Below are 144,179 nucleotides of genomic sequence, written 5' to 3'. Positions count from 1 at the left end.
GTTAGAGTTAGGTTTAAGCACAATTGGCCCTCATTGCCCTCCCCTCTCCTTCTCTCTGAAGCCTCCAGAATGGATAAGACTTGCCCAAGGTCAAACAGGAGTCAAGGAGCTGAGGTCAATAACTGTTTTTCTGGCCTCCATTCCCCCAGTCCTGGGCTCTGAGAGAAGAATGAAATGTCTGTTCTTGTCTCGGACTGTTTCTTATCCAACTCAACCTCTATCAAGGATTGGGGAGGGTGTCAGAAGTCATGCATTGTTTCCTTCTGCCCTCCTACCTGGGAAGGGTGATGCTGGCCCTACTCTGCCTGGGCAGCCCCAGGTTCCAGCACAGCCCAGACTGGAGGGCACTCAGTGGACATGTGTGGATTTATACAGGACTGGGTGCAGTGACCTGCCAGCCCCCAGCTGCTGCCTTCTTGAGGGCTGGTGGGGTCCTCCTGGCACTGGAGGCACACTTTGTCCCATCTGAGTGGGCATGAATAGATGATCAAGTCTCAGGCAGGACAGCCCTCGACCTCTGACTATCCAGGCAGGCATCTGTGGTCCTCTAGCTCAGTCCAGCCTGGGCATTGTCAGGTCCTCATGTACAGTTACAGAGCTGGCCAGGATGCCGGGCAATTCAACAGCTACCTGAGCAGTGTAGACATTCCTTTGAGAAGTTTCAACTACCAACATGCATGTGGTTGAGAAAAAGGCCTCCCCCTCACAGCCTCATAGGCTGCCAAGAGAAGTAATAATCCTCTAGACATTGGAGTGTGTCCCTGACACAACAACCATACAGCAGACCATGGCCCTGCAATCCTTTGTCCTTTCAGTCGTTAGAAACTTTTGACATTCATATTCATTAAGAATCAAAGATATGGGGGCAACTGGACCTCCCAGTGGGAGGTTTACACTGCCACTGCCATTGTCTTGGAGAGCCATATGCATCCATGTGGTCTCTGAAAAGCCTGCCAGTTATGGGTACCATGGCATGCAATAATTCTCGAGTCTCCCGTTACTTCATTGCACAAAACTTTCCTTACCATCCTAGCATTTGGTTTCTTCCTCTTAGTAAAGGAGAGAGAAGAAACTGGAAAAGAAGCAGTATTGTTTTTCAGGGATGGGCAATTAATATGGCCAGGGAGACGGCATAACTCAGGGCTCCCACCTCTCAGGGGCAGGAATGAGGTGTGTGTGTCTTCTGAGGGCACATGGGCTGTTCTGGGCCAGCCTCTGAGAAGTGAGGACCTGATGCCCAAGGAAAGAGACTTGAGTTTACCACCACCAATGATCCTGACTTTTCAGCAAGTGAAAGAACTTCTTGCAGTCTTGGGAGGGACAGTAAGAGCACTGGATGAGTCGCTGCAGCCCCTGACCCTAAATGAATCCCTTTCTTCCTTTTGTGTAAGATTCTGTGCTGTGCAGTGTGCTGTCATTGACATAGAATCTGTTGCTTTCTCCCAGCCAGCATCTGTTCTCAGGCCCAGGTGCCTCAGTTTTCCTTTGTGAATTACATCTCACCTGCTTCCAGTCCAAACAGTTACAGAAGGATGACCCCATGTTCCACTCAGCTAGAAGATGGGTTTACAGCCCACATCTAGCCAGTCTCATTTTCCATCTTCTGGTGTTGAGTCAAGGATGAGAATGCAACCCAAGCCAGATCAAAGGCATTTAAAACCATGACTTTCTTGGAATCTAAGAAAAGTAGAAACTCTTTCTCAGAAAATGGATGGTGAGTGGTTGTCAGCCTAGAATTACTGTTGGCCCAAGGGCAGTGAGAGAGCCTGTGCCTGTGAATAGGGTCCCCCAAAGGCACTGAGTGGGACAAAGTTTTGGATAGAAGCAAGGTCACACTGAGACGGTGTGGGCCACTGGACCTGCGAGGTCCAAACCCATTCTTCAACTTGCCACTTGCGAGTATTAATGTATTTCTACCCTTACAATAAATACTAATTTATTTTACTTCCGTAAGTGTGTCCAGTTGCTGGGAAAAGAGAAAGTCCTGGTTGATACATCTGAGTCAATAATCCCTGACCCTTCCTCAGGTGTCCTCACTGGGTAGGCGTGGCTGGGGGAAGTGAAGACACTGGGTGGGGTCATATACTAGGGGAGCTGCCAAACAGCTCTGTCCCTGCTCCTTCCCTGTCCCGGGAGAGGGAAATCCTGGAACAGTGACAGGATAGCCAGTAGGGGAAGAGGTTCCTCAGTGATTAATTGGTCTTTTTGTATTTTCCTTAATTTAGGGTTCATTTTGGTAATGTGTTTTTACAAAGAAATCCCCCTTTTCCTCTAGATTTCCAGTTTGTTACAGTAGGTTTCTCTTATTTGACGTTTAATTTTTCCTGTCTAATTTTTTACAGAATCATGGCAAATAATGAACAAATATTGATACTTTATTATTAACTGAAGTTCCCATTCATGTTCCCCTTGTTATACCTTTCCTTGTTCCAGGATCTCAAAGGACATGGGGTCATCATGTCTGTTTAGTCTCTTCTGGGCTTTGACAGTTGCTCAGACTCTCCTTGTTTCCATGACCTTGACAGCGTGAAGGAGGACTGCTCAGGTACTGTATAGACAGCTGGGCACTGGAATTTGCTTGGTGGTTTTGTCCTGGTTAGGCTTGGCTTTGAAAAAGTAGATCACAGAGGTGAAGTGCTTCCTCTTCACTATATATCAAGAGGACAGGCTCTTAAGGAAACTTCTCACTTATTTTCTAAACTTTGGTCACCTAGCTGAAGTAGTGTTTGTCAAGTTTTCCCACACTGAGGTTAATTTTTTCCCATGTCCATCCTGTGTGTCTTATTTAGGAGGAAGTCATAATGCAGAACCCACACTTGAGGAGAGAGGGGTTAGCTTCACATCCTGATGGACAGCTGAGTGGCTATATACATTGTTTAGATAGGAGATTTCTATGTAACACCATTCATCAAAAACTATGTAATTTATTTTTACTAGTTTGGACAGGTGAATAATTATTGTAAACTTTTGGTTATAATCCAGCACTACATTATTAGACTGCTTAGTTCATTCTTGCTTTGGCTGTTGAGAGCTTTTTCCATTTGCTCCTGTTTTCATTTTACATAATTTTTCTTTTGTGGGTTTTTAAAATTTTTGGTACTTCTTTACTTTCTGATATTTTAAGATTATCCTGCTTCATATATTTACTGTCTCAGTCCTAGCATCAGCCCTTTCTTCAAAGAGCCCTGTTCCTTTTATTAGAGAATGGTATTAAAAACTTACATGTGGGAGTTAAATATGCTCAGCTGACAGTGCATAGAAATATGTGCATGTATCCCAGCCTGTGCATATACACATAATTATAAAGATTTCCAGGTGGAACTATGTGTAGGCTAAAGAGAGTTTATACTGATATCTCCAACCAGATCTGTTATGACATGGATATTGTAACCTTCTCCCTTTGTTTGACTGTAACATCCCACTCCAGTGGTAAGAAACCTGGCTTCCACCATTTGTCATTTATGAAATTCAGTGCTTGTTCCATTTGACGACTGATATCGTAGTTTCAGTACTGTTAGCTGCTGCCCCTCCTGGGAAAGAACATAGAGTCCCTTGTGTACGTATGGCACATTTTGTCTTTGGCCTACAGATTCTGTACATTTCCAAAGTTAACTTAGGTCAGCCCATTTGTCCCACTACCAACAGCGAGTTTTTTCATACATTTCTGAATCAGTTAGATTCTTTGTTACATTCTGTATTCCAGTCTTTGACACTCCCATATCCTAGGTAGCTAAGTTTGAATAGATTGTAACTTACTTGTTGGGTTGTAAAGATCTGTGGGTGTAGCCAAATGCATAGTGACAGGTATTCACCACTGAGGTATCATATGGACTATTTCAGCCACATATTCTGTAAACTGTTTACCGTGTCAGTTTTGCCTTTTCTAGAATGTCATATAAAGGAGGTCATACAGTGTGTAGCACTTCAGACTGGATTCTTTCACTTAGCAATGTAAGTGTTAGAGGCATCTTTTTTTTTCCCCACGGGTTGATGATCCATTCCATTATATCTCTGAATACTATTGCATTGCATGTATGTGAGAGGAAAAATAATTTTCCGTCTACCCTTCTATGTTCTTTATTGAGATCTCCCTTGTAATGAAAAAGAGAAGAACTGGAGAAAACAATCAGAAGTTTAATATATACCATGCATACCTCCTGTATACTTGAAAGATACCCAGGAAAACTGAGTCACTCCCTGAAATGGCCCAAGCCGTTACCTTAAATGCTATCTTCTGCTGAGAACAAAAGAAAGATGTTAGGGAATGGAGGAAGCCATTTAAGGGATGTTATTAGTCAAAGCCCAGTAAACAAGAGTATGGTTTTTACACAGATTTACATCCAGGCCTATTTCATTGACAAGTTTTTTTTTTTTTTTTAACATTTACTTATTTGGCTGCACCGGGTCTTAGTTGCGGCCTGTGGAATCTTTAGTTGTGGCATGCGGGCTCTTAATTGCAGCATGCGGGATCTAGTTCCCTGACCAGGGATTGAACCCTGGTCCCCTTCATTGGGAGCATGGGGTGTTAACCACTGGACCAGCAGGGAAGTCCCAACAAGATTTTCTTGATATTTAGTCATCATTCAATTCCTGGTCCTGAGAGGGACATAACCTTACAAATGGAGATATCCTTAATAAATGTAAATTTACCTCCTAAAAGGGCATTTTCTATTTGGTTTTGAAAGATCCTCCTGGGTCTGCTGCTTCTTAAATTAATCAGTCCAAAATAATGTTTTTGTCAAATGGGCATATTTTGGGGTGGTATATTCTGCTCCCCTTGACATGTTTGTGCCCTAATTTGCTTATGAATTCATCTACAGAAGGGCATCCTGATATCTTTAAGTTTTTAGCCATTATGAATAGAACTGCTGTGCATTACTTGATGCTAGTTTGGGTTTGAACACAGTTTTTCAACGCAGTTGTCTAAATACAAGAGGTACACTTCTTGGATCCTAAGGTGAGACTTTTTAGATTTGGGAAAAACTGCCAAACTGTTTTCCAAAGTTGGTTGTACATGCATTCCACCAGCATCTTGAGTTTCTTCTTGTATGCTTATTTACTGCCTGTTTATCTTCTTGGGCCAGATGTGTGTTTCAATCTTTACCAAATTTTAATGGCGTTGTTGGCATAATTTGAGTATAAATCCTTTAAGATATGTGTTTTGGAAATAGTTTCTTGCACTTTGTGGTTTGTCCTTCGGTTTTCTGAATAAGGTCACCAGACCCAAAGTCATGTAGATTATATATTTTTCTTTTCTAGGATTTTTATAGTATGGTAATTTAAATTTGTCTATGGGTAATTTTGAGTGAATTTTGGTTTAAGTCGTAAAGTTTGTGTCTACATTCATTTCATTACATATGGTTTGTAATTAATTGCTCCTTAACCATCTTTTGAGAATATACAGTGAGATACTTGGCTCCATTTCAGTTTGGATTTCCAAACTTAGTATATACAGCAGAACTGCCTTCCAGATGAGGCCTCTGGGTTTGTGAGTGCGGCACTCCCGGCACTTCTCTGATGTCCCACAGGGGGCGCCGAAACCACCTGTCTGACCCTGGGGCACAGGTGCACCCTGCCCACAGACTTTGCTCTGTGACAAGCAGACAGGAGCTTTGTCTCCTGTCAGGGCTTAGGTTTCTGGACCATGAGGCATTGTCCACACTGACAGGAGCTGGGTTTTCTCAGGAGCCACTGGTGAGGAGACTCCACAGGAGGAAAAAACGACCAAGTGTGGAGAATCTTCCTGTGCAACTGACTGCTGGGTGGGTGGAGTGCGTCTTCAGGGGACTCAGGAGAGAAAGGGTTTAATGTGGAATACTGTGCACTTTTAGTTAGTTTTGTGTGCAGTGTAGATGGTGACCAGTGTCGTTCTTTGGAGTCTGGTGTCTAGTTTTCCTGGCACTGTTTGTTGATGGCTTTGGGTTGAATAAACCTTTTAATAATAGTAATTTTTCTGATGCATGAGCATGGAATATTGTTTTCTGTTGTGTCTTCAATTTCTTTATCAATGCTTTATAGTTTTCTGAGTATAGGTCTTTCATGTCCTTGGTTAAATTTATTCCTAAATAGTTTGTTCTTTTTGATGGAATTGTAAATGGGATTGTTTTCTTAATTTTTCTTGCTGGTGGTTCATTATTAGTGTATAGAAACAAAACTGATTTGTGTATATTGATTCCATATTTTGCAACTTTACTGAATTTATTTTTAACATATTTTTGAAGTAGTGTGAAAAATTGCAATACTAAAATCTCGCAGTTTCTACTGCACCCCAGGTAATCCACAGGATCCAAGACATGGTAGCTACTAATATACTCTTCCCACGGTACCTCTTAATACTATGTGGACTCCTACAAGGGAAATAATTATCACAACTTTGGTTGAACTTTGTCTGGGTAAATCTTGGCCTCTATAACAAAATTCGATGTTTGTCTTATCTGATTTTCTGGCATGATACTGACCTGGTTGTCGATAAAAGTAATTTACTTTCCAGTAATTTTAAATGTGCAGAAAAGTTTCATTAATGGCAAAAAGTACTCGCATTTGCCACTTCACACAAAATGCTCAGTGTGTTTTGCCCAAGGAACCAACACGTAACTCCTAAGTGAGGAAATCCTGATGTCCACATTATAATTTAACACTCAGCTCCATTTCAATTTTCACCTTCTGTCCCAACTGTATGAAAGTGTTTTTTTCCATCCTGATCCAGTTTTCTTTTTCTGGAACCATTACTGAGTTTCCCCCTCATTTGGACAACCTTGATGGATTTGAAGCAGACAAGATGGGTATGGGATCTAAGTTGCCTTTTCTGTATGGCTTTTTTCACTAAGAATGTTTTTAATGTTCATTTTTGTAACAAATAACAGCGCTACACTTTCTTTTTCATTGTCATTAAAAATACAAAACATGACTTTAGCATTTAATTCACTTTACGTATACAGTTTTGTGGTATTAACTACCTTCATATAATTGCACAAACAAGTTAACTAACAGGTGTACCTCCTGTGTGCATGGGAGATACCCAGGAAATTGAGTAACACCCTGAAACGGCCCAAGACATCACCTTAAATACCGTCTTCATCTAAAAGGATAAAAGGGAAGGCTATAGTTGTTTCTGTCTACATTCATTTGATTGTATATGGTTTCCAATTGATGTATAACTAGTTGTGGAGAAGTCATGGGGTAGTTGGCTTCATTTCAGTTTGAATTTCCAAATTTAGTGGATTCTGCAGGCTTGATACAAGGTTTACAAACTTCATATTGGGTCAGGACATCCCATGGTGTAACTGGTATTCATGGTTTGTTCAACAATTAAAGTTTTGTGTGATATGAGTTCAGCCTGGAGTAATCCAGCTTAGTTTCTGTTAAACATTTGTCCCAGGATGAAAGGACAAGAGAAATAAGGCCTACTTTATAAAGGTGCCTTCAACCTAATTGATATGGAAGTATAGTTGACCTACAATGATGTGTTAATTTCTGCTGTACAGCAAAGTGATTCATATATATATACGTACATATATACCTATTTTTCATATTCTCTTTCATTATGGTTTATTACAGGGTATTGAATATAGTTCCATGTGCTGTACAGTAAGACCTTGTTTATCCATCCTATATATAATAGTTTGCCTCTACTAACCCCAAACTCCCAATCCAGCCCTCTCCCCTGTCTTCCCCTTGACAGCCACAAGTCTGTTTTCTATATTTGTGAGTCTGTTTTTGTTCTGTAGATAGGTTCATTTGGGTCTCATTTTATAATCCACATATAAGTGATATCATATGGTACTTGTTGTTCTCTGTCTGACTTACTTCCCTTTGTGTGATAATCTCCAGGTCCATCCATGTAGCTGCAAATGGCATTATTTCATTCTGTTTTATGTCTGAGTAATATTCCATTGTATATATGTACCACATCTTCTGTATCCATTCATCTGTTGAGGGACATTCAGTTTGCTTCCATGTCTTGGCTATTGTGAATAGTGCTGCTGTTAATGCTGGGGTGCATGTATCTTTTCGAATTATAGTTTTGCCTGGATATGTGCCCAGGAGTGGGATTGCTGCTTCATATGGTAATTCTATTTTTAGTTTCTGAGGAACCTCCATACTGTTTTCCATAGTGTCTGCATCAATTTACATTCCCACCAAGAGTGTAGGAGTGTTGCCTTTTCTCCACACCCCCTCCAGCATTTATTTATAGACATTTTAATGATGGCCATTCTGACCACTATGAGGTGATAACTCACTGTAGTTTTGATTTGCATTCTTTAATAATTAGTAATGTGGAGCATCTTTTCATGTGCCTATTGGCAATCTGTATGTCTTTGGAGAAACGTCTATTTAGACCTTCTGCCTAGTTTTTGATTTGTTTTTCTTTTTTGAGTTGTATAAGCTGTTTGTATATTTTAGAATTAGGCCCTTGTTGGTCACATCATTTGCAGGTATTTTCTCCCAAACTGTTAGCACAGTTTCTGGAACAACTGGATACCCACATGCAGAAGAATAAAGTTGGATTCTTACCTCTCCCCACCCCGTAAACAAAATCAAGGCAAAATGGACCAAAGGCCTAGATGCGAGAGCCAAAATTATAAAACTCGTAGAAGAAAACATAAGAGTAAATCTTCATGACCTTGGATTTGGTCATGATTTCTTAGATCTGCTACCAAAAGCACAAGCAACAGAAGACAAAATAGATGAATTGGACTTCCTCAAGATGAAAAGCAGTTGTGTATAAAAGGAGCAAGGAATAAGATAATCCACCATCCAAAATGGCACAAGATATTTGCAAACCATGTATCTGATAAAGGACTGTAGCCCAGCAGCCAAGCCCCCAGTGGGCCAGTGGAGTGTCTGTGTGGCCCCTCCTGTCCTCGGTGATCAGGGGATTTCAGGCCCCACAGCACCCAGGGTGTGGACACTGGTCATCCTCAGCACCCTCAAGGAGTGAGTGCTGGATGGTTTTGAGCCCAGATGCACTCCCATTACTGCCCTCAAAGGCTGAAGGCTTCAGCATGCCTCCAGAAGGACACAGAGTATTTGCAAGTCTTTGAGGACCAAGGGGACAGTCTTCACTTTTCGGAAAGGGCATCTTATTATTTCACAGCATGACCATTTTCAATCTGGCTCTCAGGGGTGCCCTCCCACCTTCTTGATTTCTCTGAAAGTGGCCATGTTGGTTTGGCTGTCCCCAGTCCCCACACCAGGTGACAAGGCCAGTGGGGCCAGACCCTGGTGGTCCTTAGCTTCGTTGGAGACTAACCCAGACTCTCAGCCTGAGATTAAACGTGGACGCCCCTGTTTCTCCCCATCACCGATTCTCATCTCCTCCTCTGTCTCTCTTCCTATTGCTTTTCAGTCTCAGATTTACCTGACGGCCACCACTCACAGCTCCCACAGAGCCCAGAGATTTCTCCTTGAAGGAAAAGTTCTGGAAAATCAGAGGGATAAATAAAGGATGCAGCTGATTCCTGCCTTGTGCTGACGCCCAAGAGGGTGAGGAGAGTGAATATTTTCTCATTAGAATTTTATTTTATTTTATTATTTATTTATTTATTTTGCAGTATGCGGGCCTCTCACTGCCGTGGCCTCTCCCGCCGCGGAGCACAAGCTCTGGACACGCAGGCTCAGCGGCCATGGCTCACGGACCCAGCCGCTCCGCGGCACGTGGGATCCTCCCAGACCGGGGCATGAACCCACGTCCCCTGCATCGGCAGGCGGACTCTCAACCACTGCGCCACCAGGGAAGCCCTCATTAGAATTTTAAATCCTCCATGTAATAGATCATTGGGGGGACATCGAGTGTCTTCCTGCTCATTCTAATAATGTCATTCCTGAATTTTAATGTGGTAAATAATTTAAATTATAAATATGCTGAGGGGGATATCCATTTAAAAAATGTTAGAGGTAACTCCAAGGGATTTACAATGAACTAGAACACAAAACTCTGTGTCCAGACACTGACTGAGAGATTCCTACCCTGAGCCGCAGTCCCCTGGAGGGCGAAGTGACCATGACTCTCCTCCCGCAGGTGAGCCTACACAGGCACATCCCACGTGGGACCACTGCATCACAGAATCTTAGAGTGGCCAATGGCAGGCAGCTGGTTAGAGATGCGGACAAGAGAAAACTGCCCAGCAGCCTAGGACAACACCGGGGTGAGGCCTTAGGATGGGCCAGTGTCAGAGCCTCAGAGATAACTTGAAGAGACAGTTCAGGCTCTTAAGGACATCGTCAGAGATGTACTTAGGGACATATTTAGGGCCTTAGTTATGGACAGGATCAGGGCGTTATTTAGTGACAGCTTAGACTATTAGGAACAGTGTCAGGGCCTAAGTTAGGGACAGTGTCAGAGCTTCAGTTAGAGATAAGGTGAGAGCCTTAGTTAGACACAGTTCAGGTTGTTACTTAGGGATATCTTCAGGGCCTTAGAGCCAGCATCATGGCCATAATTAGAACCAGTGTCAGGGTGTTAGTTAGGGCCAAAACTAGGGTGTTAGTTAGGGAAAGAGTCATGTCATTAGTTACAGACAGTGTCAGGGTTTTAGGTAGGGACAGCAGCAAGTCCTTAGTTAAGAAGAGTGTCAGGGCCTCACTTAGGGGCAGCATCAGAATGTTAGTTAGGGAGAGTCAGGACTTTTGAATGTCAGATTCTGAGGTAGAGACAGCATCAGGACCTGAGGTAGGGACAGCATCAGAGACTTACGTAGGGACATATTCAGGGCCTTAGTTATGGACAGGATCAGGGCATTATTGAGAGATACATGCGGCTATTAGGGAGAGCATCAGTGTGTTAGGGAAAGAGTTGGGCATTTTTATAGACAGTGTCAGTGCCGCAGGTAGAGACATCATCACAGACTTAGTTAGGAAGAGGGTCAGGGCCTTGGATACGGACAGTGTCAACCAACAGTGAGGGACATCTAAAGCTATTAGGGACACGGTCAAGGCCTTAGATTGGGCCAGCATCAGGTATGTAGTGTCTACCAGTGCCAGGGCATTAATGAGGGACAAAATTAGGGTGTTAGTTACGGAAAGAGTCAGGTCAATAGTTACAGTTTTAGGGCCTCATGTAGAATCAGCATCAAGGTTTTAGTTAGGAAGAGCATCAGGGCCTCAGTTAGGTTCAGCATCAGAACGTTAGTTAGGGCCAGCAACCGGGCCTTAGTTAGGGACAGTGTTGTCAGGCCCTCAGAGATAACTTGAGGACCTTTGTAAGAGATAGTTTAGGCCGTTAGTTAGGGACACTTCAGAGACTTTCTTAGGGATATATTCAGGGCCTTAGTAATAGAATCAGGGTGTTATTTTGTGACTGCTTAGGCACAAAGAGACAGCATCAAAGCCTAAGTTAGGGAGGGTGTCAGCGTCTTGGAGATAGTGTTAGGGACTTTGTAAGTTATAGCTTAGGGCATTAGCTAGGGACAGTGTCAGGGGCTAATTAAGGGCAGTGTCAGAGACTTAATGAGGGACATCTTCAGGGCCTTAGTTATGGACAGAATCAGGTCCATACTTGGGACCAGTGTCAGGCAGTTATTTAGGGTCAGTGTCAGGGCCTTCTGTAGAGATAGCATCAAAGCCCTTAGTTAGGAAGAGGGTCAGGGCCTTAGGACAGGGTCAGAGACTTACTTAGGCCCATACTCAGGGCCTTAGTAATGGACAGGATCAGGACCACAGTGAGGGACATCTAAGTCTATTAGGGACATTGTCAGGGCCTTAGATAGGATCAGCATCAGGGCCGTAGTTAGGACCAGTGTCAGGTCATTATTTAGGGACAAAATTAGGATGTTAGTTAAGGAAAAGGTCAGGAAATTAGCTACAGACAGTGTCAGCTTCTCAGGTAGAGACTTCAGGGTCTTAGTGAGAGCATCAGCTTCTCAGGTAGGAACTGCATCAGGCCATTAGTTAAAGACAGTGTCAGGCCTTAATTAGGGAGAGTGTCAGGGCCTCAGAGAAAACTTGAGAACATTAGTAAGAGACATTTCAGGCTGTTCGTTAGGGACATCATCAGGGCGTTAGTTATGGACAGGGTCAGGGTATTAGTGAAAGACAGCTCAGGCAATTAGGCACACAGTCAGGGCCTTGTTTAGGGGAAGCGTCAGGGAGTAGTTGGGGAAAGAGTAAGGTTGTTAGGTAAAGACAGACTCAGGACCTTAGTTAGAGACACTGTCAAGTTCTTCCTTGGGGACACTGTCATGGCCTCATTTAGGGTCTTAGTTAGAGATAGTGTCAGAGACTTAGTTATGGACATCTTTAGGGCCTCAGTTAGACGTAATTTGAGGGCCTTAGTGAGAGACATTTTGGGTCATTAGTGACATCGTCAGGACCTTAGTGACGTCTTCAGTACATCATTTATGGGCCGCATCAGGGCATTAATGAAGGACAGATCATGTTATTAGGGAGCGTGTCAGGGCCTTAGTTAGGGACTATATCAGGCCTTTGTTAGGGAAAGACTGAGGCCAGTTAAAGACAGTCTCAGGGCCTTAGTTAGAGACCCTCTCAGTCCTTAGTTAGGGAGAGTGTCAGGGCCTTGGTTAAAGATAAGTTGAGGGCCTTTGTTAAGGACAGCCTCAGGACCTCAGGAACAGCATAAGAACCTTAATTAAGGTCAGTGTCAAGGCTTTAGTTAGAGACAGTTCAGGGCAATAGTTAGGGACATAATCAGGGCCTTTGTTAGTGACAGCCTCAGGCCTTAGAGACAGCATCAGGACTTTAGCTAGGGAGAGAGAGAAATTCATAGTTACAGAAAGCTCACGCCATTCTAGACAGCTCAGGGCCATAGTTAGTGTCAGGGTCAGGGCCTGGTAGTGAAATCAAGCAGGGCCCTGTGGGGCTCCTGGGCATGAAAGCCTTTCCCATGTCTCCTGTTTCCTGTTTGTTGGGAATAGGACCCAGGCTCCACGAACTTCTCTGAGTTCCAAAGGGCAGATTCCAACAGTTGCTAATCAAGGAAGGGAGGAGATGCAGAGACAAGGGAGGAATCATCAAGAAACAATAGTGCAGCCTTGGGGCAGGATCCTGGTTCTGCCTCAAGGGATGTACCTAAGAATATCTTTGGGCTCTTTACCAAACTAAAACCCCCATAAAATAGAAGATTTTAGTGTTCTTCACTCCAAAGAAGCTCATTAAGAGACCATCTGAGGCCAGATTAAAGGGAGTTAAGGCCCTGTGCACACACTAATCCTTAGGAGCAAGTGTGTCCTTAATCCATTGCTGTAAAACTCCTCACCACATCCTCCTGAATTGAGACACATGATTTTTGAGGGCACGAATTTTCTGTGTCCCCCTTTGGCTGCCAAAGCAGTAAAGCTATTCTTTTCTACTTCCTCCAAACGTCTCTTTGAGATTCGATTCAGCACTGGTGCACAGAAGTCGAGTTTTTGACATCAAATTTAGTACCCAGTGTGGGGCTGACTTGGGGATGGCCCCTGTGGGTCCCCTGAGTTGATCGGACAGTCTGAGATTTTCTCCACGCCAGCCTCTTTCAAGTGAGTGTAGGGTTGGGGAATTCCTTTAGAGGCCAGAACACCTGGGACCCTTGCCTGGAAAGGCCGAGCCCCAGTCATCCCAGCAGGTAGAACTCTGGGGCAGGACTAGATGGTGGAAGAGGGACCACCCTAGCAGCTGTCAAGGCTGTCTTTGCCTTGAGGACATTCCTCTCTTCCTCCTGCCTGGACTGCCCTGAATGTCCTACTCCAAGGGATTATTTAGGGGAACCAGGAAAATAGCATTTGGGATGTTGCAAGAGCTCAGCCAGCATGTGGTAACTCCCCTGGCATGCACTCTGAGGTCCTTTTAGCCCTGTACATTTGGGGGTACCTTGGTTCCCATTTGTGTGACTTTTCATTCCAGGAAATCTCATTTGGAAGGTGCACCCCTTGGACAGAGGTCACAGGCTAAGTTGAGACTTGGAAGCTGATTTGAGTCTTGTGCTGTTTGGTTTTGGGTTTCTGGTTCCTTTGATTTGAGGCTTCCGTTGTTGGTTAGGATTTTGTTTTGTTCTTAGTCCGCATGTCAGTGTTCCATGGTTCAAACATAAGAAGTGCTTCTTCTTCAGTTCCATCTGATAGCCAATGGGCAAAATCCTAGCAGACTGGTCAACCTATAGTTGTAAACCTAAGACTAAGAAAAGAATGAAATTCTATTGTAATTTTGTCTGGCCAATGTATGGATACATTCTTGAAAATAAGGAATGGTGCTTTTTGAATGGTAGCCTAAATGACTATAGTATCCTTCAGCTAGAGTTATTTGGTCACAGGAAGAGAAAGACAAAAGAAGTTCCATATGTTCAAGCATTTATGAAGCTACGTAATAAAGAAAGTGAGCAGCTAGGTAACAGGCTGATGGTACAAAGAGAAAAGAAAGTCCCTTTGTAGTAGAGCTGGTTGTGTCTGAATGAGGAAAAAAATAAGGGGTAACATAAGATGGATACAGAAGGTGATGAACATTTGTGAAAAGGGAACACTGAGGAAAGAGTTGTGCATGACCAGGATTTTCTAAGACAGATTTTGTTGGAAGTGGGTTAGGTCAAGCCTGGATTTGATTTCTCCCTCCAAAGTTTTCTGGGAATGCTGCTTTCGATAACAGCTTGTGAGTTCCTTTGCCTGTGTCTGTGATCTCTCTTTTTGTTTGAAATCTCTTTACTTTGGTTCAGTGAATAAGTGTTGTTTGGCCAATTCTAACAGTTCTTTTGATCTCCAGCTAACTTTGAGCTGCTTTCGAAGGCCCTTGAGCCATCTCAGACAGAAATGTGTGATTACTATGTTAAATTACATTGAATTCCTAAAAATCTAGTATGTCCTGGTAAATGTTTATCAGTCATAATTCTAGTAATTTTTAAATGTTGTATGTAATAACAATCATGGTTTCTTTTGTCATTTATATTGTGATCCAATGTTTAACCATGACCTTTTAAGTCTTTATGTGATTTATAGATAGCTATTGTTGTGCTCTCACACTCTGCGAAAGTGCTCCATCTTCAAGAAGATCTATGTGAAGGACCTTTTGGCAAGCACAGGTCTCTGGTAAATTTCATATCATAGTGCCAAACTGGGTAAGAAATGAGAAATCTTAATGGAGAATCTGATGGCTTCATAAAAAGTTAACAAAAAGATTGGTTACTGAGTGAACTGGTGAATGTGGTTATAATGTTTTTGTTTTTTTGTTACTGACTTTGATCTGTGTTTTCCAGACACAGAGAAGTCCTTCCCCTCAAGCTACTTAGGACTTGGAGCAATTGGATAAATGACACCTCTGTATTTATGAAAGTTACTGTGTTGGCTTCATTTTGCCCTGATGTTTAAGAGGAAAGGAAAGTTACCTAGTGAAGTTATCAGAATGTAATTACTCATGATGTATACTGTTTGCTTTATGTCTGCTGCTAAAAGCACATATACAATGCTTGTGTGACAGTTGGGTATGAATAATAAAATGTATGGCCTATATAAAGCGTCTTCTCATTAACATACCTCTGAGCATGTTCAGGATACCTGATCAGTATTCCCCAATGTGGATTAACTAGGCAAATATAAAGGAGGCCTAGCACTGAGGGACATGATCTGCACCTGGGCCAAACAGCTGAACCATTCTGGCACTGAGGGATTGACATTTTGACCATCAATGCTTTCTATTGAAAGACTTGTAATCAAAAGGGAAATATCTTTCACGTATTGAGGTGTGAGGAAGTCACTCTGGCTTATACATGGTTTAACTTAAATTTTACTGACCAGAAGTGGCCTGTTTTGTGGTCTTTTATATATGAATTGTACATCTGCTTTGGCATTGAGGAGGGGAATGCATTCGACAGTCAAAAAGGAGAGACTATGGTTCAGATATCCAAGATAAACCTAAGTGACAACTGTAGCTGTGATTTAGATGCATTCTTGTATTTGGTTTGTTTGTTTCTTTTCTTTTTAAGGTTTTTTTTTTTGATGTGGACCATTTTTTAAGTCTATTGAATTTGTTACAATATTTGTTACAAATATTACAGTTTGTTTCTGTTTCATGTTTTGGATTTTAGGACGCGAGCCATGTGGGATCTTATCTCCCTGCCCAGGGATCAAATGGGCACCCTCTGTGTTGGAAGGCAAAGTCTTAACCACTGGACTGCCATGGAATTCCTCGCATTCCTGTTATGTTGAACTTGAATTTCTGAGCTATATCAGACTCGGGATGCCACTAGCCATTCTCAAAACCATGTCTGCTGGTAGCTACAAATGTAAGTTTTCAGGAACTAGTCTTTTAACTATTAAATTTCAAATAATGACATTATATCAGATACTAATAGAAAGATGAGACATATGTGTAATGGTCAATAGGTCCTGTTATGGATACATCAATACTACATCAGAAGTTAAAACCTACTTAAGTAGAATTAGACAACTGGCTACGAAGTCTCTCTGAAGTGCCAATTCCAGACCAGGTTTCAGACTTACTCTCCTGAGTTCCTAAGGGAATGAGATCTATTTTTACTATTAATTTTTCAGTTGTTACCCCTCCTATTTTAACTGGATTGGTTGCACCAAAATGGGGGACCAAGGGACTGAGATCTTAATCATATGAGTCTCAGGTACAGGACTCGGAACTCAAATATTTCTAACTTGGTATCCATTCCCCTAGATTTAGGCAGGACTATGCCCCATTTCAGCAGGAAGTAACAAGAGCAGTAGTCACCCTGTTCCCTGAAAGATGTTGGGAAAGATAAAAGTGAAGTGGGGGTTAAAACCGAGTCCCCTTAACCGAGTTCCTGTGTCAAGTTTATGATTAATGTCTCAATCTGAAATGATTATTTCTTTTCTTGTCAAAAGTCTGTTCTCCTCAAGACTGAGGAGTATCCAGAAGAGGAGGAGTGAAACTGAGAGCGACTCTGTGGTCTCCGGGGCACAGAAGCCTTTCTGTGTGCCTCCTAACTTGTTTTTAGGGAATAGACTAGAGACTCCAGGGCCTTATCTGAGTTCCAAAGGGCAAATTCGAACAGTTGCTAATCAGGGAAGTGAGAAGATGCAGAGACAGGGAAAAACAGTCAAGAAACAATAGTGCAACCTTGAGGCAGGGTCCTGGTTCTGCCTCAAGGGATACACATAACAATATCTTTGAGATCCTTAAAGAACTAAAACCCCCAACAAATGGAAGATGTTAGCATTCTTCAGTCCTGAGGAGCTCATCAAGAAACCACCTGAGACCAGATTAAAGGCGTGCAGGCCCTGCATACACACTGATCCTTATCAGCAAGCACACCCTTGAACCATCACTATAAAACACCAAATCCACCCACATTGGGACACACAGCTGTAGAGGGCACAAGCCTGCTGTGTCCTCCATTGGCTGGCAGAGTGATAAAACTAATCTCATCTATTTTTCCAAAACACTGTTCTTGAGATTTGATTCAGAACTGGTGCAGAGAGGCTGATTATTCAGTATCAGTTAGGTACAGAGTCAGGCAGTTAGTTAGAAACAGTGTCAGGTCTATAGTTATGGAAATCCTCAGGGAATTAGGGAGGGACAGACCAAGATATTACAGACAGCATCAGATCCTGAGTTCGGGAGAGTGTCAGGGCATGACATAGGACCAGCATCAGGACTGTAGTTAGGATCAACATCACGGTCTTAGTTAGAGTTATTACCAGGACCTGAGTTAGGAAAAGTGTCAGGGCCTGACTTAGGGACAGCTTCAGGGCCTTAGTTAGGGACAGAGTCAAGACCTGACTTAGGGACAATGTCAGGGCCTGAGTGAGACCTAGCGTCAGGGTCTTAGCTAGGATCAGCATCAGGGCCTTAGTTAAAGACATTGTCAGGGCCTGAGTTAGGCACAGCAACAGGGCTTCAAAGGGACAGCCTCAGGGCCACACTTTGGGATGGCAGCAGAACTTTAGTAGGGACAGTGTCAGGACCATGGTAAGAGATGGATCAAGATATTAGCTCAGGATAGAGTCAGCACATTAGTTATTGACAGCAGCAAGGCTGACGTTAGAGACAGCTTCAGGGCCTTACTTAGGGACAACGTCATAACATGAGTTACACCAACATCAGGGCCTAGGGTTAGACTAGGGTCAAGGTCTTTGTTGGGGACAATGTAACGACCAGTGTTAGACCTAGCATGAGGGCCTGAGTTAGGCTGAGCTTCAGGGCCTTAGTTAGGGACAGCCTCAGGGCCTCACTTAGGGACAGCATCAGGGCTTACTTAGGGACAGTGTCAAAACGTTGGTAAGAGATAAGTCAGGATATTAGCTCAGTATAGTGTCAGGATTTTAGTTATTGACAGCAACAGGGCCTTAATTAGGGACAGTGTCAGGGCCTGAGTTAGGACTAGCATCAGAGCCTTTAAAGGTACAGTGTCAGGGCCTGAGTTAGGACTAGTGTCAGGGCCTTGGGACTAATTTCAGAGCCTAAGTTAGTGACAGAGCTTTAGATAGCATAAGAGGCAAGACATTAGCTAGGGACAGGGTTAGATTAAGGTCTAGGGATAGTGTCAGGAAATGAGCTAGGGATAGTGTCAAGATCTTAGTTACAGCGAGTATCAGGGCCTTACATAGGACCAATGTCAGGGCTTCAGGTAGGGACAGTGTCAGAGCTTGATGTACTGAGAGCGACAGGGCCTGTGTAAGACCTAGCGTCAGGGCCTTAGCTAGGGAGAGTGTCAGGGGATGACTTAGGAAGAGCATCAGTGTCTCAAATACATTTTGAGGGTCTGAGTTTGGGAAAGCCCAGGGTTTCAATTAGGGACAGTGTCCAGCCTGACATAGGGACACGGTTAGGACCTTGCTTAGATATCAGTCAGGATATTAGCTCAGGATACTCTCAGGACTTTAGTTATTGACAGCAGCAGGGCTTATATTAGGGAAAGCTTCTGGTCCTTAGACACAGTGTCAGGGCCTTAGTTAGGATTACTCAGGGACTTAGTTAGGGACAGCATTAGGGTTTGAGTTAGGAAAAGAGGGCAGACTTTAGCAAGGGACAGTGTCAGATTACGGTCTAGGCATAGTGTAAGGAAATGACCTAGGGATAGTATCAGGACCTTAGTTATTGAGAGCCTCAGGGTCTTATTTAGGACCAGTGTCAGGGCTTCAGGTAGGGAGAGCGTCAGAGCCTGATGTAGGGAGAGCGACAGGGCTTGAGTGAAGCGCAGCGTCAGGGCCTTAGCTAGGGACAGTGTCAGGGCATGACTTAGGAGCAGCATCAGGGCCTTTGTTGGATCAGCATTAGGGTCTTAGTTCAAGACATGATCAGGGCCTGAGTTAGTCACAGCGTCAGGGCCTCAGTTAGAGAAAAGCTTCAAGGCCTGTGTCAGGGACAGCCTCAGGGCCTTATTTAGGGACAGCATCAGGGCTGACTTTGGGACAGTGTGAGGACCTTGGTTAGAGAAGGGTCAGGATATTAGCTCGGGAAAGCATTAGGACTTTAGTTATTGCCGGCCGCAGGGTCTATATTAGGGACAGATTCTGGGCCTTACTTAGAGAAAGTGTCACGGCCTTAGTTAGGACTTAGTCCTAAGTCAGGGCCTTAGTTAGGGAGAGTATTAGGGTTTAAGTTAGGATAAGATGCAGGACAGAGTCAGGTTCCAGGCCAGGGATAGTGTCAGGAAATGACCTAGGGAGAACGTGAAGACCTTAGTTATTGAGTGCCTCAGGGCCTCAGTTAGGACCAGCGTGAGGGCCTTAATCAGGACCAGTGCCAGGGCTTGTTGTACGGACAGTGTCAGAGCCTAACTAAGGTATGGCAACAGGATTTAAGTGAGGCCTATCTTTAGGGCCTGAGTTAGGGACAGTGTCAGGTCATGACTTAGGAGCAGCGTAAGGGCCTCTGAGGATCAGCCTCAGGGACTTTATTAAAGACATTATCAGGGCCTCTGTTAGGGACAGCGTCAGGTCCTCACTTAGGGACAGTTTCAGGACCTTGGTAAGACATGGGTCAGGAAATTAGCTGAGGATAGTGTCAGGACTTTAAATATTGACGGGAGCAGGGCCTTAGTTAGAGACAGTGTAAGGGCCTGAGTTAGGACTAGCATCAGAGCATATAAAGGTACAGTGTCAGGGACTGAATTAGGTATAGTGTCAGGGCCTTAGTTAAAGACAATGTCAGGGCCTGAGTTAGGACGAGCCTCCAGGCCTCAGTTATGGACAGGTTCATGGCCTCGGGACTAATTTCACAGCCTTAGTTAGGGACAGCATCAGGGCTTTAGTTAGCATACGAGGCTTGACATTAGTTAAAGACAGGGTTAGTTTAAGGTCTAGGGATAGTGTCAGGAAATGACCTAGGGATAGTGTCAAGACCTTAGTTACTGAGAGTATCAAGGCCTTATTTAGGACCAATGTCAGGACTTCGGGTAGGGAGAGCGTCGGAGCCGGACTTAGGGAGAGCGACAGGGCCTAAGTGAGGCCTCGCGTCAGGCCCTTAGCTGGGGCCCCTGTCAGGGCATGACTTAGGAGCAGCATCGGGACCTTTGTTGGATCAGCATTAGGGTCTTCGTTAAATACATGATCAGGGCCTGAGTGACACCTAGCGCCAGGGCCTTAGCTAGGGATAGTGTCAGGGCACGATGTAGGAGCAGTATAAGTGCCTCGGTAGGATCAGCATCATGGGCTTTGTTAAACACATGATCAGGGCCTGTGTTAGGGACAGCCTCAGGGCCTCACTTAGGGACAGCGTCAGAGCTTACTTTGGGACATTTCCAGACCTTGGTAACAGATGGGTCAGGATGTTAGCTCAGGATAGTGTCAGGACTTTAGATATTGATGGAAGAAGGGCCTTAGTTAGAGACAGTGTCAGGGCCTGAGTTAGGACTAACATCAGAGCATTTAAAGTACAGTGTCAGGGACTGAATTAGGTGTAGTGTCAGGGCCTTAGTTAGGGACAGTGTCAGGGGCTGAGTTAGGATGAGCATCCAGGCCTCAGTTATGGACAGGTTCATGGCCTCAGGATGAATTTCAGGGCCTTAGTTAGGGACAGGATGAGGGATTTAGTTAGCATAAGAGGCTTGACATTAGCTAAAGACAAGGTTAGGTTAAGGTCTAGTGATAGTGTCAGGAAATGACCTAGGGGTAGTGTAAAGACCTTACTTACTTAGAGCATCAGGGCCGAGTTTTGGACAGTGTCAGGGGTTCAGTTAGGGACAGGGTCAGAGCCTTAATTAGGGAGAGAGACAGGGCCTGAGTGAGGCCTAGTGTCAGGGCTTTAGCTACGGACAGTGTCAAGGCATGACTTAGGAGCAGCATAAGGGCCTCAGTAGGATCATCCTCAGGGACTTTTTTAAAGATATTGTCAGGGCCTCTGGTAGGGACAGCCTCAGGGCCTCACTTAGGGACAGAGTCAGAGCTTACTTTGGGACATTTCAGGGCCTTGGTAAGACATGGGTCAGGATATTCGCTTAGGATAATGTCAGGACTCTAGATATTGATGGCAGCAGGGCTTTAGTTAGAGACAGTGTCAGGGCCTGAGTTAGGAATAGCATCAGAACCTTTGTTAGTTACAGTGTCAGGGACTGAGTTTGGAGTAGTTTCAGGGACTTTGATAGGGATAGTGTCAAGGTCTGAGTTAGGACGAGCCTCCAGGCCTCAGTTAGAGACAGGTTCACGGACTCGGGACTAATTTCAGGGCCTTCGTTATGGACAGCATCAGGGATTTAGTTAGCATAAGAGGAGTCATAACTGAAAGCAACCTGAAGGCCAACACAAGCGGATGCAGAAGTGAACCATGCACGCTCCTCTGAAGGAATATTCCACAGCAATTGAGTACATTTTGTTTAAAGTTTGTAAAACTATAAAAATTATTTTTTAAGAAAACTACATTCACAAGATGAAAGAATCACGTCCCAAGAAACTCTTTTGCTAGTCTCGACATTAGCTAAAGACAAGGTCAGGTTAAGGTCTAGGGATAGTGCCAGGAAATGATCTAGGGATAGTGTCAAGACCTTAGTTACTGAGAGTATCAGGACCTTATTTAGGACCAGTGTCAGGACTTCGGGTAAGGACAGCATCAGAGCCAGGCTTAGGGAGAGCGACAGGGCCTAAGTGAGGCCTAGCGTCAGGTCCATAGCTGGGGCCCCTGTCAGGACCTGACTTAGTAGCAGCATCAGGGCCTTGTTGGATCAACATTAGGGTCTTAGTTAAATTCATGATCAGGGTCTGAGTGAGGCCTAGTGTCAGGGCCTTAGCTAGGGACAGTGTCAGGGCATCACATAGGAGCAGCATAAGGGCCTCGGTAGGACCAGTTTCAGGGGATTTGTTAAAGACATTATCAGGGCCTCCGTTAGGGACAGCCTCAGGGCCTCACTTTGGGACAACATCACAGCCTGACTTAGGGAGAGAGACAGGGCCTGAGTGAGGCCTAGGCCCTTAGCTGGGGCCCCTGTCAGGACATGACTTAGGAGCAGCATCAGGGCCTTTGTTGCATCAGCATTATGGTCTTAGTTAAAGGCATGATCAGGACCTGAGTTAGTCATAGCATCAAAGCCTCAGTTAGGGATAGCTTCAGGGCTTGATTTAGCGACTGCCTCAGGGTTTAACTAAGGGACATCGAAAGGGATTTCTTAGGGACAGTCAGGACCTGATTACAAATGGGTCAGGGTAGTGTCACGATTTTAGTTGTTCACAACTGCAGGGCCTATATTAGGGACAGATTCCCGGCCTTAGTTAGGGACAGTGTCAGTGCCTGAGTTTGGAATACTGTCAGGGCCTTACTTAGGGACAGTGTGAGGGCCTGAGTTGGGAGTAGTGTCAGGGCCTGAGTTAGGGACATTGTCAGTGCCTGAGTTGGGACTAGTGTCAGGGCCTGAGTTCGGAGCAGTATCAGGACCTGAGTTAGGAATCGTTTCCAGGCCTTATTTAGGGACACTGTCAGTGCCTGAGTTAGGAGTAGTGTCAGGGCTTTAGTTACAGATAGTGTCAGTTCCTGATTGGGAGTAGTGTCAGGGCCTTAGATAGGGACAGTGTCATTGCTTTAGTTAGGAGTAGTGTCAGGGCCTTTGTTAGGGTCAGTGTCAGTGTCTGAGTTAGGAGTAGTGTCAGGACCTTAGTTAGGATCTGTGTCAGTCCTTGAGTTAAGAGAAGTGTCAGGGCCTGAGATAGGGACAGTGTCAGGGCCTGAGTTAAGAGTAGTGTTAAGGCCTTAGTTAGGGAGAGTGACAGTGCCTGAGATAGGAGTAGTGTCCGGGTGTTAGGTAGGGACAGTGTTAGGGCCTGAATTAAGGTAGTTTCAAGGCCTTAGTTATGGAGAATATCAGGGCCTGAATTAGTAGTAGCATCTGTGCCATTGTTAGGTATTGTATCACTGCCAGAGTTAGGAGTAGTGTCAGGGCCTTAGTTAGGAACAGTGCAAGTGCCTGAATTAGGAGTACTTTCAGGGCATTAGTTAGGGACAGTGTCAGTGCCTGAGTAAGGAATAGTGACAGGGCCTTAGTTAGGGGTACAGTCAGGGCCTTAGTTAGGATCTGTGTCAGTCCTTGAGTTAACAGAAGTGTCAGGGCCTGAGTTAGGGACAGAGTCAGTGCCTGAGTTAAGAGAACAGTCAGGGCCTTAGTAAGGGAGAGTGTCAGTGCCTGAGTTGGGAGTAGTGTCAGGTCCTACTTAGGGACAGTGTCATTGCTTTAGTTATGAGTAGTGTCAGGGCCTTAATTCGGGACAGTGTTAGGGCCTGAGTTAAGAGTAGTGTCGAGGCCTTAGTTAGGGAGAATGACAGTACCTGAGATAGGAGTAGTGTCCGGTTCTCAGTTAGGGACAGTGTCAGGGCCTGAGTTAAGAGTAGTTTCAAGGCCTTAGTTATGGAGAATGTCAGGGCCGGAATTAGTAGTAGCATCTGTGCCATTGTTAGGTATTGTATCACCGCTTGATTTAGGAGTAGTGTCAGGGCCTTAGTTAGGGAGAGTGTCAGTGCCTGACTTAGGAGTACTGTCAGGACCTTATTTAGAGACAGTGTCAGGGCCTGAGTTAGGGGTACAGTCAGGGTCTTATTTAGGGAGAGTGTCAGTGCCTGAGTTTGGAGTAGTGTCAGGACCTTAGTTAGGGACAGTGTCAGGGCCTGATTTGGGAGTAGTGTCAGGGCCTTAGTTAGGATCTGTGTCAGTCCTTGAGTTAAGAGAAGTGTCGGGGCCTGAGTTAGGGACAGTGTCAGGCCCTGAGTTATGAGTAGTGTCAAGGCCTTAGTTAGGGAGAATGTAAGAGCCTGAATTAATAGTAGCATCTGTGCCATTGTAAGGTATTTTATCACCGCCTGAGTTAGGAGTAGTGTCATAGACTTAGTTAGGGACAGTGTCAGTGCCTGAGTTAGGGATTCTGTCAGGGCCTTAGTTAGGGGCAGTGTCAGTGCCTGAGTTAATGGTAGAGTCAGGGCCTTAGTTAGGGAGAGTGTCATTGCCTGAGTTGTGAGTAGTATCAGAGTCTTAGTTACGGACAGTGTCAGGGCCTAAGTTATGAGTAGTCTGTGGGCCTTAGTTAGGGACAGTGTCATTGTCTGAGTTGGGAGTACATTCAGGGCCTTAGTTAGGGAGAGTGTCAGTGCCTAAGTTGGGACTAGCATCAGAGCCTTTGTTAGGTACAGTGTCAGGGACTGAGTTACGAGTAGTGTCAGGGTCTTAGTTAGGGACAGTGTCAAGGTCTCAGTTAGGTGTAGTTTTAAGGCCTTTGTTAGGAACAGTGTCAAGGCCTGATTTAGGCCAAGCCTCCAGGACTCAGATAGGGACAGGTTCACAGCCTTGGGACTAATTTCAGGGACTTAGTTAGGGACAGCATCAGGGATTTATGTAGCCTAAGTGGAGCCATACCTGAAAGCAACCTGAAGGCCACCACATTCGGATGCAGAAGTGAACCACGCACACTCCTCTGAAGGAATATCCCACAGCAGTTGTCATTTTGTTTAAAGTTTGTAAAGCTATAAAAATTATTATTATATATATTATTTTCGGTACGTGGGCCTCTCACTTTTGTGGCCTCTCCCGTTGTGGAGCACAGGCTCCAGATGAGCAGGCTCAGTGGCCATGGCTCACGGGCCCAGCCCCTCCGTGGCATGTGGGATCTTCCCGGACCGGGGCATGAACCCATGTCCGTTGCATCGGCAGGCAGACTTTCAACCACTGTGCCACCAGGGAAGCCCTAAAAATTATTTTTTTAAGAAAACTATATTCACAAGGTGAAAGAATGATGTCCTAAAGAATCTCTTTAGCTACCTCGACATTAGCTAAAGAAAAGGTCTGGTTAAGGTCTAGGGATACTGCCAAGAAATGACCTAGGAATACTGTCAAGACCTTAGTTAATTAGAGCATCAGAGTCTAATTTAGGACCGGTGTCAGGGCTTCAGGTAAAGACAGCGTCAGAGCCTGCCTTAGGGAGAGCGACAGGGCCAGAGTGAGGACTAACGTCAGGGCCTTAGCTAGGGACAGTGTCAGGATATGACTTAGGAGCAGCATAAAGGCCTCTGTAGGATCAGCATTAGGGTCTTCATTAAAGACATTATCAGGGCTTATGTTAGGGACATCCTCAGGGCCTCGCTTAGGGAGAGTGTCAGGGCTAAATTAGGAACAGTTTCAGGACCTTGGTAAGAGTCGGGTCAGGAAGTTAGCTCAGGAGTCAGGACTTTAGATATTGACCGCAGCAGAGATTTAGTTAGGGACAGTGTCAGGCCCTGGCTTAGGAGGAACAACCAGGCCTTAGGTACGGACAGTATCACAGCTCGAGATTAATTTCAAGGCCTTAGTTAAGGATAGCATAAGAGCTTTAGTCAGCATAAGAGGCACGACATTTGCTGGGACAGGGTCAGGTTACGTCTAGGGATAGTGTCAGGAAATGAACTAAGGAGAGTGTTAAGTCCTTAGTTACTAAGGGTATCAGGGCCTTATTTAGAACCAGTGTCAGGGCTTCAGATACGAACAGCATCACAGCCTGACTTAGGGAGAGCGACAGGGCCTGAGTGAGGCCTAGCGTCAAGGCCTCAGTTAGGGAAAGCTTCAAGGTCTGAGTTAGGGACAGCTGCAGGTCTTCACTTACGGACAGCAACAGGGCTTTCTTCGGGACAGTGTCAGGACGTTGGTTAGTGATGAGTCAGGATATTAGGTCAGGATAGTGTCCAGATTTTAGTTATTGCCAGCAGCAGGGCCTATATTAAGGACAGATTCTGGGCTTTATTTAGAGAAAGTGTCAGGGCCTTAGTTAGGGAGAGTATTAGGGTTCCACTTAGGATAAGATACAGGACATTAGATCGGGACAGAGTCAGGTCCAGGCCAGGGATACTGTCAGGAAATGACCTAGGGAGAGCGTGAAGACCTTAGTTACTGAGAGCATCAGGCCCTTAGTTAGGACCAGCATGAGGGCCTTAATCAGGACCAGTGTCAGGGCTTGATGTAGGGACAGCATCAGAACCTAAGTAAAGGATAGCAACAGGGCCTAAGCGAGGCCTATCTTTAGGGCCTGAGTGAGGGACAGTGTCAGGGCATGATGTAGGAGCAGCATAAAGACCTCTGTAGGATCAGCATTAGGGTCTTCATTAAAGACATTATCAGGGCCTCTGTTAGGGACAGCCTCAGGGCCTCACTTAAGGACAGCATCAGGACTTAGTTTGGGACAGTTTCAAGACCTTGGTAAGACATCGGTCAGGATATTAGCTCAGGATAATGTTAGGACTTTAGATATTGATGGCAGCAGGTCCTTAGTTCGAGAGAGTGTCAGGGCCTGAGGTAGGACTAGCATCAGAGCCTTTGTTAGGTACAGTGTCAGGGACTGAATTAGGAGTAGTGTCAGGGCCTTAGTTAGGGACAGTGTCAGGGACTGAGTTAGGAATAGTGTCAGGGCCTTAGTTAGGGACAGTGTCCGGGTCGGAGTTAGGTGTAGTGTCACGGCCTTTTTGGCGACAGTGTCAGGGCCTGAATTAGGACTAGCATCAGAGCCTTGGTTAGGTACAGTGTGAGGGACTGAGTTAGGAATAGTGTTAGGATGTTAGTTAGGGACAGTGTCAGGGCCTGAGTTAGGAGTGGGGTCAGGGCCTTAGGGTCAGTGTCAGGGCTTCAGGTAGGGACAGCATCAGAGTCTCACTTAGGGAGAGCGACAGGGCCTGAGTGAGGCCTAGCGTCAGGCCCTTAGCTGGGGCCCCTGTCAGGGCATGACTTAGGAGCAGCATCAGGGCCTTTGTTGGATCAGCATTAGGGTCTTAGTTAAAGACATGATCAAGGCCTGAGTTAGTCACAGCGTCAAGGAGTCAGTTAGGGAAAGCTTCAGGGCCTGAGTTAGGGGCAGCCTCAAGTCTTCACTTAGGTACAGTGATGGGGCTTTCCTAGGGACAGTGTCAGGACCTTGGTTAGTGATGGGTCAGAATATTAGTTCAGGATAGCGTCCGGATTTTAGTTAATGCCAGCAGCATGGCCTATATTAGGGACAGATTCCGGGCCTTATTTAGAGAAAGTATCAGGGCCTTAGTTATGGAGAGTATTAGGGTTCCAGTAAGGAAAAGATGCAGGACATTAGCTCAGGACTGAGTCAGGTTCCAGGCCAGGGATACTGTCAGGAAATGACCTAGGGAGAGCATGAAGACCTTAGTTATTGAGAGCATCCGGGGCTTAGTTAGGACCAGCATGAGGGCCTTAATTTGGACCAGTGCCTGGGCTTGATGTATGGACAGCGTCAGAGCCTAAGTAAAGTATAGCAACAGGACCTAAGTGAGTCCTATCTTTAGGGCCTGAGTGAGGGACAGTGTCAGGACATGACTTAGGAGCAGCATAAAGGTCTCTGTAGGATCAGCATTAGGGTCTTCATTAAAGACATTATCAGGGCCTCTGTTAGGGACAGCCTCAGGGCCTCATTTAGAGACAGCATCAGGACTTACTTTGGTACAGTTTCAAGACCTTGGTGAGATGTCGGTCAGGATATTAGCTCAGGATAATGTTAGGACTTTAGATATTGATGGCAGCAGGTCCTTAGTTCGAGACAGTGTCAGGGCCTGAGGTAGGAATAGCATCAGAGCCTTTGTTAGGGACAGTGTCAGGGACTGAGTTAGGAGTAGTATCAGGGCCTTAGTTAGGGACAGTGTCCGGGTCAGATTTAGGTGTAGTGTCACGGCCTTTTTAGCGACAGTGTCAGGGCCTGAATTAGGACTAGCATCAGAGCCTTGGTTAGGTACAGTGTCAGGGACTGAGTTAGGAGTAGTGTCAGGGCCTTAGTTAGGGACAGTGTCAGTGACTGAGTTAGGAATAGCATCAGAGCCTTTCTTAGGTACAGTGTCAGGGACTGAGTTAAGAATAGTGTCAGGGCCTTAGTTAGGGTCAGTGTCAGGGCTTCAGGTACGGACGGCATCAGAGCCTGACATAGGGAGATGGACAGGGCGTGAGTGAGGGCTAGTGTCAGGAACTTAGCTAAGGACACTGTCAGGGCATCATGTAGGAGCAGCATAAGGGCCTCGGTAGGACCAGTTTCAGGGGATTTGTTAAAGACATTTTCAGGGCCTCTGTTAGGGACAGTCTCAGGGCCTCACTTCGGGACAACATCACAGCCTGACTTAGGGAGAGCAACAGGGCCTGAGTGAGGCCTAGCGTCAGGCCCTTAGCTGGGGCCCCTGTCAGGGCATGACTTAGGAGCAGCATCAGGGCCTTTGTTGGATCAGCATTAGGGTCTTAGTTGAAGATATTATCAAGGCCTGAGTTAGTCACAGCGTCAAGGCCTCAGTTAGGGAAAGCTTCAGGATGTGAGATAGGGACAGCCTCAGGTCTTCACTTAGGGCCAGTGACGGGGCTTTCTTCGGGACAGTGTCAGGACCTTGGTTAGTGATGGGTCAGGATATTAGTTCAGGATAGTGTCTGTATTTTAGTTAATGCCAGCAGCAGGGCCTATATTAGGGACAGATTCCGGGCCTTATTTAGAGAAAGTATCAGGGCCTTAGTTATGGAGAGTATTAGGGTTCCAGTTAGGATAAGATGCAGGACATTAGCTCAGGACCGAGTCAGGTTCTAGGCCAGGGATACTGTCAGGAATGACTTAGGAAGAGTGTGAAGACCTTAGTTATTGAGAGCATCTGGGGCTTAGTTAGGACCAGCATGAGGGCCTTAAACAGGACCAGTGCCAGGGCTTGATATACGGACAGTGTCAGAGCCTAAGTAAAGTACAACAACAGGGCCTAAGTGAGGCCTATCTTTAGGGCCTGAGTTAGGGACAGTGTCAAGACATGACTTAGGAGGCATAAAAGCCTCTGTAGGATCAGCATTAGGGTCTTCATTAAAGACATTATCAGGGCTTCTGTTAGGGGGAGCCTGAGGACCTCACTTAGGGACAGCGACAGGACTTACTTTGGGACAGTTTCATGACCTTGGTAAGACATCGGCCTGAGTTCGGACTTGCCTCCAGGCCTCAGATAGTGACAGGTTCATGGCCTTGGGACTAAATCTTGGCCTTAGTTAGGGACAGCATCAGGGATTTATTTAGCATAAGAGGAGCCATACCTGAAAGCAACCTGAAGGCCAACACATGTGGATGCAGAAGTGAGCCATGCACGCTCCTCTGAAGGAATATTCCACAGCAGTTGACTACATTTTGTTTAAAGTTTGTAAAACTATGAAAATTATGTTTTTAAGAAAACTATATTCTCAAGATGAAGGAATCATGTCGTAAAGAATCTCTTTAGCTAGTCTCGACATTAGCTAAAGACAAGGTCAGGTTAAGGTCTAGGGATAGTGCCAGGAAATGACCTAAGGATAGTGTCAAGACCTTGGTTACTTAGAGCATTAGGGCCTAATTTAGGACCAGTGTCAGGGCTTCAGGTAGGGACAGCGTCAGAGCCTGACTTAGGGACAGCGACAGGGCCTGAGTGAGACCTCGAGTCAGGGCCTTAGCTAGGGACAGTGTCAGGGCATGACATAGGAGGAGCATAAGTGCCTCGGTAGGATCAGCATCAGGGACTTTGTTAAAGACATTATCAGGGCCTTTCGTAGGGACAGCCTCATGGCCTCTCTTAGGGAGAGCGTCAAGGCTCACTTAGCGACGGTTTCAGGACCTTGATAAGAGACAGGTCATGAAATTAGCTCAGAATAGTGTCAGGACTTTAGATATTGACAGCAGCAGAGCCTTAGTTAGGGACAGTGTCAGGCCCTGATTTAGGACGAACATCTTAGCCTTAGGTAGGAACAGTGTCATGGCTTCAAGACTAATTTCAGGGCCTTAGTTAAGGACAGCATAAGGGCTTTAGTTAGCATAAGAGGCACGACATTTGCTAGGGATAGTGTCACATTAAGGTCTAGGGATAGTGTCAAGAAAGGACCTATGGATAGTGTCAAGACCTTAGTTACTGAGATTTTCAGTGCTTTATTTAGAACCAGTGTCAAGGCTTCAGGTAGGGACAGCATGAGAGCCTGACTTAGGGAGAGTGAAAGGGCTTGAGTGAGGCCTAGCATCAGACCCTTAGCTGGGGACCCTGTCAGGGCACGACATGGTAGCAGCATCAGGGCCTTCATTGGATCAGGATTAGGGTCTTAGTTAAATACATGATCAGGACCTGTGTTAGTAACAGCGTCAGGTCCTCAGTTAGGGACAGCTTCAGGGCCTGATTTAGTGACAGCCTCAGGTTTTCACTTATGGAAAGTGACAGAGCTTTCTTAGGGATAGTGTCAGGACCTTGGTTAGAAATGGGTCATGATATTAGGTTAGGATAGTGTCCCGATTTTAGATGTTGCCGGCAGCAGGGCCTATATTAGCGACAGATTCCAGGCCTTAGTTAGAAACAGTGTCAGGGCCTTAGTTAGGTATACTCAAGGCCTTAGTTAGGGAGAATATTAGGGCTTCAGTTAGGAAAAGATACAGGACATTAGCTCGGGACAGAGTCAGGTTCCAGGCCAGGGATAGTGTCAGGAAATGACCTAGGGAGAGCGTGAAGACCTTAGCTATTGAGAGCATCAGAGACTTAGGACCAGTGTCAGGGCTTTAATCAGGGCCACTGCCTGCACATGAGATATGGACAGCCTCAGAGCATAACTAAGGTACAGCAACAGGACCTAAGTGAGACCTATCTTTAGGGCCTGAGTTAGAGACAATGTCAGGGTATGACTTAGGAGCAGCATAAGGGCCTCGATAGGATCAGACTCAGGGGCTTTATTAAACACATTCTCAGGGCCTCTGTTAGGGACAGCCGCAGGGCCTCACATAGGGACAGCATTAGAGACTGACTTAGGAGAGTGACAGGGCCTGAGTGAGACCTAGCGTCAGGGATTCAGCTAGGGACAGTGTCAGGGCATGTCTTAGGAGAGCATAATGGCCTCGGTAGGATCAGCCCTGGGTCCTCGTTGAACACATTATCAGGGCCTCTGTTAGGGAAAGCCTCAGGACCACACTTAGGCACAGCGTCAGGGCTTAATTTGGGACAGTTTCAGGACCTTGGTATGACATGGGTCAGGATATTGGCTCAGGATAATGTCAGGACTTTAGATATTGATGGCCGCAGAGCCTTAGTTAGAGACATTGTCAGGGCCAGAGTTAGGAATAGCATCAGAGCCTTTGTAAGGTATAGCATCAGACACTGAGTGAGTAGTGTCAGGGCCTTAGATAGGGACAATGTTAGGGCATGACGTAGGAGCAGCATAAGGGCCTCCATAGGACAAGCCTCAGGGGATTTGTTAAAGACATTATCAGGACTTCTGTTAGGGACAGCCTCAGGGCCTCACTTAGGGGCAGCGTCAGGGCTTACTTAGGGGCAGTTTCAGGACCTTGGTAAGAGATGGGTAAGGAAATTAGCTCAGGATAGTGTCACGACTTTAGATATTGACGGCAGCACTTAGTTTGGGACAGCATCAGGCCCTGATTTATGACGAACATCCACGCCTTAAGTAGGGACAGTGTCACAGCCTCGAGACTAATTTCAGGGCCTTAGTTAAGGACAGCATCAGGGCTTTAGTTAGCATAAGAGGCATGATATTTGCTAGGGACCGGGTCAGGTTAAGTTGTAGGGATAGTGTCAGGAAATGACCTAAGGATAGTGTGAAGACCTTAGTTGCTGAGAGTATCCGGGCCTTATTTAGAACCAGTGTCGGGCCTTCAGGTAGGGACAGCATCAGAGACTGACTTAGGAGAGTGACAGGGCCTGAGTGAGACCTAGCGTCAGGGCCTTAGCTAGGGACAGTGTCAGGGCATGACATAGGAGCAGCATAAGTGCCTGGGTAGGATCAGCTTCAGGGGATTTGTTAAAGACATTATCAGGACCTATGTTAGGGACAGCCTCAGGGCCTCACGTAGGGACAGCATCAAGGCCTACTCAGAGAGAGTTTCAGGACCTTTGTAAGAGATGGGTCAGGATATAAACTCAGGAGAGTGTCAGGACTTTAGATATTGATGGCAGCAGGGCCTTAGATAGGGACAGTGTCAAACTTTTAATTAGAACTAGCATCAGGGCCTCTGCTGGGGACAGTTTCAGGACTGGATTTAGGATGAGCATCTAGGCCTTTGTTAGGGACAATTTCAAGGCCTTGGGACTAAATTCAGGGCCTGAGTTCAGCACAGCATAAGGGCTTCAGTTAGCATAAGAGGCAGGATATTTGTAGGGACAAAGTCAGGTTGAGATCTAGGGACAGTGTCAGGAAATGACCTTGGGATAGTGTCAAGACTTTAGTTACTGAGAGTATCAGGGCCTTAATTAGAACCAGTGTCAGGGCTTCAGTTAGGGCCAGCGTCAGAGCCTGACTTAGGGAGAGTGACAGGGCCTGAATGAGGCCTAGTGTCAGACCCTTAGCTGGGGACCCTTTCAGGACATGACTTTTTAGCAGCATCAGAGATTTAGTTAGTATAAGAAGCTTGACATTACCTAAAGACAAGGTTAGGTTAAGGTATAGGTATAGTGGCAGGAAATGACCTATGGATAGTGTGAAGACCTTACTTATTGAGAGCATTAGGGCCTTTGTTAGGAACAGCGTGAGGCTCTTAATCAGGACAAGTGACAGGGCTTTATGTACGGACAGCATCAGAGCCTAACTAAGGTACAGCAACAGGGCCTAAGTGAGGCCTAATTTTAGGGCCTGAGTTAGGGGCAGTGGCAGGCCATGACTTAGGAGCAGCATAAGGGCCTTTTGTAAGATCAGCATTAGGGTCTTCTTTAAAGACATTCACAGGGCCTCTGTTAGGGACAGCCTCGGGACCTCAGTTAGGGACAGAGTCAGGTCTTTCGTTGGGACAGTTGTAGGACCTTGGTAAGACATGGGTCAGGATAGTAGCTTAAGATAATTTAAGGACTTTAGATATTGATGGCATGAGGGACTTAGTTAGAGACAGTGTCAGGGACTGAGTTAGGACTAGTATCAGCACCTTAGTTAGGTACAGTGTCAGGGACTGTGGTACGAGTAGTGTCAAGATCTTAGTTAGGGACAGTGTCAGGGTCTGAGTTAGGTGTAATTTTAAGGCCTTTGTTAGGAACAGTGTAAAGGCCTGAGTTAGGACAAGCCTCCAGGCCTCAGATAGGGACAGGTTCATGACCTTGGGACTAATTTCAGGGCCTTAGTTAGGGACAGCATCAGGGATTTAGTTAACATAAGAGGAGCCATAACTGAAAGCAACCTGAAGATAAACACAAGCGGATGCAGAAGTGAACCATGCACGCTCCTCTGAAGGAATATTCCACAGCAGTTGAGTACATTTTTTTAAGTTAGTAAAACTGTAAAATTTAATTTTTTTAGAAAACTATATTCACAAGATGAAAGAATCACATCCTAAAGAATCTCTTTAGCTAGTCTCGACATTAGCTAAAGACAAAGTTAGGTTAAGTTTGGGCCTTAGTTAGTACTGGTCAGGGCCTTAGTTAGGGAGAGTAGTGGGGCTTCAGTTAGGATAAGGGGGAGGACATTAGCTCGGGACAGAGTCATGTTCCAGACCAGGGATATTGTCAGGAAATGACCTAGGGATAGCATGAACACCTTAGTTATTGAGTGCATCAGGGCCTTAGTTAGGGCCAGCATCAGGGCCTTAATCAGGACAAGTGCCAGGGGTTGATGTTCGGACAGCATCAGAGCCTAATTAAGGTACAGCAACAGGGCCTAAGTGAGGCCTATCTTCAGCGCCTGAGTTAGGGACAGTGTCAGGGTATGACTTAGGAGTAGCATAATGGCCTCTGTAGGGTCAGCATTAGGGTCTTTGTTAAAGATATTATCAGGGGCTCTGTTAGGGACAGCCTCAGGGCCTCACTTAGGGACAGCGTCAGGGCATACTTTGGGACAGTTTCAGGACCTTGGTAAGACATGGGTCAGGATATTACCTCAGGATAATGTCAGGTCTTTAGATATTGATGGCATCAGGGCCTTAGTTAGTGACAGTGTAAGGGCCTGAGTTAGGACTAGCATCAGAGCCTTTATAAGGTACAGTGTCAGGGACTGAGTTTGGTGTAGTGTCAGGGCCTTAGTTAGGGACAGTGTCAGGGCCTGAGTTAGGCCGAGCCTCCAGGCCTCAGTTAGGGACAGGTTCACGGCCTCGGGACCACTTACAGGGCCTTAGTTAGGGACAGCATCAGGGATTTATTTAGCATAAGAGGCTCGACATTATCGAAAGAAAAGTTTAGGTTAAAGTCTAGGGATAGTGTCAGGAAATGACTGAGGGATAGTGTCAAGACCTTAGTTACCTAGAGCATCAGGACCTAATTTAGGACCATTGTCAGGGGTTCAGGTAGGTACAGCGTCAGAGCCTGACTTAGGGGGAGTGACAGGGCCTGAGTGAGGCCTATCGTTAGGGCTTTAGTTAGGGACAGTGTCAGGGCATGACTTAAGAGCTGCATAAGGGCCTAGGTAGAATCAGCCTCAGGGGCTTTGTTAAAGATATTATCAGGTCCTCTGTTAGGGACAGCTCAGGACCTCACTTAGGGACAGCATCAAGTCCTTCTTAGAGACAGTTTCAGGACCTTAGTAAGAGATGTGTCAGGATATCAGCTCAGGATAGTGTCAGGACTTTAGATATTGACAGCAGCAGGGCTTTCATTAGGGAAAGTGTTAAGGCCTTAGTTAGGACTAGCATCAGGGCCTCTGTTAGGTATGGTGTCAGGGTCTGAGTTAGGAATAGTGTTATGGCTTTATTTAGGGAAAATGTCTGGGCCGGATTTAGGATGATCATCTAGGCCTAAGTTAAGGACAGTATCACAGCTTTGGTACTAAATTCAGGGCCTGAGACAGGCACAGCATAAGGGCTTCTGTTAGCATAAGAGGTAGGGCATTAGCTAGGGACAGGATTAGGGTAAAGTCTTCAGATCGTGTCAGGCAATGACCTAGGGATAGTGTCAAGACCTTAGTTACTGTGAGTATCAGGGCCTTATTTAGAACCAGTGTCAGGGCTTCAGGTACGGACAGCATCAGAGCCTGACTGAGGGAGAATGACAGTGCCTTGTTTAGGGACAGGGTCAGGCCAACAGTGAGGGATATCTAAGGTATTAGGGACATTGTCAAGGCCTTAGATTGGGCCAGCATCAGGTATGTAGTGCCTACCAGTGCCAGGGCATTAATGAGGGACAAAATTAGGGTGTTAGTTAGGGAAAGAGTCAGGTCTTTAGTTACAGACAGTTTTAGGGCCTCAGGTAGAATCGGCATCAAGGGCTTAGTTAGGAAGAGCATCAGGGCCTCAGTTAGGTTCAACATCAGAACGTTAGTTAGGGCCAGCAACAGGGCCTTAGTTAGGGACAGTGTTGAGGGCTTCAGTAAGAGAAAGTTTAGGCCAATAGTTAGAGACACTTCAGAGAATGTCTTTAGGGGTATATTCAGGGCCTTAATAATAGAATCAGGGTGTTACTCTGTGACCACTTAGGCACTAAGGGACAGCATCAAAGCCTAACTTACGGAGAGTGTCAGCATCTTGGCGATAGTGTTAGGGACTTTGTAATTTATAGCTTAGGCCATTAGCTAGGGACAGTGTCAGGGGTTTATTAAGGGCAGTGTCGAGACTTAATGAGGGACATCTTCAGGGCCTTAGTTATGGACAGAATCAGGTCCATACTTGGGACCAGTGTCAGGCAGTTATTTAGGGTCAGTGTCAGGGCCTTCTGTAGAGATAGCGTCAAGGCCCTTAGTTAGGAAGAGGGTCAGGGCCTTAGGACAGGGTCAGAGACTTACTTAGGCACATATTCAGGACCTTAGTAATGGAAAGGATCAGGACCACAGTGAGGGACATCTAAGTCTATAAGGGACATCGTCAGGCCTTAGATAGGATCAGCATCAGGGCCGTAATTAAGACCAGTGTCAGGGCGTTATTTAGGGACAAAATTAGGATGTTAGTTAAGGAAAAAGTCAGGAAATTAGCTACAGACAGTGTCAGCTTCTCAGGACCTTAGTGCCATTTTTAGTACATCATTTATGGGCCGCATCAGGGCATTAATGAAGGAGAGCTGATGTTATTAGGGACCGTGTCAGGGCCTTAGTTAGGGACTTTGTCAGGGCCTTTGGTAGGGATAGAGTGAGGCCATTAGTTAAAGACAGACTCAGGGCCTTAGTTAGAGACGCCCTCAGTCCTTAGTTAGGGAGAGTGTCAGGGCCTCGGTTAAAGATAAGTTGAGGGCCTTTGTTAAGGACAGCCTCAGGGCCTCAGGAAGAGCATAAAGACCTTAATTAAGGTCAGTGTCAAGGCTTTAGTTAGAGACAGTTCAGGCCAGTAGTTAGGGACATAATCAGGGCCTTTGTTAGTGACATCCTCAGGCCTTAGAGACAGCATCAGGACCTTAATTAGGGAGAGAGAGAAATTAATATTTAGGGAAAGCTGACGCCATTCTACACAGCTCAGAGCTATAGTGAGTGTCAGCGTCAGGGCCTGGTAGTGAAATCAAGCAGGGCCCTGTGGGGCTCCTGGGCATGAAAGCCTTTCCCATGTCTCCTGTTTCCTGTTTGTTGGGAATAGGCTACAGGCTGCATGACCTTCCCTGGGTTCCAAAGGGCAGATTCAAACTGTTGCTAACCAGAGAAGGGAGGGAATGCAGAGACAGGGAGGAACCGTCAGGAAACAATAGTGCAGCCTTGGGGCAGGATCCTGGTTCTGCCTCAAGGGATGTACCTAAGAATATCTTTGGACTCTTTACCAAACTAAAACCCCCATAAAATAGAAGATTTTAGTGTTCTTCACTGCAAAGAAGCTCATTAAGAGACCATCTGAGGCCAGATTAAAGGGAGTTAAGGCCCTGTGCACACACTAATCCTTAGGAGCAAGTGTGTCCTTAATCCATTGCTGTAAAACTCCTCACCACATCCTCCTGAATTGGGGCACACAATTTTTGAGGGCACGAGTTTTCTGTGTCCCCCTTTGGCTGCCAAAGCAGTAAAGCTATTCTTTTCTACTTCCTCCAAACGTCTCTTTGAGATTCGATTCAGCACTGGTGCACAGAAGTCGAGTTTTTGACATCAAATTTAGTACCCAGTGTGGGGCTGACTTGGGGATGGCCCCTGTGGGTCCCCTGAGTTGATCGGACAGTCTGAGATTTTCTCCACGCCAGCCTCTTTCAAGTGAGTGTAGGGTTGGGGAATTCCTTTAGAGGCCAGAACACCTGGGACTCTTGCCTGGAAAGGCCGAGCCCCAGTCATCCCAGCAGGTAGAACTCTGGGACAGGAGTAGATGGTGAAAGAGGGACCACCCTAGCAGCTGTCAAGGCTGTCTTTGCCTTGAGGACATTCCTCTCTTCCTCCTGCCTGGACTGCCCTGAATGTCCTACTCCAAGGGATTATTTAGGGGAACCAGGAAAATAGCATTTGGGATGTTGCAAGAGCTCAGCCAGCATGCGGTAACTCCCCTGGCATGCACTCTGAGGTCCTTTTAGCCCTGTACATGTGGGGGAACCTTGGTTCCGATTTGTGTGACTTTTCATTCCAGGAACTCTCATTTGGAAGGTGCACCCCTTGGACAGAGGTCACAGGCTAAGTTGAAACTTGGAAGCTGATTTGAGTCTTGTGCTGTTTGGTTTTTGGTTTCTGTTTGGTTTTTTGCTCCTTTGGTTTGAGGTTTCCGTTGTTGGTTAGGATTTTGTTTTGCTCTTAGTCCACGTGTGAGTGTTCTATGGTTCAAACATAAGAAGTGCTTCTTCATCAGTTCCATCTGATAGCCAATGGGCAAAATCCTGGCAGACTGGTCAACCTATAGTTGTAAACCTAAGACTAAGAAAAGAATGAAATTCTATTGTAATTTTGTCTGGCCAATGTATGGACACATTCTTGAAAAATGAGGAAAGCTGGTCTTTGAATGGTAACCTAAATGACTATACTATCCTTCAGCTAGAGTTATTTTGTCACAGGAAGAGAAAGACAAGAGAAGTTTCATATGTTCATGCATTTATGAAGCTACGTGATAGCTAGGTAATAGGCTGATGGTAAAAGAGAAAAGAAAGTCACTTTGTACTAGAGCTGGTTATACCTGAATGTGGAAAAAAATAAGGGGCAATATAAGATGGATACAGAAAGTGATGAACATTTGTGAAAAGGGAACACTGAGGAAAGAGTTGTGCATGACCGGGATTTTCTAAGATGGATTTTGTTGGAAGTAGGTTAGGGCAAGCCTGGATTTGGTTTTTCCCTCCAAAGTTTTCTGGGAATGCTGCTTTTGATAACAGCTTGTGAGTTCCTTTGCCTGTGTCTGTGATCTCTCTTTTTGTTTGAAATCTCTTTACTTTGGTTCAGTGAATAAGTGTTGTTTGGCCAATTCTAACAGTTCTTTTGATCTCCAGCTAACTTTGAGATGTTTTAGAAGGCCCTTGAGCCATCTCAGACAGAAATGTGTGATTAGTATGTTAAATTACATGGAATTCCTAAAAATCTAGTATGTCCTGGTAAAGTTTTATCAGTCATAATTCTAGGAATTCTTAAATGTTGTATGTAACAGCAATAATGGTTTCTTTTGTCATTTACATTGTGGTCAGATGTTTAACCATGACCTTTTAAGTCTTTATGTGATTTATAGATAGTTCCTGTTGTGCTCTAACACTTTGCAAAAGTGCTCCATCTTCAAGAAGATCTACGTGAAGGACCTTTTGGCAAGCACAGGTCTCTGATAAATTTCATATCATAATGCCAAACTGGGTAAGAAATGAGAAATCTTAATGGAGAATCTGATGGCTTCATACAAAGTTAACAAAAGGATTGGTTACTGAGTGAACTGGTGAATATGGTTATCATGTTTTTGTTTTTTTGTTACTGGCTTTGATCTGTGTTTTCCAGACACAGGGAAGTCCTTCCCCTCAAGCTACTTAGGACTTGGAGCAATTGGATGAATTACACCTCTGTATTGAAATCTGTATTTATGAAAGTTACTGTGTTGGCTTCATTTTGCCCTGATGTTTAAGAGAAAAGTTACCTAGTAAAGTTATCAGAATGTAATGACTCACGATGTATCACTGTTTGCTTTAGGTCTACTGCTAAAAGCACATGTGCAATGCTTGTGTGACAATTGGGTATGAATAATAAAATGTATGGCCTATATAAAGCGTTTTCTCATTAACATTCCTCTGAGCATGTTCACGATACCTGATCAGTATTCCCCCAATGTGGATTAACTAGGCAAATATAAAGGAGGCCTAGCACTGAAGGACATGATCTATACCTGGGGCAAACAGCTGAATCATTCTGGCACTGAGGGATTGACGTTTTGATCATCAATGCTTTCTATTGTAATCAAAAGTGAAAAAAAAGAAAACTCTTCATGTATCAAGGTGTGAGGAAGTCACTCTGGCTTATACCTGGTTTAACTTAAATTTTACTGACAAAAGTTGCCTGTTTTGTGGCCTATTGGATATGAATTGTACATCTGCTTTGGCATTGAAGAGGGGAATGCATTTGACAGTCAAAAAGGAGTGACTATGGTTCAGATATCCAATGCATTTGACAGTCAAAAAGGAGTGGCTATGGTTCAGATATGGTTCAGATATCCAACTATGATTCAGATATTCAGATATCCAATGTAGATGTGATTTAGATGCATTCCTGTATTTTTTGTTTGTTTGTTTTCCAAGTTTTTTTTTTTTTTTTTTTTTTTGCTGTGGACCATTTTTTAAGCCTATTGAATTTGTTACAATATTGTTTCTGTTTCATGTTTTCGAGTTTAGGTCACGAGGCATATGGGATCTTAGCTCCCCGCCCAGGGATCAAATGGGCACCCACTGCGTTGGAAGGCGAAGTCTTAACCACTGGACCACCAGGGAAGTCCCTGCATTCCTGTATTGTTCAACTTGGATTTCTGAGCTATATCAGACTCGGGACGCCACCAGCCATGCTCAAAACAATGTCTGCTGATAGCTGCAACCGTACGTTTTCAAGGACTCCTCTCTTAACTATTAAATTTCAAACAATGATGTTAGATCAGATACTAATAGAAAGATGAGACATATGTGTAGTGGTCAATAGCTCCTGTTATGGATACGTCAATACTACATCAAAAGTTAAAACCTACTTAGGTAGAATTAGACAACTGGCTACAAAGTCTCTCTGAAGTGTCAGTTCCAGACCACGTTTCAGACATATTCTCCTGAATTCCTAAGGGAATGAGATCTATTTTTACTATTAAATTTTCAGTTGTTACCCCTCCTATTTTAACTGGATTTGTTGCACCAAAATGGGGGACCAAGGGACTGAGATCTTAATCATACGAGTCTCAGGTATAGGACTTGGATCTCAAATATTTCTAACTTGGTATCCATTCCCCTAGATTTAGGCAGGACGGCACCCCATTTAGGCAGGAAGTAGGCAGAGTGGTCATCACCCTGTTCCCTGAAAGATGTGGGGAATGATAAAAGTGAGGTGTTGATTAAGACCGAGTCCCCTTAAAACCGATTTCCTGTGTCAAGTTTATGATTAATATCTCAATCTGAAATGATGATTCCTTTTCTTGTCAAAAATCTGTTCTCCTCAAAATTAGGGAGTATCCAGAAGAGGAGGAGTGAAACTGAGAGAGACTCTGTGGTCTCCTGGGCACAGAAGTCTTTCTGTTTGCCTCCTAACTTGTTTTTAGGGAATAGACTAGAGACTCCAGGGCCTTACCTGAGTTCCAAAGGGCAAATTTGAACAGTTGCTAATCAAGGAAGTGAGGGGATGCAGAGATAGGGAAAAACAGTCAAGAAACAATAGTGCAGCCTTGAGGCAGGGTCCTGGTTCTGCCTCAAGGGATACACATAACAATATCTTTGAGATCCTTAAAGAACTAAAACCCCCAACAAATGGAAGATGTTAGCATTCTTCAGTCCTGAGGAGCTCATCAAGAAACCACCTGAGACCAGATTAAAGGCGTGCAGGCCCTGCATACACACTGATCCTTATCAGCAAGCACACCCTTGAACCATCGCTATAAAACACCAAATCCACCCACATTGGGACACACAGCTGTTGAGGACATGAGCTGCTGTGTCCTGCATTGGCTGGCAGAGTGATAAAACTAATCTTTTGTATTTCTCCAAAACACTGTTCTTGAAATTTGATTCAGAATTGGTGCAGAGAGGCTGATTATTCAGTGTCAGTTAGGTACAGAGTCAGGCAGTTAGTTAGAAACAATGTCAGGTCTATAGTTATGGAAAGCCTCAGGGAATTAGGGAGGGACAGACCAAGATATTACAGACAGCATCAGAACCTGAGTTCGGAGAGTGTCAGGGCATGACGTAGGACCAGCATCAGTACTGTAGATAGGATCAGCATCACGGTCTTAATTAAGGTTATTGCCAGGACCTGAGTTAGGAAAAGTGTCAGGGCCTGACTTAGGGACAGCTTCAGGGCCTTAGTTAGGGACAGAGTCAAGACCTGACTTAGGGACAATGTCAGGGCCTGAGTGAGGCCTAGCATCAGGTTCTTAGCTAGGATCAGCATCAGGGCCTTAGTTAAAGATATTGTCAGGGCCTGAGTTAGGCACAGCAACAGGGCTTCAAAGGGACAGCCTCAGGGCCACACTTTGGGATGGCAGCAGGACTTTAGTAGGGACAGTGTCAGGACCATGGTAAGAGATGGATCAAGTTATTAGCTCAGGATAGTGTCTGAATATTACTTATTGACGGCAGCAAGGCTGATGTTAGGGACAGCTACAGGGCCTTGGTTAGGGACAGCGTCAGAACCTGAGTTAGATCAAACATCAGGGCCTAGGGTAAGACTAGGGTCAGGGCCTTTGTTAGGGACAATGTCAAGGCCAGGCTTAGGCTTAGCCTGAGGGCCTGAGTTAGGCTGAGCTTCAGGGCCTTAGTTAGGGACAGCCTCAGGGCCTCACTTAGGGACAGCTTCAGGGCTTACCTAGGGACTGTCTGTATGTTGGTAAGAGATAGGTAAGGATATCAGCTCAGGATATTGTCAGGACTTTAGTTATTGACAGCATCAGAGCCTTAGTTAGGGACAGTGTCAAGGCGGTACTTACGACAAGTGTCAGAATCTTTGTTAGGTACAGTGTCAGGGCCTGAGTTAGGAGTAGTGTCAGGGCCTTAGTTAGGGACAGCATCAGGGCTTTAGTTAGCATAAGAGGCAAGACTTTAGCTAGGGACAGGGTAAGGTTAATGTCTAGGGATAGTGTCAGGAAATGAGCTTGGGATAGTATCAAACCTTGTTACAGAGAGTATCAGGGCCTTACTTAGGAGCAGTGTCAGGGCTTCAGGTAGGGACTGTCAGATCCTGACTTAGGGAGAGCGACAGGGCCTGAGTAAGACCTCGTGTCAGGGCCTTAGCTAAGGACAGTGTCAGGACATGACTTAGGAAGAGCATCAGCGTCTCAAAGACATTTTGAGGGTCTGAGTTAGGTACAGCGTCTGGGCCTGAGTTAAGGAAAGCCTAGGGCTTCACTTAGGGAGAGTGTCAGGGCTGACATAGGGACAAAGTTAGGACCTTGGTTAGAGATAGGTCAGTATATTAGCTCAAGATAGTGTCAGGACTTTAGTTATTGATGGCAGCAGGGCCTATAGTAGGGACAGCTTCCGGGCCTTAGTTAGAGAGAGTATCAGGGCCTTAGTTAGGGTTAGCCAGGGACTTAGTTAGAGACAGCATTAGGGCTTGGGTTAGGAAAAGAGACCAGACATTAGCTAGGGACAGGGTCAGATTACATTCTAGGCATAGTGTAAGGAAATCACCTAGGGATAGTGTCAAGACCTTAGTTATTGAGAGTATCAGGGTCTTATTTAGGACCAGTGTCACGGCTTCAGGCAAGGACAGCATCAGAGCCTGAGTTAAGGATAGCATCAGGGCCTTACTTAGGGAAAATGTCAGGGCCTGAGTGAGGGGTACACTCAGGGATTGAGTTAAAAGCAGTGTTGGGGCCTTAGTTAGGGACAGTGGTAGGGCATGACTTAGGAAGAGCATCAGGGTCTCAAAGGCATTTTGAGGGTCTGAGTTAGGTACAGCATCTGGGCCTGAGTTAGGGACAGACTCAAGTCTTCATGTAGGGACAGAATCAGGGCTTACATAGGGACAGTGTCAGGACCTTGGTAAGAGATGGGTCAGGATATTAGCTCAGGATAGTTTCAGGACGGTAGTTATTGAAGGCAGCAAGGCTGATGTTAGGGACAGCTTCAGGGCCTTAGTTAGGGACAATGTCAGGGCCTGAAATAGGCCTAAATTCATGGCTTGACTTAGACCTAGCTTTAGGACATGAGTTAGGACTAGCATAGGGCCCTTTTTAGGGGCAGTGCCAGGGTCTGAGTCAGGCGTAGCATCAGGGCTTGAGTTAGACCTAGCGTCTGGGCCTGAGTTAGGTCTAGCTCCAGGACCTTAGTTAGAGATAGTTTCCAGGCCTTAGTTAGGACTAGCATCAGGGCCTTTATTAGGGACAATGTCAGGACTAGAGTTAGGGCTAGTGTGAGGGACTCATTTAGTGACAGCCTCAGGGCTTACTTACGGAGAGTGTCAGGGCCTTGGTAACAGAGGCACCAGGACATTACCTATGGATAGTGTTGGGATTTAGTTATTGACGGCAGGAGGCCCTAGGTTAGGGACAGAGTGGGATCTGAGTTAGGACTCGCATCAGGGCCTGAATTAGGACTAGCTTGAAGGCTGTAGTTAGGGACAGTGTAAAGGCCTGAGTTAGGACTTGTGTCAGGGCCTTCGTTAGGGACAGCACCAGGGCTTTAGATAGCATAAGAGGCAGGAAATTAGTTAGGGACAGTGTCAGGTTAAGGGCTAGGGATAGTGTCAGGAAATGAGGTAGGGATAGCGTGAAGACCTTAGTTATTGAGAGCATCAGGCCCTTATTGAGCACCAGCATCAGTGACTTATTCCGGACCAGTGTCAGGGCTTCAGGTAGGGACGGCGTCAGAGCCTGACATAGGGAGAGCGACAAGGCCTGAGTGAGGCGCAGTGTCAGGGCCTTAGCTAGGGACAGATCAGGTCATGACAGGAGCAGCATCAGGGCCCTTGTAGGATCAGTTTTACGGTCTTACTTCAAGACGTTATCAGGGCCTGAGTTACTCACAGCGTCAGGGCCTCAGTTAGGGATATTTTCAGGGCCTGGGTCAGGGACAGCTTCAGGACCTTATTTAGAGACAGCGTCAGGGCTGACTTAGGGACAGTGTGAGGACTTTGATTAGAGATGGGTCAGGATATTAGCTCAGGATAGTGTCAGGACTTTAGTTATTGTCAGCAGCAGTGTCTATATTAGGGACAGCTTCCGGGCCTTAGTTAGAGAGAGTGTCACAGTCTTAGTTAGGACTAACCAGGGCCTTAGTTAGGCAGAGCAATAGGGTATCAGTTAGGATAAAAGGCAGGACATTAGCTAGGGAGAGGGTGAGGTTAAAGTCTAGGGACAGTGTCAGGAAATGACCTAAGGATAGTGTCAAGACCTTACTGAGAGTATCAAGACCCTATTTAGGATCAGCGTCAGGGCTTCAGGTAGGGACAGCATCAGAGCCTGACTTAGGGAGAGTGACAGGGCCTGAGTGAGGCCAAGCATCAGGGACTTAGTTAGTGACAGTATCAGGGCATGACTTAGGAGCAGCATCAGGGCCTTCGTAGGATCAGCGTTAGGTTCTTAGGATAAGAGGCAGGACATTAGCTAGGGACAGAGCCAGGTTACAGGCTAGGGATAGTGTGAAGACCTTAGTTATTGAGAGCATCAGGGCCTTATTCATTTCAGGACCAGTGTCATAGCTTGATGTAGGCACAGCATCAGAGCCTGACTGAGGTACAGCGACAGGGAATACCTGAGGACTCTCGTTAGCACCAGAGTTAGGGGCAGTGTCGGGGCATGACTTAGGAGGAGCATAAGGGCCTCGTTAGGATCAGCATCAGGGTCTTTGTTAAAGACATTCTCAGGGGCTTTCGTAGGGACAGCCTCTGGCCCTCGCTTACGTACAGCATCAGGGCTTACTTAGGAACAGTTTCAGGACCTTGGTAAGAGATGGGTCAGGAAATTAGCTCAGGGTAGTGTCAGGACTTTAGATGTTGACAGCAGTAGGGCCTTAGTTAGGACAAGCCCCAGGGCCTTTGTTAAGTAGAGTTTCACAGCCTGAGGTAGGAGTAGTATCAGGGCCTTAGTAAGGGACAGTGTCAGGGCCTGAGTTAGGTGTAGTGTCAGGACCTGACTTAGGACGAACATCTAGGACTTAGGTAGGGACAGTGTCACAGCCTTGAGACTAATATGAGGGCCTCAGTTAAGGACAGATTCAGGGCTATAGTTAGCATAAGAGACACGACTTTAGCTAGGGTAAAGTCTACAGATTATGTCAGGAAATGATGTAGGGATAGTGTCAAGACCTTAGTTACTGAGAGTATCAGGGTCTTATTTACAACCAGTGTCAGGGCTTCAGGTAGGGACAGCATCAGAGCCTGACTTAGTGAGAGAGACAGGGCCTGAGTGAGGCCTCTCATCCAGTCCTTTGCTGGGGACACTGTCAGGGCACGACTTAGGTCAGCACCAGGGCCTTTTGTGGATCAGCATTAGGGTCTCAGTTAAAGACATGATCAGGGCCCGAGTCAGGCACAGCATCAAGCCCTCAGTTAGGGATAGCTTCAGGGTCTGAGTTAGGGTCAGCCTCATGTCCTGAATTAGGGACAGCGACAGGGCTTTCTTAGGGACAGTGTCAGGGCCCAGGTTAGAGATGGTCAGGATATAAGCTCAGGATATTGTCAGGACTTTATATATTGAATGCAGCACGACTTTAGTTAGACACAGTGTCAGGGCCTGAGTTAGGGCTAGCATCAAAGCCTTTGTTAGGTACAGTGTCAGAAACTGAATTAGGTGTAGAGTCAGGGCCTTAGTTACGGACAGTGTCAGAGCCTGGGTTAGGAGTAGTGTCAAGGCCTTAGTTAGGGCCAGTTTCAGGGCCTGAGTTAGGATTAGTGTCAGGGCTTTAGTTAGGGACAGTGTCAGTGCCTGAGTAAGGAATAGCATCAAAGCCATTGTTAGGTATAGTGTCAGGGCCTGAGTTAGAAGTGGAGGCAGGGACAGTGGCAGGGCCTGAGTAAGGTGTAGTGTCAGGGCCTTAGTTAGGGACAGTGTCAGGGCCTGACTTAAAATGAGCATACAGGCCACAGTTACAGACAGTGTCATAGCCTCGGGAATAATTTCAGGGCTTTACTTAGGTACAGCCTCAGGGCTTTAGTTAGAATAAAAGGCATGACATTAGCTATGGACAGGGTCAGGTTAAGATCTAGGGATAGTGTCACAAAATGACCTATGAATAGTGTCAAGACCCTAGTACTGAGAGTATCAAGGCCTTATTTAGGACGAGCATAGGGTTTCATGTACGGAGAGCGCCTGAGCCTGAATTAGGGAGAGCGACAGGGTCTGAGTGAAACCTAACGACAGGGCCTTAACTAGGGACCGGGTGAGGGCATGACTTAGGAGAAGCATCAGGGGATTTGTAATATCAGCATTAGGGTCTTAGTTAAAGACATGATCAGGGCTTGAGTTAGACACAGTGCCAAGGCCTCAGTTAGGGATAGCTTCAGGGCCTGAGTTATGGACAGCCTCAGGGCTTCACTTAAGGAGAGCAACAGGGCTTTCTTGGGGACAGTGTCAGGACCTTGGTTAGAGATGGTTCAGAAAATTAGCTCAGGATGGTGTCAGGCTTTAAGTTATTGCCGGCAGGAGGGCCTATATTAGGGACAGCTTCCAGGCCTTAGTTAGAGACAGTGTCAGGACCTTAGTTAGGACAAGCATCAGAGCCTTTGTTAGGTATCGGGTCAGGGCCTGAGTTTGGAGTAGTGTCAAGGCCTTAGTTAGGGACAGTGTCAGGGCCTGAGTTAACAGTAGTGTCACAGCATTATTTAGGAAGAGTATCAGGGCCTGGCTTAGGAGTAGTGTCAGGGCCTTAGCTAGGGAAAGTGTCAGGGCCTTAGTTAGGGACAGTATCAGGGCCTGAGTTAGGAGTAGTGTCAAGTTTCCTTAGAAGGGAGAGTTAGGATATAGTCAGCACTCAGACTCTGACACTGTCCCCGACTAAGGCCCTAATAACACTCCTAACTCGGGCCCTGACATGATACCTAACAAAGGCTGTGATGCAAGTCCTGACTTAGGCCCTGACACTGGCCCTAACTAAGGCCCTGACACTACTCCTAACTCAGGCCCTGACACTATACCGAACTAAGGCCCTGACACTGTCCCTAACGAAGGCCCAGACACTCCTCCGAACTCAGGCCCTGACACTGTCCCTAACTAAGGCCCTGATACTATTCCTAACCCAGACACTGACACTGTCCGTAACACAGACCCTGACACGATTCCTAACATAGGCTCTGATGTTAGTCTTAACTAAGGCCCTGACACTGGCACTAACTAAGGCCCTGACACTACTCCTAACACAGGCCCCGCTAGTCCTAACTAAGGTCCCAACACTGTCCCTAAGTCAGGCCCTGACACGATTCCTAACATAGGCTCTGATGTTAGTCCTAACAAAGGCCCTGACATTGTCCCTAAGGCCATGACACTGCACCTATATCAGGCTCTGACACTGTCCCTAACTAAGGCCCTGACCCTAGTCCTAATTCAGGCTCTGACACGATACCTAATGAAGGCTCTGATGCTAGTCTTAACTAACCCCCTGACACTGGCCTAACTAAGGCCTTGACAGTACACCTAATCCAGGAACTGACAATGTCCCTTACTGAAGGCCTGATACTACTCCTAACTCTGGCTCTGACACTTGCCCTAACTAAGGCCTTGACACTAGTCCTAACTGATGCACTGACAGTGTCCATAACTAAGGCCCTGACATTATTCCTACCTCAGGCCCTGACACGATATGTAACGAAGACTCTGATGCTAGTGCTAAGGACTTGACACTACTCCTAACTTAGGCCATGACACTACTCCTTCCTCAGCCCTGCTAGTCCTAACTATGGCCCCGAGACTGTCCCTAACTCAGTCCATGACATGACTTCTAACATAGACTCTTATGCTAGTCCTAACTGAGGCCCTGGCACTGTCTCTAACTAAAGCCCTGACCCTACTCCTAACTCAGGTGCTGATACAATACCTAATGAAGGCACTGATGCTACTCCTAACTAAAGCCCTGACACTGTCCCTAACTAAGGCCCTGACACTACTCCTAATTCAGGTCCTGACACTACTCCTAACAGAGGCCATGACACTGACCCTAACTAAAGCCCTGACACTACTCCTAACTCAGGCCCTGACAAGATTCCTAATATAGGCTCTGATGCCAGTCCTAACTAATGCCCTGACACTGTCCCTAAAGAAGGTCCTGACACTACTACTAACAGAGGCCATGATACTGACCCTAACTAAGGCCCTGACACTACTCCTAACTCTGGCCCTGCTAGTCCTCACTAAGTCCTCGACACTGTCCTTAACTCAGGCCCTGACACGATTTCTAACATAGGCCCTGACATTACTCCTAACAGAGGCCCCAAACATTCCTCCTAACTCAGGCCTTAACATGATCCCTAACATTGGCTCTGAGGATAGTCCTAAATCAGGGCCTGACCCTGTCTCTAACTAAGGCCATGACACTACTACTAAATCAGGTCCTGACACAATACCTAACGAAGGCCCTGACACTGTCCCTACCTAAGGCCCTGACACTGTCCCTACCTAAGGCCCTGACACCACTCCTAACACAGGCCCTGACATGATTCCTGACATAGGCTCTGATGCTATTCTAAACTAAGGCCCTTACACGGGCCATAACTAAGGGAACTGACACTGTCCCTAACGAAAGCCCTGACACTACTCCTAAATCAGACACTGACATTCTCCCTAACTAAGGCCTTGACAATACCCTTAAGACAGGCACTGACACTGTCCGTAACTAAGACCCTTTCACTACTACTAACTCAGGCACTGAAACTCTCCCTAACTAAGGTCATGACACTACTCCCAACTCAGGTACTGACCATGTCCCTAAATAAGACCCTGAAACTACTACTATCTCTGGCACTGACTCTGTCCCTAACTAAGGCTGTGACACTACACCCAACACAGGAACTGACACTGTCACTAACTAAGGCCCTGAAACTGCTTCTACCTCAGGCACTGACACTCTCACTAACAAAGGCCTTGATAATACTCTTAACTCAGGCACTGACACTGTCCCTAACTAAGTCCGTGACAGTACTTCCAACTCAAGCACTAACCCTATCCCTAACTAAGGCCCTGAAACTACTCCTAACACAGAAACAGAAACTAACCCTAACTAAGGCCATGATACTACTCCTAAATCAGGAATTGATATTCTCCCTAAATAAAGCCCTGACACTACTCCTAACTCAGGTCCTGACCCTGTCTCAAACTAAGGCCCTGACACTATTCCTAACTCAAGCACTGACACTGTCCCTAACTAATGCCGTGACACTACTCCCACTCGTGTACTGACACTGTCCCTAACTAAAGCCCTTACACTACTCCTATAACAGGCACTGACATTGTCCCTAACAAAGGCCCTTACACTACTCCTAAATCAGCCCGTGACACTACTCCTAGCTCAGGCAATGACAGTGTCCCTAACTAAGGCCATGACACTACTCCCAACTCATGGACTGACACTGTCTCTAACTAAGGCCCTTATACTACTCCTAACTCAGCCCGTGACACTACTCCTAACTCAGGCAATGACAGTGTCCCTGACTAAGGCCATGCCACTACTCCTAAATTAGGAATTGACACGCTCCCTAACTAAGGCCCTGAAAATACTCCTAACTCAGGCACTGACACTCACCCTAAATAAGGGCTGACACTACTCCTAACACAGGCCCTGACCCTGTCCCTAACTAAGGCCCTGATACTACTCCTAACTCAGTCACTGACACTGTCCCTAACTAAGACTCTTACACTACACCTAAATCAGCCCGTGACACTACTCCTAACTCAGGCACTGACACTGTCCCTAACTAAGGCCATGACACTACTCCTAACTCAGGAACTGACACTGTAACTAAGGCCTTGATACTCTTCCTAAATCAGGCACTGACACTCTCCCTAACTAGTGCCCTGACACTACTCTTAATGCAGTCAGTGACACTGTCGCTAACTAAGGCCCTGAAACTACTCCCAACTCAGGCACTGACACTCTCCTTAACTAAAGCCATAACACCACTCCAAAGTCAGGCATTGACACTGTCCCTAACTAATGGCCTAAAACTACTTGCAACTCAGGCACTGACACTGTCCTTAACTAAGGACCTGACATTACTCCCATCTCAGGCACTGACACTGTCCCTAACTAAGTCTGTGACTCAACACCCAACTCAGACACTGACACGGTCCCTAACTAAAGCTGTGACACTACTCCTAACTCAAGAATTGACACTGTTCCGAACTAAGGACCTGAAACTACTCCCAACACAGGGACTGACACTGTCCTTAACTAAGGACCCGATATTACGCCCAACATAGGTAGTGACACAGTCCATAACTTAGGCCCTGTTTCTACTCCTAAATCAGGTGCTGATACAATACCTAACGAAGGCACCAATGCTACTCCTAACTCAGGCCCTGACGTGGTCCCTAACTAAGGCCGTCACACTACTCCAAAAACAGGCCCAACACTACTCCTAACTAAGGCACTGACACTGTCCCTAACTAAGGCCCTCATACTCCTTCTTACTCAGGCACTGACACTCTGCCTAACTAAGGCCTTGACAATACTCTTAACTGAGGCACTGACACTGTCCCTAACTAAGGCTGTAATACCACTCTAAACATGGGGACTGACACTGTCCTTAACTAAAGCCCTGACACTACTCCTAACTCAGGGACTGACATTCTTCATAACAATGGCCCTGACACTACTACTAACTCAGGCACTGAAACTCGCTCTAACTAAGGTCATGACACTACTCCCAACTCAGGTACTAACCATGTCCCTAACTAATGCCCTGAAACTACTGCTATCACTGGCATGGACTCTGTCCCTAACTAAGGCCTGGACACTACTCCCAACTTGGGAACTGAAACTTTCCCTAACTAAGGCCGTGAAACTACTCCTAACTCAGGCAATGACACTCTCCCTAACAAAGGCCTTGATAATATGCTTAAATCAGGCACAGACACTATCCCTAACTAAGACCCTGAAACTACTCGCAACTCATAACTGACACTGTCCCTAACTAAGGCCCTTACACTACTCCTAACTCATCCCGTTACACTACTCCTAACTCAGGCAATGAGAGTGTCCCTAACTAAGGCCATGACACTACTTCTAACTCAGGAACTGATACTCTACCTAACTAAGGCCCAGACACTATTCTAAACTCAGCACTGACACTGTCCCTAACTAAGTCCGGGACACAACACACAACTCAGGCACTGACACTGTCACTAACTAAAGCCATGACAATAGTCCTAACTCAAGTAGTGAAACTGTCCCTAATTAAGGGCCTAAAACTACCCCCAAAACAGGGAATGACACTCTCCTTAACTAAAGCCGTGACACTACTCCTAACACAGGCATTGACACTGTCCCTAACTGAGGGCCTGAAACTACTCACAAATCAGGCACTGACATTGTCCCTAACTAACGTCGTGACACTACTCCAAACTGAAGAATTGACAATGTCCCTAAGCAAGGGCCTGAAACTACCACCAACACAGGGATTGACTCTGTCCTTAACTAAGAACCTGATACTACTCCCAACATAGGCAGTGACACGGTCCGTAACTTAGGCCCTGTTTCTACTCCTAAACCAGGCGCTGATACAATACCTAACAAAGATACCGAAGCTACTCTTAACTCAAGCCCTGACACTGTCCCTAACTAAGGCCGTCACACTACTCCTAACACAGTCCCAACACTCCTCGTAACTCAGGCACTGATACTGTCCCTAACTAAGGCTCCGAGACTACTCTCAACTCAGGCACTGACACTGTCACTAACTGAGGCCCTGACACTACTATTAAATAAGGCACAGCCACTGTCACTAAGAAAGGCCCTCACACTACTCCTAAGTGAGGTCTTAACACTATGCCTAACTCAGGCACTGAGACTGTCCCTAACTAAGGCCATGGCACTACTCCTAACTCAGGGACTGACACTAACCCTAAATAAGGCCCTGACACTACTACTAACTCAGGCTCTGACACTCTCCCTAACAAAAGCCTTGACAATACTCTTAACCTAGGCACTGACTATGTCCGTACCTAAAGCTCTAAAACTACTACTAACTGAGGCAGTGACAAAGTCCCTAATTGAGGCCTTGACACTACTCCACACTCAGGCACTGGCACTGTCCCTAACTAAGGCCCTTACGCTGCTCCTAACTCAGCCAGTGACACTACTCCTATCCCAGGCATTGACACTGTCCCTAACTAAGGGCCTGAAACTTCTCAAAACTCACTCACTGACATTGTCTCTACCTAAAGCCGTGACACTACTCCTAACTCAAGAATTGACAGTGTCCCTAACTAAGGGCCTGAAACTACTCCCAACACAGGGACTGACACTGTCCTTAACTAAGGACCTTATACTACTTCCAACATAGGCAGTGACATGGTCCATATCTTAGGCCCTGTTTCTACTCCTAAATCAGGTGCTGATACAATACCTAATGAAGGCACTGATGCTACTTCTAACTCAGGCCCTGACAGTATCCCTAACTAAGTCCGTCACACTACTCCTAACACAGGCCCAACACTACTCGTAATGCAGGCACTGACACTGTCCCAAACTAAGGAACTGACACTACTCCCAACTCAGGCACTGACACTATCCCTAACTAAGGCCCTGACACTACTCCTAATTCAGGCACTGAAACTGTCCCTATAAAAGGCCCACACATTACTCCTAACTCTGTCCGTAACTCTACTGCTAACTCACACACTGACACTTGTACCTAACTAAGGACCTGACACTACTCCTAACTCAGGTACTGACACTATCCCTAATTAAGACCAGGACGCTACTCCCAGGTCAGGAACGGACACTCTACCTAACTAAAGTGGTGACACTAATCTTAACTCTGGCACTCACACTCTGCATAACTAAACTCTTGACAATACTCTTAACTGAGGCAATGACACTGTCCCTAACTAAGGCCCTGACAGTACTACTATCTAAGGCACAGATACTGTCCCTAAGAAAGGCCCTCACACTACTCCTAACTTAGGTCTAACACTACTCCTAACTCAGGCGCTGACACTGACCCTAACTAAGGCCATGGCACTACTACTAACTCAGTGACTGACAGTATCCCTAAATAAGGCCCTGACACTTCTACTATCACACACCATGACACTACTCCTACGTCAGGCTCTGACACTCTGCCTAACAAAGGCCTTGACAGTACTCCTAAACTAGGCACTGACTATCTCCGTAACTAAATCCCTAACACTTCTACTAACTTGGGCAGTGACAACGTCCCTAACTGAGGCCCTGACACTACTCCACACTCAGGCACTGGCACTGTCCCTAACTAAAGCCCTTATGCTACTCCTAACTCAGCTTGTGACACTATTCCTAACTCAGGCAAGGACACTCTCCCTTACTAAGGCCATGAAACTACTCCTAACTCAGGAACTGACATTCTACCTAACTAAGGCCTTGACATACTCTTAACTGAGGCACTGACACTGTCCATAACTAAGGCCCTGACACTACACCTAACTCAGCCCATGACACAACTCCTGACTCAGGCAATGGGAGTGTCCCTAACTAAAGCCATGACACAACTACTAACTCAGGAACTGACACTCTACCTAACTAAGGAGCTGATATTACTCCTCAACTAGGCACTGACCCTCTCCCTAAGGCCCGGTCACTATTCCTAACTCAGCACTGACACTGTCCCTAACTAAGGGCCTGAAACTACTCCCAACTCTGGCACTGACCTTGTCCCTAACTGAAGCCGTGAGACTATTCCTAACTCAAGAATTGACAGTGTTGGTACATAAGGGCCTGAAACTACCCCCAACAAAGAGACTGAAACTGTCCTTAGCTAAGGACCTGATACTACTCCCAACATAGGCAGTGACACGGTCTGTAACTTAGGCACTGTTTCTCTTCTTAAGTAAGTCTCTGATACAATACCTAATGAAGGCACCGATGTTACTCGTAACTCAGGAACTGACCCTGTACCTCAGTAAGGCCATTGCACTACTCCTAACTCAGGGACTGACACTAACCCTAAATAAGGCCCTGACACTACTACTAACTCAGGCTGTGACACTACTCCTACCTCAGGCTCTGACACTCTGCCTAACAAAGTCCTTGACAATATTCTTAAACTAGGCCCTGACTATGTCCGTAATAATAGCCCTAACACTACTATTATCTCAGGCAGTGACAATGTCCCTTATTGAGGCCCTGAAAATACTACACACTCAGGCCCTGGCACTGTCCCTAACTAAGGCCCTTACACTACTCCTATCTCAGCCCGTGACACTACTTCTAACTCAGGCAAGGACACTCTCCCTTACTAAGGCTATGAAACTACTCCTAACTCAGAAACTGACACTCTACCTAACTAAGGTCTTGACATACTCTTAAATGAGGCACTGACACTGTCCCTAAATAAGGCCCTTATGCTACTCTTATCTCAGCCCATGACACTAGTCCTAACTCAGGCAATGACAGTGTCCCTAACAAAGGCCATGACACTACTTCTAACTCAGGAACTGACACTCTACCTAATTAAGGTGCTGATATTACTCTTAAATCAGGCACTGACACTCTCCCTAACTAAGGTCCGGACACTATTCCTAACTCAGCATTGACACTTTCCCTAACTAAGTCTGTGACACTACTCCCAACTCAGGAACTGACACTGTCCTTAACTAAAGCTGTGACACTACTCCCATCTCAGGCATTAACACTGTCCCTAACTAAGGGCCTGAAAGTACTCCCAACTCAGGCACTAACATTGTCCCTAACTAAAGGCGTGACACTACTCCTAACTCAATAATTGGCACTGTCCCTATGCAAGGGCCTGAAACTACCCCAACACAGGGACTGACACTGTCCTTAACTAAAGACCTGATACTACTCCCAACATAGGCAGTGACATTGTGCGTAACATAGGCCCTGTTTCTACTTCTAAGTCAGGAACTGATACAATACCTAATGAAGGTACTGATGCTACTCCTAAATCAGGCCCTGACACTGTCCCTAACTAAGACCTTCACACTACTCCTAACACAGTTCCAACATTCTCATAACTCAGGTACTGACACTGTCCCAAACTAAGATCTGACACTACTCCTAACTCAGGCAATGACAATTTCCCTAACTAAGGCCCTGACAGTACTCCTAATTCAGGCACTGAAACTGTCCCTAAAAAAGGACCTCATATTACTCCTAACTCTGGCTCTAATTCTACTCCTCACTCATGCACTGACGCTGTGCCTAACTAAGGCCCTGACACTACTCCTAACTCAGGTACTGACACTCTCCCTAACTAAGTCCAGGACGTTACTCCCAACTCAGGAATGGACACTGTCCCTAACTAAAGCCGTGACACTCATCCTAACTCTGGCACACACACTCTGTCTAACTAAGAGCTTGACAATACTCTTAACTGACGCATTGACATTGTCCCTAACTAAGGCCTTCACACTATTCCTAACTCAAGCCATAACTCTATTCCTAAATCAGGAACTGTCTTTCTCCCTAACAAAGGCCCTGATATTACTCCTAACTCAGGCACTGACGCTCTACGTAACTAAGGCCTTAACAAAATCTTAACTGAGGCACTGACACTGTCCCTAAGGCCCTTGTAATACTCCTAACTCAGGACATAACACTATTCCTAACTCAGGCACTGACACTGTCACTAGTTGAGGCCCTGACACTACTTCTAACTAAGGCAGAGACACTGTCACTAAGAAAGTCCCTCACACTACTCCTAGGTCAGGTCGTAACACTATTCCTAACTCAGGCACTGACACTCTCCCTAAGACCAGGAAGCTACTCCCTACTCAGGAACGGACACTTTCCCTAACTAAGGCCGTGACACTAATCCTAACTCTGGCACTCACACACTGCCTGACTAAGGCCTTGACAATACTCTTAACTGAGGCACTGACACTGTACCTAACTAAGACCTTCACACTATTCCTGATTCAAGCCATAACACTACTCCTAACTCAGGAACTGACTTTCTCCCTAACAAATGCCCTGATACTACTCCTCACTCAGGCACTGACACTCTACCTAACTAAGGCCTTGACATACTCTTAACTGAGGCACTGACACTGTCCCTATTGCCCTCACACTACTCTTAACTCAAGCCATAACACTATTCCTAACTAAGGCACTGACACTGTCACTAACTAAGGCTCTGATACTACTACGAACTAAGGCACAGACACTGTCACTAAGAAAGGCCCTCACACTACTCCTATGTCAGGTCTTAACACTATTTCTAACTGAGGCCCTGACACTGTCCCTAAGGCCCTCATAATACTCCGAACTCAGGCCATAACACTATTCCTGACTCAGGCACTGACACTGTCACTAATTAAGGCCCTGACACTACTTCTAACTAAGGGACAGACACTGTCGCTAAGAAAGTCCCTCACACTACTCCTACGTTAGGTCTTAACACTATTCCTAACTCAGGCACTGACAGTGTCCCTATCTAAGGCCATGGCACTACTACTAACTCAGGGACTGTCACTATCCCTAAATCAGGCCCTGACACTACTACTAACTCAGTCTGTGACACTACTCCTAACTCAGGCTCTGACACTCTCCCTAACAAAGGCCTTGAAAATACTCTTAATCTAGGCACTGACTATGTCCATAACTAAAACCCTAACAGTCCTACTAACTCAAGCTGTGACAACATCCCTTATTGAGGCCCTGACACTACTCCAAACTCAGGCACTGACACTCTCCTTAACTAAAGTCGTGACACTACTCCTATCTCAGGCATGACACTGTTCCTAACTAAGGGCCTAAAAATACTCATAACTCAGTCACTGACATTGTCCCTAACTAAAGCTGTGACACTACTCCTAACTCAAGAATTGACACTGTCCATAAGTAAGGGCCTGAAACTAACCCCAACACAGGGACTGACACTGTCCTTAACTAAGGACCTTATACTACTCCCAACATAGGCAGTGACACAGTCTGTAATTTGGCCCTGTTTATAATCTTAAATCAGGCGCTGATACAATACCTAATGAAGGCACTGATGCTACAACTAACTCAGGCACTGACACTGTCCCTAAGTAAGGACATGGCATTACTCCTAACTCAGGGACTGACACTATCCCTAACTAAGACCCTTACACTACTCCTAACTCAGCCCGTGACACACCTCCTAACTCAGGTACCGACACTGTCCCTAAATAAAGCCATGACAATAATCCTAACACTGGCACTCACACTCTGCCTAACTAAGGCCTTGACAATACTCTTAAGTGAGGCACTGACACTGTCCCTAACTAAGGCATTCACACTATTCCTAACTCAAGCCACAACACTACTACTAACTCAGGAACTGACTTTCTGCCTAACAAAGGCCCTGATATTACTCCTAACTAAGGCACTGACAATCTACCAAACTAAGGCATTGACATAATCTTAACTGAGGCACAGACACTGTCCCTAAGGCCCGCACACTACTCCCAACTCAGGCCATTACACTAGCCCTAACTCAGGCAATGACACTGTCACTAAGTAAGGCCCTGCCACTACTACTAACTAAGGCACAGATACTGTCACTAAGAAAGGCCCTCACATTACTCCTAACTCAGGTCTTAACATAATTCCTAACTCAGGCAGCCAAAAATAAATAAATAAAAAATAAAGTATAGCATCTTCAAAAAACAACAAAAAATATCTATAAAGAATATTACAAGAATAGAATCACAGGCCAGTTTCTCCTTTGAACATGCATGCAAAATGTGTAAAGAGAAGCACAAACTACATCCATGGTATGTAAAACCATCATATATCAGAATCAAAGTAGCTTTATTCTGGCAATGCAAGGTTGCTTTAATGTCCAAATGTGAAACTGATCCCAGGAATGAATTAGAGTGGGAGAAAAGTCATTTAAAACTGAAATCTTGGGACTTCCCTGGTGGTCCAGTGTTTAGAACATGGTGCTTTCACTGCTGGGGCCCTGGGGTCCAATCCCAGGTCAGGGAACTAAGATCCTGCAAGACATGAGGCAGGGCCCTGAAAAAAACAAAAGGAAAGAAAGAAGTCTTAACCAGGAGAAGCACAAGATCGAATAAACATAACAGGTAACACCTTATGAAAAGTAGGTGAAGATTATGGAATATTCTAAAATTTAAAACAAAAAGAAACTTTTAAAGATTCAAAAGGAGGTGACAAATATTGTACATAGGCAAAAATAAAATGAAATAAAATATACAAGTGATGGGAGCCCAAAATTCCAGATGCCCAAGTCCTGTCTCTGAAGATTCTCATTCAATGGGTTCAGGATTTCCTCCTTATTTAAAAACCTACAGGTGATTCTGGTACGATTCACAGACACAATGTAAAGCTTCTCTTTTACAGGAAAGAATACCAGATTATTTTGTTATCTTATAGTTCTACTAACAGGTTGTACTATTGACGGATAAGTGTGCTGTGAAAATGCACCCCCACTAGGGATAAAAAAGGAACTAGTAGTCTTTACTGCTACTTGGTGGCAGCACGCATGTATTGCAAGGGCAATTATTGTAGCAATCCAAATTAGTGGAACATTTTAGAATTGGAAGACGACATACAGATCATCTAGTCAAGCTTCCAACTATTATAGTTGTGAAAACTAAGGCCCATATAAATGAAATGATTTATCTCCAAAGAGCATTAGTGAAAGTATGAAATAAAAAATATCTCTGAACTTTTAATTTAGTGCTGTTTTTATTAATCTCAAGTATTAGCTTAAACTTCAGTGTGACAGATTTGGGATTGAATTCTTGCTCACGTTTACTGATTACGTGTCTTTTAGTAAGTTACTAAAACACTTTTTTTTTTAAATAGACGTATTTAATTATTTATCTTTGGCTGCCTAGGCTCTTCATTGCTGTGCACGGGCTTTCCCTAGTTGCGGTGAGCGGGGGCTACTCTTTGTTGCAGTACGCGGGCTTCTCATTGTGGTGGCTTCTCGTTGTTGCTGAGCACGGGGTCTAGGTGCGTGGGCTTCAGTAGTTGTGGTTCACGGGCTCTAGTGTGCAGGCTCAGTAGTTGTGGCACATGGTCTTACTTGTTCCGTGGCATGTGGGATCTTCCCGGACCAGGGCTCAAACGCGTGTCCCGTGCACTGGCAGGTGGATCCTTAACCACTGCGCCAACAGGGAAGCCCTACTAATACACTTTTAACTTTGCTTTTCACGTATGTAAAATGGTGAGCCTTGACTGATATAGAATATGAGATAACCTAGCACTGTTCTTAACACATATATGTAGTTAAAATTTTTTGGCTCTCATCCCTCTTAAACAGCCTCTATCCTCTTAATAATGAATGTGCCTTTCAGCTAGCAGAGCACCCCTGAGCTGACCACATTCTGGCAAGAGATATAGGATTCTTTTTCTTACTGGGGGTTCTTTATACCTGATATTTGAAGTGCACTTAAACATGAACAACTCTTGTTTATACTGTATTAATGAATTTGATAGATGAATTTTAGACAGTAATATGCAGGAATTGAGCTGCCTTACTCTCAAGAAATATACTTCGATAGTGGTGGCTAGAACAATAAACAGTGTTTGGACAGGGAGTCCATATTGGATGTGAACTTCCTGTACTCCCATTCGTCTATTAAGAATAAAGAGAATCCTTTCAAAATGTGTTTTAAAGGGCAGTTATTTCTTTCTGCCTCATTTAAGTTACCTGCAAGAAAAAGACAATCTCCTGCATCCTTGTTTAATAGGCTTTTAATATAAAGCAGATAATTTTTTGCAACATTTCCCAAACTTTTTGTTATCGAATTGGCTGAGGCTTCTCAACGATTATCATTTCACAACAATATCTCCATTTTCAGCCTCTTTCAATGAACTGGCCTAATAGATGTGCCATTAAAACAGAGCTTCACTCTCAACGTATTTTTAATTTTGTATTCAAAGGGTATGAAGGATTCAGCCATAACAGTGAGTGGATTTCTGATACATGCTACATGATGGATGCAACTAAGTGAAAGAAGTCAGGCACGAAAGGCTACATATTGTATGGTTCCATTTATATGAAATGTCCAGCAGTGGCAAATCCATACACACAGAAAAGATTCTACATTAGTGGTTGCCAGGGGTTTGGAAGAGAGGGAAATAGAGAATGACTCTTTAAAATGGGTGTAGGTTTCCTCTTGGTTGATGAAGATGTTTTGCAGCTCGGCAGTGGTGATAGTTGCACAACATTGTGACAGTAGTAAATTCCACTGAATGGTACAGTGACTTGTAAAATGATCCAAATGGTGAGTTTTGTGTTATGTTCATTTTACTAAAATAAAAAGGAGAAAGAATTCGGGAAAGACTTAGAGTTTGGGAAACTAAGGTGAACTGGTCAAGAAAAAGATAACTCTTCTGTTCAGTTCTCTCTCAGCTCTCCCAGTGCACTAATCCTCAGCAAAAAGTAGCCTGAAATTGTAGACGATAGTCATTCAACACCGTCCAGGGAAAAATAAAACCCAACTGCTCTTCTTTAGCACACGTATGAAAGGTTAACTTGCTGCTCAGCCACGTGGACATTCATGAAGACGTTTCACTTTAGGTGTCCTCTACTTCAGTACTTTACTCACAGCTCATTCACACATGTAGGCAACAGCATTCATTAATTCGATGGAATCTGCAGTGCTGGTTGTGGTCAGTCTTATGAAAAGTAAAGGAAAGTTGGTGCAGAAGCCAAGAGAAGAGATTTTCAACACAGAGACGTTGTTTAAGATCTAACTCGGCTTGGCGGTCACATAGATAAGGATTGAGAAGTAGTCCCCTGGACTTGTCAATGGAGAAATCATTGTGGGCTTGAAGGAGATCAGTTTCATGAGAGTAGTGGGGCAGAAACCAGATCACAGTGTAGATGGGAGGGGAGCAATGGGGGGGGCAAGTCAATAAATTGATGGCGTAGGGAAAGCAGGGAGGGGTGGATAGAAGGACAGGAGAAGAGAATGAAGGAGGGCATTTCCTTGTGGCTCTTTAATCTGGCTGGGAGGGGTCAACAGAGAAGGAGAGCATGAAGATGTAGGAAGAGAGGGTGGCATCCCGAGCTCAAGGAGGACTGGCCCCTGTCTTCAGCTCCCACCAGCTGGATATTCCCTTCCTCTGGCTTTCCACGTAGGCTGTGGAAGTTGCCCCTTCCCTCCTTGGATCAGCTTCCCTGGATTCTTTCGTCCTCTTCTTATTTCTCAGCACATCTTGGTCACACGTTATGTGAAGACAAACAAGTCACTACTGATGGTTAATCTTCTTGAAAAATCCCCCAGGCAGGTACCATTTTGGAAAACTACATATTGTTCCTCAAAAAGCCAAAGTAGCCCATTTTTCCTCTCTCATTGGGAGAGATTGCTGTTTCTTGCAGAACCCGATGAAGAGGGTGACTTGCACTTAGGAATAACGTTGCTTGAAAAGTGCAAAAGGTGAGGTAGTTTGGCTATGAGGGGCCTCTGAGGCCTGAGACTTCCTGAGAGATGGCAGACTCACAGCTTCCATTTCCCTCTGACCCTGGGCTGTGAGCTCATCAAATGAGATGGTAAATAAAGTCACTGACATGGTTTAAAGGATAATTTTGTTCTCTCTTGTTCACTCAGAGCAAATTTAATGGAATTTGTGTACAACATATGGATGAAATATCCATAAGATAGGGCTTGACTATATCTTCATGGTTCCCCTTCCCTTTTCTACATCTGGGCCCTTTAGTTCTGCGGACTTAACCTCACACCATCAATCTACCCAGTCGGTCTGCTGAGCATTTCTTCCTCCTTCACATTTGGTCGGTGTCGTCACATTGTTCCTCACTACCGCCTCCTGCAGTAGCTTTTAGGTCCAGAGAGGTTGGTTCACCATGAGCTAGTAACTGTCAACTCCCTGGACAGGTGGAAGTGACTTGGCAGCCGGGATGCGCCCACCCTGAGTTCATTATACCAATGAGGGTCAAGGAGAATGGGGATGCAGCTGGTCTGCAGAGCCCCGGCAGTTCCGAGACACATGTTCCTGGATCCACACCTTGCTCCATACCCAGCCTTGCCTTTCTTTGTTCTCTCTCTTGACTCCATCCAGGTTTCTGTTCTCCTTGTCCCTTTGGGGAGGGGGGTAAGTACCAGCCCAGGTGTAGTCCCCCAAAACTTCCTACTTCCAAGCATTATGTAGGCTTGTATATCCACTTGCTTGGTTTGCCCTGGCATTCGTGATATCAAGTTGAGTGGTTTCTGCCCTAGGCTCTCTTTTTTGGCATCCTTCCTTGCTGAAATGTCAGAGGAAACCATTGAGAGGGCATAACTGCCAGTTGACCCGAGAGATGGACCCGGGCAATCAGAGACTCCTCAACCCCTCCCCTGACCTTGGAATATACATTCTGCCTGCCATTCCCACAGCGGGCACCATTTTCAAGAACTCAGTCTTGAGAGAGTAATGTGTTCTTGAGACCATGTGGACAGTATACGTGAGTGAACCCTGTTAAGGTCTCTGTGTAAACTCAAGATCCCGGCGTGGGGGAGTGCTGAGATCTATTCATCTTTCAGCTGACAAAGGCAAGACTTGTAAGCAGGTTCCCTTGCTTGTTAAAACTGCCACTGACTAGTCTGGAGCAGGCTGCCTCTTTCTGCAGTCTCTCGTTGCCCTCTGTGTATAGGGGCCAGTTTTCACACCAGCAGATAATCTTATGCCCAAGAGAGGAGACGTACTCTTGGCTGTCTAGGACTAGGGAAGCATGTGTTGTTATTCAGGAGCTGGAAGCTTCAGCATGACAGGAAAGAATTGAACAATCTTGGTCTCCCCGTCACTTGACCTTTTTTAAAACTTGTTTCTTTGGCTTGCTTCGTTGCTTCATTTCTCCCTCCTGGGGCTGACATTGTCTGTTATGTATCACGCATGTGACATGTAGAAGTTTCAGAACCCAAAATCATATAGATCAGTAAAAATGTATATATATATATATATATATATATATATATAAACCTATTGAAACTCACACTGGACATAATTCATAGATTCCAAAATCAGTTTGACCCTCTGCTCATGAGATTCTTTTTATGGTATGTCCCAGCAAATCTGGGCTTCCATCCCCAATAAATTTTGGGGTTGGAGGACACAAAAGCTTTTGCTCAGACCTAAATTCTGTGTGAAAAAAAGGGAAATATTATAAGCCCTTTGTAACCTCTCCAAGAGCAGAAATGATTTACAGCTGTGGCATTGAACCATAATTCCTCGATCTCATTTGAAAAGAGTCCAGTTAGAAACAGTGTCTTGATTTTTGTTTCTTTTGTTTCTTCCCTGTTTTCTTGTCTTGCTTACCAACAATCCATTGTAATTCATGAGTTAGTATGGCAGCAGGCTGAGTGTTCCCTGGAGCTCATTAAATGAAGTGTTTTTCCTAAAATGACGTTTGTCTCCTTGTTTTCAGCCCCTCTTCTTTCCTCTGCCCTTGACTATAACCAGAGCTCAGCAAAAGCTGACTGGCTTTGTGCAGACCTTACTTAGGCTCAGCCTTTTTTTCTTCATTATTTTATTCATGGCTCCTCCATTTCATTGTTTGCCTTCTCGAAATGTGTTGAAATCTCTCTGTGGTTGATGACTTCCAAAATGTCTTGGCTTTTATTGGTTGATTAATTTTGGTATTTCTACAGTTTTATTTAGATATGGTTTCAGGAGGAACAGAAAGTAAATATATTTCCTAGTCTGCCATCTTGAGCTGAAAATCCATGTGGATTTTAACATCCAATGTTCCCATGGGAAAAAATCCAACCTTGGCATTAATAGATGTAACACTCAAGATTTCAGCTTTTCTTGAGCAATCACTGAGGATTTAATATATGGTCATTTCTAATGGGGAAATAATAACTATCTCATGGGGTTGGATGGCTCAGCATGGTTCTGTGACATGTCCTTTGTATCTGGAGTAGAGTTGATTTACAATTTTGTGTTAGTTTCAGGTGTACAGCAAAGTTATTTAGTTATACATATATCCATTCTTTTTCAGTTTCTTTTCCCATACAGGTTGTTGCAGGATATGCAGTAGAGTTCACTGTGCTATGCAGTAGGTCCTTGTTGATTATCTATTTTATATATAGTCGTATGTATATGTTAATCCCAAACTCCTAATTAATCCCTCCCTCCCTTCACCTTTGCATAGCACAGAATCTTAAAAGGGAAAGTTCAGGGTAAGCTCCTTGGAGGAGGTGCCATCCTTTCTAAGGATATGTAGATGCTCCTGGGTTGACCAGAGGGAGCTGTGTATGTCCAAGTTTGAGAAATGTAAGAAAATATGGGAAAACTAAGGTACAGGATTGGAACTCAGGGTTTGGGAAAAAAATGAGAGCTGATACTGGTTATGTAGTGGGGCCACACAGAAAGGGGCCTTGTTTGTCGTGTCAGAAGTTTGGATGTTTATCCTGAAGGCTGTGGGAAACACTAAAGAACAATGAGATGGACTTCTGGTTTAGAGGCTCTCTCGGACCTCCACGTGGAAGGCAGTTGATTGGGTGCAGGGTGAATTGTAATCTAAGGGTCCCACTTAAGTTATAAATGGTTGCACTGGATTTTGGAGATCAGAGACAGAATGGGTGGGGCCTGGTGAGCAGTTAGAAAAGGGAGGGCAGCAAGCCTGGGTGACAGTTTACAGCTTCATCTTTTTGTGAGATACAGAGCACAGTAGGAAGGGATTGGGGGTGGGGAGAGGATCTTACTTGATCTTCAGTGCTTTAGATGGGCCTGGTAGACAGGTCAGGGTCCAAGGTAGAGATCTGGGCTTTTTGGGAGGACAAATGTTTGAAGGTATGGGAGAGACTTAGGTTACCCACGAGGCAATACAAAGAATCATAGGCCTAACAGTTTTTTAAGTGGGTATATTTGAGGATGTTTATAAGCTGTGAGAAAGTAGCCAGCAGAGGAAGGGTGTGAAGATCTAGGAGAGGAAATGATTGTTCATTTGTTTTCAAAAAGCTGAAAACTTATCATGTGCCTGGCCCTTTTCTAGGATCAGGGATTCACACAATCTGTTATCTCCTCTGCAAGGACAGTTCAACTCATCCCCTGGTGAAGAGAAGTCAGTTTATTCTTTGCATCCTATTCAGTTGTAGGAACTGTTGTGTACCTCTGAAGGAACTTTACTTAAGCAGAGTAATAAGTTAGAAATCAAAGAAATTATAGCTGGAAAGGACCTGAAAGTCCACGGTACTTTATTTTGCCACATATTTTACATTGAATGTAACAAAAATTTATTGTTGAGCCCATTCTCTTCAGAGTTCCTTCACTGAACTTCCTTATGTATTCAATCCAGTGGGTCCAGCTTGTAGATTTTGGCCTCCTCCTAAATTTGCTTCTTCATCCATATTACATTTTGCCCAGACTATGGCAGAAACTCCTGGGTGGTTTCGCGGCTCCTGGGCTCAGTTCCTCCAAGTTCATCTGCCTACTCGTGTTGAGTGATCTTCTAACATAAAAAGCTATGCCTAAAATAATGCTGCTAATGGCTTGCCCACACAGAGTTAGTGCATACTGGCCACCCAGCCTGTGCTCTACATGGAGGCGTGTAGTCTGCACTGTGCTGGGCCAAGCCTCATGGGGCTCTTTGGCCCTGAGGAAGGGGAGCTTTTTGTGATCACTCCCTTTATCTAATTGGTCCTTCAGCAGCGGGACACCTTTTTCTAATCAGCAGAGGCATCCTTACTCAGCCAGTGGTAGTCCCAGGCCTCATCACCTGTGGGATACAAGCCATGCTCTCTCCCAGGCTTGCTTTGGCCAGCTCCTCTATTTTCATTTCTGTCTCTTTTCACACTTGGACCCCTGGCCTTTATTAATCCCCACCTGCAGTATTTACAGTGCCCAGCAGGTGTCAGGCTTTAGTATCTTTGCACAGGTGCTCCGTGTGCAGTTAATGCACCTCCTACTCCAACTGTGCATACTCTCATATTTCTAGATTCTACTTCAGGGTTATCATGAAGCTGTCACTTAGATATAACTTTTTGCCTCCATAGGAACCTCTGTGCATAAAGGTTTTGATTCTTTATCTCATGTGATTGAAATTTTGAGTTTATACATCTTCCTCCTTAATGAAGGCTTTAAGGGCAGGAGTTATTTCTTATCCTTAGCACAGAACATATTCTTTTTTTTAATTTAGATGCTTTTTAATGATGATAAAATGTATGGTTTAAATCACTCTTTTTACAATAATTTTTGTTTAGGTTGTGACAGAAATAAAGTTTACAGAAGTCGTGTTCCTGCGATAAGAAATAAAGATGTGACCTTGCAGTTGTTTAAATCTCTTAAATGCTGTGTAAGTGCGTTGGGTGCGCTAAGGAACCTGGAGCTAAATGGGCTAGTTCTGAGAGAGAGAGACTTAGCTATGTTAACAAAGGTAAGCCTTCATTGTGTCCTGCCAACATTTGATAGTTGCTTTTGGGACAAGCTAAACCAATAAAAGTTTAAACTTTTTCTCTCCATTAAAGGGATTGAATAAATTGGCCACTTTATCAGCACCTCATGCCTGTCACATTAATGGCTGAACTAGAAAATCAGAAGGATCAGCACAGGTTTTATTTTCTTAATCCTTACCTCAAGGTAAAAAAAGGTCAATCCCGAACTGAACCCCAAGTTTAGGTCAGGAAGCCCTCCGGTTCCTTATAGTATCTCAGAAATATGGGAAAGTAGAAAGGAGCGATAAAGTGTAGGGCAGATTAGCCTCATTTTCCTGTGAAGCTTGAGGAGAGGGAGGGAGGAGGTGGATGACCATGGGCAGTTGGGCAGGTTGTGCACTGTACAACACCGTAAGTGTAGAGCGTTTGCATATATTATTAAGACAACTTTCTGACAGATGGAAATATTGTCTTGAGGAAGTACCTTTTTCTGTTTCTCTTAGAGAAGTGTTTCTCAATGGGGGTGATTTTGTCCCCTAGGGGATATTTGGCAATACCTGGAGACACTTTTGGTTGTCACAAGTAGCTGATGTGTTACTGGCATCTAGTTGGTAAGGACAGGGATGCTGCTAAACATCCTACAGTGCACATGGCAGTCACACATAACAAAGAATTACCTAGCTCAAAATGTCACTAGAGCCGGGGCTGAGAAACCCGGGTCTAGAGGATGAAGGTGAACCTCCCTGTCTCTGGTGTCCTTTCCCTGCTTGTTCTGGAGAAATGACTGCTGGAGAGGGAGTGAACCATTTCTGACTCTACATCCAATATGCTCCAGCAGCCTGTAGTACACCATGTACTCATAGGGCCAGTGTGCCTGGAGGAACCCAAGGCTACCTGATGGCAGAGCTGTGGATCAGGGTGACAGCCAACATGGGAAAAGCCTTCCTGCCTCCAGGTCCTCGGTTCACCAGGCCCAGGTGTCTCTTCCTTCCATCCATGGGCCTCTGAGATGAACCAGCTTTGCTTGTCTCTCCTAAGCTTCCCAGGTTGTGAGTCCTTGCCTCTCAAGAGTGGGGCACAGTATCTTCAGGTTTGCTTTCCACGCTGCCTCCTGAGCCAGTTTTGGAAGGTTTTTGGATGATCAGTTGGGGGATAACAGGTAGAAAATTGAGACAAAACAGGGAACTCCGAGACTGGTGACTGGGTTCAAATTCCAGCTTTTCCACATGTCAGATATATGGCCTTAGGCAATTCACTGAGCGTCCCTGTGCCTCAGTTTTCTTGTCTGTAAGATGGGGGTGAGAATAATAGTGCCCACTTCATAGGGGTATGGTAAGGATCGAGTTAGTATTTGGCATGTAGCAAACAACATGTAAGTGGTAGGTGTTCCAGGCCTCATTCCATGTTAATTTTTGGTATCTGTATGAGTTTGCTATGGCTGTCATAACAAAACACCACAGTCTGTGTAGCTTAAACAACAGAAATTTGTTTCTCACAGTTCTGGAGGCTGGAAGTCCAAGGTCAAGTTGTCAGCAGGGTTGGTTTCCTCTGAGGCTCATGAGGGAAGAGCCTGTTCCAGGCCTCTCTCCTTGGCTTGCAGAGGACTGCCTTCTCCCTGTGTCCTCACATGGCTTTTACCCTCTGGGCAGGCTTGGTGTCTCTCTGTCTAATCTCCAATCCTTATAAGGACACAAGTCAGATTGGACTGGGATCCACCCTAATGGCCTCATTTTAACTTACTCTTTAAAGGCCTGATCTCCCAATACAGTCACATGCTGAGGTACTGGGGTTTAGGGCTTCATCCTATGAATTTTGGTGGGGACACAACTCAGCCCATGACACCTGACAAGGACCTGGTAACAACACCAACATGGTTCTAACCATGTTTAGCTGTGATACCAGATGCAAAAAATAGCCAGGACAGACCTTGAGAACATTACTCTAAGTGAAATTAGAGAAAGACAAATACTGTATGATCTCACATATACGAATCGAAGAAAACTGAGCTCATAGAAACAGAGAACAGCTTAGTGGTTGCCAGAGGTGGGAGTAGGGGGGGGTGGGAAAGGTGGTCAAAAGGTACAAACTTGCAGTTATAAGAGAAACAACCCCTGGGGATGTAATGTACATCGTGATGACTATAGTTAAAAATACTGTTTTCTTTTTTTTTTAACATCTTTATTGGAGTATAATTGCTTTACAATGGTGTGTTAGTTTTTGCTGTATAACTAAATGAATCAGCTATACATATACATATATCCCCATATCTCCTCCCTCTTGCATCTCCCTTCAACCCTCCCTATCCCACCCCTCTATGTGGACACAAAGCACCGAACCATACTGTTTTTTAATTTGAAAGTTGCTAAGTGTATAGATCTTAAAAGTTCTCATCACAAGAAAAGTATTGTAACTATGTGAAGCGGTAAATGTTAACTAAACTTATAGTGGTAGTTATTTTGCAATTTATACACATATCAAATTACTATGTTGTACACCTGAAATTAATATAATATTATATGACAACTATATCTCAGTAAAATGGGGGGAAAAAAGGAATCCAATACCTCAGGTATAAAGCCTCCCTCCTCCTTCCCTCTCACATTCCCAGGAAGACCTCAGGCCCGGGCCTTACACCTGCCTTGATTATACTCCTATTAACTGTGTCAGTAAATGGTAGGTGCTTCCCTTCCACACCTTCCTTTGCTTGTCATTGGAGAATATGCTAGAGTGACACTATGAGAGTGATCACATATCTCCGATTTTCTGGACAATTGTGGTTTCAAAAATTCTGTTCACTTGTCCATCTAAGAACACTGGTATTTTTCATACTAAAGGTTCCAAAATGTGGTTCAGAAATCATGGTCACGGTGCCTGCCATACCAGGATGGCAACTTGGAGGGCTGGGGGGGGCGTGGCAGGTGGCAGGTGAGGAAAGCCAATAGCCAGAAGGAGGAGAGGACAAAGAAAAAGACCCAGGAAATTTGTACTCTAGAACAAATTCCCAAATAGTAATAGTTTACTGTAGCAGGAAGTCCTAGCCTCTAGTTTACTGGTAAATCTAGTCCTCAAGGAGTACAGCAGTCAGAACATTTAATACAAAATTTCCTAGCTCTAAAACGGAAATATTAATACCTGCTTGTTGTGTTTGGAAGTTATTTCAAAAAGTAATGCTAATATCAATAAAGCCCTTTATAAATGAGCTAAAGGAACTCGATAAGTATTACTTTTTTTATTTTTCCATCACTCTTCATAGCTGCCAAGCAGTAACGGCTCTATTTGTACTGAATCCTGGAAGTGTCTCTGTATCCTGGAAGTATTGCAAAGATCGTCTTCACACCTGCAAAATATTCCTGTACCGTGTACACAAATGATTATGGCTCTGTTCTTGGGCCTCATCTAGGAGCTACTGCATGTGAGGATCAAATTGATACACATTAGGGCATACTCAGCGGTCTTTGGCAAAGGCCTATAGATTACTTCGCTATTCAATTTGTTAATTGGACAGCAGAGCCTGAGTGGAAAGAACAATGCGCTCATCAGTTGGGAAAACTCCAAGTATCAACAGATACAAGCAAGGCAATCTCACTGTGCAGGTTGATTAGAACCGGGTTTGTATTTTGGACAAAAAAACTCTATGATAGTCTCCCAGTCATTAAGTATCTCTGCTGTAAGAGAAAACTGGGGCTATTAACTTCTCCAGATAGAAGCCGAAGGAAAAGTGATTGTTTCTTTCATAAGCAGAAGGGAAGGTTCTGCTCAATAAAGATCAATTAAACATCTCTGTTAAAAGACTGCTTGGAGCTGGTGCCAAAGGAAATTCCACTCTATTAATCTGTGCTCCCTCCAGCCCTCCCCACCTCTGTAGCTTGCACTGGGGAAAATTTTAAGAGGACACTGGCTATTGTAAGCTTTATAAGGTGACAGTAGCTCTCACATCCGTGGCTGAATGATCTTTAATGTTGAGTGACTTTTCATGCATTTAGCAGGAGTATTCCCAGAGGATGGCAGGCAAATCAAACGCTCCTCTGAATTCAGCTGAGCATCAGTTATCCTCATGAGGGAGTAAAAACAAGAATATAACAATAGGTACCTGGAAAAATGATATGGTGGTCCGAGCTACTAATTCCCAGGATGCAGGAAGAGTTTTGGGGGCCCTCGAAGATCCACTGCATAAAGAAAACCCTCCACAACCTCCACCAGCATCTTATAGTTACCACCTCATTCTTGTCCTTTAAAATACAGTGTGTCGGGCTTCCCTGGTGGCGCAGTGGTTGAGGGTCCGCCTGCCGATGCAGGGGACGCGGGTTCGTGCCCCGGTCCGGGAAGATCCCACATGCCACAGAACGGCTGGGCCCGTGAGCCATGGCCACTGGGCCTGTGCGTCCGGAGCCTGTGCTCCACAACGGGAGAGGCCACAACAGTGAGAGGCCCGCATTCCACAAAAAAAAAAAAAAACAAAAAACAACAACAACAAAAAAAAATAAAATAAAATACAGTGTGTCTTGTACATTAAAATACAGTGTGCTTCTACTCTATGGCTTAGACTGCATCCTCTCATGTAAATTCCATCTATTCTTGCTTTCTGAGCTCCCGTATGGTTTTCTTACACTTCAATTATAATACCTGCCTGAAGTTAATTTTCCAAACGTCTGTCTCTCCTCCAAGATGTAAACTCCTTGTCTATCTTTTCATCCCCTATCACACATCTGCCCCCAATATCTGGTTTGATGCTTTGCATATGACAGGTGTGTTGAAATAAGCCTGCAAGTTGGTCTTGGGTAAACATTACTGCAGTTGGTATCTTGATAATCACATTCCTGAAAGGTGGGCTGTGCACACTGGCCTGAGCCACATGAGAATTCAGACAGAATGAATGAATATGGATCTAAAGGGACACATCCATCTATATTTAAACCCAGAAGTTATTGGAGTTAAAAATCCCCAGCAGTAATTCCGACATCAAAGTCCTGCACCTCTCTGTAATAGTTTTCTATTGGCTTGTAACAAATAAGTACAAACTTAGCAGTTTGCCGTATATAACTTTATTATCTTACAGTTTCCATAGGTCAGAAGTCCAGTCATGGCATGGCTGAATTCTGTGCTGAGCTGAGAGTCTCTTCGGCTGATGTCAAGGCCTTAGCCAGGGCTCCAGTTCTAATCTGGGGCTCAGTGTCTGCTTCCAAGCTCACACTGGTTGGAAGAACTCAGTTCCTTATGGTTGTAAGACTGAGCACCCCTGTCCTTGCTGGCAGTCAGCAGGGGTGCTCTCAGCTCCTAGAGGTCACCCACCGTCCTTGCCACATGCCCCCTCCATCTCTAACTCCAGGAACGGAGATTCTTCTTCCATGTTGAATCCTCCTCTCCCTTTAATTCTGACTTCTCTACCGCTGAATTCCAGACTCAGGTTTAAAGGCCTCCCTTGATTTGATCGGGTCCATCAGGGTGATTCCCCTATCTTAAGGTCAACTGATTTGGGACCTTAATTGCATCTGCAAAATCCCTGCAAAGTAGCACTTAAATTAGTGTGATTGGATCATTGGAGGAAGGTGTGTGTTCAGCAGGGGATGTCCATCCTAGAGGCAGTGTTAGAATTCCACCTACTGCACTCACCAATGCCAAAGTGAAAGCTTTGCTTCTCTGCTGGTGCCTGACTTACGTCCTCCCTATGTGACAGAGGATGTCACAAGCCTGCATCTGACATTAAAAATGCTGCTCCCTAAAGAGGGAGGGAAGACACAGCCTTGACTTTATCCTCTTGATGAGAGTGATGTTTCATGGTGTTGGAAAGATTTTCATTGGGTCAATTGCCTGATTGAGACATAGTCTTAGTGAGGTGACAAATAGCAGGCATTAATGTCTCTTTTTTTAATGGTATGATGAATGGTCTAAGAGAAGGGTCAGCAAACTGTAGCCAGCCGCCTGTTTTTGTAAATAAATTATTGGACCACAGCCAGGCCAGTTCATTCATGAATTTTCTCTGGCTCCTTTTGCGTTGAGTAGTTGTGACAGAGACCTAATAGTCCACAAAGCCAAAAATACTCCCTGGCCCCGGCCACCCCTGATCTAAGACCATTCCCACAGTCCTCTAATGGTAAGAATCACCTGGATCATTGGTTAAAAAGACAATTTCTGGGTCCAGTTTGGAACCCCTGAGTCAGAATCTTCAGGGTAGGGGCTTTGGGAATGTAGAGTGAACAAGCTTCCCAGGTGACTCTTATCCCCAGGGAACTACTGGTCTCAGGTGTGCCTGCCTACCAGGTAAGGAGGAGGTTTTAAAAGAGGCAGTGGGGGTAGGGTTGGGGGGAATTTGCCTTGGAGAGCACAGGCCTCGCGGTTTCACTGCTTGGACTGCATCCCAGCTCCGCTTCTCCCTGAGCTTCGCCACCTCAGGTAAGTGACTTTTAACCCTGTTTCCTCTGCTGAGAAATGAGAGTAACGGTGCCGTGCCCAGTTGGCAGTGTGTGTATATACGTTGAGAGCCTAATACAATGCTGGTAGTGGTCACCCTCACTAAGAGGAGCAGCGCCGTGTAAACACAGAAGACCCCACTGTGGAGATATCTCCTAAACAAGACAGGCCCAGCAGGGCTTCTCAGTAGTCCACAGTGTAGAGCTGTTTTCCTCAGAAGGAAAAACTCCTTAAAGGAATCTCCCATTACGTTCAGGACAGTATAAGGCCCTTTAGAAACTCAATTCTCCACAGAATGCTGAGTATTGCAAGAGGTTATCATTGGCTGTTTTTTGGATATACTGAGTTTGCAAAGGAATATTTAATTTCATGATTGAAAACTCTGGTACTTAGCACGAGACATATATATATATATATATATATATTCTGTTTCTGAGGTTAATGTTTTTAAAAACTCTTTGCCCGATGAGATCAAGCAATTTCAGCCATTCTTGTAGCTTTTGAAAGACAGTTTTTAGATAAATTGCCCATAAATCCTTGCAAGATACAGGACCCAATAATACTTCAGGTTACCAGGGAGTTTCATATTTTAATAAAAGGGAGGAAAAATCAATCTCGAATCTTTTAGTCCGATGACCAAAGAATTGCTCCATTCATTTTGTTCAGCTACTCAGGTGGGTATGCAGTTGATCCTGATTTGATCTTACTTAAAGTTTACTTTTTCTGGGAAGTATTAATTCGAATATAGTATGGGTAATACTGGAATACTAGAGCCTCTTTAAAGCCACTTTACACAGCTTGTGTAAACATCCTAGGGTAGTTTCCTCTCAACGTTTTCACAAATATAGAACTTGAGTTTGCTGTATGTTTGCCTCTTTTTAACAGAAGAGGGAAGTAAAGACTTGACTAAACAGTGTACTTAAAACCCAGGCTAGAGGGAAATGGATTCATATTCTTAGAGGAACAGGTAAACAAAAACAGGGTGAATTCTGCCAGGTATGAATTAGGTTTGTGAAGGAAGGAAAAAAAAGCACAATTGGCAAGTGAGTGTGCTTTGCTGATTTCCTTATTTTTAAACTTAGTTTTAAAAGAAAGTACCAGTGGGACCCGAGAAAAACGAATCTGCAGAGGGCAGGGGAAGGGGTATTCTTCATTTTTATTACATGCAGTGTTGGAATTGTGCTGTGCCCTGAAACACAGCGGGATAAACAAGGTAGTTCAGGGTCTGCCTGGATTAACTCTGTATTAACTCCCTAAGCAAATTTCTAGGTTGCCAGGCCAGCTGGCTGAGCTCCAGCCTGGTGGCTAGTGATGCCGTGTTATTCCTTTCTGCTCACCTCAAGGTGGAAACCCGGAGGTGCTGACGACGAGTAGCTGCATGGACCCCTTTTGGGATGTCCAATGCTGAAAGATTCTCTTAGGCTCATGTCTCCTGTGCAGATGCTCCCCCATATCCACCCCCCCCCACCCGCCAAGCTCCCAGAGTTCCCATGGCTCACACCTGGTGCCAACCAGCAGCAACAGACCTGCCTGGAGGCCCTCGTGAAGGCCTGGTGCTCAACCTGAAAACCTGCTGCTAATAGAGAATTCAGAGGAGCTGCTCCTAATGGGGAGCCATCTTGGCTAGAGGCTGCTTATATCTTCTGTGGGCTTTGCCTCCGTGGTTTCCAAGGGGGCAGATGGGAGCTGCTGGGCCTTATTTGATGGGAGGCATGAATATCTGGGCTAGGTTCACCTCAGAGATTCATTGTTTTCCTGATAGGTATGAGTGATAATTTTTGTTTGCTTTGTTTTGTATGTGGGCGGTATGATGGAAATAATTGGGGATGGTAATCATTAGAGTCAGCTGAACTGAGTTTGCTGTCACTTAGCAGTGTGATCTTGGACAGGTCTTTTAACCTTTCTGGTCTCCATCTGTAGAATGGGAATTATAATACTAGTCTCATTTTCCTCTGAGACTGTCATGTAGAGACAGTGAAACACATATACGAAAGTGCTTTCAGAATGGCAGTGTACTCTGTATACAGTGTGTGTGGCAGATAGCATCCCAGTTTGAATTTCAATGAGCTTCAGAACTGTGATTAACAAGGCAAGCAGAGCCAGGATGGGGTGAGGCCATCTGGGTGGGTAGGGCGCTAAGTGAAGGAGGCGCTCCCTCACGGGGGTGTTTACATGCGGCTCTGAACCAGCCAGAAGCTGAGAGTCAGTGTCTCCTTAAATTTTGCACTGTAGTCACCCTGCTTGCCTCACCCACATCCCTGTCCTGAGTGAAAGTAAACTACATGCCCATGAAAATTATACATGTGATACACTTTTGTTGTAACAAAGTCCAGCAGTACCTAATTAACCTTGACAGATGTTACTGCTGGGACAATTTCTGGGGTGTCTTTCCTGGCATTTTTCATACATGTACAACCTTAAACTAGCTTTTGTTCTCACCTCATGGGCAGCACAGAAACATGGGGAAGAAACACTGTCTGACCTCAAAACCTCATGCATGTTCTAGAGCTTTGTCATGGGTGTATTTGTAGACTCTGTGGAGGGGTCACACAGCACATGACACGGCAAAACACGTGGAACCTATGTCATCCAGCCTTCTCTCCCGCACACCAAGTCTTCAGTAGCTGCTCCAGGACCTCCCCCTTCCCCGTCTTTAAAAACTCCAGGTACTTCTTTTCTTCCATCTCCTGGCTGGCTGGCTGGCTGCCTGCCTCTCATCCACTACTTCCTCTCTCATCTCTTCTCATGAAGACAAATGTGGCCATTTGAGGACTCTTTATCTCTCTTACTGTCTCCCAGATCAGTTCCATAAAGGATCTGGGTGGTTAAAAAAGACTCCCCTTCAGGCATGGGTATGAGGGAGAAAGGTTGTCAATAGCTCCATAGGTTTTGTTCCTGACATATAATATCCATACGTACCTCTCCCCGGCCCCTCATCCACACTTTTGAAATGTGACCACGCTGTCCCTAATGTCTTCTAACTCAGCGGCCCCCCACCTGTTCGGCAGCAGGGACCGGTTTCGTGGAAGACAGTGGTTCCACGGGGGAGGGGGGCTCAGGTGGTCATGCAAGCGAAGGGGAGCGGCAGATGAAGCTTCGCCAGCCTGCCCGCCGCTCACCCCGGCTCCCAGCAGGCTGTGGAGCCCTGTTCTAACTGCCATTGTGTCACCTCACCATGCATCGCACAGATCTCCGGTGGTACTGCCGAGCCGACGTCATTGTTTTTAACAGCTGCCTGTGTTCTACCCTGTCAGTGTGTCATAATGTAACCCCTTCTGTACTAGGAGATGTGTGTTTCTCCTTTTTCACTCTTGCAAATAATCTGCATTGAAAATCCTCCTACACTTTTCCTTGTGCGCTTAAAAGTTTAATTTGCTCGGTCAAACAGGATGATGTGCATTTTGATAGCACATGACGGGAAGGTTGATTGTGAGCACGGCATGGGCTCTGTCCCTGGTATTTTTCTTCCTGTCCAACCTCCGCTAGATTCACCTTCACATACAATTTTCATTTACAGCTTGAGGGCTGTAAGTAACAACTGTAAGAGTTGTTTCTCTAAAATACCCTGGGTAAGATATCGTGTATGGCACCAGTGTGACTGCTTTGGGAATGGTAGCTCCCAAGAGGAATGAGATGTTTTCCCCACTCCATGTGAACCATCCTGCAGTTTGGCCTGTGGAAGCCTCGGGGTGCTTGAAGGCGCAGGAGAGGGAGATGTGTGGACCCAGCGCCGCCCAGTGGCCGCTGAGAGGACGACGGCCTTGTTTGCAGGCTCAGGCACCAAATCCCTAGGAACTCCTAGGAATGATTGAGGGGCATTTTACTGGAGGCTGAAGTCCTGCATGAACAGCAGGGAGATGGGAGCTAGTGACATTTGGGCTACTGTTAAAGTGACTCCATGTGTAGCCATAGGCTGGCGCCTGGGGCAACTCAGGTGACTGTTGCTTTGGAGTGAATTTGCGTTTTATGGCTCACATGGTATCTACAGATATTAGAACGAGACAGCGGCAATATGCCAGGAGCAAGTCGTTTCTGGGCAGTGCTTATCTGACTCCAGGGACCTCTGCCATAACTCTGTGGTCCATAAGTTGGGAATCACTGAGATGGGATATTGGAAAGTTAAGTGCAAATGAAATCATTAACTCAATGTCAAGGGGAGCGTGCTCTTTAAAGGAATCCTGGGGTGAGTTCTCACCAAACGGAAGGAACACCCAGTTGCTCCTATTCAGGATGCTAGAATGACTCCCTAATGTAACAAATCAACTTCTCTGGGCAGCTTGTTACCCCTTCATAACGAGTCCCCACCCTATAATGAGCCCTGTTTCCTGTGGCTCTGATCAGGGCAGGTGCTGTCACTGCTATCAGCAAACAGAAGGCTTCTTTTTGCTTCTGCTGTTTGTACCTCCGTGAAATGCCACCTCTGCCCCTTTAGTAATCTAAAACCTACCATCTTTCCTGCCCTTCTTAACACCCACTGTTCCAAGTCCTCTCAGCAACTTGGGCTTTTAGTGACTTTGGATTTTGTGAACTCCTGAAGCTTTTACACTTGGTGTCAGACATTTACTGTGGTCTCCGTTTCGGGTCTGTCACATGTCTTCTCAGCTAGACTGTGACTTCTGACATCAGTGATGCTTCACGTTTTCATAGTTCCTTGAAGGGAGATGCTGGACACAAAATAGTGTAATATTTCAGTGACTTGCTGCATGATAAAAAAAATGAAAGCCTTTTTGTAAATGGAGATCTTCGTATATTAGATCTGCTTTATGTAGAAATTTTAAAAATCTTTCATTCAGTCAGTCAGTCACGCATATGCACGCATGCACACACGCATGTACATATGCTCATACAGGGCTGGTCACAGGTGTAGGCACATAGCCTTCCACTTAGAACAGAGATGTGTTCCTGCAAAAAGCATGCCTACCAATGTGGACAGTCAAGCTGATGGCTCATAAAAACGGAGCCAATCTGCTTGGATCGAGACTGGGCATCCAGACCACGTGGATCACGTGTCCACTTTCCCAGGCCTGGTGTGCTGCTCGGAAAACACTTGTTGGGTGAGTCGTGGTCATATATCTATTGGATTCAGCTCTGCTTCCTCTTGCTCTGTTTTGTGCTGACTTTATGTGAACAGTGAATTGCTGACCTCTGGGTTAAGAGGAGTTATTTAATGCAAACAGGCCAATGGACAACAGCTGACTCTTGCGTGTTCAGTGGATCTAATATCTTGGGAGGATTTATACCAGTTACTTAACTGCCTGAATACCAACCTTCCTATTATCTTTATGATAAGGTGAGCTTGGGTCTCACGTTTATCCCGAGAAGACAGCCTTATCCAAATCATCTATATTTTAGCAGGCAGTACCAAACTTCAGGCCTCAGAAACACATTTTAAATAATTCTTGCCACGCCATATATTTTAAGTATCATTAAAAATCCACTTTCTTTTAAAAATATGTGTGCAGATTTTGTGAAGCCTATAACAAGTCTATGAAAAACTGATTATTTTCCCATGGGTATAGGTTCCGATTTTTATTCTGCTTGCCAAATGAAAAATCTAGTATGCGTGGGCCCTTTATCTTATTTATGCCCTCTGAATAGAATCACCATGTTCCCAAACAAAGAGAAATGGGTCACTCGGCTTGAGTCGCCTGATCCCTTCCTGTGGTGGGCAAAGGAGTTTGTGCAGCGCTAAGCTAGGAAGCATGGATTTCCCTTTCAAATGCCTCGTTTTCTTACTCTTTGCCTTTCAGTCAGCTCCATGTAAACTGGGTCAGAATATAACATGGGTGCTGAGGTGAGTTTCGGCTGCTGGTGGAATGTGCATGTGATGGAAATAGGTCACTTTAGGACCCAAGGATGATGCAGAGAGAGGTTTACAGTCAAAGATAATAATCGTTCTGTCCTTTAGTTAGCATTCCTGTTTTTTTTCTTTTTTTTAACTGAACAATATGCACCAATGGCCCCAACGTACCTTAGTCTCAGTTCTCTGGCCCTCATTGCTACAAGCTGGTTATGGCATTGGCTGCTTTCCCAGCACTCATTCTCTCCCTGATCATGAACCATGGCTCAGCGCCCTGGTTGAGGGATAGGGAGGGACGGGGTATCATCATGCTCCCCTGTGCCTAAGTCTCTTCTGAATTACTCCCTCTCCACCCTTCCATCTGAGAGTCCTGGATACTTGTTAAGCCCCCAGAACAGACAAGGTGGGGGAATTGGGCACCTTGTGCAGGTGACAGTGGCATAGATATAGCGTCTCACCCATAACTAAGGTGGGAGTAGAAACAGCCTTCTGAGCTGGGGTGGCGGGTGCGCACACAGCTCTCACTTCACAAACAAGGATGAAATAGGCAACACACAGAGGCTCGAGAGACTGTCGTGATGAGTAACTCTGAGTACAGGGGGCCGGCGGTGCTCTGTAAGCTTGGACACTTACACTGGGGCTGCATTGTGGACGATCTCAAGGACCGTGGTGGTGAGTGTGAACTGATTCGGCCTTGAGGGGCCAGGAGGGTTTTTCAGCTGGAGACTTTTGAGAGTGTGATTTGACCAGAGGCTTTTGAAATTGTCTTAAAGAGAATTGAGAATGTGTCCTGTTTAGTGGTTTTAAACCTTTGCTTTGATGATCTCCCTGAGGGGCTGTTCTGGTGGGAGGATCTGGGGAAAGAAGCCTAGAGGCTGGGACCTTGGGCTCCTTTTCCCACTGATTCAGCAGTTCTGCCTCTGTTTTACTTCTTGAGCTGCCAGGTAAGAGTCCTTTCATCCGTCCTTTCCTCCTTTCCCCCCTTCCTGTGGTTAAACACATAAGTTGGAAAATTTTGTTAACTGTTTTTAAGTGTACAGCTCAGTAGTGTTAAGTATACTCATTGTTAAATAGATCTCCAGACTTTTTCCTCTGGCAAACTGCAACTCTAGTTCTCTTTAAATAACAATTCCCCCTTTTCACCTCCCTCCAGCCCTTGGTAACCACCATCCTACATTGTTTCTATGAATTTGACTAGCCAAGTAAGATTTCTTTTAAAAAAGCAATCAAGCAGCTGAGAAGGTTTGATAGCCTCCTGATGTATCCATCATTCCTCACTGTCTGCCCCCGACCCCCAGACAGTGAGGAAACTGAAATTCCAGAGGTCCTGGGAGGCCAAGGTGGCCACACAATGCAGATGTTAATCACATGGATACTTAAGCCAGAGTGCCAGGTTCAGATTTTGTTCTGATGCTCTGTATGTGACCCTGGGTTAGTGATTTAACTCAGTGCCTCAGTTTGCTCATCGGTTAAAGGGACACGATGGTAACAGAATCTGATTTATAGCCTTGTTGTGAAGATTAAGTGAGGTCATCTATATAAAGCCCTTGGAATAGGGCCTGACACTTATATACGTGTCTGCCATGATTGTTAAGTGACTTCCTAGCATGACACAGTTCCTTTTAAGGAGAGCTGTAACTTTGGGCTTCTGTGGTGCATGTCTTTTGAGTTTCCACTTAAAACTGAATAGATAGATAGCTTTGACTGGCAAGATTTCCTCCTACACAGCCCTATCTCTCATCTAGGGCATGCCACTGATCTTGAAGAAGACTCCATCAATATCTTAATCCTCAGGGAGAAAGTCATGCAGTTCATATCATACAGCACAAGAAGGACAGTTATCCAGTGGCATTAATTCAACAAATATTTATTGAATGCTTTGATGGAAGGACACCTGGGGTAGATGCTGGGGACACTGAGCAAACCAGCCCCAAATCCCTGCTCTCGAGGAGCTTGTGTTCTCTTGGGGCAAACCTTTGTAATGCAGCCCTTTTAATAAATGAAATGTTTTTCCTGAACTCATCTAGCTAAGGAAGATGAAAAGTTTGCTTAAAAATATTCAGGTTTGGAAATGAATGCTCTAGACCTGTTGCTGATGGTGCCTTTGAAAACTGGTTCATAAAAATAGATACTAAAAATGGTGTAGAAATACTGGTGATTTCAGATTTGAGGCGATTTTTCAGATACAAAGTTAGCAAGTCAGTTTATCTCCAGTGCTTATTCTGGGCTTGCATTTTCAGTACAGCCCCTCATACTTAGAACTCGGTAAGGACAGCATAAGACTCACTTTACCTGTGCTTCAATCAGATGTCAGGAGGAATGTGGAATTCCTCCTACATACGCCTCTCCTGGGCTTCCTCCTTTCCTCCTCAATGTGGGCAGATGACATTCAGACTCAGAGGAAGCAGAAACAGGGGTAATGCAGTTGGGACTGATCTTCTAGAGAGAAGAAAATAGGAATTGCCGTCACAGGCTGCTGGGTCTTTCCAGCTACAAGAAAAGATCTGTGGTACAGATACCATGCTGCTTGCTACCTCTCTAGCTATTTGGGTCATAGCCGGTGCTGTAAAGTACAGCACTTCTTTCCTGAGGTCCTACAAGTACTTCATTGGTATGTACTTCCCAACACAGCATTTCCAGGGTGCCACTGCTAGTCAGTCAAGGTTGTTGGGTGATAGGCATCCCATGTACTGTTAGAAACTGCTGGGACTGGTGTGGTGGCCTTAAAGCTAAGAGACACAATCACCAGCAGCCGTGGCCCATTGTTCATTGCCCACTATCCCCACTTCTTTCCCATTAAGAGACTGCTCTTTTGTTCAGGTAGGGTGGAGAATTCTTGATCTTAGGGAACAGGGGCCCCTCTTTTAACCCGAAGGGATGAAGCATGGAGGTCTGGGCCAGTTGTAATAAACCCATTCCCAAACCCAAACCCATCCTCCTTTACAACTCTAAGTGTCAATATGACACTGGCCAACGAGTCTGGTAGTTTCTAGGAAATATTTTTTTTAACTTTCCCATATAGGACTTCCCTGGTGGCGCAGTGGTTAAGAATCCACCTGCCAATGCAGGGGACACAGGTTCGAGCCCTGGTCCAGGAGGATCCCACATGCCATGGAGCAACTAAGCCCGTGCACCACAACTACTGAGCCTGTGTGCCACAACTACTGAGCCCGTGTGCCACAACTACCGATCCTGTGTGCCTACAGCCTGTGCTCCGCAGCAAGAGAAGCCACCGCAATAAGTCTGCACACCGCAGTGAAGAGTAACCCCTGCTCGCCGCAACAAGAGAAAGCCTGCATGTAGCAATGAAGACCCAAGGCAGCCAAAAAAAAAAAAAAACAGAATTCCCATAAAAAAAAATTCCCATATAAAGGCAGAATGTAATGAAGTAGACTTATGCCCCTCCTTCTTCCCAAGGTGGAATGCTATTGTGATGATACAATATCTGGAGCAGTAACAGCCAATTTACAACTCTAAGTTTAAAAAATATATGTAAATCAGAGAAACCAGGTGAAGCCTGACTGGCAGGGACTGCCTGCTTCCAGGTTTCCTGTTCCATGAGACGATTAGATGTCTTTATCACATGTGTTAATCTGGTTCTGTTACTGGAGACTGGGAGGATTCTAACTGATGCAGCATTTTAATACTCGCCTTTGAGATTAGATGCCCACATCACAGATGGGTTTCCATTATTGTGACTATTATGTAACCAAGAGAACACATGGCCTAAATGTACTGAGTCATCTGACTTTTGACACAGGATCATTGGACTTTAGTGCTGGGGGAACAACTTTAGAGAACTTCGAATCCTGGGTTTCCTACCTTAGGTTCCGTGAAACTTGCAGGCCTGTAAGTTACTTCCACCTAGAAGGGTTCCATGCCCAATTAAGTTTGGGAATCCCTCCTATGACATCCCCCTCTCAGAGGAACAGGTTGTGTGTCCATAGTTCCATTCCATCTGTCACAGCTTTTGTTCAGGACCCCTTTGCTTGCTTGTTTGGACCTCTGCAGTAGCCTTATTTCTGGTAACCCCACATCCCCTTATTCCCCACTGTCTTTGATTCATCTTACATGTTACCTGCATTCACTCATGGCTGAGCACATGCTGGATGCTGGCACTGTTCTAGTTGCTGGGGATACAACAGTATCCTGCCTTCGTGGAGCTTATATTCTAGTCAAGGGAGCGATGTAGTAGCAAACAGAAAAATACAGAGAGAAATATGCAGTATAGTAGAGAATAAAAGCTTTGGATAAAAACCAATCAAGGAAAGGAGAATATGTACAACTTTGAATAGAGTTTCAGTGCAGACATTTCTGTGAAGGTAACATTGAGGTGGAGGCCCAAGGAAAAGCTCTCTAGGGAGAGGGAACAGCATGTATAAAGGTTCTGAAGTGGGAGAAGATTTGTGAAAGAATGAGAAGGAGAGAATCATGGAGTGGAGGGAGGAGAAGAAGTACTGGGACCTGTGGTCAGCTGAGGAGTGGAGACCAGTCAGGTGATGCCTGCTGGACCCCTGCAGGGACATGGCTGTGCTGACGGAGGTGGGATGTGTCATGGAGGTTCTAAGCAGGGGAGTGATGTTAACTGACATATATTTTAGAATGATTTGTCTGCTTGCTGTGGTAAGAGTCGATTATGAAGGTGGTGCCGGAAGGGGAAGTAGAGGAGACCCAGTCGCAGGTCACTGCAGTAATGCAGGCAAGAGATAATGGCTTGGACCCTGGGTGGTTGCAGGGGGAGAAGTGAAAATAGACTGGATTCCAGATGTATTTTTTAAAAATATTTATTTATTTATTTATTGGCTGCATCGGGTCTTAGTTGTGGCATGCGGGATCTTTCGTTGTGGCATGTGGGCTCTTGGTTGCAGTGCGTGGGATTCTCTTTAGTTGTGGCCCACAGTCTCATTAGTTGTGGCACGCAGGCTCAGCTGCCCCACAGCATGTAGGATCTTAATTCCTTGACCAGGGATCAAACTGACATCCTCTGCATTGCAAGACGGATTCTTAACCACTGGACCACCAGGGAAGTTGCTCCAGATGTATTTTGAAATTAGTGACAGGATATCATGACAAATTGGACATACTTATGTGAAAATGTAGGATCAAGGGTGATTGTAAGCATTTTTTTTTCTTTTTTTTTTTTGCGGCACACGGGCCTCTCACTGCTGTGGCCTCTCCCACTGTGGAGCACAGGCTCCAGACGTGCAGGCCCAGCGGCCATGGCTCATGGGCCCAGCCGCTCCGTGGCACGTGGGATCCTCCCGGACCGGGGCACGAACCCGCGCCCCCTGCATCGGCAGGCGGACCCTCAACCACTGCGCCACCAGTGAAGCCCTGTAAGCTTTTTTCAACCATGCAACTAGAAGGATGGACTTGCCTTTTATATGATGGGGAAGACTCTGGGAAGAGCAGGTTGACAGGGGCAGACAGGAGCTCAGTCTTGGACAAGCTTGCGATGCTTGTTAGACATGTAAGTGGAGATGTTTAGTAGTCACTTATGTATAACCACTTGTGATGCACATCTGGAGTTCTTGGTCGACCTACAGGCTGAAAAGGCAGTCAGCAAATCCATTGTACTAAGTGCAGTGAGACTGGCTGAGAACACCTAAGAGTTAAGGGTAGGTGGAGAAGAGAAGAGGTACAAGGACTGAGTCCTGGAATGCTCCAGAGTTTACAGATCGGGGGTCAGTAAGAGCCTGAGAAGGAGCAGCTAGAGGGAAGAGGAAGAATAAGACATGGAGGAAGTTGAAGACATTTCGAGGAGGATGGAGTGATCAGCTGGGTCACATGCCGCTGAGGATTGAGAAATGACCTGGGATTTAGCAAGGAGAGGTCACTTATGGGATTCACAGGGAAGCCTTGGTGGAATGGTGAGAGCAAAAGTCAGAGTGGAGCAGAGGAGAGGGACAGTGAGTCTAGACAAGTCCTGGAAGGAGTTTTTCTGTAAAAGGAAGACAAATGGGGAGGTAGCTGAAGGGGAAAGTGGGTCCAAGAGAATATTTTGTCACAGCAAAAAGTATACTGAGCAAAATTAAATGGGCAAGGAAGATTTTATTCAAGCTATTGCAATAGGGAAGAGAGGCCAGATCTCAGTCTGAGCCCAACTCAGCTGAAGCAGAGGGTGGTAGTGTTCTAAGGGCTGTAGTGACAGGGAGCTCTAGGCCATCCATGTTTGCTAATTGGTTTTACCCCAAGGAAAAGTAAATTTCTCATATCTCAGTGATAGGAGGGAGTTTTACAACTTGGAGCAAGGTTCCCACTGAGGTTAGGCTCCTACCCTTTCCCTTTTCATAGAAAAGGGATGATGAAGGTGCTGTCCCCTTGAATTGTATTTCAAGAGAAGTTTCGCAGGATGTGGAAAAAACAGTCCTGGGCTGAAAACCAAGAGGCTTTTAAAAAGATGTATGTACTTTTTAAAGGGGGCAGGGAGAATTTACACATTTTCTAAAGAAAATGCTTTAAGAAAAGGGAAGTCAGGGAGAATCCTATCTCAAGTTTAGTCAGCTTGAGGAGATTAAGGCTATCTTGGCCAGTTTCTAAAACATATATAATCTTCCTATTAAATTTCTGACATCTTCAGGATAATCAAGACTCTTTCCTAGTCTGCTACAGCCTCATCTGTATCCACCCTGCCTCTTCCTGAGGCCTACTGATACCCCCAGCACTGTTGGCTGTGTCTGAACCACTCTAGAAAGTGTTGTGCAGCCTTACCTCTTCTGACCTGTTCCTCTTCTCTGGGTACCTTTCAGGGCCCTCCCTGTGCAGGGCACAGTTCTTTTCTCATCTTCACTGTGGGACTCTCCCTGAGACTAGAGCATTTTATTTCTGATACTTGGCATGCTATGCAGCTAGTGTTTATTTTGAGCACAGGTCTTACAGCAGTTTCCACTGCCTAAGAAGTATGTGTGATACAAAGGAAGTAATTGCCTATGTTTCTGCTTAATGGCAAGAATTTGATTCTGAGTCTGTAAGCCCTCCTAGGACTATATTTAATAATTTGGCTACTATGAAATATGCTGGTTGAGATCTCATGACTTTGAGGCTTCACCACCATATGGATTCTGAGTAAATAAGTTCACAAATGATTCCTATTTTAGACTGTATGATGATACACAGCCGTGCCAGAGCCAGTTTCTATTCCCCAGCTGTGTGAGTGTGTGTAACTCCACGAATACAGACTGACAAGTTGGTTTAATATCACCTCGAGAGAGGGCTCTGGCTACAGAGTTGTTGGACTGATGATGTAATACAGCTTTGCAGGCTGTAATAGGTTTGGCAGGAGGTTTCATGGGGTATGGGGCTTTAGGGTTCAACTTTGGAGCCCCTGAGAAGGGCTGATGCTTTCACCTGTAACTGTGCTGGGGGCTCCCTATGATTAGAGCTTCAGACCTTTGAATGGGGCTAGGGAGGGAAAACAAGGCTTTAGAGTTAGCAGGAGAAGATGAACATGAAGAAAAAAAAACCAATAAGTGGTCACAGAGCTGGCAAGAGTGAAGGAAATAACGAGACAGAATTAGTTCTTACTGACAACTTGAAATTGCCTGAAACATTATAAAAATCCATCAGCCTGTGAAAAGCAGACTCACAGTGACCACTGGATGGTGTGATATTTGCAATTTTTCTGGACACAAATTTAGAGAAGCCAGCAGAGATTTAGCCTAATAAATAGATTTTGGCTGGTGCAAAGGTTTTGAAAAGAGGGCTCAAAATTAGCTTCAACCAGAGTTCTCTTCCTCCAGCAATCTTGAAATCAGTAGAACTGAAATTGGTCAATTACCCATTTTTCCCTTCAAACATCTGTTGCTGTTTTGCTGTCCTTACAATGAATTATAAAAAGTCGTAGTGTCTTTTCCTATTGAATGTTCCTTTGTGGGTTGCTTCTCTGCTTTTTATCCTCTCTAATGGCATTTAACAGTGTTGGCGTGGCCCTCAAATTTTTTTTTTTTTTTGGCCCTCAAATTTTTGATTAGTAGCATAAGAGTTTCCTGTAGTTAAAGTTACTCTTCTAACAGTTGCAGTGGTTGCTGAGCATATAGGAACTCCTCAAGGAGTTTCAGTCTCTAGGAAGAGGCAGATGATCAGCCCTCAACTTCAATAGGTTCAGAGAGATGTTTATATTTGGTGGCTAAGTCTTGGCAGAGCAGGGAGAGTGTAGGGTTCCTAACTTTATCCCCCGAATGTTGGTAGATGGAGCTTTGCTCAATGGTTAAAAAAAAAAAAAAAAGACTCCCAAGGAGATGGATGTGTTGAGAAAGGGAATTTCAGACACAGGGGAAAGCAAGTACAGAGTCGCAAGAGTATGAACAGATCTCCAGGTTTACATGATGGCCAGATGGTGGAGGGCTGCGGGTCGAAGTTGCCAGTGGAGGTGGCTTAGGTCGGGAAGGGTGCCCTCTGAAGGCCACGTGGAGCAGCGCAAGTTCGTGCACACAGCAGGTGCTCACAAGTCCTTACCACGTGGCTGAAGGAACGAAAGGAAGGACTTCAAAGCAGGGAGGCCCCTGATTAGATTCGTTTTAAATTTCTCCTGCCTGCCACTGTGAGGAATGGTCTGGAAGTGTTGAGTCCGGAAGAGAATCCTCACGAGGTGGGGGGATAGTGTCCCCCAAGGGACACTGGGTAACGTATGGAAGTGTTGTAGGTTGTTATAACTTGGGACTTGTTACTGGCATCTAGGTACACATCTTAGAATGAAGAGGACAGCTCCTACCCCGACCCCCCCCAAATTATCCAATCCCAAGTGCAGATAGTGCTGAGGTTGAGAAAGCCAGGTCTAGAATGAGAACATCCTTAGCACACAGGTTGTAAATTTACTGAAACTACTACTGAAATGTATAGAGAAAATGTTTCTTAAATTTGCTTAGAGCTGGTCTGATATTCCTCAAGAGCCCCACTTACCAGGTTGAAGGAAAAAAAATTAACGCTATTAAGTCTAATGTGGTTTAGAACTTGGTAGGATCCAGTAATTGTAAAGTCCCTTTAGAGTGTGATCAGTCTTTGGGAGATAATTGCACAGTCTCTTCTATTGCCATATCCCCTCCTTCATTTTTCCTGATCTTCTCCAATTTAGTATCAGAGTTTATGAGGGGGGCTCATGGGGGCTCATGAGATCTCATGGTGCCTGGAAAATTCTTTGAGAAGCTCAGGGACCACTGCTGGGTAGAACTGCCATCCTATGATTTTCAACCTAGACTGGCCCAACAATATATTTTTTTTGTTTACATATTTGGGTTCCATGTAAAATTTTGAGAAAAGGGGTGTTCTGCTAAAAAAAAAACAAAAAACAAAAAACAAAATGCTGATCCAATACACCTTTGAGGCCATCTGCACTGGAATGTGAATTAAAGGCTTAGATTGGTGTCCTGTGACACATAAAGGCATTTTTTTGGGTATCATGACATTTGTTTCTAGGTGTTGTTCCTGAGAATTGGGCTGCCCAAACCTTTTAGTCATGTGCAATTTTGTCATCATCGTGCAGATGTGGATAAAATCTTTTCATCATGGTCAATATGTTCTTTACAAATGTAGCAATTTCTCATTGAAAACTGCCCTCCTGAGGGAACATAATAGATTTCATGGTTCCCCAATGAAGAGGGAAGGTGCTAACTAGCCGCTGTGTGGCTCCAAGTACATCATTATAGTAACTGCTTCCCTTTAAGGAATTAAGAGCTAGTATCACAGCCTTAAAATTCCCTTTTTGTATCAATAAAAAGACATTTTCACACTTGCTCTGTGAATAAAGTTTCTTCAGTAACTCCTTCTGCATGGCTGAGTCTCCTCTGTTTCATCTGCGAGATTAGAGGACAGTTAGATGAGAAAAGTCTTTTGGAACAGGGCTGCAAAGGGTTTATGATGAGGCATTAATAAGTGCCAATTACCATGAATATAATAGCACTCCATACTTGTTGCTTGCTTACTATGATCTCAGCATTGCTCTAAGCACATCTCATTTGTTAACTCGAATCCTCACCACAGCCCTACAAGTAGGTGCTGAGACAGGGAACCGAGATATGAGGAGGTCAAGGTCACACTTGACCGGACTCTGATTCAAACCCCTGTGGCCTGGTTCCAAGGTCCAAGTGCTGGGTTTTCTGTGTGTACTGAATTTTCTCTCTGGTTTAATGCTTTCTGAGTCAGGATCATCCATCTGCCTACACTAGAAAAGCAACATCATGTCATCAGTGTCCTTAAGCAAAGATTAGGAACACTTACATCTCCCTGCCTTGCACTTTAAATATCTATTAGTGGGGTTTGGTGAAAATTATTCTTCTAGATATCGAGCTGTAAGCTCCAGAACTCTTCCCACTTTATGACTGTCCCATTGTCATGGGTCATCTACCCTGGATTTGTGTGGCTCAGGGACGGGGCTCTAGCAGGGCATTGATGATTCATTCATCCATTCAGTTAGCAAATACTTAAAGTCCATGATGGACACAGCACGTGCCAGCATTGTAGGGGTTACAGAGAGATATGCCTGCTTCTTCCAGAAGCGTTTGATGTCAATATATTTGTTAAAGAAGGAGGACACATTTATTAAGCACCAACTCTGTACCAAGTACTGGGCTAGGCATCTTACGTCTGTTCTCATTGGATTCCTCTAACAACCTTGAGAGGTAGGTACTATCTCCATCTGATGGGTGGAAAACAATCTCAGAGACTGAGGCAATTGTTTAAGGTCACACAACCAAAATAAGGGCAAAGCTAGGAATCAAACCCTGGAGCAGATTAAAAAAGAAAAATCTTTAATGAGATCTGTTATGTACAGATCTCCCCACAACCAAAGAAAAGAAGAACGAGTTAGTTCTGGAGAACAGTGTTTTTTTTCAAACCACTTTCCATGGAATTCGTTCCAGAAGTTGTTTCTTCCAGGGGTGGTGGAGGGGAACCAAATTGTTTGGTAGTCCAGTGTGAGGAGTGCCGTTTTCTTCTCAGTGGTCCACAGTGCTCATTAGCACGGCGAGGCCCCCAGAAGTACTGCAGGAGGAAGTTTTTTGACTTTGTTTAATCCATACAGTGTTGCCAAACTTCAAGGTGATCAGCAGAAGACCAGCTTGGGAAATTGTGATTTGAAGGAAGGAAGCATTAGGGGGAGAAGCAAGAATATGGATAGACTACCACTGGATAATTAAAGCCTCCTTGGGTCACATTAGAGGCTGAGGGAGAGGGGATCCAAACCGTGCAGCACAAACTCTTCTCTGCCAGGAGTAATTTTATCTGTAAGGTCACATTTGCTGCCTGTTTTATATGTGTGTGTGTGTGTGTGTGTGTGTGTGGTGTGTGTATATATATATATATAAATTTTCAATTTATCTGTTGGTTGAGGTACAATTCTGAAAGCATCAAACTCACCTTTTAAAGTATACAAATTTGGTGGTTTCAGGATATTCATAAGGTTGATATAAGGATATTCATAAGTACAACCATCACTCTGATTCCAGAACATTTTCATCACCACCAAAAGCAACACTGTACCCATTATAGTCACTCCCCATCCCCCTCCACCCCACTGCCTGGCAACCGCCAATCTACTTCCTGACTCTGGGTTTGCCTATTCTGGACACATCATATAAATGGAATCACGTGTGGTCTTCTGATGCCTGGCTTCTTTTGATTAGCCAAATGTTTCAAGGTTTACCTGTGTTAAAAGTATGTATCAGTACTTCATTCCCTTTTATGGCTGAATAATATTGCACTGTTGGGTATACCATCTTGCATTTGCCGTTTGAGAAGGAAAGATGGTAGTCGGAGAGGACCCTGTCTTCTCTGCGACTGGGGAAGGGTGTGAGGTGGACAGCTATCGTTTCTGCCCCTCTGTTCCTTGCTCAGAAGCTGTATAAAAGCTGATCCTCAGGCCATGGCTGGGGAACCAGGCCTGGTCCATCAGAAGCTTGGATCCAGTTCAGGTATGTGACCCAAGCCGCATCTGGATTGGTTGGAACAGAGGCCTGTCCCTTGGCTGGGGTCGCTGCAGGACAGTGTGCTAACTTTTGTCAGCACTTGCAGAGAATCTCCCTGAGCGTGGGTGTGACATAAAGGAAAGCAGGGGTCTTGTAACCTTACCTGAAACAAGTGGGTCGTGTGAAACATTTAGGTGGTGTTTGACTGGTAATGTTAACCAGCAGAATGTTTAAGGTGGGTAGGGCTGACTGCTCTCTAACCTGGTTCCAGATGATAAGTACAACCGGTCTCACACAAATTCTCTCACGTATACAGACAGCTAATAAGTACATTGAAGTGCAAGCAGGAGCCGCGTGGGTTGATTTACTCTATTAGCTTTATGAATTTAAACATCCTGATTGTTTTAGGTCCGCAGTAAAGAGTCTGACTTCCTTTTTTGATGTTTGCTGATAACTTGTAAGCCTCTTTTTTTCCTCTTCCCCTCCTGTCCCACGTGTGGGTAAGCAGGTCAGAAAGCCTGGGTGCTCCTTCCTTTGGTGAGGGGGTGGGATTCAAACCACACACCCCTTTCCTTGTGCAAACTCTCTCCCCATCCCCACCTCCTAATCACGGTAAGAACCCAGGCCAGTCTCTTTTTTCTGTCTTGACCTCCGAACCCAGTTTTGGGTGGGAGTCCATCCTGTGTCTGCAGAGTGGCCACATCAAGGTCTTTGCGTGGAAGGTTCGCTTGAGGCAGAGATGATGGTATCCCAGAGGCAAGATTCTTTTCCATGAAGATCAGCATAAATAACTAGAAATCTTCCAAACCCATGGCTTGGCACATACCTGGTTAGGGATTAAGACCTGGGAGGGGATCACCAGGGGTAAAAGCCATAGGTCTTGCAGAAATGATAAGCAAACATTATTCTTGCACGGGGAGGGACGTCTCAAAGATTGGCCAGTCCACATACCTTGAATATCTTTAACTTGACCATTAAGAACTTAATCGTAAGATTCATCATGTTAATTAGCCTCTGTCTTCTTACTCTCACTGCTAATTGGCAAAGCCTTGGTGTTGACAGAGATTTGGATAATAGAACTGTGTAGTTGTCTCTTGTAGGTTCCCTTGTTTTGTATAATGTTTCTCTTTTTTTGTATAATGGCTACAGATTGTCCCTAGAGTTGAAGCTTAACCAACATAGACATGATTTCATGTCTGTGCTGAAGCATTTGAAAATTACAGATGTTGGGCTTCCCTGGTGGCGCAGTGGTTGAGAGGTCCACCTGCCGATGCAGGGGACACGGGCTCGTGCCCCGGTCCAGGAGGATCCCACATGCCACAGAGCGGCTGGGCCCGTGAGCCATGGCCACTGAGCCTGCGTGTCCAGAGCCTGTGCTCCACAACGGGAGAGGCCACAACAGTGAGGCCGGCGTACCGCAAAAAAAAAAAAAATTACAGATCTTCTAACACCTGACCTTTGTAGAGATCCTGGGTCCAGTTAAACCTGATGCTAGATCTTTCTGTGAACTTGACAATTACATGAGCCAATCAATTCCTTCATGTTTCAGCTTAAGGTGGTATGAATTGGGTTCCTGTCAGTTACTCCTAAAATACTTCTGAACAAAATAGAGTGCTCGGAATTCAGAGTGGAGGGTGGACAGGCCTATATTTGTCCCTCCTACCCTGTTTCTCAATTTTCTCCAACTAAAGAATTTCTGGTATTTGCATAGCTGAATTTTTAAGGAAAACAGTAAAACCTTCAGTGTTCTTACCCAGACCCAGTTCTTAGTGGCAGAAAATGCAAATCCCCTCGGCTGCAATGTTAAGTAGTTTTCTAAATTTCAAAGCTGTTTTAGTGAGATCATGTTCTAGCTTTATTCCCCTCCAGCCAAGCTTCATGGGTGGGCTCTTTGTTCAACAGTTTCCTTAGAAGATTGAAGCACTGGGAGGAAAATGGAAAGCTCTCCTCATGTTAACAGCACAGGAGGTACTAGCGTCGTCAGAAATAAAGATCATTACAAAAGAAGGATACATGTGTGTTTTCATGCAAGTCAGCATTGCCAGAGGACGCCAACATTTAAAAAACCAACTGAGGTTATAAAATGACAGAGTGCTCTGCAGATAAACCCCTGCCTCTGCTCCAGGGTGAAAACAGGGTGTTTTCCATGGGGGTCTCTACCTTTTTGGCTCTTGGAGTCATTCAGTGTTGATAACAGGAAGAAGAGCCCCAGCGGTTCAGGCAGCACTTCTGATGCCTAAATGCAAGGCGCTGTGTTCTGCACTGATGAGGTGATGGAGCGAGAGACAGACATGCCTTCATGACCTTGCCCTCCAGTGGGAAGTGGGCAATGAGCAAGAGAAGAGACACGTGGATAGAATGGTTTTTAAAATTGAGTGCAGTAGTAGTGCTACAGAGAAAACAAAGTGTGCTGGACCTGCTGGGAGTGACAGGGCTGTTGGCTTTCCAGGAGTGGGGAGGGAGGACTCAGCTGCCTCTAGAGATGAGCCAGTGGAGCCGTCACATGAGAAGGGCTAATGATCCATTTGTCTGCACACCTGAATTGTTTCTAGTGACAAGCAGCCTAAGTGACTGAGGTCTTACCGTGAGCTGATTAGACAAGAGAATTGGTAGGCAGACTTAGTCATTTAACAACTGGCTGGCGGAGGTAGTCATTCAATCCTTGTATTGTGTACTAAGCACTGGCAATATGACATAGAGGCTGGGTTTGGGTTTGAAGGTCATTTAGGGCCTGGCTACTGGGAGTGTGGTCCACTGACGGGCAGCATCGGCATCCCAGGGAGCATGTTAGAAATGCAGACTCTCAGGCCCCACCCCAGACCTGCTGAATAAGTCTGCTTTTTAAGCAAGATCCCTAAGACTCATGGTTTGGAGGATCCTTAACGTTGGAGAAGCACTGGCTTAGGCAACAGAGTTAGGAATGAGTAGAGCTGGAACCTGCCCGCAACTAGATCTTGAGTTTGTTGATGGAGACGACAGACATGCAAATACATGACTTCCTAGTGTGAAAGCTACAAGCAAGTAACAAGGGGCTGGGAGTGCGGAAGAGGGTGTGAGTTCCGCTCACCTGGCCCGGGTGGGGTGGGGAGGGGAGGAAGGTCAGGGAAGGCTCCCCAGAATGATGACACCACAGCTTGATGGGGAAGAACTGGTCAGATGAACACACAACTTGTAAATGGGGGAAGGCCACACAGATGGGCATTGGAGGCACTGCTGGGTTTGTGGGAAGATGGAGTGAGGGAGGGTAAAGCAGAGCTCAGGAGGCCAGTGTTCCAGATGAGGCAAGAAGGACCTGAATCCTGGTGGTCGGGTTCACCCCGGCTTGGGAGGCCTTGGGAGGAAGCACCACTTGAAAGTCTAGGAGAAGACAGCACGGAGCAGGCAGGCCTGGAAGGCTTGGAAAGAGCACGGTGTGCCCTCTCGCTGCTTGAGCTGACTGGACTCAATCTCACCAGAAAACCTGGGCGGTTCCCCGGTTCCAGATTTCCCCTTAGCTGGCCAGCTCCCTCCCTCTGCACAGACCTGCTGCCTTTGCATGTGGAGGTCAGGAGTGCGCTGACCCAGCTAAGAGCTAGTTGGCCTGATGTGGGGGTTGGTGGAGACAGTAGGGGGGAGGGAAGCCTGCTTCAATGACTGGCAGATCATCACTCCTCCTTTCCTCTCTGGGTTTCTTGCTCAGAAACACATGTAGACTTCCTGTAGACTTCCTCAAAGTGTTGGAGAGCTTTCGAGGGAAGGAGAAGAAACAGTGCCATTGACTGTGTGCAATTTAGTGATTCTGTATTTAGCAGACGGGGAGAACAGATCTGAGATGGAATGCCTGTTGCCAGGGGCCAAGTCTAAATGTCTCTGTGACTTCATTTTACAGCAGTGGTTTCCCAAACTCTTTTTAAGACAGAAAAACTTAAAGACCTGTTTCACATACTGAGCTGCTGTGTTAAGCGGTGCCCCTGAAGTTTTTGGGGGTTGACGAGGGTGATGATAATGAGACTCCCCCGCAGTGGGCCTCCTACTTACCCAGAAGGACTGTAGAACCACAGGGTTCTTGAGACACCAGGTGGAAATCAACGTTTTGGTATAAAAAGAAGATAGGCCAACTCAACTCCTATATAGAGTTGCATGTATGCATACAAGCATATATACATATCCCTACAAATCGATCAATGTTATCCTCACACCCTAAGTAAAACAAAAAGAAACCCAGACAAAACAATAGACCGCCATATAAATGCTTAACAACGTGGATTTTAAAAAAGACATAAGCTGTAAATTGAGTGTTAAATCATGAGGAAGCACGGTGAAAGTTCTTGAGAAGACAGTGGCAAGTCTCCCAGCCCATTTAATTAACCCCTTACTGTGGGGAGAGACCCAGGCTTAGTCTCTGCCCGCCTTTTCTCCTGTACGATGAGGTGCTGGCCTGAGCAGGGCAGCCACAGGAGAGCCCAGGTAAGCTGGCAAGTGTTCCAGCAAACAGTCTTGTGGGGCTAGTCAGTCTGGCCTCCCAGGCGGCAATCTGGAGGCCGTGAGGGAACATGTTAACACATATATACGGAATCTTAAAAAAAAACAAACACATGGTTCTGAACAACCTAGCGGCAGGACAGGAATAAAGATGCAGACGTAGAGAATGGACTTGACACGGGGAGGGGAAGGGGAAGCTGGAATGAAGTGAAAGAGTGACATGGACAGATACACACTCCCAAATGTAAAATAGATAGCTAGTGGGAAGCAGCCGCATAGCACAGGGAGATCAGCTCGGGGCTCTGTGTCCACCTAGAGGGGTGGGATAGGGAGGGTGGGAGGGAGACGCAAAAAGGAGGGGATATGGGGATATATGTATACTATAGCTGATGCACTTTGTTATACAGCAGAAACTAACACACCATTGTAAAGCAATTATACTGCAATAAAGATGTTAAAAAAAATGTCTGTTTGCTTCTTCCCAAGCCCAAGCCCCAGCCTCCCCTCAAAGACCGAGAATTCATTAAAAAAACAAATCTGGGAAGTTCCCCAAGGAGCCCTACCGGAGGAACAAGGAAAACATCCATTGTAAACAGCAGGTTTGTCTTCTGACGGGTTTTGTTTGCAAATGATAACAATTCCAGGTAATTTTTCATTTCAATCGGAGGAGCGGGTATTAAAAAGAGAGGCGGCGTGAGGGAGGAGAGGGAGAACGAGGGCCAGCGGATCTCCACGTGCCGCGTGCACTCCCGGGTCTACAAGGGAACAGGGGCGCGGAGGGCTGGGCAGTGCCTCTCACTCCATCAGGCGAGATCGAATTGTGGCTGCTCGGCCTGTTGACAGATGCAGTTTCTACAGAACCGTTTCTACAGCCCAGAGAGAGGGCTGCGTGATTAATGCCTCCAGCTTCCATGTGCCCCGTTTTCTGCGCATGTGCATAACTTAATGGTTCAGGACAGGGGACAGAGGATGCTTAATTGAACGTATAGCAGGCCCTTGATAGCTGAAGAACTGTCCTACAGCGATTCAGCGAGATGGCTATGATTTCAGCATGTCGTTAAAATTCTTACTTAGGATAAATTTTTTTTTTTTAAGGAAAAAGAAAGCAACAATGCCTGAAAGCAAGCAGGGATTCCCCCCACCACTTCCCCCCCGTTCACCGCTTCCTCCCTAGGCAAACGGAAGTGTTGTTTCTGACAGCAGTTAGATGTCTGGAGACAGCTGGGAGGGCGGGTTCACACTCACCTCCTTCCTTCATCTCTCCTCTCCTCCCAGGACCCCCAGGAATCTTCCCCTCTCACGCTCTGAGTTTGTCTCCTCTGGTTCTTTTTGTTCCCTCCACCATCTGCCCCTCTGTGCTGTACTTTATGACCCATTTGCCATCCTTCCCCCTGGAGCCCCCGGCCTCTAGCTGAAAGGGGAGTGGGGAGTAGATTGCTTAAAATCAACGAACAGCCTAAACTGCTTTCACTAGGAAACACTGTCCGTTGCATTACTTGCTAATGAATATTGTTAAACTAATCTGTCATTCGTTTTCTAATTATGTGTCACCAGGCATCACAGTGGCAGCTGAGGTGACTGCTGGTGAACAGTTTTCCTCCTTGAATCCTGTTTTTTAAAGTAAGAACTACTAGGAATGATTAGCAATAATCTGAACCTGGTAAGCTTTTCCCCCTTTCCCCAGTCTGTCAGCAATTTTTCTCCCCGATGTTTATAATACTACCAGGATCTTATCACTACCGGCCTCACCAAGCTGCTCCAAACTTGGGACAGCCCTACTTCTGAAGTCTTCAGCTCCACTGAGACCACAGCTTCTCATCATTTCCTGTCATGGTTTTGTGGGTCTGGAATTTGGGCAGGACCCAGCATGTTGCACAGACTGGGTCAATCAGTGCTAAACTGGTCTGGAGGGTCCTGGTGGGTTTTGCTCACATGCCTGGCCCCTTGATGGAAGGGACTAGATGGATGCGGGGCTCAGCTGGCCCCCTGCTCTCTCTGTGTGGCCTCTGCCTCACCATGTGGTCCCTCCAGCAGGGTAGCTGAACTTCTCCTACCGTTGCCCAAGGCTCCAAGAGAGTATTCCACAGACCAGAAGTAGAAGCTGCCAGCGTCTAATGGCCTGACCTAGAAGCTCACATAGCATCATTTCTACCATATTCTGTTGGACAGTGCAGTCAGGGTCTACCCAAACTCAGTCTACTCCTAACTTGAGCTGTTGAGTGCATCCCAGAAAACTGCACATCCCTACAAAGTGGCCCCTCTGAAAGCAAAGTGGGTTCAGATCTCAGTTGGGTCATCAAAGCTGCCTGGTCAACCTTCTCTTGTGTTTGATTTCTCTCCCTTCCTGTGATAGTTATAAGAAACATTTACCCCCTCCTGGAATGCCCAATCTAGCTCTTCCTCTCGCAGGACCTCATTTGATCTAATTCTTAGCAGGTGGCCTTGCCTTCTGTTTCTCAGAGGTATGAACATTCTCTGTCACTTGAACACGTCATCTTCAAACCCCTGTCTCAGAGATGTCCTGCCCTCCTTTCAGATTGGCCCTACCACTGTTTGCACCCTTCATTTCCACACTTTTCCTCAAGGTCTGACCAGTATTAATCATTCCTTCTCTGGGTCCATTCTCTCAGCCTAAAAACATGCTCAATCTTGTCGTGGAAATACTAGTGCTATCAAGTCCTTGGACCTTCCTGACAAAGGTTACCAGGGGCTCCTGATCACGGTATCCAATGGTGGATCTAATTTTTAGTCCTTACCTTGCTTGGTTTCTCTGCACAGTTCACCACCCCTTTCCTCTCAAACTTCTTTTTTGGCCACGCCATGCAGCTTGTGGAATCCTTAGGGACCCAACGCAGATCAGTGGTGGCCTGGGGGTGGAGGGAGGGAAGGACTGCAAAGGAACACGAGGAAATTTGGGGGGTGGGGTGGGAATATTGTGTGGTTTGACTGTGGTGGTGGTTTTCCATGAGTGTAAGTATCTGTCAAAACTCATCCCCGTTGTCTGATGGATGCAGTTTACTGTGTGTAAATTACACCTCGATAAGGTTGACGCGCCCCCAAATCAGATGGGGGAGCGGGGTCAACAGGCCTAGACACATTGGTCTGTCACTAGTAGACAAAACTGAGTCATGACCCTGCCTGCCCACCAGACTGTCACTCTGAGCTTGAACCCAAGGCCAGCCCGAGCCCTCCCTCCCAAGCCAGGCTCCTTGGGAAAGAGCAAGAGGGGTGTCCCAGTAATAGGAGTGGGTGGGCAAGGGAGAAAGGGGGAGCATGTGGGATGCTGGACTCTAGTCAGTGGCCATCCAGGGGCTTTTTCTTGTGCTCTTATGTAACCTTCCTCAGCGGCCTTCGGGTCAGGCATACCAGACCCATTGTCACCGGAGGATTAGGTGTAGCATGCGGGATCTTAGTTCCCTGAGCAGGGATCAAACCTGTGCCCCCTGCAGTGCAAGCACTGAGTCCTAACCACTGGACGGCCAGGGAACTCCCTCCTCTCAAACTTTTGCTGGTTTCAGAATCGTTTTACGGTTTTTTTTTTCCTTGACTTCTCCCTTCCTCAGATGTTAACATTCCCCTGAAGTCTGTCCTCGGGTCTTTGCTCATGCTGTCTGCTTTCCCTCCATGGTGCAATTCGTGGGCGTGTCAATTGCTGTCTAATCTGAAGACCCTCAAACAGATCTAGCCCAGATCCCTTTCCTCAGCAACAGGCTTATATATATAGAATTACCCACTAGACATCTTGGCCTGGATGTCCCACAGACAACTCAAACTTACATATCCAAAGTAGGACCTATCACCTAAAGAAAAGCGCAACCTAAACGACAGACCGATTTCTTAGCCTGCTTCGAGCCTTCAATCCTTGTCCTCCTTTTCCTTGCTTTTCACATTCACTTAATCACTAACTTGTGTTGATTCCCTCTCCTAAGTATCACTCATCTTGCCTTCATATCGATCCTTATCATCTGGTCAGGATGATGACAAATAGGTAAATGGCTACCTTTCTCTTCATCTCCTCTACCGTTATTCTGTTATCCACACAGCCACCAAAGACATGCTTCTAATCTCAAATTTGAATAAATCATTGCCCTACTCCTGATCCTTCAATGACTCCCCATTGTCTAGAAATTAAAGTTCAAACTTGTAGCCTGGCATAGTAAACACTTTCTGCCACCCAGCTTCATCCCTCCATTCCCTTCCTCACACCCTACGCTTCAGCCTCATTCCTGTTTTATGTTTTCTTACCTTTGCATTTGATGTTTTGTTCCTGCCTGAAATCCCTCCCTCCCTCTCTCATTAGGCAATTCCTACATACACTCTAATTCTCCACTTAAGTTTCTGTAAGAGATTTTAGATCTTACTCCCTGAAAACGTTTGACCATGTCTAGAGAAATTCTTAATTGTCACAAGTTGGGTATGATATCAATCAGGGCTGCTGCTAAATGTTCTATAGTATAAAAGACAGCTCCCCACAGCAAAGAATTCCCTGGCCTAAAATGTCAGTAGCCCTGAGGCTGAGAAACTGTTTTAGGTCAGTTTTCATTGTGCTACTATTCCTTGATATTTCTAAGTTTTTCCTGCCTACTGTACTGGCTGTTCTTGAAACTCTTATCAGTCATTTACACTTTAGAGTTAATGAGGCTTGGTTGGTTTCTTCAATAGATTGATTGGTAAAGGAAAGTAGCTTAATAAAGAGACAGTATGCAAAGGAAGCACTACAGTTCTTGCTCGTCTCGCAAGCTTACCCTCTTCCCTTCTCTAGATTTTCAGATTCTCCCTTTTCTTCTTTATAGTCACAAACACTTCTCAGAACATCTCCAGGCAACCTTTATTTGCCTTAGTTTACTAGGACTTCTAACAGTGAAGCTCAAGAGGAGAAGTGCTACTTACTAGTTTCTTGGCTTCAGGCTCCATTTCCACTCTTCCATGCTCTCCTGTGTATCGTGGGAGGCTACAAGAAAACTGCATTTCTAGAATCCCCCTGCCCAATGGCTTCTAGTTACCTTCTACAAATTGGAGGCACTGGTAGGAGATTAGGAGGCATGAGGAAGGAAACAATATTTTATGTGCTTCTGCGGTGCAGCAGAGATGACAGTGGTGGTAGACAAGTCTAGACTCTAGGCATCCTGCCTAGGCAGTGGGTATTCCAGCGACAAAGCACCTGTAGACTCTGGTTCCAGTAGCAACCATGACTGCTGTGGACAAGTTTAGACTCAACTTTCTGCAAAGAAACCCAGGCTGTTCTCCCAACAACACCAGCATGGAATGTTCTGGCAATGGTGTACGGATCGTGGATGTTGAGTAACATTTTCCTTTTGTTCCTCCAGTCCTAGGATGGGAACAGCTTCTTGCAATTACTGGCCTGTGGCTAAGTTCACCTGGTCACTTTTCTCTCTGCCGGCTCTTTCCAGATATCTGTTTCCTGTATTAACTTTCCTGTCTGCAATACCTACAGTGGCTTCCGTTTTCCTGATGAGACATGGAATGGTACAGCACTAGTATGGCACAATCCCATTCCCAGGAATTTTTCATTTTTCTGGGTTCTTGAGGTTTAGGTTAATCACTATAAAATTTTACTTCCTGGAGATTAGGGTGTGAATCCTGGTAAATAGGGTGTTTGAACTCCAACATAAAGAGAAAAATGGTCTCTTGCCGAGGTAAGATGTTAAAAACTTTTCTGATTGAGAAGGGCTTCAAAGCAAGATTCCCCTACCTCACTTCCATAATCTTATTCTTTTTAACATCTTTATTGGAGTATAATTGCTTTACAATGGTGTGTTAGGTTCTGCTGTATAACAAAGTGAATCAGCTATACGTATACATATATTCCCATATCCCCTCCCTCTTGCGTCTCCCTCCCACCCTCACTATCCCACCCCTCTAGGTGGTCACAATGCACTGAGCTGATCTCCCCGTGCCCGTAAATCTTTATAGCCTTCTGACATTGAATGAATTGATAGGTTTGATCTCATTTTCTCTTCTCTGAAGTTAAGAGCAAGTCCTGATTTGATTTGATTTTTCTGAGGAAATACATTCCTTGGATACAACAACTCTGAATACCAACCACAGCAGTACCTGCTTTTTTTGTTTGTTTGTTTGTTTGTTTTTTTTGTTTTATCTTGAAACTGTACTGCAATCTAGTTTTTTTTTTAACATCTTTATTGGGGTATAATTGCTTTACAATGGTGTGTTAGTTTCTGCTTTATAACAAAGTGAATCAGTTATACATATACATATGTTCCCATATCTCTTCCCTCTTGCGTCTCCCTCCCTCCCACCCTCCCTATCCCACCCCTCCAGGCTGTCACAAAGCACCGAGCCAATATCCCTGTGCCATGAGGCTGCTTCCCACTAGCTATCTACCTTACTACGTTTGTTAGTGTGTATATGTCCATGACTCTCTCTCGCCCTGTCACAGCTCACCCTTCCCCCTCCCCATAACCTCAAGTCCGTTCTCTAGGAGGTCTGCGTCTTTATTCCTGCCTTACCTCTAGGTTCTTCATGACATTTTTTTTTCTTAAATTCCATATATATGTGTTAGCATACGGTATTTGTCTTTTTCTTTCTGACTTACTTCACTCTGTATGACAGACTCTAGGTCTATCCACCTCATTACAAATAGCTCAATTTCGTTTCTTTTTATGGCTGAGTAATATTCCATTGTATATATGTGCCACATCTTCTTTATCCATTCATCCGATGATGGGCACTTAGGTTGTTTCCATCTCCGGGCTATTGTAAATAGAGCTGCAATGAACATTTTAGTACATGACTCTTTTTGAATTTCGGTTTTCTCAGGGTATATGCCCAGTAGTGGGATTGCTGGGTCATATGGTAGTTCTATTTGTAGTTTTTTAAGGAACCTCCATACTGTTCTCCATAGTGGCTGAACCAATTCACATTCCCACCAGCAGTGCAAGAGGGTTCCCTTTTCTCCACACCCTCTCCAGCATTTATTGTTTCTAGATTTTTTGATGATGGCCATTCTGACTGGTGTGAGATGATATCTCATTGTAGTTTTGATTTGCATTTCTCTAATGATTAATGATGTTGAGCATTCTTTCATGTGTTTGTTGGCACTCTGTATATCTTCTTTGGAGAAATGTCTATTTAGGTCTTCTGCCCATTTTTGGATTGGGTTGTTTGTTTTTTTGTTATTGAGCTGCATGAGCTGCTTGTAAATTTTGGAGATTAATCCTTTGTCAGTTGCTTCATTTGCAAATATTTTCTCCCATTCTGAGGGTTGTCTTTTGGTCTTCTTTATGGTTTCCTTTGCTGTGCAAAAGCTTTGAAGTTTCATTAGGTCTCATTTGTTTATTTTTGTTTTTACTTCCATTACTCTAGAAGGTGGGTCAGAAAGGATCTTGCTGTGATTTATGTCATAGAGTGTTCTGCCTATGTTTTCCTCTAAGAGTTTGATAGTTTCTGGCCTTATATTTAGGTCTTTAATCCATTTTGATCTTATTTTTGTGTATGGTGTTAGAGAGTGATCTAATCTCATACTTTTACATGTACCTGTCCAGTTTTCCCAGCACCACTTATTGAAGAGGCTGTCTTTTCTCCACTGTACATTCCTGCCACCTTTATCAAAGATAAGGTGTCCATATGTGCATGGGTTTATCTCTGGGCTTTCTATCCTGTTCCATTGATCTATCTTTCTGTTTTTGTGCCAGTACCATACCATCTTGATAACTGTAGCTTTGTAGTATAGTCTGAAGTCAGGGAGCCTGATTCCTCCAGTTCCTTTTTTCTTTCTCAAGATTGCTTTGGCTATTCAGGGTCTTTTGTGTTTCCATACAAATTGTGAAATTTTTTGTTCTAGTTCTGTGAAAAATGCCAGTGGTAGTTTGATAGCGATTGCATTGAATCTATAGACTGCTTTGGGTAGTAGAGTCATTTTCACAATGTTGATTCTTCCAATCCAAGAACATGGTATATGTCTCCATCTATTTGTATCAACTTTAATTTCTTTCATCAGTGTCTTATAATTTTCTGCATACAGGTCTTTTGTCTCCTTAGGTAGGTTTATTCCTAGGTATTTTATTCTTTTTGTTGCAATGGTAAATGGGAGTGTTTTCTTGATTTCACTTTCAGATTTTTCATCATTAGTATATAGGAATGCCAGAGATTTCTGTGCATTAATTTTGTATCCTGCCACCTTACCAAATTCATTGATTAGCTCTAGTAGTTTTCTGGTAGCATCTTTAGGATTCTCTATGTATAGGATCATGTCATCTGCAAACAGTGACAGCTTTACTTCTTCTTTTCTGATTTGGATTCCTTTTATTTCCTTTTCTTCTCTGATTGCTGTGGCTAAAACTTCCAAAACTATGTTGAATAAGAGTGGTGAGAGTGGGCAACCTTGTCTTGTTCCTGATCTTAGTGGAAATGCTTTCAGTTTTTCACCATTGAGGATGATGTTTGCTGTGGGCTTGTCGTATATGGCCTTTATTATGTTTAGGAAAGTTCCCTCTATGCCTACTTTCTGCAGGGATTTTATCATAAATGGGTGTTGAATTTTGTCAAAAGCTTTCTCTGCATCTATTGAGATGATCATATGGTTTTTCTCCTTCAATTTGTTAATATGGTTTATCACATTGATAGATTTGCATATATTGAAGAATCCTTGCATTCCTGGAATAAACCCCACTTGATCATGGCGTATGATCCTTTTAATGTGCTGTTGGATTCTGTTTGCTAGTATTTTGTTGAGGATATTTTCATCTATGTTCATCAGTAATATTGGTCTGTAGTTTTCTTTCTTTGTGACATCCTTGTCTGGTTTTGGTATCAAGGTGATGGTGGCCTCGTAGAAGGAGTTTGGGAGTGTTCCTCCCTCTGCTATATTTTGGAAGAGTTTGAGAAGGATAGGTGTTAGCTCTTCTCTAAATGTTTGATAGAATTCGCCTGTGAAGCCATCTGGTCCTGGGCTTTTCTTTGTTGGAAGATTTTTAATCACAGTTTCAATTTCAGTGCTTGTGATTGATCTGTTCATATTTTCTATATCTTCCTGATTCAGTCTTGGCAGGTTGTGCATTTCTAAGGATTTGTCCATTTCTTCCAGATTGTCCATTTTATTGGCATAGAGTTGCTTGTAGTAATCTCTCATGATCTCTTTTATTTCTGCAGTGTCAGTTGTTACCTCTCCTTTTTCATTTCTAATTCTATTGATTTGAGTCTTCTCCCTTTTTTTCTTGATGAGTCTGGCTAATGGTTTATCAATTTTGTTTATCCTTTCAAAGAACCAGCTTTTAGTTTTATTGATCTTTGCTATCATTTCCTTCATTTCTTTTTCATTTATTTCTGATCTGATTTTTATGATTTCTTTCCTCCTGCTAGCTTTGGGGTTTTTTTGTTCTTCTTTCTCTAATTGCTTGAGGTGCAAGGTTAGGTTGTTTGTTCGAGATGTTTCCTGCTTCTTAAGGTGGGCTTGTATTGCTATAAACTTCCCCCTTAGAACTGCTTTTGCTGCATCCCACAAGTTTTGGGTCGTTGTGTCTCCATTGTCATTTGTTTCTAGGTATTTTTTGATTTACTCTTTGATTTCTTCAGTGATCACTTCATTATTAAGTAGTGTATTGTTTACCCTCCATGTGTTTGTATTTTTTACAGATCTTTTCCTGTAATTGATACCTAGTCTCATGGCGTTGTTGTCGGAAAAGATACTTGATACAATTTCAATTTTCTTAAATTTACCAAGGCTTGATTTGTGACCCAAGATATGATCTATCCTGGAGAATGTTCCATGAGCACTTGAGAAAAATGTGTATTCTGTTGTTTTTGGATGGAGTGTCCTATAAATATCAATTAAGTCCATCTTGTTTAATGTATCAATTAAAGCTTGTGTTTCCTTATTTATTTTCATTTTGGATGATCTGTCCATGGGTGATAGTGGAGTGTTTAAGTCCCCTACTATGAATGTGTTACTCTTGATTTCCCCTTTTATGGCTGTTAGTATTTGCCTTATGTATTGAGGTGCTTCTATGTTGGGTGCATAAATATTTACAATTGTTATATCTTCTTCTTGGATCGATCCCTTGATCATTATGTAGTGTCCTTCTTTGTCTCTTTTAATAGTCCTTATTTTAAAGTCTATTTTATCTGATATGAGAATTGCTACTCCAGCTTTCTTTTGGTTTCCATTTGCATGGAATATCTTTTTCCATCCCCTTACTTTCAGTCTGTATGTATCTCTAGGTCTGAAGTGGGTCTCTTGTAGACAGCATATATAAGGGTCTTGTTTTTGTTTCCATTCAGCTAATCTGTGTCTTTTGGTGGGAGCATTTAGTCCATTTACATTTAGGGTAATTATCGATATGTATGTTCCTATTCCCATTTTCTAAATTGTTTTGGGTTCGTTATTATAGGTCTTTTCCTTCTCTTGTGTTTCTTGCCTAGAGAAGATCCTTTAGCATTTGTTGTAAAGCTGGTTTGGTGGTGCTGAACTCTCTCAGCTTTTGCTTGTCTGTAAAGGTTTTAATTTCTCTGTTAAATCTGAATGAGATCCTTGCTGGGTAGAGTAGTCTTGGCTGCAGGTTTTTCTCCTTCATCACTTTCAGTATGTCCTGCCACTCCCTTCTGGCTTGTAGGGTTTCTGCTGAGAGATCAGCTGTTAACCTTATGGGGATTCCCTTGTGTGTTATTTGTTGTTTTTCCCTTGCTGCTTTTAATATGCTTTCTTTGTATTTAATTTTTGACAGTTTGATTAATATGTGTCTTGGCGTATTTCTCCTTGGATTTATCCTATATGGGACTCTCTGTGCTTCCTGGACTTGATTAACTATTTCCTTTCCCATATTAGGGAAGTTTTCAACTATAATCTCTTCAAATATTTTCTCAGTCCCTTTCTTTTTCTCTTCTTCTTCTGGAACCCCTATAATTCGAATGTTGGTGCGTTTAATGTTGTCCCAGAGGTCTCTGAGACTGTCCTCAGTTCTTTTCATTCTTTTTTCTTTATTCTGCTCTGCAGTAATTATTTCCACTATTTTATCTTCCAGGTCACTTATCCGTTCTCTGCCTCAGTTATTCTGCTATTGATCCCATCTAGAGTACTTTTAATTTCATTTATTGTGTTGTTCATCGTTGCTTGTTTCATCTTTAGTTCTTCTAGGTCCTTGTTAACTGATTCTTGCATTTTGTCCATTCTATTGTCCATTCTATCTCCAAGATTTCGGATCAACCTTACTATCCTTATTCTGAATTCTTTTTCAGGTAGACTGCCTATTTCCTCTTCATTTGTTAGGTCTGGTGCATTTTTATCTTGCTCCTTTATCTGCTGTGTGTTTTTCTGTCTTTTCATTTTGCTTATCTTACTGTGTTTGGGGTCTCCTTTTTGCAGGCTGCAGGTTCGTAGTTCCTGCTGTTTTTGATGTCTGTCTCCAGTGGCTAAGGTTGGTTCAGTGGGTTGTGTAGGCTTCCTGGTGGAGGGGACTAGTGCCTGTGTTGTGGCGGATGAGGCTGGATCTTGTCTCTCTAGTGGGCAGGTTCACGTCTGGTGGTGTGTTTTGGGGTGTCTGTGGCCTTATTATGATTTTAGGCAGCCTCTCTGCTAATGGGTGGGGTTGTGTTCCTGTTTTGCTAGTTGTTTGGCACAGGTTGTCCAGCACTGTGGCTTGCTGGTCGTTGAGTGAAGCTGGGTGCTGGTGTTAAGATGGAGGTCTCTGGGAGATTTTCGCCGTTTGATATTATGTGGAGCTGGGAGGTCTCTTGTTGACCAGTGTCCTGAAGTTGGCTCTCCTACCTCAGAGGCAGAGCCCTGCCTCCTGGCTGGAGCACCAAGAGCTTTTCATCCACACGGCTCAGGATAAAAGGGAGAAAAAGTAGAGGGAATTAGTAGAAGTATGAGGAAAGAAAGAAGGAAAGGAGGGTAGGAAGGAAGGAAGAAAGAAAGAAAGAAGCAAAGAAGGAAAGAAGGCAAGAAGGAAAGAAAGGAGGGAGGGAAGGAGGGAGGAAGGAAGGAAGGAGGGAAAGAAGGAAAAAAGACAGAAAGAAAGAAGATACAGTAAAAATAAAATAAAGTATAATAAAGTTATTGAATTAAAAAATTCTTATTTAGAAAAAAAAGGGACGGATAGAACTTTAGGACAAATGTTGGAAGCAAAGCTATACAGACAAAATCTTACACAGAAGCATACACATACACCCTCACTAAAAGAGGTAAATGGGGAAAAATCATAAATCTTGCTGTCAGAGACCACCTCCTCAATTTGGGATGATTCGTTGTCTAAAGAAGGGAAGGAAGGAAGGAAGGAAAGAAAGAAAGAACGAAGGTAAAGTATAATAACGTTATTAAAATTAAAATTGATTATTAAGAAAAAAATTTTTAAAAAAACCATGGACGGATAGAACCCTAGGACAAATGGTGGAAGCAAGACTATACAGACAAGGTCTCACACAGAAGCATACACATACACATTCACAAAAAGAGGAAAAGGGAAAAAAATCATAGATCTTGCTCCTAAAGTCCACTTCCTTAATTTGGGATGATTGGTTGTCTATTCAGGTATTCCACAGATGCAGGGTATATCAAGTTGATTGTGGAGCTTTAATCCGCTGCTTCTGAGGCTGCTGGGAGAGATTTCCCTTTCTCTTCTTTGTTCTCACAGCTCCCAGGGCTCAGCTTTGGATTTGGCCCTGCCTCTGCGTGTAGGTCGCTGGAGGGCGTCTGTTTTTTGCTCAGACAGGATGGGGTTAAAAGAGCTGCTGATTCGGGGGCTCTGGCGCACTCAGGCCGGCGGGGAGGGAGGGGCACGGAGTGCGGGGCGGGCCTGCGGTGGCAAAGGCCGGCGTGACTTTGCACCAGCCTGAGGCGCGCTGTGCGTTCTCCCGGGGAAGTTGTCCCTGGATCCCGGGAACCTGGCAGTGGCGGGCTGCACAGGCTCCGCGGAAGAGGGGTGTGGAGAGTGACCTGTGCTCGCACACAGGCCCCTCGGTGGCGGCAGCAGCAGCCCTAGCGTCTCCCGCCCGTCTCTGGGGTCCGCGCTTTTAGCCGCGGCTCGCGCCCGTCTCTGGGGTTCGCGCTTTTAGCCGCGGCTCGCGCCCGTCTCCGGAGTTCCCTCAAGCAGCGTTCTTAAACCCCTCTCCTCACGCACCAGGAAACAAAGAGGGAAGAAAAAGTCTCTTGCCTCTTCGGCGGGTGCAGTCTTTTCCCCGGACTCCCTCCCGCCTAGCCGTGGTGCACTTACCCCTTCAGGCTATGTTCAAGCCGCCAACCCCAGTCCTCTCCCTGCGCTCCGTCCGAAACCGAAACCCGAGCCTCAGAGCCTCAGCTCGCAGCCCCATCCGCCCCGGCGGGTGAGCAGACAAGCCTCTCGGGCTGGTGAGTGCCAGTCGGCACCGATCCTCTGTGAGGGAATCTCCCCGCTTTGCCCTCCGCACCCATTGCTGTGCACTCCTCCGCGGCTTCGAAGCTCCCCCCTCCGCTCCCCGCAGTCTCCGCCCGCGAAGGGCTTCCTAGTGTGTGGAAACTTTTCCTCCTTCACAGCTCCCTCCCACTGGTGCAGGTGCCATCCCTATTCTTTTGTCTCTGTTTTTTCTTTTTTTTTTTCTTTTGCCCTACCCAGGTACGTGGGGAGTTTCTTGCCTTTTGGGAGGTCTGAGGTCTTCTGCCAGCGTTCAGTAGGTGTTCTGTAGGAGTTGTTCCACGTGTAGATGTATTTCTGGTGTATCTGTGGGGAGGAAGGTGATCTCCGCGTCTTACTCTTCCGCCATCTTCCACCTCCAGCAGTACCTGCTTTGACAATCTTGCCTGCGGTATTAGCATGAAATAATTACGCGGGAGCCCGAACAGCCTTATTTACTTCATCCCATAATCATGTACCAAGCAGGCATCTTTTCTGAGAAAATACTGAAAACTTCTTATGCCTTCCTTCCTAACATAACTAGAAAACAATTCAAACTACCCTCGCTGTCCATAGTGAGGTCCTTGGCTCTGCTGTCCCCCACCCCATGCCAAACACTCACATGCTTACCATGCAGGCTGCTTTTCTGTTGTTCAAATACTGAAAGCTTGTACCTGACTTTGGGTTTTTATATTTGCTTCCCAGAAATCCTCTGCCTCTAGATATTCTCGTGGTTAGCTCTTTACCGTTCAATTCTCAGAGTTAATACCACTTCTTCAAAGATGATTTCATTAATGTTTCTGTACAGAGTTGTTCCCTGCTCCAAGTTATTCATCACTCCAAGTTATTCTCCACTCCATAATTCTCTTTAGTGTTTCATAGTTCATATTGCTCTATCAGCATCGGAAATTACGTAATTTTTTTACTTGTTGATTATCTGCCTTCTACCACTAGGATGTAAATTCTCCGAAGACAGGGAGTTTACCTGTTTGCCTTTACGGCTTTATCTCCAGAGTTTAAGGTGTTCTGTAGAAGACAGTAAGTGCCTAACAGACAGTTGCTGAATGACTTGATTACTGTCCTCACTGTGCTTTCTATTCGGTTCAGCAAGTGTTGATGGCGTCTGCACTCTGTGGATGGTACTGTGGTGAGGGGCAGAGGACACCGTGCCTCTCAGCTAGTGTTCAGTGTGGTGAGAATGGGGTCTGTCAATAACCACGAACCCCTCCCCAACAAAACCCAGTTGCTACTCAGCACTCACAATATGCCGGGTACTTGGCTAAGTGTCTCCAGACTTCATCTCATTCAGTCCTCTCAACATTTCATGACGTAGGTATGAATCACCCCATTTTACAGGTGAGAGAACTGAAATCTAGAGGGGTCGCAATTACCCTAAGTCATGCAGGGAGTACACGTCGAAGCCCCAGACTGAACTTAAGTCGGCCTGAGTCTAAAGCTGTACTTGTTACCACTTTACAACACATGTGTTTTCAAATACCTTACTTTGCTTTTCAGGATACTTGTTATATAACAGGTAGGATTTGATTCGTTAAATCACCTTCTCAGTTTGAAAGAAGTAGATGAGGGAAAGAGAACTTTCCTGTTGTGAGGCAAGGATGTGTGTTAGCTAAAGAATAAGGATTCCTGCGAATGCTGGGTTCTTGCCCTTGACTTTATTGTTAATTCAGATGTTAACTGCTAATTAACCTCTGTCACCTCACATAGTTACCTTTTTTTGTGGTGAGAACACATGAGATCTACTCTTTTTGCACATTTCAAGTCTATAACACACTGTTAACTATAGTCACCATGCTGTATGTTAGATCCCCGGAAAAAGATGAATTACAGGGAGTTACAGACTTAGATGTAAACAAGGATGGAAAAGAGGTTTTATTTGTCCCCTGCCCCCTGCTTTCTATTTAAATGTAGACTTTGAAAAAAGTGAGAGGGTCCAGCGTTTACTTTCATACATAAACTTAAAGTGCGTGCATGAATGAATGAAGCAGGCTACATAGCTGCTTGTGTTACTGCAGGTAGGAGCACAAATGAAAAGCAAAGAAGTTATTAACAGGACCAGATGAACAGCATATCTCTTTTCTTGGCAACTCAAAGAACCTTGTGCACAAAAACGCATTTATCTTTGGAATGACCCTTTGAGAGTGGTATCTGGTTAACATATTACCCTCTGATTTGTTAGGGCCCACACATAGCTTTTTGTTTCTATTCACAGGAGATCCTAGATAGGTCTGAACAAGCCCATGATGAATGCCAGACCTCATGTACACAAAGATTCTAATAGGAGAGAAGTAAACAAACAACAAAGCAAGCATACTTGTTATTGAAGTAAAACTCGGTTTTTATCTTTTGAATAAAAAAATCACTACCCTAGTTGTCATATGAATGAAGACCTAATTCAGTACACTGTTTTCGGAGTCCCTGCCTGTGGCATCCCCACCAGACCAAGGTATCTGCCAGGACCCTGCTGTGCAGACCACGTGGTGCCTCATTGTCCAGCTGAGGAACAAAGGTTTTGTTATGAGGTCCTGCGTGTCCACACACAGGGTTTTCCTTGCTCATTCATCCTATGCCATTTCAGGGCTATGGAATCCTCTGGTTTCCAAGTTAAAGCTCACCCTTTAATCCTTGAAACCTTGGAAGTGGCAGCCACCCTGAAAATCATGTGCTATGTTTAGAGAACTTTTCCGAGGTGACTTGGGAGACCACTGATGTCCCAGCTCTAAAAGGGCTTGTGGCTCTGCCCGCAGCAGTCTGACATGGTGGGATAAGTGCCGACTGTTTTAGGTGCGTTAGGTATGGAGGGCTGGCAGTGTTCAGGACAGAAGACTTCCTCCCTGCTCCCACAGGCTGTGGGCTGAGAAGTTAGCCAAGGCTTCCTCAGGGCTGCACTCTTTTCTGTTCCTCATGGTCACGGTGGCACGGCTGACAGAGATGAAAAAGGAGTGGCTCCCCATTTGTTTCATGAAACACTCCTGTATTTTCCTCCTCTGTTCTCATCAGAGGCCCAGTGGAGTGTGATGTAAATCTCCAAAGACAGGCAAATGGGGGGGCAAACCTGCACCTCCCAAAGCAAGGGGGCTGAACTGCAGGCGAAGGCACATTTTCTCACCATCTCACCAGGATGGGATTGGGGTGGGTGGCATAGCCAGAGACCCAGTCCCTGACACAGTACAGAGTAGAACCTGAAACAGCATGCCACTTGAAAGGTTAAGGAGTTCTCCTAAATGTCTCTAGATGGAGAGAGACTCTGGAACTGAAAGTGCAGTTGTCCTTGGAAGTCTTTCTATAATCCGGGTAGTTACTCTTTGCTGCTCAATGACAGTAGAGCTGATGCCACTTCTTATGATGAAGCAGATTGTCTCCCTCGGGCACAAGTGTCCAATCATTTCGACTCCTCATTAGAGTGAGCCATACAGGTTGCTGGTGACAACCAGTGTCTTGTTTTTTCCCAGAGAAGGGGAGGTCAGGAACTCCTTGTCTGAGTTTTCAGGCTTGGCCCACTTAGATGGTTCCAGAAGCCAGGATTTAACATAAGTCAGTAAGGCAGATGGTGGAAGGCCTGGTTTAAGGGTATGGCTGTTATTCAGCCCCAGTGATGGTGGCTTTTTGGGAATGTGAACCCAGCATTGCCAGATCTTTTGAATTTTTCCAGCAGCAGCCGGAGTTCCAGGTTTTCATGATGGCAGACAACTCAGATTACATATATACACGTACTTTAAGTGCTTTCTTTTTCCTTTAAGCACTTTTGAGGGCACATTGCTGACCAGTCCTAGAGTAGCCCCCTTTCCCTGTTTATTGCTCATGTGAAAGAATCTTGTGAGCTTTTTGATGATTGGAAGTAAGCTGAGGTTGCAGACATGCAGAATGCCCCAAAGGTTCTGTCTGTTCTTCATGTTTATTGTGATGGAATCCAAATGATAGAAGCTTGAGGTTAAAAAGTAGGGCATGACATCTGGTCTAGCTAATCCCTCCAAGGTACCATGTGGGAACTTGGGATCTGAGTGAGATTCAGCAGGACTGCTGCTTATATGGCCTTTCCATTGAGTAACACAGTATACGGTGCTCCTTGGAGTTATGTGGTGGGAACCACACAACTGCACAACCATCCATGTTGGTTTAGTATCATAGAGGTTCCTTCTGCCAGTGTTGGGTGTTCTATGATGGACATACTTCCTCTTTCCCATAGCCTATGGCCCCTAACCTCGGGGCTAGGTCCTTTTAATGCTTTCCTTTCTCCTGAAGTTCCCACCTCCCTTCTCTTCCCAAACTGTGGCTTTCCCCAGATTCCTCCATATTTTGACCTACAAAGTTGGGTAGAAATCAGAGCTGTGCCCCTCCTCCTACCTATTTTCACTTTTAGGTTGGGGTGAGACTTAGAATTCCAAGAATGGTGGAGGAAAGAAAGGAAGTCAAGGTGGCCTTGACACCTGGTGGTGGCTTAAAATGTTTTTTGCCCTCTTTTAGTTTCTATGGAGATCTGAAAAAAATTAGGTATCTCTACTGTAGTATTTAATACTTGGCCACTAAGTCAACTTATGAGACACATCTCCCACATCTGCATAACTTGTAGGTCTTATTTTGCTAAGAGAGCATGTGTATACTTTGTGATTTCAACTTGTATTACAAATTTGCCTGGGCACTATGTATCAGTCAGGGTCCTGGAGAAATCAAATGTCATATCCTAATTGGATAATTTGTGATGAGTTTGATAAAGGGATTATTTATGTGTGGAGCAGAATCACAGGCAGTTGTGCCATCTGCTGGGGCTAGAAACAGTGGGTTGTTTGTGGGGCTCTGTTAGCACTACCCTCAGTGGAGATACCAACTTGTGGAGCCAGGTTGTATGGAAGTGGCTAATGACAGGAGACTGCCAGCCTGTGGTGGCCCTGCAGAAGGAAAGCCAGAGGGATAAGTGTTCCAGCCTCGTTCTCCTGTCTACTGTCTGTTCGCTCTGTTGGCCAAACCCAACTGGAACTTGTCAATATAGATCATACGGGTGACAGCGTGCAAAGGCTGGAGAGGGGGTCTGGAGAGGCATATGGAAGATATCGAGAACAGCATTTTAAAATATCAAGGACTTCCAGACAGAGTAATGAGATGCCAGTTTGATGTGTATTCAGGTGAGTGTAATTCTTAGTTCTAGTTTGAACAGACTAGTATGGAAATGCTATCTCAACAGAAGGATTTGAATAAACACAATTAAAGGAATGAAATACATGACAGAGGGTTAACCTCATGGTTGTTTATAAAATTCAACAAATATTTATTGAATCCTTACCATGTCCCTAGTGTTGTGGTCATCTTATTTATGAACCATATTGGTATCACTGTAATAAACGGCAGGATTAAATGATATTTATGTGAGGTTCAACTGGCGCTATCTTTCCTTTGTAAACTTGTTTGGATAAGAGATTGTCCATCTGCCCTTCAGGTATTATGTAGAGTGATTCTTCAGTATGAACCAACTTCTATACTGTTGCTATTCTATAGGAGAATGGTTTCTAGGAGCATATAAAGTAATTTTTTAACAGTTCAGTTATTAATTCAAGTTTTAATTCATGGAACAGACATTAAAATTGCACTTAGAGTTATTAAAATTGCACTTAGAGTTATCTCCTTGTAAAATGGGGATTAAATGAGATAATACATATATCTGACCCTTTGTAAGCTCTTAATGGAGGTGAACTGATTTGGGATAAAAGAGAAACTGCCAACCTCCCTACCCTGAAAATTCAATGTTTTCATGTTTCCTTATTCTCTTTTAAACCTTATTCTTGTGCCTGTGTAATTTGTGCATGTTAGGCTTTTATTAGCAAGCGAAAGAAGCCCAAACTTCAGGTGGCATTAGGAGTGAGGTCATCAGGACATTGTTTCCATTTCTTTGTCTCAAGAGGTCTGCCCTTCTTCAGAAGGCTCCATCCTCAGGCTGGCTTTCTTCAGGGGATATAAAAGGCCCCTCCTGTTTCAGGCTTCACACCTACATACCGTATGTCCTGGTCACCTTCGGCTGCCAGAACCAAATACCACAACCATGGGAATTTATCTGTCATCACTCTAGAGACTGCAAGTCCAAGATCAAGGTGCCAGCAGAGTCAATATCTGGTGAGGGCTCTCTCCTTGGGTGCAGACTGCTGCCTCCTCTTTGCCCTTACATGGCCTTTTCTTGCTGCCTGTGGGTGGAGAGAGAGAGGAAGCAAGCTCTTTGGTGTCTGTCCTTGTAAGGGCACTAATCCCATTAAGGGCACCCCACCCTCATGACCTCCTATAAACCTAATAACCAACTGAAGGCCATATCTTCCAATGTAATCCCATTGGATGTTAGGGCTTCATGTGAATTTGGGGGTGGGGGATGCAGTTCAGTCCATAGCACTGGACTTGCCAGACAGGTCTTCTCCCCCAGCTGTCAAACAAAAGCTCTGTCTTCACTTTGAGTGGACTAGACGAAACCAGCCAGTGCAGATAGGGAATGCCACAAACTGATTAGCTGGGTTTTTGCCCACAACTGATAGAATCATTGTATCAAAGGGTGGGAGGATGAGATGATTTGGACTGGCTTGTATTGGGGGTGGGGGAAGTTATGCCGAAGCAGCATGGCTGCCACCCAAGGCGGGAAGGGAGGCGTCAGCAACATACCCTACGTTTCACTCATCTCTTCCCCTATTGTTGGAGAGTCAGCTTGTTTTCAGTGATTCCTGTTCTATAACATAACTAAATTGAATTTCGAAATTTCGCATGAAAGAGCATTAATGTTGGGTTCTCAGAAGTTTTGTCTGACATGCTCAGCAGTGGTTACTGCTTAATGGACAAAAGCTAGTACTACTGAAACCAAGTTTTCCAAAAAATCACTATTACTACAACTGTGAAGCCCTTGCCTTCCATCTAGTCTCACCATAGTGAAATTCAGTCACGGCATGATTTTTGAGCTGCCTTTCTCAGGTCACATTTTTCTACAGAATGTGTTAGTGGATAAACAACACATTGAAACTCAGCCTCTGCTAGTGATCAGTGTCATGCTAGATACTCTGGAAAATAAAAATGTGTGAAGGCTACTGTCTAGGTTGGGGAAGAGGAGTAATCACATGGAAATGTTGACCAAAACAAGCCTATCCTGAGTGTGTGATAAAAGAGGATTGGAACAATAGAAATTTAGAAAAGATCCCAGTGGATTGAACTTTAGGGGGCTTCATGGTGGAAGTGGCACTTGAACTGGGCTCTGAAGAATGGATATGCAGGTTCTGGTAGGAAGAAGGATCTGGGAAGGGCATTTACCAAAGGGTGAGACTAAGTGCTGGCGTGCTGTGCTGGGATCCCTGAGAAGTCAAACTGGAGTGGCAATCATGTGCGGGGGAGAGGTGGGACAGCGGGGTGATGGGTATTTGTTCTTTCCTGTATCTCCTCCAACTGGCTTTCCTCCCATTCTAAAACATCTTTTGGGGGTACTTTAAATTGCTTAAAAAAGGCAATATGTGAAACGTGAAGGTTGGAATCATTTTAGAGTCCTTGCGGTCAGTGGACACCATCTTAGGAGAAGGTCTCATTAGGTGACAACCTTCTTTCAGTTTTTGTTTATTCCTTGGATATTTTTTATGAGTTTATAGGCACATCTCAATAAAGAATGTAAATGGCACCTCCTCTCGTTGGGAGGGGGGGCGTCTCTGTCCTCTGCTGATATTTAGTCCAGAGTCTAACTGAAAAAACATGAAGACTACAGGGCAGAAATGATGGAAATTGAAACCAGGAACTAAATGCGGGAGTGGAGGGCAGGTGGATTCTGACAAGTTAAGAAATTAAAACAGTTCCATAGATTCTAAAGTAAACCTATAGTTATGGGTTAAATTAAAATTGATATTTTTCATTGTCAGTATTTAGGTGGAGTTAAACTTTGGGGATATTAAGACATGATACATTTATATTGATTCTTCCAATAGGCTTTCCCTAAAGCATAATAAAATGTTATATGCACAAATGTGTATATGTATAAGTAGATGTTTTCCAACATTGTTAGAAAATGAATTTTAATTTACTGAAGAATCATCTTTCATGCTTATTGCTTGAAATTTTGAATTTAGATATTTTTTACTAACTTCTGGAGATGTCTATTTATAATCACATCTTGAAAATTTTCTTAAAAGTGGCAATATATGTGTCTGCATCTAAGGCATGCCACAATGACTCTGGTTCAATGTTATTGCTTTGGGTTCTTTGATTTACTGTCCAATGGAATGCCAAGTCTGGTTATATTCTAAACAAATGAATGGTCAGTAGAATTTATTCTCCTAAAATTTTTGTTGGGTTTATATGAAGACTGGCATCTGAGTAGTCATTGGAAGTAAAGTATTTTGTGAGGAAAAATGGCTCAGTGTTCCAACTGATAGGAAAACAGGCAATTGTTCTCAGCATTTAATATAGGTGAAACTTTGCTATCCTCATCTTGATTGTGACATGTTCCATTTACACAAGTGTAATTCAGTTAACTGTTTGTTAGTTTATTTATATATTTGTAGTTTTTAAACCTCTAATAATTCTGATGTAGTTAAATTGCCAAACGTTATTTTGGGGGTTGATGCCTTAGGCCTTTCTCTAAGGTGCCTACTTTTCTCCTAATCCTCAAATTTTTCTCAATCCTAGCCCTTAAGTCTCTCTTGCTCCCTGCTTCTCTCCTTCTTCTGACTCAGCTCATTATTATGAGCTCACCTTTGGCTTCTTTAGCAATGTGGTGGTTATGAATGTACGTTTAGGAGTCTAATCCAGTTGCATCACTTTGTTGCTGTGTGATCTTGGATAAGTTACTTAACCTTTCTGTTTCTCCGTCAGTGAAGTGGAATCCTAATAGAATCAATCTTACTTTTGAACAGTAAGTGAGATAATGCATGTGAAGTGCCCAGCACTGTGACTGACCCCACAGTAAGCATGTATATTAGCCAAGGTAGGCTAGTTGTATTATTGTAACAATCAACACAGGACTTAAGTGTCTTTAAAACATACACATTTATTTTTCATTCACCTAATGTTGGCTGTGGGTCTGGGAGACTCTTCCAAGGGTTGGCTCAATGATAAAGGCTGCTTCGACCTCGTGGCCCCTCCATCTCAACACATATTTCTGTGATCGATGATGTACGTGGAGGTGAGTGGAGGGTCTCCCTGTCAAGTGCTTTGGCTCAGAAATGACACATATCACTGCCCCTTAGAACCAGTTGGCCAGAACTGGTCACGGGACCCAAAGGTAAAAGAAGCAAGAATGTAATCTTCCCATGTGTCCAGAAGGGGATGAGCCCCACACTCGATGTCGCCATAGATGAAGAAAATGTCACAGTACACAGTGCAGCCGTATACCAGGCAAATGTCCTCCGGGAAGTCGACTGATGTTGGAGCCACAGAAGTTTGAAGTTTTACATTAGGCCTTAAGGGGACCTTATGTTTTTCATTTGTCTTCAGAATTGAGGGTTCCATATGGCCTGGGTAGTCTCAAATAATGGCCTAAATTTAGAATAAGGCTGATATTTCATAGAAAATACATGAAGGATAAAATGAGATGATTTGTAGTGGTTCTGAGAGATTTGGTGCTGGTAATGAGGGTGCGGGTGTGACGATTATTTATCCAAATCCCACGTGGCATGGTTCACTATGGACATGGATCTGGTATTTTGATCTTTCTATTAGCGTTATTTTCCCAAGGGAGGGCTTGGCACTGCTATTGATGGAGAGGTTGGAAAGACAGCCCAGTGCATCTTTGGGCCTGTGAACTGGGAGAAGTCCCTGCGCCCCGATGGTTGGATCAATCCTCTGTGACACCAGCACTGACAGTTAACAAAGTACAAAATAACCCATGGACATAGAGTCAGGTTTCCCATTCCAACAGGACTGGCCCCAGCAGTCAGCAGTTAGCCATGCGCCACTAATGGGGGCTGGCCGGAGAACCCCATTCACTGTGTGTCACTAATAATCCTGTTCGTCAGGGCTGGGTCCACTAGACTGCTTTTGGGGTGACACGAAAGGAACTGGCATTTCTTGGAAATGTTGAACCCTTTTTGGTGCCGAGTGGAGAAGTCCCTCTGTCAGCGCTGATTTTGTTTGGAACAAAGGTGTCAAGAGTGTGATTATTCCTTATCAGCTCAGGGAAAGGAATCACTGAACATGGAGAACTGGAACAGAATTGCCATAGAAACCGAGATCCCTTGATTTTTAACATCAACTCATATAATAACTTGCTGTGAGAACTTGGGCATGTCACATAATTTTGTTGGACCTATTTCTTTTATTAAAAAAAGAATAAATTCTACACTACTTTGGAAGTTTAATGGGAAAAGCAGATGAGAAAAATGCAGCCCCTTAAAAAGCATGAAGGTAGTGGAATGGATATTTTTCTTGTTACAAAGGAAAATATTTTATTATAAAATTTTGGAAAATATGAATATGGGTAAGTAAAACTTCAACATGAAAATCTTAAAACCAAACAGAATGCCACCACATAGAGATAATGGCTGTTAATGAATGGGTGTATGTCTTTCCAAGAGTTTTATAATCTACTCTTTCTATATAAAGTATACTTTCAACATCTTTTTGTTTTGTTATGTGTTTTAAATGGATGTGTGGTATTCCACCGAATGAAGATAAATGGTAAAACCAGTGTCCAGTTTACAGTTATTTTAGGTTATCTTCAGTTTGCCTGGCTCTAGTGGCTATTTAGAACTTCCCCTTGTCTGCTGCCTGTCACCTGCATGGTCAGGATAGGATTTCCCTTCTCCCTCCCCACCCCAAATCAGCCCTGCTTGGTGTAAACTAACCCAAGGTGGCCCCATGCCCTCTTGCCACAGGGACTGGTTCAGGAACAAGCACGGAACCGCAGTTAATTCCGCTGGAATGAAGCTCAGTACGTTCTATGTGTTCTGTGGCTAGGAAAAAGGGGAAAAAATCCTCTCCTCTAACAGCTGCAGCCATTAAAAAAAAAAAGGCACGTGGAAGCCAAGTTAAGAACAAAGTCTGCACATGGAGGAAGGCAGAGCTGGGAGAACTGGCAGAGAAGCCCAGGTAGAACCATGGTGGAAACTCGAACTACGACTGAACCTTTCAGTGGGTGAACCAGCAGACTCCCTGTTTTACTGAGCCCAGTTTGAGTTGAGGTTCCTGTTTCCTGAAACCAAAAGCATCCTAATTGACACATCCATTTAAAACAGCACTGCAACAAACATACCCAGTTAAATCTTTGTGCCCATTCATGACTTTTTCCTTTGCCTATATTTTAGTAGAATTGTGCAATTAGGGTGTGTGTGTTTGGCCAGATTCCCTTGAATTCCTTTTTACAGTTTTTATGTTCCCACTGGCTTTGATGTGCTTTCACTGCCACAGTAGGTACCTGGGACTCTTTTTGAGAAAACTGCGCTTGGGCTACTGGAGTTTGTCTGAACACCTGGAGAAACGGAAGTGCCTGAAGGTTGACTGTGGTGCCTGGAAATCACTCTGGTGTAGCCCTTAGCCAGTGACAGATAGATGAGGGGGTAGGAAAGCCCAGCTCCTTGGCCCCAGCTCTGAGGCACATTTGCACTTCAGAGTGGTGAAACTACCCTCTGCAGGACCTGCTGGGTGTGTGTCTTTGCGTGGCTTCATCTCGTCTCTGTTCTGCTTCCCCCCTCCATTTGCCAGTCTCCCTGGGAACATGTGCACGAATCCTCATCTCAGGGTCTGCTTCTGGGGAGTGCAATCAAAGCCAGCTTGTGAACGATCTTCAGGTTTCTGATGGCACAAACATTTAATGGAAATGATTAAGGGCTAGCACGACTGCTAGTCAGATGGGACGTTACGATGGTCTGGCCGGTGATATTGGATCTCAGGTACATTGGGAGGTAGATGAAAAAGGGAAGAGGCTTCACAGCTTCTGACAGTGGTTTGCCAAACACACATGAGTGCAATTTTGAAACTGGCTTTGGATCGCTGAATGAATGTGTCAGCTCTTCCTTTGGGAAACTGAATATTATCCTAACAGAGCTCAATATTACGGTCTTTTTTTTTTTTTTTTGCTGAAGTCTAAATCCCCTTCATTTAATGCCATCCCATTTTCCTTAGTTATAGTCTATTGCACCATCCTCAAAACTCTTTATACTTGGTCCTAATGATTCTCGTTTGATAAAAGACAGGCTGCTCTTACATTGGAAAATGCATGAGTCACCCTGCAGGAGAGAGTGATGGGGAGGAGGGTAATGGCATATAAAGCCCTGCGAGGGGCTCTTCCGGACGGCGTCTCCAGCTCCCGTGTGCTTGGGTTGGTAACATTAGTGCTGTCCTTGAGTCCTCTCTACCCTTCACAAATATCTTCTCTTCATCCTTCCAAAGTCCCTCTTGTCCTGCCCTTGCATTTCCATTGTGATCATGTGCTTTGGTTCAAGTTCACACCATTTTTTGGGAACTGAATTGTATCCCCCCTGCCCCCGGCCAATTCCTGTGTTAGAGCCCTCACCTCTAATGTGACTGTATTAGGAAATAGAGTCTTTAAGGAGGTAATTAAGGTTAAATAAGGTCATAATGGTGAGGCCCTAATCAGACTGGACTCGTGTCCTTATAAGAAGATAGAGACATCAGCAGTCTCTCTCTGTCCATGCACACACACAGGTAAGACCATGTAAGGACTCAGTGAGAAGGCAGCTGTCTGCAAGCCAGGAAGAGAGGCCTCAGAAGAAAGCAACTCTGCTGGCACCTTGATTTTAGACTGCAGAATTCCAGAACTTTGAGAAATTAAATTTCCTTTGTTTAAGCCTCCAGTCTCTAGTATTCTATTATGGCAGCCCAAGCACACTAAATGGACCATTTTATGTTGTTTTTTTCCCCCAGGAGAACAGTACCTATAATAGTAGACTGGCATCCTGGTCCCCAGGTCATTCTGGTTCAGTTAAATTCTTAAAACAGCACTCACATCTTACCTCACACTGAAATAAATCCTTTTGTAGCACAGAGTGAGTGGCACAGAGTGGAGCTTAAAAGATTTAGTGGGCCATCATGCTCTCTTTAACCCACCCCTCAAACCTGCCTTATAGCATCTTCTTTCTCTGCTTCCCAGTCCAAACCCTATGTTCCAGTCTTTTCCCTGACCCCCATTTATAGTGCCCACTCCTTCCTTGCCCAGGTGGAATTTTCTCTAGCTTCCGTGCCAACTGTCCAAACCCCATCTGTTCTTCAGGGTCATCCTAAGCCTTACATCTTTGGGGCCTATTCTCAACTTTCCAGCCAACCTCTGCATCACTCTGGTACTTCCTGCCTTTGCAGAAATTTGACAGAAAGAGAGGAGGGGATTGGAGGCACTGTGCCTAAGATCTCAGGTGGATGAGATTCTTCCCTGCAAGCCAAGTGTCCGGCTGTAAACAATACCATCAGGGCCTAAACAGTGAATAGAGGGATAGAAAGTGACTTGACTTTGGTGTATGTATGTGTTTATACCCATATATGTGAAGTCTGTGTTCTTGGAGTAGAGCCCCATTCATTTAGAGAAAAAAGAGCCTGCTCCAAATTCCCCATCTGGAACTAGAAAGTTTGTCCTTAATGAGGCACATGTATAACACAGGTTATAGATTAAGACTGACCTGAAGAGAGCACACTGACTTTCGTCTAAGCACATCACACGTCAAAGACAGCTAGACGTGGAAGAAATCCAGAAATCAAGTGTGGGATTTCCCAAACTACAGTCAGTTACTAACCACATTAATAACTGTTTTAAACCTTATTCACATTGCATCAAAGGGATGCTTTGATGCACTGCTGAGGTCTTCTCAGCAAAGCTCACGGGAATTTGGTATATGAGGATCCACAATAGCGATCCATTTCATCGGTGTCAATCTTTCTGGACAGTTTGGGTGGAAAGGACAATTCCTGAAGGTGCGATACCTTCACCGCATGTACTAGCCTTGGGTCTTGCTTGTGTGTGTGTCACCGACTTTAGCCTTGCTGTAGCAATAATAGCTAAGATACTGTAGAGCTGAGAGGCTATTTAAGTACTTATAGATATATACATAAGATAAAAGCGCCTAACTTTTTTCTACCTATTGCTTACTTTCCACAGCGGTGTACACATCACACTTTAGGAAACAGTGATGTAGTCCAATTTGTCTTCTCATTTGAAGATGAGAAATGAAGGTCTGGAGACCTTTCATTGCTCAAGGTCATTCGAGTGTTTAAGAGCAGGATGCTGGGGTTCCTGACTTCCAGGGAACCTAACTTTTCTCTGAAATTATACTGCCACTTAATCTATTAGCAATACATAGAACAAATATTGGTGACCTCATGGCATGCCAGCCCTCAGGTGAAATGGAGATCTGTGATTGGCTCTCCTCTTAAACTTTTAAGAAATGGGAGTCTAGGAAAAAAAAACCCCAAAACAGTCATGCAAACACTCACTGGGCTGGAAGGCAGCCCATGGTCGTCTAACTCAGTGCTGGGCTGAACCCTGGATCGTCCAAGGAGGGTCTTGGAGGCCTCTCTGCAGGCCAAGAAGTCAAGGCATAAGGGGGAATCAGGCAGGTTTGCTTCTGTGTCTTCATGTTATTTTCATGTAAGATAGCACTGAAAATTTCAAAAGTAACACTGGAAATGTGCTGTGCTTGTCCATTTTCATCTTATAGATAATGACATGAAGGCTCAAAGGGGGATCATGTTTTTCTAGTTAATAACAGACAACATTCCTCATCCAGCATTCCTATAGCTTAAAAAAGCAATAGAGGCAAGTGGGTCCATGAACGTGGGTTTTGTGGTCACGCAGATTTGAACTTGCATCCCAGCAGGGCTTGAATGGAGTTTTTCTCTCCAAATTAGGCAAATTGTTTCTCCAAAACTCATGGGGTGGTCAGTGTTGTTATAGGGGAGTGAGGTAAAAGCATTTTCCTCACCATATCCTGCCCCAGACATGTTATCTGAAAGGAAGGAAGGAAGGAAAAATGGGAGGGATATATGGAGAAAGAGGGAGGAAACAAAGGTGGCAGAGAACATTCCTCGCTTGCCAACAGAAATGTTGACTAATCACTCTGGTTCATATGTATTTTCTGCATTGGGAACACTTATAGTTAGGTTTCAGGGCTCTGAACTCACCAAATTGGGGAATTTGTCATTAAAAGGTCCTTTTAAAAAGCACAAGTGCCCCAAAGTTTAATGGCATTAGATTTTGGCAATGATTTCTTGAATATGACACCAAAGGCACAGGCAACAAAAGGAAAATAGAGAACTTGGACTTCATGAAAATTTTTTAAACTCTGTGCATCAAGACCCTATCAACAGAGGAAAAGGGCAATCACAGAATGAGGAGATGTTTGGAAATCACATATCTGATAAGGGATTAATATCTAGAGTGTATAGAGAACTCCTAAAACTCAACCACAAAGCAAACAACCTGGCTAAAAAATGGGCAAAGGACTTCATTAGACATTTCTGCTAAGAAGATACATAAATGGCCCATAAACACATCAAAAGATGCTCAGCATCACTGATCATTAGGAAAATGCAAGTCAAGACTACAGTGAGACACCACCTTACACACATTAGGGTGGCTACTGTGAAAACAAAAAATAACAAGAGTTGATGAGGATGTAGGAAATTGGAACCCTGTGTACTACTGGTGAGACTGTAAAATGGTACAGCCATTGTGCAAAATATCATGGTGGTTCCTCAAAATTAAAAGTAGGATTACCGGGGAAGATGGCGGAAGAGTAAGACGCGTAGATCACCTTCCTCCCCACAGATACACCAGAAATACATCTACGCGTGGAACAACTCCTACGGAGCACCTACTGAACGCTGGCAGAAGACCTCAGACCTCCCAAAAGGCAAGGAACCCCCCACGTACCTGGTTAGGGCAAAAGAAAAAACTAAACAGAGACAAAAGGATAGGGACGGGTCCTGCACCAGCGGGAGAGAGCTGTGAAGGAGGAAAAGTGTCCACACACTAGGAAGCCCCTTCGCGGGTGGAGACTTCGGGAGGTGGAGTGGGGGAGCTTGAGAGCTGCGGAGGAGAGCACAGCAACAGGGGTGCGGAGGGAAAAGCGGACAGATTCCAGCGCAGAGGATCGGGCCGACCGGAACTCACCAGCCGAGAGGCTTGTCTGCTCGCCCGCCGGGGCGGGCGGGACTGGGAGCTGAGGCTCCGGCTTTTGTCGGAGCGCCGGGAGAGGACTGAGGTTGGCGGCGTGAACACAGCCTGCAGGGCGTTAGTGCACCGCGGCTAGCCGGGAGAGAGTCCGGGGAGAGGTCTGGACCTGCCGAAGAGGCAAGAGACTTTTACGTCCCTCTTTGTTTCCTGGTGCACGAGGAGAGGGGATTAAGAACGCTGCTTGAGAGAGCTCCAGGGACGGGCGCGAGCCGTGGCTGGGAGTGCGGAGCCCAGAGACAGACAGGAGACGCTAGGGCCGCTGCTGCCGCCACCAGGAGGCCTGTGTGCGAACACAGGTCACTAGCCACACGCCCTTCCGGGGAGCCTGTGCAGCCCGCCACTGCCGGGGTCCCGGGATCCAGGGACAACTCCCCCGGGAGAACGCACGGCGCGCCTCAGGCTGCAACGACACGCCCGCCTCTGCCGCCGCAGGCCCGCCCCACACTCCGTGATCCTCCCTACCCCCCCGGCCTGAGTGAGCCAGAGCCTCCGAATCAGCGGCTCCTTTAACCCCGTCCTGTCTGAGCAAAGAACAGACGCCCTCCGACGATCTACACGCACAGGTGGGGCCAAATCCAAAGCTGAGCCCCTGGGAACTGTGAGAACAAAGAAGAGAAAGGGAAATCTCTCCCAGCAGCCTCAGAAGCAGCGGATTAAAGCTCCACAATCAACTTGATATACCCTGCATCTGTGGAATACCTGAATAGACAACGAATCATCCCAAATTAAGGAGCCCTGTGGATGAAAGGCTCTTGGTGCTGCAGCCAGGAGTCAGTGCTGTGCCTCTGAGGTGGGAGAGCCAACTTCAGGACACTGGTCCACAAGAGGCCTCCCAGCTGCACATAATATCAAACAACAAAAATCTCCGAGAGATCTCCATCTCAATGCCAGCACCCAGCTTCACTCAACGACCAGCAAGCTACAGTGCTGGACATCCTATGCCAAACAACTAGCAAGACAGGAACACAACCCCACCCATTAGCAGAGAGGCTGCCCAAAATCATAATAAGTCTACAGACACCCCAAAACACACCACCAGACGTGGACCTGCCCACCAGAAAGACAAGATCCAGCCTCATCCACCAGAACACAGGCACTAGTACCCTCCACCAGGAAGCCTACACAACCCACTGAACCAACCTTAGCCACTGGGGACAGACACAAAAAACAACAGGAACTACGAACCTTCAGCCTGCAAAAAAGGAGACCCCAAACACAGTAAGATAAGCAAAATGAAAAGACAGAAAAACACACAGCAGATGAAGGAGCAAGATAAAAACCCACCAGACCTAACAAATGAAGAGGAGATAGGCAGTCTATCTGAAAAAGAATTCAGAATAATGATAGTAAGATTGATCCAAAATCTTGGAGATAGAATAGACAATAGAATGGACAAAATGCAAGAATCAGTTAACAAGGACCTAGAAGAACTAAAGATGAAACAAGCAATGATGAACAACACAATAAATGAAATTAAAAGTACTCTAGATGGGATCAATAGCAGAATAACTGAGGCAGAAGAACGGATAAGTGACCTGGAAGATAAAATAGTGGAAATAACTACTGCAGAGCAGAATAAAGAAAAAAGAATGAAAAGAACTGAGGACAGTCTCAGAGACCTCTGGGACAACATTAAACGCACCAACATTCGAATTATAGGGGTTCCAGAAGAAGAAGAGAAAAAGAAAGGGACTGAGAAAATATTTGAAGAGATTATAGTTGAAAACTTCCCTAATATGGGAAAGGAAATAGTTAATCAAGTCCAGGAAGCACAGAGAGTCCCATATAGGATAAATCCAAGGAGAAATATGCCAAGACACATATTAATCAAACTGTCAAAAATTAAATACAAAGAAAGCATATTAAAAGCAGCAAGGGAAAAACAACAAATAACACACAAGGGAATCCCCATAAGGTTAACAGCTGATCTTTCAGCAGAAACTCTGCAAGCCAGAAGGGAGTGTCAGGACATATTGAAAGTGTTGAAGGAGAAAAACCTGCAACCAAGATTACTCTACCCAGCAAGGATCTCATTCAGATTTGATGGAGAAATTAAAACCTTTACAGACAAGCAAAAACTGAGAGAGTTCAGCACCACCAAACCAGCTCTACAACAACTGCTAAAGGAACTTCTCTAGGCAAGAAACACAAAAGAAGGAAAAGACCTACAATAACGAACCCAAAACAATTAAGAAAATGGGAATGGGAACACACATATCGATAATTACCTTAAATGTAAATGGACTAAATGCTCCCACCAAAAGACACAGATTGGCTGAATAGATACAATAACAAGACCCATATATTTGCTGTCTACAAGAGACCCACTTCAAACCTAGAGACACATACAGACTGAAAGTAAGGGGATGGAAAAAGGTATTTCATGCAAATGGAAACCAAAAGAAAGCTGGAGTAGCAATTCTCATATCAGACAAAATAGACTTTAAAACAAAGACTATTAGAGGAGACAAAGAAGGACACTACATAATGATCAAGGGATCGATCCAAGAGGAAGATATAACAATTGTAAATATTTATGCACCCAACATAGGTGCACCTCAATACATAAGGCAAATACTGACAACCATAAAAGGGGAAATCGACAGTAACACATTCATAGTAGGGGACTTTAACACCCCACTTTCACCAATGGACAGATCATCCAAAATGAAAATAAATAAGGAAACACAAGCTTTAAATGATACATTAAACGAGATGGAGTTAATTGATATTTATAGGACATTCCATCCAAAAACAACAGAATACACATTTTTCTCAAGTGCTCATGGAACATTCTCCAGGATAGATCATATCTTGGGTCACAAATCAAGCCTTGGTAAATTTAAGAAAATTGAAATTGTATCAAGTATCTTTTCCGACCACAACGCTATGAGACTCGATATCAATTACAGGAGAAGATCTGTAAAAAATACAAACACATGGAGGCTAAACAATACACTACTTAATAACGAAGTGATCACTGAAGAAATCAAAGAGGAAATCAAAAAATACCTAGAAAAAATGACAATGGAGACACGACGACTCAAAATCTATGGGATGCAGCAAAAGCAGTTCTAAGAGGGAAGTTTATAGCAATACAATCTTACCTTAAGAAACAGGAAACATCTCGAATAAACAACCTAACCTTGCACCTAAAGCAATTAGAGAAAGAAGAACAAAAAAACCCCAAAGTTAACAGGAGGAAAGAAATCATAAAAATCAGATCAGAAATAAATGAAAAAGAAATGAAGGAAATGATAGCAAAGATCAATAAAACTAAAAGCTGGTTCTTTGAAAGGATAAACAAAATTGATAAACCATTAGCCAGACTCATCAAGAAAAAAAGGGAGAAGACTCAAATCAATAGAATTAGAAATGAAAAAGGAGAAGTAACAACTGACACTGCAGAAATACAAAAGATCATGAGAGATTACTACAAGCAACTCTATGCCAATAAAATGGACAACCTGGAAGAAATGGACAAATTCTTAGAAAGGCACAACCTGCCAAGACTGAATCAGGAAGAAATAGAAAATATGAACAGACCAATCACAAGCACTGAAATTGAAACTGTGATTAAAAATCTTCCAACAAGCAAAAGCCCAGGACCAGATGGCTTCACAGGCGAATTCTATCAAACATTTAGAGAAGAGCTATCACCTATCCTTCTCAGACTCTTCCAAAATATAGCAGAGAGAGGAACACTCCCCAACTCATTCTACGAGGCCACCATCACCCTGATACCAAAACCAGACAAGGATGTCACAAAGAAAGAAAACTACAGGCCAATATCACTGATGAACATAGATGCAAAGATCCTCAACAAAATACTAGCAAACAGAATCCAACAGCACATTAAACGGATCATACACCATGATCAAGTGAGGTTTATTCCAGGAATGCAAGGATTCTTCAATATACGCAAATCAATCAACGTGATACACCATATTAACAAATTGAAGGAGAAAAACCATATGATCATCTCAATAGATGCAGAGAAAGCTTTTGACAAAATTCAACACCAATTTATGATAAAAACCCTGCAGAAAGTAGGCATAGAGGGAACTTTCCTCAACATAATAAAGGCCATATATGACAAACCCACAGCCAACATCGTCCTCAATGGTGAAAAAACTGAAAGCATTTCCACTAAGATCAGGAACAAGACAAGGTTGCCCACTCTCACCACTCTTATTCAACATAATTTTGGAAGTTTTAGCCACAGCAATCAGAAAAGAAAAGGAAATAAAAGGAATCCAAATCGGAAAAGAAGAAGTAAAGCTGTCACTGTTTGCAGATGACATGATCCTATACATAGAGAATCCTAAAGATGCTACCAGAAAACTACTAGAGCTAATCAATGAATTTGGTAAAGTAGCAGGATACAAAATTAATGCACAGAAATCTCTGGCATTCCTATACACTAAGGATGAAAAATCTGAAAGTGAAATCAAGAAAACACTCCCATTTACCATTGCAACAAAAAGAATAAAATACCTAGGAATAAACCTACCTAAGGAGACAAAAGACCTGTATGCAGAAAATTATAAGACACTGATGAAAGAAATTAAAGATGATACAAATAGATGGGGAGATATACCATGTTCTTGGATTGGAAGAATCAACATTGTGAAAATGACTCTACTACCCAAAGCAATCTACAGATTCAATGCAATCGCTATCAAACTACCACTGGCATTTTTCACAGAACTGGAACAAAAAATTTCACAATTTGTATGGAAACACAAAAGACCCCGAATAGCCAAAGCAATCTTGAGGACGAAAAATGGAGCTGGAGGAATCAGGCTTTCTGACTTCAGACTATACTACAAAGCTACAGTAATCAAGACAGTATGGTACTGGCACAAAAACAGAAATATAGATCAATGGAACAGGATAGAAAGCCCAGAGATAAACCCACGCACATATGGTCACCTTATCTTTGACAAAGGAGGCAGAAATGTACAGTGGAGAAAGGACAGCCTATTCAATAAGTGGTGCTGGGAAAACTGGACAGCTACATGTAAAAGTATGAGATTAGATCACTCCCTAACACCATACACAAAAATAAGCTCAAAATGGATTAAAGACCTAAATATAAGGCCAGAAACTATCAAACTCTTAGAGGAAAACATAGGCAGAACACTCTATGACATAAATCACAGCAAGGTCCTTTTTGACCCACCTCCTAGAGAAATGGAAATAAAAACAAAAGTAAACAAATGGGACCTAATGAAACTTAAAAGCTTTTGCGCAGCAAAGGAAACCATAAAGAAGACCAAAAGACAACCCTCAGAATGGGAGAAAATATTTGCAAATGAAGCAACTGACAAAGGATTAATCTCCAAAATTTATAAGCAGCTCATGCAGCTTAATAACAAAAAAACAAACAACCCAATCCAAAAATGGGCAGAAGACTTAAATAGACATTTCTCCAAAGAAGATATACAGAGTGCCAACAAACACATGAAAGAATGCTCAACATCACTAATCATTAGAGAAATGCAAATCAAAACTACAATGAGATATCATCTCACACCAGTCAGAATGGTCATCATCAAAAAATCTAGAAACAATAAATGCTGGAGAGGGTGTGGAGAAAAGGGAACCCTCTTACACTGTTGGTGGGAATGTAAATTGATACAGCCACTGTGGAGAACAGTATGGAGGTTCCTTAAAAAGCTACAAATAGAACTACGATATGACCCAGCAATCCCACTACTGGGCATATACCCTGAGAAAACCATAATTCAAAAAGAGTCATGTACCAAAATGTTCATTGCAGCTCTATTTACAATAGCCCAGAGATGGAAACAACCTAAGTGTCCATCATCGGATGAATGGATAAAGAAGATGTGGCACATATATACAATGGAATATTACTCAGCCATAAAAAGAGACGAAATTGAGCTATTTGTAATGAGGGGGATAGACCTAGAGTCTGTCATACAGAGTGAAGTAAGTCAGAAAGAGAGAGACAAATACCGTATGCTAACACATATATATGGAATTTAAGAAAAAAAAATGTCATGAAAAACCTAGGGGTGAAACAGGAATAAAGACACAGACTTACTAGAGAATGGACTTGAGGCTATGGGGAGGGGGAAGAGTAAACGGTGACAAAGCGATAAAGAGGCATGGACATATATACACTACCAAACGTAAGGTAGATAGCTAGTGGGAAGCAGCCGCATAGCACAGGGAGATCAGCTCGGTGCTTTGTGACCGCCTGGAGGGGTGGGATAGGGAGGGTGGGAGGGAGGGAGACGCAAGCGGGAAGAGATATGGGAATATATGTATATATATAACTGATTCATTTTGTTGTGAAGCTGAAACTAACATACCATTGTAAAGCAATTATACTCCAATAAAGATGTTTTAAAATAAATAAATAAATAAATAAAAATAAAAGTAGGATTACCATATGATCCAATTCCCCTTCTGGGTATATACCCAACATAACTGAAAGCAGGTTTTGCAAGATACTTTGTATACCTATGTTCACAGCAGCATTGTTCACAATAACTAAAATGTGGAAGCAACCCAACTGCCCACTGACAGATGAATAGATAAGCAAACGGGGTGTATACACAACAGAATATTATTCAGCCTTAAAGAGGAAGTTCTGACACAGGCTACAACATGGATGAATCTTGAGGACATGATGCTGCCCTACCAGTCACAGAAAGACGAATGTTGTCAATTCCACTTGTATGAGACACCTAGAGTGGTCAAGTTCATACAGACAGAAAGTCGAATGCTGGGCACCAGGGGCTGGGGGTAGCAGTTGCTGGAGGGCAAACAGTTCCAGTTTTTCCAGAAGAAAAGAATTCTGGAGATTGGTTGCCGCACAACGTGAATGTCCTGAACGTTTCTAAACTCTACACTTATAAGTGATACGATGATACAGTTTTTTTTTTTAACATCTTTATTGGGGTATAATTGCTTTACAATGGTGTGTTAGTTTCTGCTTTATAACAAAGTGAATCAGTTATACATATACATATTGATGATACAGTTTTATGTGCATTTCACTACAAGTAAAAACCAAACATGGACATTCCTGGTAGCGCAGTGGTTAAGAATCCGCCTGCCAATGCAGGGGATAGGGTTTGAGCCCTGGTCTGGGAAGATCCCACATGTCGCGGAACAACTAAGCCCGTGCACCACAACTACTGAGCCTGCACTCTAGAGCCTGCGAGCCACAGCTACTGAAGTACATGCACCTAGACCCCGTGCTCTGCAACAAGAGAAGCCACCACAGTGAGAAGCCCGCTCACCGCAACGAGGAGTAGCCCCCGCTCGCCGCAACTAGAGAAAGCCCATGCACAGCAACGAAGACCCAACGCAGCCAAAAATAAATAAATTTTAAAATTAATTTTAAAAACTATTTAAAAAGTAAAATACCAAACACAAGTGGCCCTTGGAGACACAGTAAATATTTTTGTCGTTCACAGTTTAGAGCTGCCTCATTGTCAGGGTGCTAGTCTTCAGTCAACTAGCTGAGACCTGGTACGGAGGGGATGGGAACTTCCATGAAAGAGCTTCTGAAGCTAAGTAGCCTGGTTCATTTCCTAATTTCTTCAGCGAATATCTGAGTGCTTGCTGGAGCCAGGCACTGTACTTGGTCCTCGAGATAGACAGCTGTGAAAAAATTATACAGAGATCCTTGCAATCTGGCAGTGAGAGGTGGGGTAGGGAAGGACCCGCAAATAAAAGCATGGAAGTTTTTAGCATGTTACCAGATGATGTAGGTTACGGGAACAATAAAGCATCAAAGCGAAAGAGGGCTACCCTAATTAGAAGGGGACATGTGGACTGACCGGAGAGAGCAGCCCCTGTAGATGTGGAGAGAAAGAACATTCTAGGCAGAGAGAATAGTAAGTGCAGGAGGCTATGGGGAGGAAGCTGCCAGGAACAGCCAGGGACAGCACGCCAGTGTGTCTGGAAGGGCTTGAGGGAAGGAGAGGGACGGTGTGTGTGTGTGTGAGAGAGAGACAGAGAGACAGAGAGACAGAGAGAGAGACAGAGACAGAGAAGTGGGGAGATGGGAAGGGAGAGAGAGGGAGAAGACTGCTTTTATTCGAATCCAGATGGGAGCCTCTGAAGGGTTTTGAGCTCCGAGCAACACGATCTGACTTGGGACTTACCAGGATCACCACGACCGCTGTACCTAGAACGGATTGAATGGGAGGGGGCAAAGCAGAAAAACACATTTGAAAGGGGTGCACAGAAGGGGAGAGCAGGGCTGGTGGGACCTGAGGGGAGAGGTTTTCTGTCTCTTGCAGGGTGCCGGCTAGGGTCTAGTCTGGGAGTGGCGCCCCGCTCCCCGTCTGCAGCACTCTGCCCTCCTCACCTCCTGTAAACGGAGGCTAAGTGCATCCTTGAGGCTCTCCCAGAGAGTTGATGGCCTGCCTGGGACAGTCCTGAGTCACAGCCCCTTGGCTGTCACCAGCTCCAGGGATGCTCCTGTCCTGAGCATTAACCTCCCTCAGGGGGAGTCCTCATTCTCCAGGGAGGAAATGGATATCTCACTGCTGCGGGCTCTTAACTCCTGTAAAGCTGCAGGACAAATGACTTCCCTGAACATGCTTCATGCAGGGAAGAATGGGTAATCTCAGAGAAGGGAATAAAACTTCTCAAAACTCCGAACCAGGGGATTGCAGAGAAGCTCGCTGTCTTCCCCCTTGGCTGTGTGTGTGTGAATCGGAGAAGGAGAGGGCGGGCACCGACTTGGGTCTCGGTTCGCCCCCGCGGACCATTCTTCCAGGGCAAGTTTTTCTTAGCATCACTCGATTTCCTGAAGTGGGAGAATGAATACCCAGTGTAGAAAAGGGGGAAGAAAAGCATGTTAGTTAGCATGAAATATGGTCACCTGATGACTTGTCCATTATGTATTTGAGGAAGCGGAGATTCTGAAGACCTTCACCTACTCAAGGAGAGGAAATTGCCTCTGTCTAGACCAGGACCTCTTACTTTTGCCACTGGTGACATTTTGTGTCCGATAATTCTTTGCTGTGGGCTGTCCTGGGCATTGTGGGATACTCCTACAGTATCCCTGGCCTCTGCCCAGTGGACGCCAGCAGTCCTTCCCCAGCTGTGACAGCAGAAATGCCTCCTGAACTTGTCAATTGTCCCGGGGACGGGGAGCTGGGGGGAGGGGGGCAGAGTTGCTCTGGGTTGAGAGCCCCTGACCCAGGCTCAGCAGGCACATGGGTGAAGTCAAGACTGTGTATGTCGTGTCCTCTCTGGCTAACAATAATCGATGGAGTTAAAACTAATAGTGGCTTCTGCTTGGTCACTGGGACAGCAGAGCATTCACTGTTCTGCCTTGAGAGAACAATTTTCCTGTGTTTTAACTAATAAGGCCCTTGTGATGGCTGGTTTCTGAGCACCCCAACTAATAAGCATGTCTATAAGGCAAAGAAACCAAAACCAATGTCCTCCCTGATTGCCAGGGAGGGGGCATGTTTTCTTTCCCCTCCATCTCCTGGATCCATGCAGTAATTAGCCAAAGTAAAATGAATATTAACTCATGCTTAATTGCCTTTACAGCATACTCGCCAGCACTGATGCACTAGTGCTAAAGCAATTTTTTTTAATAAATTTTTTAAATTTTATTTTTATTTTTGGCTGCCTTAGGTCTTTGTTGCTGCGCCTGGGCTTTCTCTAGTTGTGGTGAGTGGGGGCTACTCTTCGTTGTGGTTCATGGGCTTCTCACTGGGTGGCTTCTCTTGTTGCAGAACACGGGCTTTAGGCGCATGGGCTTCAGTAGTTGTGGCACGCAGGCTCCGTAGTTGTGGCACAGGGGCTTAGTTGCTCCACGGCGTGTGGGATCTTCCCGGACCAGGGCTCGAACCCGTGTTCCCTGCACTGGCAGGCAGATTCTTAACCACTGCACCACCAGGGAAGTCTCTAAACCAATTATTTTTTTAACTCTATGGCTTTAAATAATCCTTGGCTCTGAAATTCCCTGTACCCCTCAGCTACGTAACCACAGGCCACTCTGCCCTAAATCCTTTTCTTATACTTTGTAGCTTTTTAAGCAAGGCCCCTCTTTAGGAAGACATAATTCCTTCTCTGTAGAAAACATGAAAGACCTGAACAAATCAAGATTTCTCCATGGAGAATTCAGCTAGTCCTGTGCTTAGCTCCGAACAAGGAAATCCATGTCTACACCAAGCACGCCATTACCCGGACCAATGCCTGGATTGAATAACAAGCAAATTATTGTGCTTTTAATTGTACCCTGCTCGGTCACAAAGCACGTGTGAGAGAGGAATGTGCCCAGCTTCTCCAGGAGAAACAGGTCAGGCCTCTAATCCTCCTTTGCTGTCGCCTTCCCCTCCCCCTTTCCAATCCTTTCTCTTCCCAGCAGAGCAGAGGGAAAAAAAAGAGACAGCTAAATTATGTTTAAAATGGAAGAGTCTAAAAGAAGAAAAATGGTGGTCAGTACTGACTTGGGAGAGGATGAATTATCTATCCGCAGCCTCTGCAGTGTGGCCCATTTGAGGACAATCAGTGTTCTCACCGGCTTGCTGGAGGGCGATATCTGCGAGCCTAAACCAGGCTCTCTCAGCCTCAGCACGACTTCTGGGTGGGATTGGATGCTTCTTTGCTGTGGGCCTGTCCTGTGATGGAAGGACTTTTAGCCTCGCATAAGCTGTGACCATCCAAAGTGTCCCAAGACAATTTCAAATGTCTCCTGGGTGCAAAATTGCCCCTGGTTGAGAACCACGGCCCCAAGCCCTTCCATATTGGGATGTACTTGCTCTCTCTCCCATTCTCCCCGCCCCCCCCACCCCCGTACACAAAACCCAAGAAAATCATGGTTCCTGTGTTAAAACTGGGGAGATCAACGTGCTCTTCATGTAGGTAGAATGAGCGGAAAGGAAAAAGACACTGACTTGTGTGTAGTCAGGAGGCAGAGTGGGAACCCCCTCAACGCCAAGACTGAAAAGAGTCTTAGGATGTGGGTGTGTTTCTGGCTCCCTCTGGGAAGTGGCAATGCCCCTGGTTGAACAAACCAACTTTCGAACGCCTCTACCCTGTGCACTTTGGAATCGGGCTTGCTGTGGGCGAGATGAGGAGTGATGGCGAGGCTGCAGAGATGAAGGTACCTGTGAAGGTGCTGACTGTCTCCTCCCACACTACTTGGGACAGGGGAGAACAACCCAGCTTCAGAGAGATACCCATTGCTCAGACAATGACGATCCTGTCTTGGACTTAAACATCGGGATGAAAGAGGGCTACTGACAAGACAGACGTTGTGCAAGCATGGGGTTGCACTTTCATTACAGACATTGAGGCAAACATTTCACTCCTGGTGATATAAGACCTCCCTATTTTTAGGAACTTACAAGAAGCATTATTGCTTGTCCTTACCGGCCAGAAGGAAAGGCGGGAGAACGAGTACACTGCAGTGAGCCCCCATCTCCACTAGATGGCGGTGTACTTCTTCCTCAGAAGCCAAGCGGGCCGCGCTGCGGGCAGTTCCTTGGCCTAAGCAAGACAAGGGCCACTCTTCTTTGGAGACAGGCGTCCCCTGTCATTGTCGGCACAAACAGCCCCAAACAATTGCACTGACCACACAGCTCTAAGCCACGTTCCAGGGCACTGCCGTCTGTTCAGGAGTGAATGCTGGGAAAATGAACCACGCTGCTCATTTGCTTGATTGGGGGGAAAATAAGATCTCAAGTGACAGTGGGTGTAATTTATTTTTCCAACAAGAATAGGGGCAAAGCCATTTCATCCTCCCCCCCCAAGTGCTACCATAAATGAAAGCAATCACCTAATTAGTCCTGAAGTACTAACTGGCAGGGTAAAGATCTGCTGGAAGTCAAGCTGAAGTGGGGAGTCTGGAGAAAGGGATGTGATTTCTGCAGGGGAGGAGGGGAGGGGTAGGGCGGGGTGGGAGGGGCGGGAGAGGAGGGGAAGGCCTGAAGCCCATTGTGAGGCCCTGCGCCCCTGTGGTCTGGGGGCCGTGCTGGCCCTGAACCTGGGAGAAAAAGAGGCTCAGTGATGTCTTCAGGCCGTTCATTTTGTGCAGGAGAATGACTTTATGAAGTGAAGGAAAAAGAGCCTGTTGGAGAAAGTCTATCCGAGAGTTTCTCTGAAAATGCTACAGATGGAGATGAACTGGCTTGGGAAGGAGAGCACAGCCCTGTGGCGCCTGGCCACCCCGCTGCTGGTGGACCCCCCAGGAAGGTTCTGTCACGGAAACGACAGGCAGATCTGAAACCAAGTTGGGCTTTACGTCATTAAGAAATCCCCCAAAGGAATGGAATAAAGGCCTCCTTTCACACTTTGGGGTTTGCATGTGTCCTGAGGAAGCGCCGCTTCCCCAGCTGAGACAGCGCGCTGTCCCCGCGACCCAGTGAGCGGCCCTCGTCCTGCGGGGAAAGCAAAACAGCAGCGGGGTGGGTGCGCACCCAGAGCTGCCCCTCTCGCAATTGATTTGTTCAGGAGTGACTTCTTGCGTTCTAGTTAGATGTGACTTTAATCGAAGTGCTTTCCTAAGGCGATTTATCACAACTGTGAACCGTCAGTTTACACAGCTGCTGCTCTTTTAGGGAAACGCACAGGCTCGGGAGGCGGAGGGGCCGGCGCGGGCTCCCCTCTTTCCCACGGACCGGCCCGCGGACCCCTCGCCCACCAGAAACATGTGCGCCGCGTCCTCAGAGGCCGCCGCTTCGGTGCTCGGGCTCCTCTGCTGTTTCTGGCTGCTGAACAGCCATCTGCTCTCTCCTGGGAGGGGCAGCTGGTTTCCTTTTGGGGCGCTCCCCTTCTCCCCGTCTCAGCTCCTGCAGCGGAGACGAGGCTGCCCCTCTCTCCCTGCACGCTGTGGGCTGGGTGTGCAACCCGGCTCGGGCCACAGTCCCCCACCGTCCCCGCCGACCCCGCTCGGCGCCCACCACAGCCGGCAAAGCCCACGCGGAGCGCCCAGTTAAAGCTGAACCTTAGGTGAAAACCACGAGTTTTTAGGGTGTCTTCAACATTGCATGCAACATACTTCTACTAAAAAAATTACTGTTTATCTGAAGTTCAGCTTTAACGAGGCGGGCATCCTGTATTTTGTCTGGCAGCCTTCTTGGTTCTAAAGAAAATGTTTGTCCAGAGCAGGTCAAATTGGAATCAGCCTAGGACTTTTAACTGGAGCTTTGGGGAAAAAATACTTAAAAGGTATCTGTTGGGACTGCTAGGCTTGTAGGATTCATGCTTGCAACTGCTGGGAGCCAGCTTTGCTATCATGTGGGGAGAGCTGCTTGAACTAGAAGCCAACACCACAGAGAGCAGACCTGTTTCATTTGAACAGGTGGATCCAGCTGTTCTTGAAGCTGGCCTGGTGGGTGGTAGAGGTCAGGGTGCTGATGGCCAGGAGGGATAATAATTTCCTACCCCTCAAATCTGGGAAGTGAAAACAGCAGGGCTGAATGTGCCCACGGGGCATGGCTTCTGTTCAACTGGAAGAGTGGTGAATGGCTATTGGGTGACAAAAACAGTCGGTCTACTATATTCTTACTTTGTTTGCTAATTGTTTTGCTGCATGTAAAGTCTATTCTGTTGCATTAGCTCTTGTTCATGACATCATGTCTGGAGACAGGGTCTGATAGACTTACATGTGGAATTGGAGACTGAAATTTCAAATCTGCCTCTGCCTGGTTGAGTGGCTTTAGGGTCCTCGTAACCTCTACAAAGTTGAGTTTCTAGGTCTGAAACCTAAGGACAGAGGTTATCGTAATCCATTTGGGCTGCTATAACAAAATACCAGAGCCTGGGTAGCTTATGAACAACAGAAATTTATTTCTCAGTTCTGGAGGTTGGAAGTCTAAGATCAGGGTGCGAGCAGATTCACAGTCCGGTGAGTATCCTCTTCCTGGGACACAGTTGGCATGTTTTCTCTGTAACCTCCCATGGGAGAAAAGTCGAGGGACCTCTGTGGGGTCTCTTTTATGAGGGCACTAATTTTGTTCATGAGGGCTCTACCCTCATGACCTTATCACCTCCCAAATGCCACACCTCCTGATACCATCACCTTGGGGCTTAGGATTTCAACATATGAATTTTGCAGGAGGCAAATGTTAAATCTATAGCACAGGTACTTTCCCCATAGGATGGGGGAGAGGGAAAGTATGTAAGCACCTGTGACAGGGCCTGGTGTGGAGTAGGTGCCCCATACAGATGTTATTACAAAATATTGAGTATAGTTCCCTGTGCCATAGAGGAGATCCTTGTATCTATTCTGTGCCTTCTTTGAATGACCGTAGCACTTGTTGTCTGTATCATTTTTATATCTGTTGTTGCTTTGTGACTGAAAATGAGAAATTTCTATTTGTTCATGTCCTGGCCCTTACTTAAAAATGTGTTCATTTATCTATTTCATATTTATTGACTACATCTTAGACACCATGTTAACTGTTGGTTCTAGATGTTAGTAAAATATAGACCTTCCTGCTCAAAGGGTCACAGTATTTGTGGGAAAACAAAAAAATGAACAACCTATGTCTCAAAGAGCTTTGTACTTCCCAAAGAGAACACACCTCGTAGGTACAATAAATATATGTATCATACGTAAATGTATAAATAGTTAATGGGATTATACACCTGAGATAACTGCTTTTCTATTCTGAGGAAATGATGATGAAATTTCACCAGGAGCTCAATACCACTCTGAGAATGAGGGCTTAACCCCCGTCCTGACTCACTGCATCGCTTTCTTATATGAAAATAGACAAGTCTGTACATACTCTGTATAAAAAGGCTTATCTGGCATGAATTTCAGACAGCAAGAAGAAAACTTCAAGAGGTTCAGAGAAGCATCCAGAAGCTCAGATGATTGTCTGGCACTAATACAACTTGCTTGACAGGAAAATAGAGGTGTAAGTCTCAGAATTAGATGATCTTTTAAGAATTTCAAAACCTCCTGCTCTTAATTGGAAATCCTAGAAGAATAGCTTCTTTTAAAATGTACTGATAATATGCTTTACAGCTTAATATTCAGAAGCCTATGCTTTGGCTAAGTGAGCTTCAGGAAGGAAGGAAACTTGTGGTTTAGTTCCATTTACTTTGGAAACACTGGTTCCAAACATCTACTTCTGTGCTCAGTCATCTTATCATCTGTAAAATGGAGGCAACTCTAAGAAAACATAGTTACAGAGATGTTGCACAGCTTCATGTGTCATCGTCTTCATTTGTTTCAGAATACCAATAACATCTAAGCTACTACTACAAAAAGTGCAATGTTATTTGGGGTCATCTAGTGCAGCTCTGTCAAAGTAAAGAAAAGGAAAGGGACCTAGAATGACTATAATTTTCCCAAGAGGACACTATTATTTTATTGTAAATCTGGGACAAGAACCCTGATCTCTTTGATCCCATTCCATTGTTCTTTCACTGGATTCTGAACAAACCAGAGAAATAAAGAGAAATAAAACTCCTGTGTGCTGTGTCACTTGTACAGGACATGGCAAGATTGGAATTGGAGCTCTACATATTAAGAGGTATCTGGGAAATTCTTCAAACTAATTGAGATATATACCAGGTACATAGAAAACAGTATGTTTCCTGAAGATGATTCTGTGTCCCCTGCATCGGCAGGTGGACTCTCAACCACCGCGCCACCAGGGAAGCCTTAAGGAGATGTTTTAAGTGAGGCTATTATGTGATTTTCAGACACCACCATATGTAATTGACTATATACTATCCCATTACAGGAATAACTTCCAGTACTCATACTGACTACTCTACTGACTTAACTAGCACAAGACACAGAAGCATAAGGACAAAAACCACCTTACAATATAGCCATGTCTTGCACTTCACAGCTCTCAAAGCATGTGCGTTTGAAGAAGAAAAAAAGAACTGAAAAGTACAAAACCAGAAGCTATTCTGTGGAAAATTATTTCAATCATCAGGCATGTGAAAGATAAGTCGAAGATTCAGTTCTCATCAATGCTTAGTCAAAACAGAAATTTTCTTCTGTCAAGAATATACTCCAGGGGCTTCCCTGATGGCGTAGTGGTTAAGAAGCCACCTGCCAGTGCAGGGGACAAGGGTTCGAGCCCTGGTCCGGGAAGATCCCACATGTCGCGGAGCAACTAAGCTGGTGTGCCACAACTACGGAGCCTGCGCTCTAGAGCCCGTGAGCCACAACTGCTAAGCCTGCGAGCCACAGCTACTGAAGCCTGCATGCCTGGCACCCGTGCTCTGCAACAAGAGAAGCCACCACAATGAGAAGCCTGTGCACAGCAACAAAGAGTAACCCCCACTCCCTGCAACTAGAGAAAGCCTGCGTACAACAACGAAGACCCAACACAGCCAAAAATAAATAAATAAATAAATAAATAAAAGAATATACTCCATCAATAATGTGTGTAATGGAATGGTGTGAATGAGTATTTTATCAGAATTCCTGTAATGCACAAACCTATAGCAGTACTGAAATCAGTAAAGGATTTATAATCGTAAATATTTATGAGGAAGTAATCCATAGAGGTTTTCTCAAAGTTAACAATGAAAATTAATGTGACATTATCAATAATAAATTGTGAAGCTGAAATAAACTTTTCTAAACTATTAATAACTAAAAGCAAATTCTAATCAACCATGTTACAAGAAATCTATGTCTATAAACTACAAAGCTTATTTCTTAAAATTTTATTTCGAAAATACATAAACTGTCATTTGAGGAGGCAGTTAAAGAATATGTAGCTAAAAGAGTGGGGAAAAAGTTTTATAGAGACACATCTGGCAGTAGTTAATTTTTAAATGTTATTTTTCTAGATTTTGTGATAGCTATAGTATTGATATTTGAAAGCATTTAAAAAATTCTAATTTGAAGATTTGCTACTTCCAGGTAGAATAAAATATTTTGAAGCAAAACAACGTTTCCACTGAGAAAAACAAAAAAAAGCCAAATAAAATAGCCAGCATTCAATCAAAAAGTTCTAGACAAACCAAGAGATAGAATCATGACTAAAATTCTAAGAAAAGAACAGATAATACAAAAATATTTATATAAGATATTGTGTATCTTTATCAGGAAAGGTCTTTATCAAGAAAAGACTTTAAAATCATCAGAATTAATATTATATTTTATTTATTTGTATATTATATTTATATATAGATATTTATATATTTATATAAAGAACTTAAAGATAAAGCCCTAGTTAAGGGAGTGACAATAGCAGTAGCAGTGGGAGTGAAAAGAAATGGTTATATTCAAGCATATTTTGTCAGGAAAAGTCCAAGATGAAATGTCTGACTGCATACATGGGATGGATAGACGGAGTAGGAGAAATCAAAGTTAACTATAGAGGTTCTAGTGAAGATGGGGTTGCCATCACCCAACCCAAGGGGTTGCGATCATCCTCAAGGTCTAGGAGACTCAAAGGGAAGGTCATGGTCAGAGGCAAAGTTAATTGGTGGGAAAATAAGACTCCCAGTCTCTCCATCTCCTTATACCAGTTTTTTTTTAACATCTTTATTGGAGCATAATTGCTTTACAATGGTGTGTTAGTTTCTGCTTTATAACAGAATAAATCAGTTATACATATACATGTGTCCCCATATCTCTTCCTTCTTGCATCTCCCTCCCTCCCACCCTCCCTATCCCACCCCTCTAGGTGGTCACAAAGCACCGAGCGGTTCTCCCTGTGCTATGCGGCTGCTTCCCACTAGCTATCTATTCCTTATACCAGTTTTGTTTTTCTGCTCATATATGTAGCAGCATTTCATTCAAGGGGAAAGTCATTGATCTGACTGGTCAAATTAAACAACATAGTTCAAGGCACATTTACAGTGGTTAGTTCCTCCACAATTTAGAAAGTCACATTCACAATTTCCCTCTTCCTACACTGCGGAACACATTGGCCATTCCTCCAAAGTTTCCACTCCACAGAGTGGACCAGAGATGACGTTAGCCCAGAACTGAGAGCTTGGCATGAGATGGTGTCAGCCCCACGTAGAGCTCTGGCATAAGTTATAACTCAACCCAACTCTACAGAGAGATCTGCATGGAATCCTGGGAGTAAACTCAGCCATAATGTGATTCTGTTTTTCATTTGCTTTTCTTCCTTGCTTAACTTTTCCTGGCCACTCTGACAAACAAACTTTCAGGCATTCCTGGGCCACTCACTAACTTTATTCCATTTAATGTCATCCAGATTCCCAAGAAAATTACTAACTATAAGGAGGGAAATTTGGAACATGGTGAGTTTTAGATGCCTGAAATATGCAGGTCATTGAATCCAGTTAAGTAGCAAATTATCTGGATCTCAAATATGCCAGTAGAATAGCAGACTAAGCTCAATTTAATGTACTCTTACTGGAGACACACGTAAATTCTGGGTCAATTTTGAAAAAGTTAAAAGCAAATAGCTGAGATTAAAAGAAAGAAAGGAACACCTGCATGTTTCAGAAAGTAACAGAGAAATTAAATCCAGAGAAAGAAGAGCGGACTGATGTCTGTGGGTTCCATTCCTTACTATAGGCCTTATGTAAATAGGGGCTGGAGCTAGAAATCTAACATTACCTTGAGGCCAGGAATTTAGACTCAGGATGGAACAATATTGAGAAGTTGGTACAGATATCCTACAGAAATTTCATGAGGAACTGTTTAGTCCATTAAGAGGGCCAAGGGAGGTGGTGAGGAAGATTGATATCTCTTGAAAACCTTCAGGTACAGAAAACATCAACACCTCTGAAAAGTAGGCCTGTCCTTCCCAGAGTTGTGATGGCCAGGTTGTCACTAACCTGTAAGGCCCTGTATGAATGAGAAACTGCAAGGAGAGTAATTCAAAGAAAAACAGATGCAGGATGGGTGTGGCAGTAAATCCTAGGACCCTATCAGAAACAAAATTAAAACCACTCTAAAGGGAAATTTTAACAAACCAGAGCAGATAGTATCCTAACCAGAATAGAATAATAATTCTGAGGAAGTTACTTTAGTTATTTAAGTAATATTCAATGCATTTCCATGGCCAGGCCCTTTTGAAGAATTCTAAAACATATACAAACAATTCGTTTACATCTTATATATCCCACCATCCAGAGCAAAATTCACTTAAGTACTGTACTGGTGGAAATTGGGCAGTACTATGGAGACAATGAAAAGGTGTTTACCATCTAAAAACGTGAAGGTAAGAAAGATAATGTCTAATTTTTAATTATCCTGTGGTTTATTGAAATCTTTTGGAAACCCAAAATAGAGAAAACCTAGGAGGCAATGAAGACTTAAATATTTAGAGATTTATCAACTCATCTATAAAAGCTTTATTAATCTCTTCTTTTAATAACATTCCTGAGAGGTATAAATGTGTCCAGTGATAGGGTTGGAGAAGCCTGAGAGAATTTCAATTGTTTACTATTCTTGGTCAGCTATTAAGACCTTTCAGGAGTATCTTGATT

The sequence above is a fragment of the Grampus griseus genome (assembly GCF_964374135.1).
Source record: "Grampus griseus genome assembly, chromosome: 13".
Taxonomy (NCBI): Eukaryota; Metazoa; Chordata; class Mammalia; order Artiodactyla; family Delphinidae; genus Grampus; species Grampus griseus.
This window is presented reverse-complemented; position numbering follows the sequence as displayed.